This window comes from Magnolia sinica, chromosome 15 (genome assembly GCF_029962835.1).
Source record: "Magnolia sinica isolate HGM2019 chromosome 15, MsV1, whole genome shotgun sequence".
NCBI classification, from domain to species: domain Eukaryota; kingdom Viridiplantae; phylum Streptophyta; class Magnoliopsida; order Magnoliales; family Magnoliaceae; genus Magnolia; species Magnolia sinica.
This window is the reverse complement of record NC_080587.1, coordinates 34,232,147-34,376,325: the sequence shown is the minus strand read 5'-3', so window position 1 is coordinate 34,376,325 and position 144,179 is coordinate 34,232,147. Positions and strand designations below refer to the sequence as shown.

Sequence of the window (144,179 nt, the reverse complement as noted above, 5' to 3'; positions counted from 1 at the left end):
GGGGTCCACGAGTGGAAACCCACTCTGCTGGCCTTCGTACAAGCAGCGTCCCTGACGATCGGGCTCACCAATCCCTGTATCATTACGATATGGTCCACCTGAGATTCAACTCAGCTTCATTTTTAGGTCGAACGGCCAAACTAAGATGGAAGTTCGGATGGACGGAGAGGATGAGATATAAGCACCATGGTGGGGCTCATGAGTGGAGGCCACACTCCCCCTTTGTATTAATGGAGTCTTTACACTAGACAATTCCAGCGTCTCACGCTGAGAACATCTAGTGTCTGGACATTTTTGTATGTTTCTTTTTGAAAGGAAATGGCAAGTAGGTGGGGTCCACGTGAGAAATCTAGGCCTTTCATTAGGTGGGCCAACTCATGGTATGTCCAAGAACCTCTAACCAAGCTGAAATTTGTGTATTTACTTCCTCAATATATGTGTGATCTAATCAATGGGTTAGATGAAAGATAAACATCATGGTGTTGTGTGGCCCACACTGTGATAGCATGCGGGGCACGTTCTCCAACAACATGGCTCACTTGTAGGCCTCACAACATCATAACTAAAAGAAAATGAGGAAGGAAAGGAAAATAATGGAAGAAGATCCAACCATCGGGGTGGGCCCCTGTTATTATGGGGGTCCACCTATATAATCTATACATGATCAAGGTGGGCCCTACCCTTGTGGACCCACCAAAATAGAAAAATCACAAAGAAATTGAGGGTTTTGACCATCCCATGCACTCACAACAATGGAGGAATGGTTGGATCGACTCGGATCGGTGATCGAACGGCTCAGATGGTGAAGTTCCTCCCCTAAACTCATCTAACCTTTCCTCAAGCTCTAATCTCTCTTAATCCCTCTCTTAAAAGGACTTATTTCTCTCAAACACTCTCTTCTCTCTCTAATTTTCTCCAATATTTTCTCTCTCTTATCTCTTCTTTCTCTATCTATAATCTCTTTTCTTCTCACTCTAATTTTCTAGGAAAATTTGGAGAAATGAGAGGGATTTGGGAGCTTTCATGATATAACTTTTTGGGTAGATAGGAAATTATGAAAAAAGAGGGGTAGAATGGGGAGAAAAAGGAAGAAAGAATGATGGCTAAGAATGGTTAAGGGCATGGGTTGCAGAGCAGTGCATGGATTTATTTGACTAAAGGGAAGAGAGAGTAACATCAGTGATGGATGAGTTGATTGATGGCTTGATTGATTGATTGATGGATTGATTGATTTGATAGCATTGAGATTTGTGCAAGTGGGGCTCGCATGCGTTACGCGGCCCACCTTGGATTGTGCCAAAACTGCAACTTCTAATCTAAGGATTGCAATGGGGCATGCCACACAATGTTGGAATCGTAGCGCCCGCGTAGTTGCTAAGGTACATGTCTCAGAGTGTTGCGGTACAAAAATATGGTAACGATTAAAACTCATCGATTTAGTCCACCGAAAATATGTCGACACCGAAAACGAAGCATACAGTCGGCATCATAGGGTTTCGAGTCTTACACTAGGAGGTAAATCCCAAAAAGAGCAACCTTACTCTGATAACACTTGAAAAGACAACCTATTGATGTCCTAGATTAGGGTGAATAGGACAATATCAAATTCTCGAAGAAAAAACAGAATAAATAATCTCAATCGCCCAAGTATTGAAACTTTGATTTCAAATAATTTGTGAGACAACTTTCACCTAGTATTTTAGCCACGATAACCTTATTTCACGAATGTCTTCCAAATTAATCTCTCAAACTAGCAAGAGAAGATAAAATAAATACAATATTCACCACACATGATTAAATAAATATAACATTCACCACAGATAAACAATCACCATAATGCACAAGGAGTTACAGTGGTTCGGTGCCTAAAGTCACACCTACTTTACTACCAAAATTACTACCATTGTAATTTTGGCTTTCATTGTTTCAAGGTTTTCATAGGTTCACCTTAACAACCTTATACAATTCTTGCGATTTTCACGGGCTCACCATAAGAAAACGGCTTTTGTGATTTTCACGGGCTTTCACAAATCAACCCTCAAAGATTTTTAGGCTATCTCATAAAAAACCAAAATAAAATAAAGTAATGGACAATGTACTTATCTTCAAATGATGATTCAAAAAGGCAGTCAAAGCTTGTAGCAATGATCTTCTTTCTTGAGTGTAAGGGAGACAGTATTCGCTCAACCAGAAAGAGTATAAGGATCTAAAGTATTTTAAGAAATGAAAATCCTAATGCTATAGATTCAATTCTCTTGATTCTCAGGTGGAGTATAGACTACTCTATAAAAATGTATTTGAGATCTGCTAGAGAAAGGGAATTGAATAAGATTAAATAAATTTATAAATATGCACAAATAGCTTGACGATGACCTGAGCTTCTCTCTTACTTGCAAAAGATTTTGAATGAATTTCATTGTGAAATAGAATGAGAGAATGTCCATATTTATAGCCAAAGGATTTGGAAATTCGGCTAGCCTAAGAATATGTTCAGTTGGTCAGATTCCAAACGATTCCGTTCAATGACTATCGGATTAAAATTCAGCTAGCCAAATCTCCAATTCAGCTGGCCAAATTCCTCATTCAATTGGCTGAATTCTCTTGAAAATCCGAGAATTCTTGGTTGGAATTTGACCTGAACTTTCCTCGGGCTGACCGAACTCCAAGTTGGGCTAGCCGAACATAAAGTTATGCTGAGCAAATTTGTAATAGATTTTTCAAATGTTCAAATCTGAAAATTTGCCCAAACTTAAAGTTAGGTTAGCCAAAGAAGTTGTGCTTCCTGAACCTGAAGGTAGGCTTGCCGAACTTCAGTGAAATTACACAAAAGTTAACCTAATTTGAACAATTATCGAAAGCACATTAGCTAAGATCTTTCTAGGGTTATATCACATGTTTATTGGCTAATACTGAGATCTTCTAATCTTGATAAACTTGAAACCGAACGAAGTCTTGAGATGATAAGCTGATCTTGAGTTAATCTTGAGATGATAAGTCAATCTTGAGCTGATCTTCATGAGATTTAGTGTAGTTGCAATCAAACCGGTATCATTGTGTATCTTTGTCTTACAAAATTTGACAACCTTATGTTTGCTAAACATATAAGCACTTACACGTTGCCAATGCTTTACTTTCAATATCAAATACCTTGCATGTGATGCTTAATTGTGGTGAATAAGGTGACTGGATGTTGAATGAATCTAGTACAACTAATAGAATGTTGTAATCCTAGTGAATTCACCTAGACAAGTCTTCTAGAGGATTTAGACAAAGGACACACTAATAGAAATTGGGTCTAATCTCTAAAAAATTGTGGAATTTAAGCACATCTTTAAGGTGGAGGTTGGAATCCTCATTAGAATATTAATCGCAAGAAAATGACTTGAGATTCATTGGTTTAAAGGCTTAGGATGAGGGCTATGAACATGAAATCATCTAGGCTTCTATTAAACCAAAAATCCATCATTTTTCCCAAGAATTAAATGCCCTTTTATAAGAAACAGTTTTGCAACAGCTAGTTAACGACTCTATAGATAGGATCGAAAGGGCTTTCGATGGGATTGAAGGACCTTCAATAAGATCAAACCCATTGTCGATCCCATCAAGAAAATCCAGAATTATCTGTAACACCCTGTACTTTACAGTACTCGGGTGTTACCATTATAATTTGACTCAACACGTGTGTTAGAGTACACGTAACTTATACGATATACGTACTCACATATAAACAAAACTTGGAAATTTTAGAAGTTGATATGAGATGTCCTATTCCTGGAAACCCAACCTAGGTAAAAATCTCGTATGACTCCTCAAAGTAACCATGGGCCAATCAGTGAACATCAAGACCCACAGGCAATCAAACCTGAAAGTGCCCTGCTTTGTCAATTAGCGTGATTGTTGAGTTGGTGAGTCAGGTGTGCCCCATATGAAGATTGATCAAGCTATCGCCTCAACCGAATGTGTGTTCCGAGCTCGTCACAGGTAAATCAGCCTCACATCCCAAATCCCAAAACACCTAAGTACACAAAAGCCTTAAAAGACTTAGAACAACATAGGATGAAAAAGTCTGAAAACTTAAGTTTTAAACAGGAAAATCTTCTGAGTTTTTTAGCTAAGTTCGATGACATCGAGTCTATATCATTGTCATCGAACACCTATGTTCAATGACATCGAACAGTTCTTAATGACATCGAATTAGGCTGATTTATGTTCAGCAACCACAAAGAATTTTAGACAAAATGTACAATAAATTGAAAGAATCTTTGATAACATCGAATTTCAAATATCGATGACATCGAAGGTTAGTCAATAATATCAAAGGTCTTACAATACTGTTTATTGAACTTTCTTGGAAAATATTCTTACATTACTCGAGGAATCGAATCATCCTCAATATCATCGGAATTCAAACTCCGATGACATCGAGAGCTGATCGATGATATCGAATCTGGACAGATTGTGTCCAGCGAGCTTAACAGGAAAATTAATTGGAAATGATCGAGGAATCGAGACGACCTAGATAACATCGATATTCAAACTTCGATGATATTGAGGAAGTCTCGATGATATCGAATCTAGACAAAATATGTCCAGCGAGCTTTCAAGGAATACATTCCAAAAACGATCGAGGAATCGAAATTGGTTTTGATGATATCAGAATTTGAATTTCAATGACATTAAAACAATATTGATATCATCCTGGTCAACTCTGAAATGTCCAGCAAGCTCTTATGTTATAATGTCGAGGAATCGAAACATGAATTGATAACATTGAAATTCAAATATTGATGAAATCAAATTAGTTTCGATATCATCGATAGTCTATCAAAAAGTTCTTGGAATAACTTTTAAGAGAGTTCGTATCTTCAAACTATGATTTAATGGCATTGAAAGTATACGTTCGATGACATAGAATCAGGATCGATGATATCGAACTCAGTCAGATTCTGACAATTTTATTTCCGTTGGAACTTTTTGGCTATATAAGGAGAGCTTATTCTTGGTTGTTATACAAAGAAAAATAGAGAGAGCTTTGAGAGAGTAATTGCATATCACCTACCTCAAGCTCATTTTATCATAGAAGTTTATCCTTCAATCCACCCTCATCATTGATATTCAATAGAGTGGATTGAGGAATGAACTTCCCCATTCAAGGATCATCTAGCTACTATCTTAATGGCAAATCATTGAGCTGAGATACTTTGAATGCTTGAATGCTTGGAATCACTCCTCTAAAATAGGAAAACATTTATTAAAGTAGGATTCCAACATAACATTGACCCAACCCGTTGCCTTTATTAGAAAATCATCGAGTGTTGCGGACCAAGGGAGCTAAAGAATCTTCATCATCGAGGAGATCTTCATCAACGTGCTTAATGGGGCTCATCTACTTATCTGTAAGTCATTAAAGTCCAAAGACCCTGTTGATCATTCATTGTATACGATTGGGTCATAGGTACATCTCACCCCTTATAAGTCCTCATACGAGGCCTCCGAAGGGAGGGTACGTCTGAGTGATGTGTGTTGACCCTTGCTCTTATGTAGGGCATAAACTTAGGTCCTTTGTGTATGTCCTTGGCCTGTGTGGGCTAAACCTAGGTTCCTTGTGTGAATCTTTGGCCTGTGTGGCCTAAAACTTCAGTTTCTTGTGTGGATCCTTGGCCTGTGTGGTCTAAAACGGAGGTTCCTTGTGTGGATCCTTTGCTCTTATGTAGGGCATAAAACTTATGTGCTTCATGTTGACCTTTGCTCTTGTGTAGGGTATAAGCTTGTGTCTTGTGTAGGCACGTTTTAGGTACCTTGTGCAGGTCTTAGAGTCAACCTTGTGTAGGTTGTAACGGTCTGAGGTGAACCTAATTTGAAACCTTCGTTAGTGAAATCCGGTAAACTCATGGGATGAGTGCATCTGCCGAGAGTGGAGTAGGCACATAGCCGAACCACTATAAACGGCTATGGTTGGTATTGATTCTTGCTTCAACTTTCATTATGTTAATCTTTTACATGCAAGCTTGATAATATGAATGCCTTGATTTGAATCACATCCCACACACATTCACACTTCTCATCCATCTTAGACTATATGTTGAATCATGCTTAATATTGAGTGGTCTTGTGATTAGATCCTCTACTTGGCTTGGAAGCCATTAGAGTTAAATTGGGGATATCTTTATAGTTGTATATTAGATCAAGATTAAGGTAATAGGATTTAAAATAAGACATAAAATTTTATAAAGTCCTATTCACCCCCCTCTAGGACACCTTGAGCTATTTCCACTTCAACTAAAGCGATCATCACCGCAATTTCAAAACCTACAATTGTCAATAGGTGATCCATCACTTGGGCATACCACTGAGCCATCGAACTTCAAAAACCCTTGTTAAAACCTATCTAAATTAGGTTAGGAACCCTTATAATATCAGATCTGACGATGGAAAGTGAATGGGGATAATCTGATGAATGAGATAACATTGGTCCAAAGAACAAGCCATCCATCCCTTGACTTCCAAGATGGATCATCACATTATCCTAAAAGCCTATTTCGATCATCTCATTAGACGAACCAAATCATTAACCGGGCCCTAGGGGCCACTAAAGATCAAATTTAGAATTGAATGGTCGGTAAGACCATAAACCCTATTACTAGTGCCCATGTGGACAACCATTGGACTCCTAAAACTCTGGATTTATAAGTTAGAACTGATTCGAGTGTTGAATTGATGGTAATTGGCACTCAGCGGCCATATATTAGTCGATATGGCCCACCAAAGACTTGGATCTGCCTCATCCTTTGGGTTGGGCCTTAAAGCGGGCTGAAAAAACAGATGGACAGTGTGGATCTGTCGAACGCATCATGGTGGACCCCACCTTGAAGTGCATATGCACAACTATACATGCACCCGTGGTGCACCGGACCACCAGCCGGGGTCAAACAGGGCTAACTCGAGGAATTCCAAAAGGAGGAAAACCTCTCCTTCCTTTCGAAGTTACTCTCGTAGAAACAGTCATACGGATAGAGTTCGTTTTCTTCGGATTGTGGCCCACCATGATTAGCCACCCAGGTGATCTGATCCATCCATCTCATAAAGAACACGAAGCTGACCAATCCCTACCCGTTTTAACACATTGGATTGCATAGGCATGTGCATGATCTAAACCATAAACTAGGCTGCATGCAGATAATCTTTCCAAAAATGAAAAAACTCCATTTTTCCCTCTTTCCACGTTGGTAGTCCACGCATGTTGCCTCCTAAAGATCTCAGCCTTTCATTGCAAAATGCATCTTAACCCTCCATTCAAATCCCATGGGTTAGGGCTTCCTTAGTAAACCGAAAATCACGACCAGTTTTGGTTTTACTAGTTGTATTTGGAGGTTGTTGCAAACCGTGTGCAATCCAGGCCATCCATTCTCCATCTGACGGCTTTGAGAGATATACGACATTAAAATAAGAAGCATATATAGTAGGAGAGTCGTTACTCCATTCCTTGCAACCACACTTCTGAAACTCTGTCGTTCCTTCCAAAACCCTCGAACCACCACCCAAACCGACTCCAAGCTTCAAAATCTCTCCCTACTAGCCTCCCTAGGCCGATATTTGACAATCCCATCTCTCAAATCAAAGGAATATCTGTCATGCCCCAAAGTCAGAAACCGGGCTCACAAAATTCTCGATCACCAAATCCGGTGCCGACAGCCTCCGTAGTACCCCATTCTCGGCTCCCAGCGCGCATGCACCAGATTCTGATCCTAGGATCCTACAAGGAGGATTTTTCATCATACATTTATCTCGTAAGAAGCATAACAAGAAGTATACTCAAATCATAAGAATAACATCATCATCACATATCCACTAATATAATCATTCGAATACAATGCTGAAGAGGAAATATAAGATAAATTCCAAAAGCTCCAGAAGCTCTGCCGCACACTCCTGCCTTAGCTCGACTGCATCATATTGTCACCTGCACACATCTATCATGCATAAGCTTATAGAAAGCTTAGAGGGTGGTGTAAGTGTGTGAGCAGTATATGCGTGCTCAGAATGTAATATAAGAGTAAACGAAAAATACTGGTAAGTCCACGATCCATACAATATCCGAGCAATCAGAAATACTAAGAAAGTAATGTAAGTTAATTATGCAATGCGGAGACATTATGAGTCAAATATCAAATACCGATGATGTAATACCATATACAATTCTAAAGAGCTACGAATGCCATCAGCCTCAACTAAGTCATATGAATGCAAAAGCATAGCAACCCAAAATGTCATATGCTAAGGATGTAATGCAATATGCAATATATGGTGTGAATGGAATGACCAAGTTGTAGTGTGAAGTCAGGATGATAGTACGTGATATCGCAAGCTATGGGGCTTATCACAAAGGACTTATATCCAAACCAGTCTCATACCTAAATTTGGATAAATAGACCTAATGTGGTAAGCTCTTGATCTCAAGTTAATCGCGCGTCCCAACCGAAATCCTGGCCATTGCAAAAGTACATATAACAATTAGTTGCGCGCCACCAGCCCGAGTGGATATTGAATGAATGAGTGAATAAGTATAATGTTGAGTATACAACTCCTGCCTAATCAGTCTACAAATCAGTACTGTACATCTATGAGATCATCACCGGGGTCTAGTATACTTTACATGCAATCGCCGCCCACTGACGTCGACTATGCAAGTGGAAGAGACCTCACCATCCGCCTGGCTAGTAGTCAGCTAATATCTACCTGGGACATCGATGGTGGACCCAATCATGAGCTGGTCAAACTCAGCCTAGCTATGCCCCCTACTCTCTGGCGGGTAAGGCCACACCCCCTCCCAACCGACCACGGCACAGTGGGAAACGCAGCCTACTGGTATTCGGCACTCGGGCACTCATATATCTACTTGGTCTTGACGTTGGAGCGTCTCCTAGCTATGGAGGTTTAGGCACTTTCACCAACAGACATCTAAAGTGCTCAGATGCCCGAACCAAACATTTTCAGTGTCTCATCTAGCCATCCACGACATGCCTATGGAGGCTACGGCCCTGATGTCGCTAGGGCGTATAGTAATCACAATCACACAATGCAAGATGCATGAGTCAGGTAGTCCAATCATGCGCATACCGTGTGCTCATGTGGGATAACTCCACCTATTAGGGAGTCCTATAAACCATCTGTACTATGGCATATGTAATGGTCAATCACATCTCACACTTACAATAAACATGTAGATGATGTATATGGGCATGTATCATGATGCTATGCTGTCACATACTCATAATCGGTATCAATAACTGGCATCAACAATCGGCCTTGACAATGTGGGCATTTAACCAACATTGCCCCCAAGGAACAGCCCACATAGAGCCTAACATATAGTGGACCCATGGCTTCACACAATGACCTAATATACAACACCATGGGCTTCACTCAAGAGCTTAATACACATCACGATGGGCCTCTCACATGGGCCTAATATACATCACAATGGACTCCATCGCCTGGCCCTCAAATACATCACAATGGGCCTCATCACATAGACCTCATATTCATCACCTTAGGCCTTAAACACGAGCTGAATACACATCACAATGGGCCTCAAATATGGGCCGCATATACATCACATTGGGCCTCAAACACGGGCCGCATATACATAACACAGGCCGAATACACATCACGATGGGCATCAACTACAGGTCGCATATACATCATATAGGTCTCGACAATCGGCCTCAGCAATCAAAATCGGCCTTGGCAATCGAAATCGGCCTCAACAATCAGAATCGACACTCGGAATCGGTCTCGATACTCGGCCTTGACAATCAAAATCGACCTATATAATTGGCCACGACAATCGAAATCGGCCTCGACAATCGGAATCGGCCTATATAATCGACCTCGACAAATCGGAATCGGCCTTGATACTCGGCCTCGACAATCAGAATCGGCCTATACAATTGGCCTCGACAAATTGAAATCGGCCTCAATACTCGGACTCGACAATCGAAATCGGCCTATACAATCAACCTCGACAATCGGAATTGGCCTTAATACTCGACCTCGATAATCGGAATCGGCCTATACAATCGGCCTCGACAAATCAGAATCGGCCTCGATACTCGGCCTCGACAATCGGAATCAGCCTATACAATCGAACTTGACAATCAAAATCGGCCTTAATACTCGGCCTCGACAATCGGAATCGGCCTATACAATCAGAATTGGCTTCGACAATCGGAATCGGCCTAATAAAGGGCCTAAGGGAAGGTCACAATGTGGACATTTAACCATCATTGCCCATCAATGTGGACATTCAACTGACATTGCCCCCAAGCAGTGGCCCACATAGAGCCAAATAAAAAGTGGGCCCATGGCCTCACATAAGGACCTAATACACATCGCTATGGGCCTCAACTATGGGCTGCATATACATCATATGGGTCTCGTATGCATCCAGTGGGCCACATATCTGGGCATCAAATACATCAAATGGGCTGCATCAACGGGCCTAATATACATCAAGTCGGGCCGCATCAACGGGCCTAATATACATCAAGTCAAGCCGCATCACATGGGTCAGAAATATATCACAATGGCCATGTCCTATGGGCCTCAGATACATCACAATGGGCTTCACTCGTGGGCCTTATATACACAATAGGTGGGCCCTGCACATGGGTCTCATACACATCAAGTGGGTTGCATCAATGGGCCGCACCAATGGGCCTCATGTACATCGTATCAAAGGATCATCTGGACCATACCACAGATAGCAGTGGAGATAATGATTTTCACCGTTAAAAATTCCAGGGCCCACCATGACATTTATTTTTCCATCTAGTCTGTTTATAAGGTCACAAGGACCTAAATTAAGAGGAAACACAAATTCCATATTGGTCTAAAACTTCTGTGACCCCAAAAGGGTTTCAATGGTAGACGTTCAATACCCACTGGTTTTTGTGGTGTGGTCCTCCTGATCAATGGTTGGATTGCACGGTGTGGCCCACCGTGATGTATTTGAGATCCAACCTATTCATGAGTTAACATAAAGATAAATGAAGTGAAAACCAAATATTAGCTTGATTGGAAACTACGGTGGCTCCTAAGAAGTTTGAACGGTGGATGTCATTGTCCCCATTATTGCAAATGGTGGGGTCCACTTGAACTTGAGATCTAACTCATTCTTTCACTCATACCATAAAATGATCTCTTAAATGGTTGGACGGTATGGATACATCACATGCATCATGGTGGGTCCATAGATGGACGACGTGGATGAAACAGGTGGGGTCCATGTCCCACGCTGGACGTACACAACAACTATATAGCTGTTGTACGTTGGAGCTGCTGCTGCTGCAAACGGAGCAGTTGGGTCCCATGTAGGGCCCACCATAATATTTATTTATAATATATTATATTATTATTATTATTTTGTTAGCTAGTTAGTATACCCCACCGTCAGTTCACACCTCTCTGTTAGCCACGTGACGCTAGATGGACGATGGATATATCAAGGTGGGTCCCACGTGTGGGGCCCCAGCTGGTGGGTTCCCACATGGGGCCCACCATCACCTTTATATAAGATATATATATATATATATTATAATATTATTTTATATTATTTTATTTTATCGTGCATCTCACTATCTATTCACACCTCATTGAAGCACGTCCAGCGTCCTTGGACGCTGGACAGGATGGATACAACACTTTAATCATGGTGGGTCCCACATGGACGTGGCCCACCTGATTTGATCAATCTGATATTTGTGTTTTTCCTTTCATTCAAACCTAGTAACAGGTTGATCCAACACATCCATCAGGTGGGTCCCATGAAGGTGGACAGCATGGATAGGTTACATACTTCATGTGGGCCATCAACAAGGGAAAGAGAGAGAGAGAGAGAGAGGCAAGTGATGGAGGGACCCCGGCACTATGGGCCCTCCCTTCCATGATATACAACATACATCAAGTGGGTCCCATTACATGTGGGCCCTAAATCAAAAACTGAGATGATGAACACCTACCTTTAGATCTTGGACTCCTTCTTCCACTGATGCGATCTAGAGCTCCATGGAATGCATTTCAATGGTCGAGATGAAGCTTGGAGGGTAGGATTGGGTGGTAGGAAGGTGGGCCACACTAGCTCTTCTCATGGGGAGCTTGGGCGTTGGACTCATGGGATTTACTTGGAATGAAAATGCGAAATGAGAGAGAGAGGAGTGATGTAAGGGACATGACATGGGAATGTATGGGTTGCTTTGACTTTTTGGTAAGAATGGGGTGGGATAGGTATGGGTGTTTTTAACTTGTGGGTGAGATAGCGATGGGTGTAATGGGATATGTACTCGACTTGTACATTAATTGATTGATGTGAGGGGTTGCGGAGATTCTCTCAGAAATCGCAACGCACGGTGTTTTCCTCGAACTGAACGCGGGCCCACATCTCCTGGCCTGGGTATCGCATTGGCGTAGCGTTAGAACCGCGGCGATGGCGCGGTCGCTAGGATACAAGTTTCAAGTCGAGCCGACTTACATCTATGGGCTGCAACTCAGGGTCGCGCACAAATGCCGATTACAAGTCGCGGGTTGCCAGAATTTGACCGGGAGGACCGCGAAAGCCTACGGAACGGTATGGTCTAAGATACGGGTCTCACAATATCCATTGAATGGTGACTACCATTAACGCCTAAGGTTTCTTCCTCGACGTTCTATCATGCTGAGTAGACACGTGTAGGGTCTGTCCAATCCTAGACGTCCAGTGTCGTTGCTAGACCTTCAGATATATATATATATATATATATATATATATATATACACACACACACACACACACACACACACACACACATATATATATATATATATATATATATATATATATATATATATATAAAAAGAGGAGAAATAAGGAAGGAGAAAGAAAAGGAGGCAACGAGTCGAGTCGAGTCAGCACGTCAGTGCCGCACTGCATCGCTGTCCGAGTCGTGGACATGCTGACTTGCTGGTGCAAGTTTGCTGGACATTGCAACAAAAGCAAGGGAGAGAAAGAGCAAAGAAGAAGGAAAAGAAAACAAAAAACATAAGAAAAAAAATGAGGGAGAAAGAGAGAGATAAAGGGCGTTGTTGTTGGTTCTCTGATCTGGGCCGACTCAGTAACTGAGTTCGAGCCAAGTCTCGCGTCAAGCTAGCAGAGGAAGAGGAAGAAAGGGAGAAAGGAAGGAAGGAGGAAAATAAGAATGGTAGGGAGTGGTGGTTGTTCACCACCAGCAGCACCCAACTGAGTTGGCTTAGTTGATCTTCACTGAGTCAGGTTGAGTTGCTGCCCCATGGGTCCACTCAAGCTCCGTCTAAGTCCAGACGTTGCTAGACCCATCTGAGAATGGAAGGAAGAAGAGAATAAAGGGAGAGAGAAGAGGGAGAAGGGAGAAAGAGAGAGTGGAAACGTCGTTGGGATGAAACCGAGTGGACTTAGTTGGGCCCATTGAGTCCCAGGATCGCGGCTGATCTTGGCCCATCTTCGTGGCTACTGACATTTGAGGTTCTCACCGATTCACCATTGTGCTTGAATTGAAGTCATGTTAAGTCAAACCAAGTTCTGTCGAGTTAACTCAGATTTAAGGTGAACTAGCCTCTACTTCTCATTTTAGAATGTTAATTTGAGCTTAATGGATAGCTAATCTATAATTTTCAAATTGCATATTTGATTGGGTGATGTAGGGTATGATCTTTCCCTGAAAGGAAACATTCCAGTCTAATCATCAGTGTTCATTTGGATCTGGATTGGGAGAGCTATTAAGCTACTTGGATTAGTAAAATTATGCGCTTTAATTCTGCAGTAACCTCAGGTTAAGTAGGAGAAAAATCCACACTGAAGGTGAGGACTCACCCTTTGAGCTTCCCACTTAAATTCATTAATCTATACATATATGACACTTTAACTCTCTCATGTAGTATCTCCTAACTTGATTGAGTTGCTTACCTCACTATGTGAATATGCTAATTTATTATGCAATTAATCCATGTGTTAGATAAATAGACGTCTTTTAAAATTTAGTAAGTATAAATGATTTGATGGTTTCATGTTGTCTCGAGTCATACAACTTGTTAATATATTATATGTCACCACTTACGATTAGTTGATTGATTGAATAGAACTTGTTGTGAACTCACCATATTATAGTCCAATTTGACTTATGCGGCTTAGATCACACATTTTCCTTACATGGTTTGGATCACATATTGCCTTACATGGCTTGGATTGCATATATTGTCATATGTGGCTTAGATCGCTTTTTGGCTTTTATGGCTTTGATGAAACATTGACACCCTTTTTTTGTGGCATGTTGGTTGTGTTCGCATATCTTGTTGATTTTCGGGTAATTATGTGGAGTTTGTTATGATTTTCGGGTGAAGCTGAAGTTCATTTATCTATTTTCTAATCATTTTGAGAAGTTCATATGATTTCCGAATGACACCGAAGTTTTTATGTGGATTATCTCTTCATCTCGCGGTGTTCAATCGTATTGTGATTTACGGGTGGAGTTGAAGTTTGTTTATTGATTTTCTAGCCATCTTACGGTGTTTACATATGATATGATTTCCGGGTGAAATAGAGGTTTGAATGTTAATTTTCTCTTTATCTTACGGTGTTCAGTCGTATTGTGATTTGCGGGTGGAGTTGAAGTTCACTTATCGATTTTTTAGCCATCTTGTTGTGTTCACATAAGATATGATTTCTAGGTGAAGTAGATGTTTGTATATTGATTCTTTTTTCATATTGTGGTGTTCACATACGATATGATTTCTGGGTGAAAAGGAGGTTTGAATGTTGATTTTCTAGTCATCTTGTGGTGTTCAGTCATATCGTGATTTCCGAGTAGAGCTGAAGTTCACTTATTGATTTTTTATTCATCTTGCGGTGTTCATGTACGATATGTTTTCCGGGTGTAATAAAAGGTTGTATGCTAATTATTTAAATATTTGGATATATTTACTTGCATTGCGATTGTTGTTACATTTTCTTAATAATGAAATTATGTCGATTGGCTTCATTTATGAGTATATGAACATAATTTAGAATTGCGTTGTTTTATATATACTTTCTCATGTCTTGCGATCTATACTTGATTATGAATGATGAGTGCTGTAATGACCCTGGAAATTTTGTGCTAATCTTTCCTTAAGTAGTTGTTTTTGGGGTAATTAGCGCTATACTCGATTACTTGTGAAATTTGCATCAATCACTTTAAATTGTATCTGCATGACTTAAAACTTGTAGATTAGTTAGCGCTATGTTACTCTGAAATCTAGGATCTATCGCTAAATCCAGTTGTTCTGGGGAATTTTTGGAAGTTCTGGATCGGACGTGGACCGCGCGTCGAAAGTCTGATAGCGATGATCTTAGGCTGTTGTGGTCACCAGGTTGGGCTTGACCATCACCTCGAAAATCAAGTCCATGTGACGTTCTGGGTCGATTTGTTTGAGTTCGGAGTGAAGAGTGTGAGAGCGGTTGGAAATTTATTAAACTTTTATGAAATCTGAGTCGTGTCGCTTGCGCGATGATTTTAAGCAATCTGACCGTTGGATTCTGACCCAATTTCACCCTTTGATCAGGGAAGGTGGCCCAGGCATGTACTTATGCTTGTGGACCTGATCGAGATTCAGTGACCGTTGAATTGTGTGTGGTCCGCCACGGCTAATCTGAAGAGCCGGTCGGTACGAAAACTCAGCTTGACCTAGATCCATGGTCAGTGAGCTTAAGTCCGACCTTTCGTGGTTTTAGGCCCACCGAAAGTGCTTCGTTGGATCGTGAGAGGCTGGTTTTGGTTATACCCTAAGTATACCTTGGCCCTGGGGTTATTTTCATCAATATTAGGCCTATTTATAGTCCTTAAACCCTAGCTCTCTTTTCCATACGAATTTCCTAACCCTAGCTTGGAAAGAGAAAAGGAAAAGAGAGAGAAAGTGAGAGAGAAGTTGGTGAATCATCTTAAATTCTTTCCTGTTCTTCTGCATCCTTGAACCTTCACTCTGAATCGTTATTCTGACGATTCTGAGTTCATCTTTGGGTAAGTTAACCTAACCCTAATCTGTGTCAGAGCTTAGAATAGTCTTGGTGTTGTTGTATCTCATTTCTATTCTTGCTTTAGGGTATTCTATCGCCGTTGACGAAGACACATCGTCTGAAATCAGTTCGGTGTTCTCTTCTGGCTTAAGGTGCGGACTTTAAGTGTATAGGTTATGGTTTTCAAGGCTTTCAATGCCAGTTAATGGTTTATTCTTGTTATGGATGAGATTTCACATGCCAAATGTTATGTTTACTTTGTGTTCCTAATATGCATGCGTTATTTTGAGATTTGTGTATTCTATGTGTATGTATAAAGTACCGTATGCGTATAAATTATGAACTTATGTTTGCCATGATTATTTGTCATGTATGTATGCTAGATGTATGTGTGACAACTCTTTGGTAAAAGGAATTGTCCAAATGCTTGTATTTCAACATACGTCATGTGTATTGTTTCATGTATTCTAAGTGTTTGTAGAAATGCCTGAATGATCTAAAGTGTGATATTTCAACCTAGTATGGGCGTTGAGAAACGATTCTCAACTCTCCCACTAGTGTGTATGATTTCCTTCATGTTAGTTACATTCCTTGTTGTTTAACTTCAAGCATTACTTATGCTTACATTTATGTTAAGTTGATATTCTTCAAATGCTTGTGTACCACATGATTTGAGTTGTTGTTCCTTTACTATTCTACATTCAATACCAATATCTATTGTAGTGTAATGTGTGTGGGACTATGCATTAGTCCAGGAAATCGGTAATTGGCCTTAAGTTCGTAGTTGAGGTTGCTTTCGCCACGTAGGACGTATTAAACGAACCCGAGTCGTATTAGAGTTGTCAGCAGTGGTTTGGCCACGCGGAGTGTTTGCACACTCTATGTCGTTCAACCCAACGTGCGCTCGTGCTAGTCGAGTTCATCAAGTAACCCGATTGTCCGATGTATGTTCACTATGTATGGACGCCACTGCTTGAATCTAGGGTACCAGACTTACCAGTGGAATCCTATTAACCATGGTACCTTGATCCGTAAAAACTCATGAGCCGGACATGGTGGTATGGGACACCATGGTCGAGCTGTCGGCCTATGCTGGGGTGACGAGCCTCCCCGTAGTGACTAGTGAGCAACTAAACTCGTGAGCCAATTATGGTGGTATGGGACACTATATTCGCGCTGTCGGCCTACATTGATTGGTGATGAGCCCTTTGTAGTGACCTCGAGCATGCCTGGACACCGCATTGAGGTGACGAGCCTTAGTGTAGTAACGAAGGTATGATAGGCGTGTATTGATTGGTGACAAGCCCTTTGCAACGACCTACAACCATATGATCGTATGAGATGTCTAGGATTAACGACCCTAGAATGGATCACTGTTTGGATGGTGATATGAGGAAGGTATCTTAGCTTCCCAATTCTGCTGTATGAAAAGGACTAATAACAACTTGGTAATCATATTCATGCACCGCATTTGCATGTGCTTCGTAGATGTGGCGCACTTTGAGGTGGTGTCATGCATAACGTAAGATGAAGACGCTGAGGGTGTACGTGTGAGGGCACGCATCATTTTGCATACATCCTTTCATTAACAAGAGTACTTAGGACTTGTTTAATTGTTCTGCTTTATCATTACTGTTTGATTGAACTGATAACATGTTAACCTATGCTTTATTGTTCCACTGAGTTGATCACTCACTCCCACGTTCTGGGACGGTATTAAACACCCACCAGACTCTGTCTTAGCAGATGGTGTTGCAGATGTTGAGGAGACCTCTGAGGCAGAGCGGGAGATGGATGACGATGAGGCTGCTTTCTCTTTTATGCAGTTTTCAGACGGGTTTTAGTGAGCCTTGTTCTGATGTGCGGGATGCTGGGATTTCTTTTGAGAAATTAAATGATGTAATCTAATACTTGTAATTTTGATACTAACACTTGTCAGAACAACCTGGTATGTATATGTGCTTCAGGGATTTGCACTTGTACACATATATTTCTATAAGTCTTCCGCTTGCTTTCTTCACTTATCCTCAACTCTCCCACTAGTGTGTATGATTTCCTTCATGTTAGTTACATTCCCTGTTGTTTAACTTCAAGCATTACTTATGCTTACATTTATGTTAAGTTGATATTCTTCAAATGCTTGTGTACCACATGATTTGAGTTGTTGTTCCTTTACTGTTCTACATTCAATACGAATATCTATTGTAGTGTAATGTGTGTGGGACTATGCATTAGTCCAGGAAATCGGTAATCGGCCTTAAGTTCATGGTTGAGGTTGCTTTCGCCACGTAGGACGTATTAAACGAACCCGAGTCATATTAGAGTTGTCGGCAGTGGTTTGGCCAAGCGGAGTGTTTGCGCACTCTATGTCGTTCAACCCAACGTGCGCTCGTGCTAGTCGAGTTCGTCAAGTAACCCGATTGTCTGATGTATGTTCACTATGTATGGACGTTACTGCTTGAATCTAGGGTACCAGACTTACCAGTGGAATCCTATTAACCATGGTATCTTGATCCGCAAAGACTCATGAGCCGGACATGGTGGTATGGGACACCGTGGTCGAGTTATCGACCTACGCTGGGGTGACGAGCCTCCCCATAGTGACCAGTGAGCAACTAAACTCGTGAGCCGATTATGGTGGTATAGGACACTATATTCGCGCTGTCGGCCTACATTGATTGGTGACGAGCTCTTTGTAGTGACCTCGAGCATGCCTGGATACCGCATTAAGGTGACGAGCCTTAGTGTAGTAATGAAGGTATGATAGGCGTGCATTGATTGGTGATAAGCCCTTTACAACGACGTACAACCATATGATCGTATGAGATGTCTAGGATTGACGACCCTAGAATGGATCACTGTTTGGATGGTGATATGAGGAAGATATCTTAGCTTCCCAATCCTGCTGTATGAAAAGGATTAATAACAACTTGGTAATCATATTCATGCACCGCATTTGCATGTGCTTTGTAGATGTGGCGCACTTTGAGGTGGTGTCATACGTAACGTAAGATGAAGACGCTGAGGGTGTACGCGTGAGGGCACGCATCATTTTGCATACATCCTTTCATTAACAAGAGTACTTAGGACTTGTTTAATTGTTCTGCTTTATCATTACTGCTTGATTGAACTAATAACATGTTAACCTGTGCTTTATTGTTCCACTGAGTTGATCACTCACTCCCACGTTCTGGGATGGTGTTAAACACCCACCAGACTCTGTCTTAGCTGATGGTGTTGTAGATGTTGAGGCGACCTCTGAGGCAGAGCGGGAGATGGATGACGATGAGGCTGCTTTCTCTTTTATGCAGTTTTCAGACGGGTTTTAGTGAGCCTTGTTCTGATGCGCGGGATGCTGGGATTTCTTTTGAGAAATTAAATGATGTAATTTAATACTTGTAATTTTGATAGTAACACTTGTCAGAACAACCTGGTATGTATATGTACTTTAGGGATTTGCACTTGTACACATGTATTTCTATAAGTCTTCCGCTTGCTTTCTTCACTTATCCCTGAACTATATTTGCTATTTTGGCTTAATCTATTCCATGTTTTATGCACTAATACAGTCAAAATACATCCATCATTATATATGTTGCATAAGTGATGTTTTGGAACTCGGGAGCTGAGTTATGCTTGACCCCCGAATTCAGGGCGTTACAAGTGCGTAATCTTATAGGGTACTCCTCATTGCGATAGCCATTGACGCTATCAAAACATAACAATTAATGCAGGTATAGAGCGAGCTGATGTCGTTCACTTGGTTGCCAGAGCAGATCAGGCAATAGAGGAGCTAGAGAGGGTCCTTGTGGCCTATATCGAGCTCCTTCACTAGATGATAGACTTCCGTTCTTGTTTAATGAACTTTTGTTATTCGGGTTGTATAAGTCCTGCATGGGCACTATATTTGGATTTTTACAGTAATTGGAAATTTTTTATTCAATGTATGGTTTACTCCGCGTATAATTGCTTCTACTCTGATTGATGATAAGATGGTTTAAATTTACATTGAAATTTTAAAGGCTAACACTCGGGTTTTTAAAAAACGAGTAGTATACTCGGGTTTCGAAAACCGGGGCGTTATATTATCTCTGTTTGGTTATTGGACTCATTCTTCAATCGGATTGAGTGGACCTTTGATTAGATCAAGTCTTGTCGACAGCCTATTAATGGGATCGAAGACCACTTTAAAGTTGTTGTTTTGGGCATATGATTTCACAACAGCTTCACACATTTTTCTAGCTTACTTATCATATTCCAATTGCACTTCTAGAGCCAATGGATGATCAACAAGGTTTACTTATAAGGTTATGATTATCTAAAGGTTCAAGGGAGTTATTTTTTGTCAAGATTAGGGTCACCAAGGCACCTCATTTACCTGTTATTTGCTCCTCAATACTTATGTTTCTTATATATTTGATCTTTAACTTTCAAGGGCTCTACTGACTATACGACACATGGACTCATATAATTGACAAATAAGGTGCACAAATCAATGCGTTAACAATATTTTTTTTTTTTTTTTTTTTTTTTTTGTCTTTTTTCAAGTAAAAGAGAAAAAAAGAAGGTAAATTATTCTATTTATTTGATGTTTTTATTTTAATTTTCTTTTTATTTTTTAAAGAAGAAAAAAAAGGAAAAGATTAATAATAAGATATTAAAGGTAATTACTAAAATATTTTATAATTCATTTTTTTTTTCTTTTTTCTAAAAAAAAGAGAAGAAGAAAATGAATAAAAATGAAGAGTAAAGCTTAAAAGAAACCTTTGAAAAATTACTTAATTACTTAATTAACACTTTTAAAACTTCCTTGAATGTACATAAGTCATTTTTATCGGGATGAACTAAAAATGTAAAATTATAAACTCAGCACAAAACTTATGTGATTTTTACAAATCTTTCGACCTTAGACCTTGAATCCTGGCTATTATCTATCACGTGGTCCACTTTAGATTTGGATTTATCTAATTTTTCGGCCATGTCTTATACCATCTAGCAAAATAGATGAATGAAGTAAATGTCTCACAACACAACATAGTGGCCCCACCTAGCTTCCCTGCCCATGATGCTCATGTGGAAGCGGATTGCATGGTGTGATTGGTGCAGGAGCCTAAAAATGAGACAGATCAAAAGTTCAAGTGGACCACACTAAAGCAATGCCAATTGAACACCTACCATTGAAGATTTTGTGGGGGCCATAGAAGCTTTCGATCAAGCTGATATTTGTTTATTCCTTTCATCGAAGTCCATATGATCTCGTGAACAAGTTTTATGACAAATAAACATCTTGGCAGGGGGTTAGGAAGGTTTCAATGGTGGGCATTCCTCGCTGCTTTCTGTTGTGAGTTTACTTGAGCTTTGTTTGGATTCTTTTTGGACCCATGCCCTAAAATGATATTAAAATCGATGGAAGTTGTGAATATAACACATAAATTGTGGTAGGCCATCATGCACCTGTAACTTGGTGACATGAACACACTACCAAAGTCGGTGGTGTGTAGCACACCACACAATCCACTTCCTTCGTAGGCAATCCACGAAAAAAATTAGCACTGTAAATGAGTTCGTACGACACCTTTTTTTTTTCGTCGCCCGAAAACCTATCTCACCAAACATGACTTTTAGGGTACTGACTTTGGTTATTTGACGAAAATACCCCTACTTGTTAGGGTAGGTAGCTGAAAAAAAAAGTAGGGGTATTTTCGTCATTTTAGATTTATCTATATGAATAGAGGTCTACTTTAGTGTTGAAGGTTTTTTTCAATCTAATTAAAAAAGGTGGGAGAGTGAACGTTCACGTCGCGGATTGGCTGTTGTACCTCACACCAGCTGTATAACTGTTGTATTGACTTCAACAAGTTCTGTGGGTTTAATTATGATGTATGTGTTATATCCAAACTGTCCATCTATTTGGCGAGCTTTTATTAAGTCTTGATACGAAAAATAAGACAGATCTAGCTATAAAGTGGACCACACTGCAAAAAGTAGTGGGGAATTGAACGTCTACCATTGAAACCCTTTCTGAGGTCACAAAAGTTTTGGATCAATATAAAATTTGTTTTTCCTCTTCATTCAGGTCTTTATGACCTTATGAACAGATTGGATGGAAAATAAAAGTTACAATGGGCCCTACGAATTTTTTAACGGTGAAAATCATTATCTCTGCTGCTATTTTTGGTGTGATCTAGATGATCTTTGGATATGATTCATTTTTTGGATGATGCTCTAAGATGATTTCTAAAAATAGATGAACGGTGTAGATATAATAAATACATCACTGTGGGGCCCATGTAACTTTGATCTCCTTTGAACCGTTCATACAACTCGGAGCTCAAGGAGCGTCAGTGCTCGTCTTCGCACGACACGTACCTAGCTATATAGCTGGTGTGAGGTACACCAGCCAATCCGCTTCCATCGCCGAGGGGACGGGGATTTCCTGTGAAAGCCTTTCGTAGGAAGTTCCTGCGCTGGGATGCTAGGTGGGGCCTGCCTTGATGTTTTTCATAAATCCACCTCGTTCATCTGTTTTCTGAGATCATTTTAGGACATTCTACGGAAAAATTAGATGGATACAAAACTCGAGTGGACCGCACAAGAGGAAACAATTTTGATTCAGTTACCACCGTTGAAACATTTTTAAGGCTATAAAAGTTTCTTATCATGCTAATTTTTTCGTGTTTTCACTTCATCCCAGTGCGAATGACCTCATAAACCGTTTGGATGACATATAAAAATCAAGGTGGAGCACAGGAAGGTTTCAACGGTAGAAAACTCTTTCCCTAGTTTTCCCTCTCATATGGCCCACTTGAGTTTTGAATCCACATCATTTTTTGTAGAATATCCTAAAATGAGCTCGGAAAATAGATGAACGGAGTGGATTTATCACAAACATCACAGTGGACCCCACCTAGTATCCCGGCGTAGGAACTTCTTGCGAAAGGCTTTCACAGGAACGGGGACGCGGATTTCCTGCAAAAGCATTTCGCAGGAAGTTCTTGCGTTGGGATGCTGGGTGGGGCCTGCTTTGATGTTTTTCATAAATCCACCCTGTTCATTTGTTTTCTGAGATCATTTTGGGACATTCTATAGAAAATTAGATGGATACAAAACTCGGGTGGACCGCACGAGAGGAAATAGTTTTGATTCAGTTACCACCGTTGAAACATTTTTAAAGCCATAAAAGTTTCTTATCATGCTAATTTTTCCATGTTTTCACTTCATCCTAGTGGGAATGACCTTATAAACCGTTTGGATGGCATATAAAAATCAAGGTGGAGCACAAGAAGGTTTCAATGGTAGAAAACTCTTTCCCCAGTTTTCCCTCTCGTATGGCCCACTTGAGTTTTGAATCCATATCATTTTCTGTAGAATGTCCTAAAATGAGCTCGGAAAACGGATGGACGGAATGGATTTATCACAAACATCTTGGTGGACCCCACCCAGCATCCAACAGCCTTTCGCAGGAAGTTCTTGTGCTGGGATGCTTAGGTGATGTTTTTCATAAATCCACCCCGTTCATCTGTTTTCTGAGATCATTTTAGGACATTCTACAAAAAATTAAATGGATACAAAACTCGAGTGGACTGCACGAGAGGAAACAGTTTTGATTCAGTTACCACCGTTGAAACATTTTTAAAGCCATAAAAGTTTCTTATCATGCTTATTTTTTCGTGTTTTCACTTCATCCCAGTGGGAATGGCCTCATGAACCGTTTGGATGGCATATAAAAATCAAGGTGGAGTACAGGAAGGTTTCAACGGTAGAAAACTCTTTCCCAAGTTTTCCCTCTCGTATAACCCACTTGAGTTTTGAATCCACATCATTTTCCGTAAAATGTCCTAAAATGAGCTCGGAAAACGGATGGACGGAATGGATTTATCACAAATATCACGGTGGACCCCACCCAGCATCCCAGCGCAGGAACTTCCTGCGAAAGCCTTTTAGCAGGAAATCTGCGTCCATCGCTCGGGGCGTCACAAGTTTCATGCAGGGGAAACGTTTCTAACACGAGCAGCAACGCCAGTAGAGAGACGGAAAGAGACAGAGAGAGACAGGGATTGCATACCACGTTTCTCTTCACGCGATCTTCGTTTACCATCCCTTGTCTTCTCCCCTTTCATTCAGTAGAAAACCCTATATAGTTTTCCTCAACTACAAGGATAATTCCATCGGCTTCCCTAGATCTGTTGCCGAACTAGGGCTGCAGATCTCTCTCTCTCTCTATCATCAATCAGCCATGGCATGCATAAAGGGCGTTTCCCGATCAGCTTCAGTCGCATTCGCGCCCGACTCCCCCTACCTCGCGGCGGGGACGATGGCTGGGGCTGTCGACCTGTCCTTCAGCTCATCGGCAAATCTCGAGATATTCAAGCTCGATTTCCAATCGGACGATCGGGACCTCCCGGTCGTCGCTGAATGCCCTAGCAGTGACCGCTTCAATCGTCTCTCCTGGGGCAAGACTGGATCCGCCACCGAGGAGTTCTCTCTGGGGCTTATCGCTGGAGGGCTTGTGGATGGCAGCATCAACATTTGGAATCCACTCACTCTCATCCAGTAATTTACCTAGATCTCAATTTCTATGGTGGATGTATTATCTGTCCTTCTTCCTTTGAATCAAACATCCGTTGGATTGTGCCTTCCATTTTGAGGAATGAGTAGAACTGAAAATTGATCAAGCATTGGATGCTAATCACAAATACCTAGGTTAGATTTAGTTATCCGGGTTTGATCTCCTTACAGGGGCACACATGTACGAGAGCCAGATGTTCATCTCCTGGGACCCACTGTGGATTGGGGGTTCACCAAAGATAACCCTCGCCAGGTGATCATAGGCTCTGACTAGATGTTGTTGTATGATTTCTAATTGGGTTATTGGAAAGAGGTCCAAGCCATGATCAACATCCAATAGGCAAAAGGTTTTCCAAACCAGTGAGATTTTTAGCCTATTGATTTCATACATGACAGGACCTGACTGATTGAATGGTCTGAATCTCATGCATGTGTCCACCTATGTCAAAGTTGAGTGCTTGATGACTAACTTAGATAATAGATATCAGCATTCAACACAGGATACCTCCCCTCATAATATTACGTTACATTTATATTTTCTACTTTCTTTTCTCCTCATCGTTTCTGGTATTCCCCTTCATTCTTTTTATTGTTTTTATTCCAGCAGTTTGTAAGCTCATTGCTAATTCCAACTGCTGGCCATTCGATTATGACCAATTACTAATGTTTGTGCTCTCATGCAGGCTTCTGTAAAACTGGTAAACAGTATCTGTTTTTTTATTTTTAGTTTTTTAATCTTTTATCTTTTTTCATTCATTATTTTTCAGTTATTAGTATCTAGCATGATGAAACTGTCCATTTGGGTAATCCATATTGGAAATAAATAGGTGTTTTCCTATCACTATCTCCAACATATGCATATATAGACGCATATTGATCAATTGGATGAGCCATTTTATTGAAATGGAAATTAGTTACAAGAAATCTTAAAATTGTGTCATCATCATCATCATCATCTAAGCTTTATCCCAACTAATTGGGATCAGCTACATGAATCCTTTTATACCATTCAACTTTATAAAGGGACATAACTTCAGTTAGACCATAGGTCAATAAAGTCTTTTTCTTACTACCTCCACCCATGTCATTTTGGGCCTTCCCCTTGCCCTTTTAGAGCCTTGAACTTGTACCAACTCACTTCTAACCACTGCAGTTCTTGGTCTCTGTTGCGCTGATTAAACCAAGTAAGTCCACTTTCCCTCATCTTGTTACCTTTTGGTGCTACTACTAAATTCCGTGGAATGCATTCAGTTCTAATTCCTTGTCTTGTGACTCGCCCATCCTAACATTCTCATTTCAGCTAGAATCGTCTTATGGACATGTTGTTTTGTAACTGCCCAACATTCTATCCCATAAAGCATGGCTGGTCTTATAGCCATCCTATAAAATTTACTTTCCATGCTGCTTGATTTTTGTGGGCAACATCTCAATCTCTCCACTCTCATGAATTATATATGCAAGATATCAAAAGTGGTCATTTTGGGAAACTTACTTGGTTAACAATCTTTACTATTCCTCGTTCCCACTCCTATTTTTAGTTTGTTACTAAAATTGCAGCCCATATACTTTGTTTTAGTTCAACTGATTTTAAATCCTTTAGATTCTAAAGCACCTTTCTAAAAAATGTAGCTTTTTCTTTTCGCCCTCTCCTGTCTTGTTAACCAAAATTGTCATTTGCAAACAGCATACACTATGGGATCTCTTTCTGTAAATGCCTCGTTAAGTCGTCCATAACCAATGTGAATAGGTAGGGACTCAAATGCCGACTTGCGGTGCAAGCCTATTGTAATTGGGAACTGACTTGTCTTTCCACTTAGTGGCCCTCACATTGTCACCACACCCTCATACATGTCCTTAATCATGTCAAAATACCCCCTTGGTACTCCTCTCTCCCAACACCCACTAGATTAACTCTCAAGGGGTCCTATTGCAAACATTCTCTTAGTCAATAAAGACCATGTGGTGATGCTTCCTCTTCTCCTTATATATCTCCATCAGTTTTCTAATTAGGAAGATGAGTTTATTGGTGGACTTCCCTAGCATGTAACCAAACTGATTTTCTAATACAATAGTCTCATGCATAGTCTTTACTTGATTATTCTTTCCCAAAGTTTAATATTATGGCTCATAAGTTTAATCTCATGATAGTTAATGCATCTTTGTATGTCTCCTTTATTCTTATAAATGGTACCATGGTACTTCTTCATTTATCTGGCATTTTCTTTAATATTGAAATTTTGTTAAACAACCTTTTCGACCAAAATAATCCAATGTCTCCCACACACTTCCAAACCTCTATTGGTAATTTGGTATACCATTTGGTCCAAGGACTTTTTCCCTTCTTTATTTATTTATTTATTTATTTTTATAAATCTTTCTCAAAGCTTCTTTCACTTCAAATATCCTAATCCTATGAAAGTATGTATGGATTTTGATGTCATGTGAGTTTATGGTCTCTTCTATCTCTATGCCTTCAGAGTGATTGTCATTTAACCAGTTTTTACCATATTGGTGTCACATTACATATTGCACTTTTGGAATACGGATACATATAGGTTATCGCATTGGATATATCGTTTGTATCATGGAATTTATCGCACTTCTTGGGAACATAGGATTTAGGAAAACATTGGGAAGTTGGTTGAATTTTTCAATGAAACTTCAAGGTTTGTTAAAAAAGACATTAATATACACTTTTAAATCATAACATCACAAAAGACAAGTGCACATAATAGGTTTCCTTTGTATATGGTCCTAAGCTATGCACTGTTTGATTGAACTGATGCAAGTATATTCAAAGTTTATTCCTATAATTTATAAATGTAAGAAGACATGTATGGAAGCACAAGCAATACTTGTGAATGATGTGTGGTTGTGGCTCAGGTCCACATGGAGTTGCGCGCGGCTCAAAATCATCATCTCCATCTCGACGGGGCTGAGAATAGTATCGTCACTTCACAAATTGATAGTACTATGCGTATATCATAGTAAAATAATATCAATGAAGATACTTTCTGACATAACGCTGGTACTCATCCTCTTCGAACTGAACTAGTATACCCATCCCTGGGTATTGCGTAATTGTCATAGTCCGTGGCTTATATGAATCTAGGGTGGGTTCATATGTAGCTTCCAAGTATCCATACTCCTGGCCATATCTAGATTGTGGATATCCCTGCTCGTATGTGGAAGTGAGCTCCTGATAGTAGTAGAAAAACAATGTACATACATAATTTTTAACATTTATTAATTATTTTAAATGAAGTTATTAATTATATTTTACAAAAAAATCATCAAATACTCTTAAATGCTCTAAAAGGATCAAAATGTGAAAATACTCACTGAATCGAAATCGGCCCCAAATTCGCTTTAATCTTGATTTTGGCTAGAAAGTTTTGTTTTTCTCCCAAAAGATTCAAGAGGATAGATCGAATCCACCCTAGAGGTGTGTAGAACAGGGAAGAAAGAAAGAAAAAGACGAGAAATCATTTTTTTTTTTTTTTGAGAATTTTCTTAACACAACCATGTTCCCTGACGGTATCAATGATATCTGTCGATATCAATAGATATTGTTGATACATAGGAAAAAATAAAAGAAAGTGTAGTGATATCGTTGCTTACATTGCGATGCATGGGATTTCTGATACTTCACAAGGGTTTTGTATCGTATAGCTTCGGTACCGATAATATCGGCCGAAATATCAGGTAATATTATTGGTACTGCACAGTGCATTTAACAAGTTCTAAGAATAGCTTTTCCACCTTTCATCGATATTGTTTCCCTGACTAGTACCCTCTTATCATCGCTCTTAATGCATCTAACATGATTTAGGTCCCTACTCTTCCTCTCTCTCTCTCTCTCTCTCTCTCTCATTTTTATAAGTTTGAAGACATCTTTCTTACCTCTCTCGTTCTTTTGGGTGAGAGAGGAATCGGGCCCTTTTATGCAAATGGTGTTGGAGATATGATGAGGAGCTTGATGCACTGTGGAGAAGTGTCATCTATAGGGATTATGGCGAGTCTAGTGTGCCATGGTTCTTGGATATTTCTCCAAGGAATAAAGGCTCTTCGTCAAAGGGCTACCTATATATCGCCACCACCACTGTCATCATCGTCTAAGCCTTATCCTAGTTAATTGGGGTTTGCTACATGATCCTGTTCCACCATTCTACTTTATTAAGGGCCATGACTTCAATTAGACCATAGGTGATCAAGTATTTTCTTACTACCTCCACCCACGTCCTTTTGGGCCTTCCCCTTGCCCTTTTAGAGCCTTCAACTTGTACCAACTCACTCCTAACCAGGTGGTTCTTGGTCTCCATTGAACATGACCAAACCATCTAATCTACTTACTCTCATCTTGTTACCTATAGGTGCTACTCCTTAGTCCCCTTGAATGCATTCATTTCTAATTATACCATTTCTCTTCTTACCACTCATTCATCCCAACCAAGGTGTTTCGTATCCACTACGATACGGTCGTAAAGGCCGATACGTATAGGCAATGACTGTGACCATTATGCGATACGGGGGTGAAACATGATAGTTGGTTTTTTGGGACCATATACTGCTTCTGTTTGGAAATATGGAGCTCTGCCAAAGGCAACTGCTTTCGCATGGTTAGTGGGAAGTAATAAGGTGCTTACTGTGGACAACTTACGCAAGAGAGGGATGATTCTTCCTAATGTATGTTTGTTGTGCTATAAAGCTGAAGTATCAATCAATCATTTATTCATCCATTGTGAGTTTGTGTCAAAGATTTGGGAGGAGTTTGTTAGGAAACTTGGCTTTTACTAGGTAATGCTGGGTTCCATTAAAGCATTATTCAAATCTTGGCATGGTGGAGGAAAATGGGAGGTAGGAATTAAAACCATGGCGTCTTTGTTTCTTTGTTGGATTATGAGTGTTGTGGCTTGAAAGAAACAATCAGTGTTTTTGGAATCGGAAAAGTCCCTTGGGGAGATTTGCAAATTGGTAAAGGAGCTGGTTAAAGAATGGGCGATTGATGCAGAGATTATTGGGGCTAACCAATTCCCTAATATCTAGGTAGAGTTGTAATCGGATGGTATGTTTTTGGTTTTCCTTTTTTCTTTTTAATTACCTGTATTCTTTTGGCTTTGGCCTTTTTTCTTCAATAAACTTGTCATCATTAAAAAAAAAAAGGGTCGTTACGAGCCATGCCGACCGTTACCCCCATAACAATCGAAAAATAACCATTTAAAAAAAATTTAAATCCACTTTTCTCCTCATTTTTCTACTTTTCTCATTACAAAAACTTTCTCAGATTATTCACAGCAGATTTCGACCACTCTTACTATAATTTTTAGGATTAAAACCATAGATGGAAGCGATCTGGGCAAATCGAAGCTCCAAGGGCTATTTTTTTCAAAAAAATTTAAAAAAGGTGGTATTTATGCCTTTTTTTTTGCCCCACGATTTCTAGTTCTAATGCTTGATTGTGATGTGTAAATATTAGAGACATATAACCATGTTCATAAATTCACTTGACAACCAGATACAATACTCTCACCAAATAGTGGACCATTACGCGATCATAATTATGTTCAAAACAAAAAATGAGTACATATTTGGAATATTTACATTATTCTAAATTTTTAAAATATTTTTTCAGAAATTTTGAAATTTTTCGGTGCAAAAAAATAAAAATCAACCATTACGGGGGTTGTAATGGTCGTTACGCCCCCGCATCGGTTGTTATTGTCAATACCCGTGTGGGTAACAGTGGTGATCGTTACAACCACCGTTACTGATACGGAATACTTTGATCCTAATGTCCTCATTTCAGCTACACTCATCCTATGATCACGTTGTTCCTTGAGTACCCAACATTCTGTCCCATAGAGCATTGCTGGTCCTGTAGCTATCCTGTAAAATTTCCCCTTCAGCTTGAGTGAGTGGTACATGACAATCATGTAAAACTTCAGGGGCATATCTTCATTTTTTCCACCCTGCTCGAATTCTATGAGCAACATCCTTCTCAATCTCAGAAGAAATCTTACTCAAAGGGTGGCAGTTTTTTTTTTTTTTGGAGTCAGGTTCATACTTGGTCATGGCGATTGGGTGAAGTTTTGGTGTGTGGATCAATGTCAAATGAGGTGCACTTGGTGCAGTCATTGCCATCTCTTTTCCTGCATCATAAAAACAGCCAAAGTTTGGATTGCTATGTGTACACAAGGGGTATGGTGGTGTGGAATGTTTGGCTTTGTTAGATTCTTTACATAGAGGAGATGGTTTCTCTTGAGAGGCTTTTGAGAAAATTGTATGACACCGCCTTTATATTGCTGCCGATGACAGTAGAGTGTGGAAAGGATAGAAGAATGGTAGGTTTTCCTTGAGATCATTTTTGATGCGCTTTTTTTTAAAAAAAAGGCGTGGAAAGAAGTTTTCATTGGTCCAAGCGTGTTGTGTAATGAAGCCGAAGAGTCAGTGAATCCCCTCATTCTTCATCGTAAAGTTGCAAGGGCTATTTGGGAGGTCTTCTCATTGCCTGATTGAGGGTTGGAATGATGGGCTGTTCAATAGCTGCGCAATTATTTCTGAAAGATGGTGCTGTTCATAGTCTTTTGGTGAATCTGGAAAGAAAGTAATAACAGGATTTTTATGGCAGTGGAGTTCTAGGTAGGAAGTCACTTTTAGAGAGATCCAGTTCATGGTGGATTGGTTGGGCTAGCATTGGCAATGATCTAGAGGGCTTTCTTTATCCATCATATTGTGCTGCTGGAGTTCTTTTTGTTGGGAAGATTCTTAAGCTGAGATTTTGTGTATTTTCTTTGTGGTGGGAATGTTTGCTTTTGTTGTTATTCCTAGTTTTTGTAAGCAGCAACAACCAGGCAGAGCCTTGAAGCATCTCCCTTGACTCCTGTGACATGCTTGACCTTTAACTTTGGCTTATTGATCTAGGACCTCACTTCTTCTGTCATCATGGTTCTACCTGTGAAGGCAACTATGACTGTCTATAGATAGGATCACCTATTGTTTCATGTCCTTTAAGCCTACTCCGTAAGGGTTTGCAACCATCATCAAGTTGCACTTGAGTTCAGGCAGGCCCTCAAAGGGGCTTTGACGGACTTGAGAAGGCCAAACCTTAGCTACTAAATGCTTCAGGAAGTGGGAGATGCAACTGATAGTAGTAAAATTATTTTATGACCTGAAGGCTGTAATCTCCAAATCTTCACATGGGATCAAATGGGTCATAGATTTCTTTATATAAACACTTTATAATCAACTTGTCTATTCTTGGTTTTGCTAATTGATTTCAAGTCTTTTAAGAAGTTATATTTTATTCTGTTTCTTTCATTGGGGAATCATAATGGCTGTTGTTTTTATACTTTAACATCATCTAATAGTTCTTAGACCTTGTAAACTAGCGCCTGTTGAGATTTTATTCTATAAAGTTGTTTTGAGTTGGCATCTAGATTTTGAAATTTTGATTGCTTAAATTTGTTTCGCATGTTGTTGTTTTGATCCTTGCGAAATAGTTAATATTATATTCTTCTTTTCCTGCAAGTATTACACTATTCTTTTATTGAGAGGACACTTCCTTCGTGCAGCTCAGATGATGTTGATGGTGCTCTAGTTCGACGCCTTCAGAAGCATTCAGGACCTGTAAGTTTCTGAGTAATCACATTCTTCCCTGAGATACGATAAGCGTGGATGAGAATGGTGTTTCTTTAATCTGGATTCTTCTTTCTCATCTCTTATATCTTGTGAATTTATTCTTACCAGGTTCGTGGTCTGGAATTTAACATTAACTCTCCAAATTTACTTGCATCTGGAGCTGAGGAAGGAGAACTCTACATTTGGGACCTGTCAAACCCAGCAGACCCTACTCACTACCCACCTCTCAAGGTACGTGTACGCCACTTGTTTTTCATATTGCTTTCTGCGTGACTTCTCTCATCATTGCCTGCATAAAATTTCGCCGTTGTGTTCACCCAAAATCATGCATTTTAAATCGTGTCCAGTAGTATAAAGTTATAAGCATCAATGAGTACTTGTATAAAAAGTTGAACTTAATGTTGGACATGGAACTTTATTTGCATTGGTAGGGCTTGGTTCAGTTCCTTCAATTATCAACATCATTTAAAGTTGTTGCAATCATACTTCAACAAATTATTTAGGCATTTGACATAGCTTGTCAAAATTTTAGAGTGTTGGATCTGGTGCTCATGGTGAAGTTTCGTTCCTATCATGGAATCACAAGGTTCAACATATATTGGCATCCACCTCTTACAATGGAATGACTGGTAAGGAAGTTTGTGTATTTTTAATGTGCACGATTTTTGTTTATGTGCTTTACTGCTAATGTAAGTCCTTTGTTTTCTACATTTGCAGTGGTTTGGGATTTAAGGCGGCAAAAACCAGTAATAAGGCAAGTAGTTTTCTCATACTATCGAGTGTTCTCGGACCGCTAGCATCATTCTGTCTATGACAATGGTGAATTGTCATCCCCTGACATGTTCAGTGTGCTTTTAACAGTTTTTCAGATCCAAATAGAAGGCGGTGCTCTGTTTTGCAATGGAACCCTGATCTTGCGATCGAACTTCTTGTAGCATCAGATGATGATAGTTCACCTGCCTTGAGGGTATGATGTCTTTTGCTCTCAATTGTTGCAATCATTTTTTCGATCTTAAAATTTAAAGGCCATAAGTGTCAGTTTGAGTAATTTTCTCCAGTGCTTATATACAGCTTTGGGATGTGAGGAACACAATGTCGCCTCTGAAAGAGTTCGTGGGGCACAGCAAAGGTCGGTTTGGATATTGTTTTTAAGTTTTGAATATTATAGGTTTGAAGTGTGGTGCAGAATCTAGATTCTAAAGTTGTATGATATTGCATGTCTTTCTTCTGTACTATAGTTTCAAGAACATGTTTACTGTTATTTGTGGTTTAGTTCTGTACTAGCTGATTATTAACATTTCACAACTGGTGGCTGCCTTTATTGTGTCCACCAGGTGTAATTGCAATGTCATGGTGTCCAAATGACAGTTCCTTTTTGCTTACTTGTGCCAAAGATAATCGGTCGATTTGTTGGGACACAATTACTGCAGAGGTAGGGAAGTCTTTTGAGTTTGATAATTCTATGGTAGGAGTATCTACTGTTTTTTGTTTTTTGTTTTTTTTTTGTTTTTCTTCTTTTCTTTTTCTTTATAGCATTTTCTGATATCTTCGTCAAAAGCCTTTAATCTTTTATCTTTTTTTTCGGCCTGTACTTATCTCTCTGTCCTAGCGCCTTTGCTTTTGGTGGGGGGTGGGGGGTGTTTCTTAATAAAGTTAGTTACCTTTCACAAAAAGGGAAAAAAGACAGAGCCTCCCATTGTAAATGTCACAACTCACTAAGCTCCTTTTCGTGTTTTGATTTCATGCAGATGGTATGTGAGTTGCCGGCTAGCACCAATTGGAATTTTGATATCCACTGGTACCCAAAGATACCTGGAGTTATATCTGCATCTTCTTTTGATGGAAAAATTGGCATTTACAATCTTGAGGTAAAATATTCCAGTCTTTGGACTACCCCCCCACCACACACACACACACATATGGGGAAACGATCAAATAGAGTCAGCTATCCTGTAAAGTTGACTTGATGTGGAGACCTCTGTGATGTGTGTCAGACATCCAAACCATGTCTTAAATGTGCCCTGTCCAGAAAATAAGATACCCCAAAATTCAGCTAGATCCAGAACTCAGGTGGGACCATCAGTAACAGTGTAAAATCATGTATACAACCTCTAAATAGTGTGGTTTCAAATGGCCAAATTTTTGGGCTGTCACTTGATCCTTGTGGGATGCACATAATGAATGGGTTGGATGGGATATAAACAATTGGTTCCCACACAGACCTAAAGTGGGTGTCCACTTCCACTTTTCCTGTGCTGTGGTGTGGTCCACCTGAGGTCTGTATTGGACTGGTTCCTACCTAAACTTATATGACTTAGTTGACGATGAGTTGTTTCAATCAGCAAAACGATATTTTGAACCATGATTGCATCATTTACTTGACAATTTGGTGATGAGGTAATCAGCAAAACGATATTTTGAACCATGATTGCATCATTTACTTGACAATTTGGTGATGAGGTAAAATCCCAGGTGAAATCATAATTTATCTTCATTTTTTTTTTTCTCAAGACCTCAAGATAAGATTGTCCACATGCGTTTCATTCTAAAGTAATCTTAGTTATTCCGTTTATGACATTATTCTTTGGTACTGTTTCTTCATGGATTTTTAAAAATAATTTTCTCCTTGCTTTTCAGTTTATCTCCTTTAGTAACAATAGTATCTAATACCTATTGACTGCAGGCTTGTAGTAGATTGACATCTGGGGAATTTACTGGAGCTTTGTGTAGTACAGGCTCTTTGGGTGCGTATTTTTCAGCTGAAATGGATATTGTTTGCTGTTATTGTATCATATTAACATCATTTCTATTAAAGGGCGTGGTTTGCACATTTTGTTGGAATAGCTTCCATTGAAGTAATTGCTTAGATGTGGGGTTTTTTTTTTTTTGGTTAAAATTGTTTACTATTTTCAATAGTTTCTCATGTACTTCTGTACTTAATCGGTGTACCATTCTTTACCATTCTTTCTTTCTCTTTTCTCTTTTGTTTTTAACATGAAAAGATGCATGGTATAAGAGCAAGGATCTTGATCCTTCCTTCTCTCGTCCCTCCTATTTTTCTCCCATTCTTTTCCTTCTTTTGTGTTGCTTTTCCATTTATCAGCAACCCTTGTAGGGCCAAGCTTCATTACTAGCAGGCCTTGTAGGGCTCCTGCATTACCAACATTCTCTTTTTTGGCCACTTGTCCTCATCAACAGGCCCTTTTGGGCCCCAGCATCTTCACCAACAGGCTGATTTGGTCCACTGTCTTCACGACAGGTACATTAAAGGCCACCCAGATGTGTCAGTTAGCCCCTTTGTGCCCATCAGGTTCTCTGCAAGTAATTTTGGATTCCTAACAGCATTGGCTGGAATATCTGAGTCTAGTCTTTCAGCAGGCCATAGGGCTTGCAAATTGTTTTGGATCTTCCATAATTTTCCGGGAAATTTGTTAATTCCCTCATGGTAACCTCGACAAGATTCCCTAGCATCATCAAGGGTGGGATCATTCTCTTTTATGGCTTTTTGATGCTCTTTTTTTTTTTTTTTTTACACACCCATTCACTCACACCACAATGAGTACTTGAACCCATGACTAGTGTTCGAAATGTCGGTATCGCGTTAAGTATTGCACCCTTGGGATACGGATATGTATCAGTTATCGCACGGGATATATTGGTTGTATCACGTAATGTATAGTTGTTGTTGGAAACATTGGGAAATTGGTCGAATTTTTCTATGGAACTTTAGTGATTGTTAAAAAAGACATAAATACACACTTATAAATCAAAACATTATAGAAAACAAGTGCATATAATAGGTTTTCTTTGTATGAACTCCTAATCTATGCGTTGTCTAACTGAATTGATGCAAGTACATTCTAAGTCTACTCATATAGTTTATAAATGTAAGAAGACGTGTGGAAACACAAGTAATACATTCAAAAGCAAAAGAAGAATCACTAGATCAGGTTACATACATGTTTGATTTTACGTTTGGACACAGATTGAAACCGATTTACGAAAAATTGTGAAATTTTGATTTTTTCAATTTTTTGCAACTCGGCCCATCTCCAAATCTTGAAATCAAAGCTCCCAAGCATGAAAATTCATGAATTTGTAACAATTCGACACTGATTTAACATGATTTACAAAAAAAAAAAAGATTAAAAATTGAAAATGTTCATCGGATTGATTTGGGATATATCCCACTACTGCGTTTCGTATCGCACAGGTGGGATACAAGACATATCGTGGGATTTATCGGCCGATATTGTCGATACTTAAACACTGCCCATGACATCGTGTGTTGAAACTCTTGTGAGTCTACCACCGATTTAATGGGAAGTTGTCATCATGATCACCCTGGATCAGTGTTGTCAAAGTTGTTATCGTATCACAAATTGTTATAGGTGTTGAATCATATCAAATTGCAAATTGTATTGTACTTATAAGAATTTCTCTGGTTTTCTTAAAAAATTGAAAAAATATACATAAATCAGAAAATAAAACCTCATTAATTATCCTTCCCAAGGTGGGATTCACTTAAAAAGGGATTCAAGGTGGGATTCAAACTGTTTTTCCTAAGATTCGGCTCAAGATCATAAATCGTTAATCATAAACATTAGGTTTTTGATGACTATGCCCTGGATTAGTAATTATCACTATAAAAAAAATGTAAGAAATTATTTTGATTGGGCCCAACCGCAAAGATGTATATTGGGAGCAAATGAAAATTGGTATACATATCTGGGAATAAAAAGGAATCACTTGAAAATGATCCATACCCCAGTGATAAGAAAAGTGAAAATTTGAGAGTGACGCCATGGCTCTTCCAATCCATGCAGCCTGGTATCCCATGTGGGTTATTATTTCTGACAACTACGAAAGAAATATGAGGACATCGTCGCCAGCACATATTCCCAATGTGATGACTTGGCTTTGTTTATTAGTTGCACCATTAAAAAAATCTGGAACAAGGAGAAATGCTTGTCAAAGAGTATTTTTCCTCAACCAGAAGAAAATGGGAAGAAGTATACTATCATCGGCCTCTTGCTATCACAGCTGAAGAAATAAAGAAACGAAATAAACAACAGAAGAATGAAAGGTTTTCAGCCTGATTTTGAACTACAAAGGGTGCAAGGTAGTTGAAGGAATCTTTACTTTTGTTGGATCTGTCTGCAATTATGTTGGAGGAGAGGCCAGTAGAAAACCCACCATAGTTTGTTCAACATTAGCTACAGACTTGATCCACAATAGGAAAGGGCCTGGTCGGATATAGATGAAGGTCAAATGCATTCATTGTGTGAAAAGGATGCATCTTAAGGAATATTTGTGCAATTTATATCCCTACTTGCCTTTAAAACTAAAACCTATAGCCAACAACCCAGCTACCATTGAGGGGGAGAGAACAACACTTTTTGGCAATTCAACGTCATGCTCAAGGGACCAAACAATCAGTGACAACAACTGCTTGTTCTCAAAGTGTCACTGCATTCATCTCAACAGTCCAATAGTTCTATGGAGCAGACAGGTCTCTCTGTATCTGCTAATCATGCTCATGCCTCTTAGTCTCATCCTTCCACATCTTGAATCATTGATTCAAGTGCTTCCAACCATGTGATGGGTAGGAGAGATGCTTTTGTTTAATTTTCTCCTATTTTTAGTGACATAAGATTGGCAGATGGATCCTATTCTAATGCCACTGGGAAGGGAGTGCATCAATTTACCCTATCTCATCATTTTCTTCTGTTGTGCATTTGCTTTCTTTTCCATCCAATCTGTTCACTATTATTTTTCTCACAAAACAACTGGGCTGTAGTCGCATTCTTTCAATCCCATTTTGATTTTGTGATACAAGTCTTGAGAACAAGAAAGCAGGATAAATGTGTTTTGAAGGTGGTATCACTATTCTACTTCATTATGACAATCAATCTGCTTTATACATTACAAACTGTTCTTAAGTTGGATTGAGAAGGAGAAAGTATGGGAGAAAGCAAGAGAAAGAGAGAGAAGGGCTGGAATAGCATCTCACACCCAAGGTATTCCAAAATGGTAATGTAATGGCTGTTATGTAATGGCAATGGTGTGACCTTCTACATGATACGGATGTGTAACAGGCCACCCTGAAACAACGCACCGTAACGGCGTAACGGTGATTTCCAGAAAAAAAAACTGAAAGAGGTCGGAAAAAAACTTCCCTTCTTCTTTTTCTCTACAAGCGCCTCTCCTCTCTTCTTCTACAGGCCCTTTGCAAGTGCGTCTTCCTCTCTCTCTCTCTGAGCTTCTTTAGAACAAGGCTTTTAAAAAAGTTATCCGTCCAACCAGCTGGGCTATCGGTTACACTCCATCAGTGGATAACTTCCAATCTTTTAAGCGCATTAGACATCCAATCTATCCAGTAGGTTGGCCCCATCAGGATCACTTTTTGAATAACTCAGATACATCCATCCATTGAGTGGACCCTTGTATTTTTCTATTTATCAATGGCTAAAATTATTCTGTGGTGTTGCCCACTTGATTAGCAGATATGGATGATTTTTGCACTAGCTGACCCTCATTTTGGAGCCAATCTATTGGAAAGGTTGGATTTCACATGCACTTAACCAGTTGGAAGTTATCTGCTAGGTGGACTGTGCCTTGTAGTCCAACCGGTTTGACTTGAGACCTTTTTTTTTTTTTTTTCCTTTATAATACTCTGCAGGTGTATACACTTGCAATCAGAAAATTGTACACATGGCATATACTAACTCAAAAGTTAATCAATCAGGTTATGGACCTGCTGTTGTTGAGTCACAATCATGATGTGTTGTAAAGGCCGTTTCGGGGCCGTAAAGACCATTATGTAAAGCTAATGGTGGCAACCGTTACATGTTATGGGGTCGTAATGGCCGTAACAACTGTTATGGAAAAAAATGACCCGTAATTGTTGTTAACGGCACGTTATGTCCCCTATAAAGGCCATAACATCCCCGTAATTGTCTGTTATGGGGCAGATATAGGTTTTCCATACTTTTTAATCAATATTACGGGGCAAATACAGGTTTTTCAGGAATTTTTTTAAATAAAAAAAAGAGACCGTAACGGCCGTTATGGGTGGCCATAATAGCTGTTATGACCCGTATTGTAAAGGAAACGGTGGTGGCCATTACGGCCACCGTTACCGTTACAGAACACCTTGGTCACAATCCCAAAATCAAATTGTTTGAATGATCATAACCACATCTTTAAAAAAATAAAATTATGGGGGGTGCCCGAGGCCCACGCAACAATGCAACGCAAGGGCAACACTCAAAGGCCTAGTAGAAAACTGCTATAATGGGCCTTCCCCCACAAGAAATTAATTTAGTATCATGTTAGCCAGTGGCTACGTACCTAATTGTTGTTTCGCGGGCTCTTATTTTTTGAAATAGGACCATTGGATATTATTCATTATTCACTAGCCAATAAATATACACCAATCTAATTGTTGGATGATGAAATAAGCATAAATTTTGACCAATTACATTAGTTGGATGAGTGCTACTAGATTACATGAATTTGAGGCCGATTTAGGGGCATCAATTGGTTCCCCAAGTTAGCGCAAAATGGCAACAATATTCATTCAAATTTAGTTATATTTTTTCTTAAAATTTGGGGGAAATGATGTCAAATGTTTTCCATTTTGTTATTGTGTAATGTATCACACCCTTGGCATACAGATACATCATACATATCGGGTATCACATGGGAAATATCGGTTGCATCGCGTAATGCATTACCATTGTTGGGAAACATGGGGAAATTGGTCAAATTTGTCAATGAAACTTTTGACAGAGATTGAACTGTTTGGAATTCTGGCTTCATAACTAGATCTGAGAGGTATATTGCTTATATATACACTTAGGATATTGTGGATTACAAGAGATTTGAATTTACAAACAAAGAGGGAAATAACAACCTAATAACAACCCTAACAAACATTTGATTTGAAATTTTAAAAATACAAAAGAGAGACTGTAGATTAGGTTTGTTAAGGTTGTTGGAGAAGATCAAGGGATTTGACTGTCTTTATTAGTGATCTCAGTCAAAGTTACGGATGTTTTCTGCTTAACGACTTCTAGGATTGTTAAAAAAGGCATCAATATACACTTAGAAATAATAAAAAAATAAAATCACAAAAAACAAGTGCACATAATAGGTTTCCTTTGTATAGGGTCCTAATCTGCGCACCGTTTTGATTGAATTGATGCAACTATATTTAAAGTCAATTCATAAAATTTATAAATGTAAGGAGACGTGTATGGAAAGTCGCATTGCACTCAAAAGCAAAAGAAGAAGTAGAAAACTAGAAATATACCTATGGATTTCGAAAAAAATATTATTTTTTAACAATTTTTAAATTATTTTTAATTAAAAATTAATTTTTATGCAAAATCCTCAAATTGCGAAGAATGTGTAGATCTAATTATATACGTGTTTGATTTCATGTTTGGACAATAAGGTTGCAACTGATTTGGGAAAATTTGGAGAAATTTTGATTTTTCTCCAATTTTCCGCAACTCGGCCTATCTCCCCTAAATCTTGAAATTGAAGTTTGAAATCCATAATTTTTCATGCAAAACATGAAGAATCATGGATTTCTTACCATTTGATGATATTTACAACATATAAAAAATGAAAAAATGAATCAAAACTCGAAAATACATACCTTTTAGAATCTGGCCTCAAGAACCTTTCTAATTGCGATTTCGGAGAAATTGCGAAGATTTTTTTTTTCCCAACAAACTAGAGTTGACTAGTTGAAATCTCCTTAAAATGTATTTGGAAGAATTTTTTGTGGCAAAATATATATATATATATATATATATATATATATATATATATATATATATATATATATATATATATATATATATATTTGTGTTTTTTTAAGGATTTCGCGGACAAAAAGCACATGTTTCCTTTTATCGCTTTCGATATTGCACTCTGTATCGATATATCACACGATACATTAAAAATTTATAAACGGGGAGTTCGGATATATCGCATGGTACCATGAAAAATGGGTATTAAAGCTGGGCACTGAAAGTGACTTCCTCTCTTTGCTGAAAGTAATTCTCCACTTTTCACCTTTGATGGCTGCACAAATAATTGATAGTTCCATACAAATGGAGAAGCCATGAATTTTGGTTGGCACCCCAATGGATAAACTGTTGGACACATGCTGGATGTGTGGGAATATCTCATAGTTAGTAATGCAATCCTAGACATTTTCTAACCAGGTCACACAATATATATGTATACTATATATGTGTACACACACATGTATTCTATATATGCATTTCTCTCTATCACAAACAACACACAACATGATCCTAGAGCATAGACGCTACCATAACTGACAATTGTGTCGACCTCTATGGGGCCCACTGTGATGTGTGTGTAGGATCCGCGCTGTCCATGAGGTGCACCCTTCAATGTTAGGCCATGGGTTTAAAAAATCAGCCTTATTGGGAACTCAGGTGGGCTACACCTGGGATAGTTGGGTGGGGACACCCAACCAATAAAACCTTCCAGACTTTCCGGGACCTGCCATGTTATGTATTGACATCAAATTCATTCATCAGACGTGCCCCACCAGGATGAAAGGTTTGTTGGAGAAAATCAGAGATATGATTGAGAAAGAAAAACCAGGAGTTTGTGTTTCTGTGATAATGATGAACACTTTGTAGAGCTCTTCAATTTTCTCAAAGAGAGGGGAAAGAGGAAGCAGGGTGATGGTAATGCTATCTCGAATAAAGGAAATCTGAGAGGGAAGTGGTGAGGTACCCATGTGTGTTATGACTGATGGGGAGAGGCTTCAACGCAAGCCATCATGGTAGAGGTGAGTATGGTGGTGTTAGGGAAAAAAGGCAAATAGTTGAGGAGTGTCTCAATGTAGATTTTGTCTTCAAAATTGCGGGTTTGGGGCGTAGGATCGAAATGCATCCCCCTTGCCTGGTGATTCCAGTTGACCACAACCCGCGGATCCATTAATGGGAGGATAGGAACGTACTCACTGTGTTGAGGTGCTGTGCCGCCACTAGCTCGGATGCTTCATTTGGGCCCGGGTATGAATCTGCGTATGTATCTGTATCCGCATAAAATAAAGAAAGATTTTATCTTGCAACGTTGGCAACCTAGGTTACTCTTCGAAAAGGTATCTTGTTAGTGAAGCGTGTACAAAAGTCAGAAAGCTCAGTGTTGTCTTTTCAGGAAATGAAAATTCGTTGATGGATAGGGGTCTTATCTGATCATTATGGGGAAGGCTCTCTGTTATGATTGGACCTCACAAGACACTAAGGTTCCTTAAGGAGGAGTTGTGCTGTAGAATTTAGATCAGCTAGTAAAAGAGGAGGAAGTTGTGATTTCGGTGAAGCTGAAGGAGGTGAACAGCACTTGTAGTTGTACTCCAATTTTTTAACAATGTTTATGGGCTAAATGACCCTAGTCAAAGATCTGAATTTTGGGAAGAGCTTGATGGAATTAGATCTAAGTAAATGGAGTGGCCTGTGGTGCGCTGGGGTGGCTTCATTGTCATTTTATTTTCTTTTGAAAAAACGCAGGGTAGAAGTCTTGAAGATCATTAGGACCCATAAGCCTTCTTGGGGGTCTGCATATGATTTTGGCAAATATTTTAGCTACTTGGCTAAGTGCCAGGAGTTTTGGTCTCTATCTTGAGGGGCTTTCCATATTTCAAATCATTGATGGGGCCTTGATGGCACACAAATGTCTTGATTCTAGGTACAAAGAGGTGAGACCAAGGATCGAAAGTCCATCCAACTGCCTTCATTTTGTCTGGGTCCTATCAGTCATGACCAAAATTTTGCTGTACTGTTTTCGTTTTAGAATTTATTTGAGTTTTTTAGTTATGCTATTGGAAATGTGTTGGGAGACGGGGAGGGGTGGAAATGTGTGGGGACTATATGTCATCATCATCATGATGTAAGGCTTATCCCAAATAATTGGGGTTGGGTACCCAATTCTATTCTGCCATTACACCATCAAGGACCATATCTTTAGTTAAACCATAGGTCGTCAACCATTCTATTCTTACCATCTCCCCTCATGTACTTTTGGGCCTTCCCCTTTCCCCCTTCAACTTGAACTAACTCAATCCTAATGGCACAAATTTTGGTAAGGTTTCTCATGTCCAAACCATCTAACTCTATTTTCCATTTTCCCTGTGCTACAGCCCACCTGAGCAATGGATCAGGCTCATTTTTGGGCCCATGGCCAAACGTGGGATGGTGTGCATGATGTTCTGAGTTGATGTTGTGCATGCATAATTTCGGCACAGTTCAAACTTTTACCAACGTTACCATGGAATCTTAATGCTGCTAAATTGCATCGTGTGGCTCATGTGAGTTTTAGAATTGCTTGATTTTGGTCTGCTGCCCTCATGTAGGCGGAGCATAGACCATGAACGGGTTGGATGGCATATAAACATCATGGTAGTCCCCACAGACTCCAATAATGGGCATCCCTTTGCTGTTTTGGGTGGTGTGACTTACCTGAGTCACAGATTGGGATGATTTTTGAGCTCCATGCTTGAAGGCGGGGGGCATCAGGTTGATGGGCTGTATCTTTAACACAGATCACAGTGGGCTTCACAGAGGTCACACTGCTGGAAGTTATGGCAATGTCGACTATATGTGATTGGAACACATATATAGAGGGAAGGAGAATGCTTTTGTGAAAATTCTGCAACAACATTCATGTCTATGAGTTGATGGGGTTCCTCATCTAGATGTCTCTGACTCTTTCAATTTCATTATGAAAATGCCCCTATTGGGCATGCTATCCTTTTATTTTATTTTTTTTTAAATCTATTTTTTCCTTAATGGATTTTTATTTTAAAACATTTCTTTGTTAGATTTCTGGTATTGGTTCCACGGCTCACTCAATTCTGGACTAGTCATATTTGTTTTAGTGGAATGTCCTGATTTTGGACTCAGACAAGTTGGGAACCAATACCGAGATTTTAAACCTTGGGAGAGACTGGTATTTTTCTTTTCTTTTTTTGAATGGTGAGAGACAACTATTTATTATTGTGATGTGGAAAAGCTTATGACCATGTTAACCAGAAATTCTCAAATTAGACGTTAAGAAGATTTAACTTTTGAGGTTTGATGAAGAAATTGGCTAATGGAATGTGTTGGCTTGGCACCTTTTTTCAGTTTCAGAAAATGGCTAGTCTAAGGGTTCTTCAGGGTTTTGAGGGATGTTCCCCAGGGGGACCCATTATCCCAATTTCCTTTCGTGGTTGTCGTTGAAGCTTTGAATGGCATGATGGGGAGAATGAGGAAGGGTTGATTTAGGGGTTTAGGGTGGAAGGTGCTAATTTTCAAGATCCATTCATAGTTTGCTGATGGAGTGATGGTACACTCCTTCGATTAATTAAATTGCATTGGCTAAATAGCTGATTTTTTTCTCTCTCTCTCTCCTTCTGTCCTATTAGTGTGCTCAATGGGCTGGAGAGGATCATGAGAGGTTATCCTTGGAGGAGAGCAGACCTAAGTTTTAAGTTTCACTTGTAGGAATGGGGAGAGGTTTGTACATCTTAGGAGCAAGGGGGAACATGGATATAGTTGTTGAAAGCCAGCGTCTGGGTAGATATTATTTGATTGATGTGATCTTTGCATGGTGATCCATGAAGCCAGGCCAATTAGACTATCCAAAACCGTTTATTCTTAATTTTACGATTTATCAAAACCGTTTATTGGGCTGTCCATGTGTCCAAATGCAGCCCAATGTACTATTATGTGCTTTGAGGGCACTAGATCATAACTGCTTGATAAGGGAGTGAGGGAAGGAGATCAATCAGCTTCATGGATGATAGAATAACACACACTGAGTGCCTTGTATATACCATGCGGTCTGCATTATATTTGTCAACAAATTTCAAATCTTTTTTGATTTTTTCTTCTACCTTTTTCCCTAATTGCTCAACTGCCTCAACTGTGCCTTGCACCATTAGAAAAAGTGTACATAAATATTTGTGTTTTCATATTTTTTTGGCGCATATAACGTGCATAAATATCATGTTCTCCATAAAAGGTGTCTACCTATGGGCACTCCTAAAATCCTTGTTGAACTTGGTGTAGTTACTTGAAGTGGTCAAACATTTGGTGATGCGTCTTTATATATGAATTAAAAACTTGTTGTGGTTTGGAATAACTCGTGCCAAGTTATGACCATCTTGGAAAGTTGGTCCCCTAAAACTCAGTTGATTTTGGCATAAGCCATTTAATTAGCATTTAGTTGTATTCTTTAATAGGTCACTTGCTATCATAATTTTCAAAAAAAAAAAAAAAGAAAAAGAAAGAAAGAGAAAAAAGTAACGCCATTGTGGAAATTCACTTAGATGTGAATTCATGCATGTGTGTCTTAGACTCTTAATGGATAGGTATTTTGGAACTTGCACAAGGACCTAGGTTGTGCTGCCTCTTTGAATCACACTTTTTGCTCATGCTCATGCTGCTGCTGCTTGTCTCCATGCTGTTTATATTTGTTAACATTTTGAAACAGATGCTTTACCTTTCCCCACTTGGGTCTGCTACCGGGTCTCTCTGCACTTCGTGAAAGTATACTTTGGACTTGTTTCTCACATTGAGTTAGTTACAAGTTGTTAGTTTCCCATCAGGGACATCAACATTAAACCTTAGTTGCAAGATCCTTCTAGCTAGGTGCCACTCCCACTTCGAATCCCTGATTTTGAATCTCGCTCCTGCTCTTGCTTCTGCTTCCTACTTGTTTACATTTTGAAAGAGACACTTCCATTCTCCTACACCTGTAGTTGTTGCGGCTTCACTTCATGCTTTGTGCAACTATATGTTCAATGTCACATGCGCATAAAAAAAGGGAAGATGGTCTAACATCACATCTGTCTCTATTCTCTCACTCTCTCTCTCTCTCTCTCTCTCTCTCTCTCTCTCTCTCTCTCATAAACTGTTCAGCATTTCCTATAGTTGATAGCTCCTCCAATATATAGATTTTTTCTTCTCATATTTTGTTTTTCGATTTGATTTATTTCTGAAGTGCATTTGAGAGCTCCGAAGTGGTTGAAACGTCCAGTGGGGGCATCTTTTGGCTTTGGAGGCAGGCTTGTTTCATTTCATTCTAGTTCATCAACTGCAGGTGCTTCCTCTGGAACCTCTGAGGTAAGCTTTTTTTTTTTTTTTCCCTGCTGTTTTCTTAGACCTTTGTGTTGCTCTGTGCTTCACTGGTTCCTCTTCTTTCTCAGGTTCATGTCCATAATTTAGATGCTGAACTCAGTCTGGGGAGTCGCTCTGCTGAATTCGAAAATGCAATACAGAAGGGGGAAAGAGCTTTATTGTGGGTTTTATGTGATAAAAAATCTCAAGAGTCTGAGTAGGTTATCCATGTATAGGAATAAACCTTGAATTCACCACTTTTATGTTTCAAGTGTCAAATCACTTCTCATATTTGTGTTGCTGATTCTTTCACATTGGATCAGATCTGAAGATGAGAGAGAAACATGGGGCTTCTTGAAGGTTATGATTGAGGATGAAGGGACAGATAGGACAAAGCTGCTCATACACTTAGGTTTCAGTGTCCATACTGAAGGAAATGAGAATGTACATGGTGAAAATGGCAAGGAAATAACTCACAACCTTGGTTACGAAGAAATGAACACAAATAAAACAGGTTTAGTGGAAGATGGGGAAGTGAGTCTTTATCCTACTGATAATGGGGAGGAGTTCTTCAACAATCTCCCAAGCCCTAAAGCAGATCCATCAGTTTTACCTGGTAGTGATGGCTTTATTGCGGAAGATGGTGAAATACCCAATGGAGAAGAAGCACAACAAGGTTTGGAAGGACATGGACAGGGCTCTGTCTCTTCATTTGATGAGGCTATTCAACGAGCTTTAGTTATTGGAGATTACAAGGGAGCAGTTTCACGGTGCGTCTCTGCAGATAGAATGGCTGATGCTTTGGTGATTTCCCATGTGGGGGGCACTGCCTTGTGGGAAAGCACTCGGGACCAGTACCTCAAGAAAAGCAATTCTTCTTACTTAAAGGTACTCGTAAATTGCTCTCTTTTCAATCTAGCTGGAATATGTTGTTTCTTCTTCATATTAAACACCAAATGAATTTGGACATTGATAGGCTTCTTAGGCTTACCAAAACTTATCATTCAAGTTTGAATACAAGATGATCACTTACTATTGTGTAGAATTCCTCTTATGATTGAAGTTCTTCCACTTTTTAGGTTGTCTCAGCAATGGTTAACAATGATCTGATGAGCCTTGTAAATGCCAGACCTCTGCACTCTTGGAAAGAAACGCTTGCCCTTCTTTGCACGGTAAGTTGCTCAACACCTGGTATATGAGATCCACTAGTGCTCCATATAGTGATTAAAAGCTCAACCTAGGAGTATATGAGATTCCTAGAATAATGTTTTACCTTTTCTTGTGCTTCCATATGGGATAAAATCTTAAACAAAATACTTGGGAGTGTTGAAATTCCTAGAAATATGTGTGGAACTTGTATATGCTATCATCATCATAACCTTGTCCAACTATTTGGGTTTGTCCTTCATATTGCTTTTAACCAACCTCGATCCAAGTCCTTTTAGGCCCTTGGCTTGTCCACCTTGAAGGCCACCTTAATCAAGGTTCTCTTCCCTATCTGGGTTGTCTCCAATTTTCTTAGCGCATGGCTAAACCATCTCAATTTGCTCTCCATCCTCTTATGTTCTATTGGGGCTACTGTTTGATTCCTTTGAATGAGCTTATTCTTGACCCTATCCTTCTAGTTATCTCACACATCCATCTCAGCCTCATCTTTGTTAGATCATCTCATTATGTCACCTTTTAATTGGCAACTCTTAACCAATAACCATGTACGTAGATGGTCAAATAGCTCTAGAAGCACATGTCCACTTCATCCACTTAATTCTAATTTTTTTGAAAGGTAGCACTACCAAGGATTGTACCCTGGATCACACACACACACTACACGCCTAAATCCAATTTTATTGAGAATATTCTCCTCAATCTCTTCATCCTTTGGAATGATAAAGCCCAGATTTACAAAACAAATCACTTTGAGGAATCTCCTGGCCGTCTGTGATAACTTTTAAGTAAAGACTCTAAAATTTACATTTCAAATGCTGTCCTGAACTTCTCTATAATGATATATAAACAGAATACTTGGTTTCCATTTTTCATGAGTGACCTTACAAGTCTTCAAATATGCTCTAAAAGCGCTGGCACTTTCATAGGTTAAGTTGAAAGTGTCCTTACAATTGGAACACCGCATAATACAATTGCCATGGGGTGTCCTTACACTTCTTGAGCACTGGGTACTCAAAAGTGCCCATACAATTGGAAAGTGCCTGTAATATCTCCATAGGTTAAGTTCAATATGCTCAGACTCTATTTCCTCTTTTAGCTCCTTTTCTCTGTGTCTTCAACATTTTCTTGACAAAGGGTAGGTTCTTAAATGGGCTCATAGCTGCAAAGTGACTCCATGCTTGTAACAAGAGACACTGCCTTAGTCTCTTTTTGGTCACTGTCCACCACAATTCCATTTTTGATAATTACTTAACAATTGTAAACTCATAGAATGAAGGTGCAAGGTGTGGAGCTACTCGATGTTATCTTGGATGCCAAATATCTTCCTGATACCCGAAAGTTGTTTCATTCAGTGACGGCTTCTTTGGGTTGTTCCTGGGCCCTTTGAGAAATCTGAATTGCCTCATCGATTCTTGCTAGTTCTCAAGGCTGCCATTACATTTTGAATCTCCACTCTCAATCCATTGGAGTAACATGCTACTGCATGTATGCTGGTATCTGTCAACTCACATCCATTGTCAGAATGTAGAACTTCTTGATATACTCTTCAGTACCCAACAGAAAGATCTCGAAAAGGAAGCTTCTCTGATAAAGACAGAATTCTCCTCCTCAATCTTGCCTTCGTTTTCTCCCAAGATGTCACAGCTGCATTGGAACTGTGCTTCAATATGGTGTTGTCAGTTTCTTTGCAGATCTCTTAAACTTCACAGCTGCAAATCGTAGCTTCACTTAATCTCTCATGGCATAATACCCTGTCTGCAATGATCTCAGCCAATCGTGGAAGGCAGCCTCAGAGTAGTCCTTGATCTCAGCTTGTCATGTTATTTATTTATTTATTATTATTATTTTTTAAGGCAACAAAATGAAAATGCATTAAAAAAGAGGGAATGGATACAAGAGACGAAAAGAAAGGAAAACCAAAAAACAGAAAAAACAGCAATACGAAAGGCCCAACTGCTGAGATAGCAGAAGGCACCTAAGGACCTAAGAAACTAAAATCCACAACTTTCAGAGTTTTAACACTAGCAGCCCATTCAATCACCAAAAGCTTAGCCCTAGAACCGACAGACTTAGCAGCAGAAGAAGAGTTGTTGAAACATCTGTTATTCCTTTCTTCCCACACAGCCCACCAGATGGCAAGAATGGCCATGCGCCATATCGTAGTCTTCGATTTCCCAAGCTTGAGCCCATTCCAAGCAACCAGCAAATCGGCGGCTGAACAAGGAGAACACCAACTGACCGAGAAACGTTGGCAAAACTCTTTGTTAATGGAGGAAATGAACACACAATGAACCAACAGATGATTCACCGATTCCGCTTGACGCAAGCTACTAAAACAAATATTGACAATCAGCATTCCTCTCTTGGCCAAGTTATCAATGGTAAGAATTCTATTGCGACCCACCAACCACCCAAAACAAATGACTTTAGGCGGCACCTGAAACTTCCAAATACACGGAGTGGCGACATAGTGATCCTTCTTCGTTGGGTAAATAATCTTATAAAGAGATTTAACAAAGAAAACGCCAGATTTCTCCAACGGCCAGACAATGCTGTCAGACAAAGAGGGAGAGATCAAGAATGATATATATACTCCAACAGATTCACATACTCTATAGCTTCGCTATCAGAAAGATTTCGAGTGCATCTGATGTCCCAAACTGCGTTCGCTGACGTAGTATAGCAACAACTATTTATAAAAATTCCTCTGTCTGGAGAGATGTGATAAATTAGGGGGAATAGAAATGTGAGGGGTTTTTCACCGATCCAAATATCCTTCCAAAATCGAATTGAGGAGCCATTACCCAGCACATATGTAGCATTATCAATAACCGACTGTCTGACCTTGAGAATTCCTCGCCAGATGTGAGAAGCCTTGTAATTGGAAGATTTCCTCGGCCACCAACCTCCCTGAGAAGCGCCATATTTCCCTTTAAATATCGAAACCCATAGAGCATCCTTTTCAGCTGCAAATCTCCAAACCCATTTCCCCAAAAGAGCCGAATTCATAAGATGGAGATACTTGACATTAGCCCCCCCCGTAGAGGGGGAGGCTTGATAGAGCAGATTTGATCGACGTTAGACGACCGCCCAAGGATAAGTACCTGCATTTCCAAGAGGCCAGATATTTTTGGAATTTTGTGATGACCCTGTCCCACATACACGTCGGCGGAGCGCCCACAGAGAGGGGCATGCCAACAAAAACTGTTGGAAAAGAATCAACGGGCATCCCAGGGAATCAGCTAATTTCTGGATCGAGGGAAGAGGGACATTAATACCAAGCAACTTCGACTTCCTCATGTTGATCCTAAGACCCGAAACTGCTTCGAAACAACGCAACGTAATTAGGAGGTTATCGATTTTTTCGTGAGAGGCCTCAGAAAATATGAGTGTCATCCGCAAACTAAATGTGAGTGAGGGGATCAGCCAAGCCCGGCATTGCAATACCACGAAGAATATTATTCTCCTGTCCTTTCTTCAGCGTTTGGGACAGAGCTTCGCCAACGATTAGAAACAAGAAAGGGGAGAGAGGATCGCCCTGCATCAATCCTCGCGAACTTTTGAAGAAGCCTTTAGGAGACTCATTTAGGATAATAGAGAAATGGGCTGACCCAATACAGGCAGCGATCCATTGTCTCCATTTGACCCCGAACCCCATCCAGGCTAACACATATAGCAGAAAGTCCCAATTAATAGGCCTTGGCTATATCTAGCTTTCATAAAATACCTTGAGTTTTGGACCTGTGACACGAGTGGAGCACTTCGTTAGCAATAAGAGCTCCATCCGTGATCTGTCTTCCTTTAATAAAGGCAGTCTGATTAGGCGATATGAGATTTCCAATAATTGTGGAGAGCTGCATAGATTAGACTTTAGCAAGGATTTTATAAGGACTACCAATCAGACTGATTGGTCTGTAATCAGAGAAGGACGCAGCGCCCGCCACCTTGGGGATTAGGGAAATAAAAGTGGCACCCAAACCCTTCGATAATCTGCCTCTAAGATAGAATTCATGTAAGAAAAGAAGAACATCCTGACGAACGGTATCCCAAAAATGCTGATAAAAGCACATCGGAAACCCATCCGGACCCGGTGACTTGTCCCCACCCAGTGCATCTACAGCTGCCTTAACCTCTTCTTCAGAAAATTAGGACTCGAGCAGATTAGCTTCTCCTTCATTCAATCTGTTGAAATTGATATAATCAAGACGAGGGCAGCTCCAATTATCAGACGATAGGAGGGCAGAGAAGTGAGAGATGGCGAGCTCCTCAATCACTTTCCTAAATTCTATTCCCATTCTCAGAAATGCTAAAAATGGCCTTAGCCCGCGCATGCATATTGGCCATATTGTGGAATAACTTAGTATTTTTATCCCCCTCAGCAATCCATTTAACTTGAGATTTAATCCTCTAGGAAGCTTCTTCTAGAGCTTTGTTCGACAGAGTCTGAATGATAGAAATTCGCCTGGATAAGGATTGATTTGACAGCGGAATTCCCTCAAAATCAGAATCCAATTTTTGAAGCTCGGCGAGGAGCGCATCGATTTCTGACTCCAGCTTAATAGCTTCCTCCAGACGCCATTTCTTAAGCTTGGATTTGAGAAGGCGGAGTTTTCCAAGAAGGATATGACCCGTGAAATCCTCCACTTGAAAAGACGCCCACCAATCAATAATCTTCTGCTGAAGGCCATCAATCTGAAGCCAAGAAGAGTTGAACTTAAAAGGTTTCGGGCCCCAATTCTCTTCGTCCATGTTGAGAAAAATAGGGCAATGATCAGACGTGGTGCGTGGAAGGGCCAGTTGTTTGGTTGTCGGAAAGATCTCAATCCAATCAGGAGAGACGAGAAATCTATCTAGCCTAGACTAAATAGGAGCCGCACGACCATTTGTCCAGGTGAACCCATAAGCGGCAAATCAATCAGCTGTTCACTCTGAATCCATTCGGAGAATCGATACATAGCAGGGGAAGGTCTTCTTCTGGATTGATCCTCCGCAAAACGATGACGTTAAAGTCTCCCACTACACAAAACGGACCTGGAAATAGACGTCTGTCCTGAGTTAACTCATCCCAGAAAAGAGACCTAAGAGAATTATTGTTAGGCTCGTAAATAACCGAAACAAGGCATTGAACAGAAGAAAACTGATCTTGGAAAACAATAGATAATGAAAAGGCCCCGCTGTGGGAAGAGATAAGGATCCATTTGGACAATTTCCAAGCGATAAGGATGCCACCCGAACTCCCCACCGCTTGCAAAGTCAGCCATTTAGCATCAATAGGCCTCCACAGAGAAGACAACAGCTTGTCCGAGAACGAAGGAGCCTTAGTCTCCTGAAGACAGACAACATTGGGATCTTTTCTGCTTAAAGAAGCTTTGATTAGGCTTCTTTTATGCCTGGACCCCACCCCCCCGACATTCCAAGAGACAATCTCCGGATACCCTGTCTCCTAGATTTGGACATCGAAGTTGAAATGAATCCTAGACTAGCTTCAAGACGTTGAAGCTCACGGGAAGTAGACCTTTTGGCCAGCTGTTTACCTGGAGTTCTGCTCATAGAAATAGGTCTGCCTCTATTTTCTATGCATTGAAACAAAGCAATATAATCCTCCAATCTGTCTCCAAAAGACAGACCGAGGGACCGCCCCACCTGGCCTATGGCTTCTCTAATCCATCGTTTCTTCGGAATCTTAGCTAACGGCTCATTCCAAGACGTATCCGAGGTGGGTGGAAGACTCTGAGAATCAGCTATCATTTACAAGGGTTCTGCCATAAGGATGTCGGAAGACTGATTATCTTGAAAGAGGGTAAGCGGACCCATCTCCAGTGCGTCGAGCGGAGGGTTGAAAGAGCGCGAGGGGGATAGAGGTGAAGAGGATTGAGAGAGATAATCAGAAGGACTGCAATTGGAATTAAGCAAATCAGTCGAATCCACCTGAGGATCAGACTCCAGTGATTGAAGGGAAGAATACATTGCTGATGGGATAATGGGAGAAAGGCTTGAGATTGAAAGGTTGTGGTGATTTGGATCCGGACCCGACCCGTATTCGCTTTCCCGAGGGCGCGAAGAAAAAGGGGAAAGACGGATCTTTACCACCTGTTGAGCATTCGGATGAAATATCCCCTCCAAGACGTCATCCTTTGCCACGCGTCCCGTATTGCGTGTCGAGGACGGAGAAAGATAGGGACCCTGAAAAGCGGCTGACTGAGATTTCTGACGAATCCCGGATTGAGACTGGATAAAGAGGGGATTCGCTTCTATATCCCCCAGATAAACGGCAGTTGGTGTATCCAAATGCCCGATCGTAGCTAACATCTGGCGACGCGTCATAGGATCCGACGTCGTCATCAATGCACTCGAGAGACGAGAGGGGGATAGAACAGGTGAGGGTGGCCGAGACGGCAGAGGGTCTCCACGTGGCTTGATAGAATGAGTGTTTTGGTCACTTCATCTGCTGACAGTGTTAGAGTGGTTAACCGGAGGTCCGCTGGAGCATGGATGCTGTACTCCTTCCATGTTTGACTGTTTCAACGATGGCTTCGTTGTAGGATCTTCCCTAACCCGCCAAAGATCGCCCCACCGAGGACATGGAACTTCCGGAGCTTCCACAATAACCGGGAACTCCAACGTCCGGTCATCTACAATCACCTTCACCGACGATGGTGAAGCAACGCCCTTCGGTCGTCTAACTCGAACTCTGATAACCCCAATCTCTTCCCCAAGTTTTGTCTTCTCATCCAATTCAAGGAAAGAACCAAAATAAGCAGCAACAACAATAAAGAACTTGTCGTACTATAATTCCAGCGGAATACCCCAAACCTGATACCAGACATTTTCCTTACCAAAGATTGAAAATTCCTCCCATCTCATAACTCTGGCAACTGGTCCTCCCGAGTGAAGATGGGCAGCCATTAACAACATATCATGATTAACCCCTGGACAAACCTTAAGCCATAATTCTTGATAACCAAGAGTTTAATCTTATAGTTGCCCGGACGGAATCCCGTGGTTTCTGATATTGATGCAGGACATGAAAATTAAATATGATATGCGAGATTTCAGGCTTAAGATCACGTTAGTTCAGAAACAATTACACAAATTTCATATCCCACATGAAAGTCCAAACATTCAATTAAGGGGAATCTATGTGGGTCCAGGCCTACACGTGATAGGGCTGGATCAATAAAAAATTATGAACCAAACGATACTCAAAGATAAGAAATAATCATCCACACATGCGTAGTAATCAGTCCCTAATCCAAGGGATTCACCAATTTCAAATCAAGGAACCCTAGGGTAAGAAAAGAGGCATAAAATTGGAGATTTGAGTAATTTAGGGTTAGGTTTAGGGATTTTGGGTGAAAACGGAGTGAAAGAGAGGAGAGAGACGAACCAGAGAAGTACCGCACGCATGGACAACAACAATGGCCTAGACGCACATGCGTGTGATCTCGGCTGCAAGTGTGTGGAGCCCACTATTTAGAAAAAGGTCACCTTGGCCCTGGTTGGCCAGGAATAGATTCCAAAACCCTCAAATCTCAGCTCGATCCGATGTACGGTTTGTGCGTGGTGATCCGCCGAAGTTTCAGCCCTCCTGTAGGACCAGATTCTGAAATTCTGCTATGGGGAGGAGAATTGCTGCAATAGATGATTGATTCGAAGTGTAGATGATGGGGTGAGATGAGAAGAAGGGATGGTAGAAGATGGGTAGTAAAGATAGCGATGGGTGGGGGCGAATCGGAATAAATGTGGCTTCACACCACGGTAGTTAACCCTTCGATGAAGGGAGGGCTTCACACCCAATTAGGCTTCACAACTCAGAGAGTAAGAAAACGCAGAATTTTTATTAATCTTCAATGAATGAAAAAAACTACAAGGGGTGCCTATTTATAAGAAAATCCTATACCCCAAAACTCGCGCCATGTGTGCAACCTATTATTTGGCGATGAAGTAAACCAAAATAAAAACTAATCAAAGAAATCTAAAGCGTCCATGATGTTCTAAATAACATTAATAAGCAAAACCTAAAATATGAAATCAATCTGACTAGTGGGCCACGATTATGAGATTCTATGATGGGCTTTTCTTGATTAACAAGCCCACTCTTTTGAATTAAAACTTCGTCTTCTAGCTAGAAGGCCCTCCCTGGACATCGTCATTGATCCAGATCAACGGCGGGGCCCTCCTTTTTCTGGCGTATGAGCGTAGGGACGGTGGTGTGCGTGGACGACGTGTGCAGGATGTCCCCATCAATTCTCCCCGGCTGCGAAGATTTCGCCACTGGCGAAATAACTCCTGAACTGCTTCGAGATGTAAGGATCGAGTCTCTGAAGCTTCTCCTCAGCGAGCCACGTATTGGATGAAGCTGGACGTGACTTCCACTTGACCAGGTACTTCTAAAACCCGCTGTTCGACATTGAAACTATCTGATAGTCCAGGATATCCTTTATTTCCTTTTTGGGTGTGTGAAGGTTATGTATGGGAGGTAGAGGCTGAGAAAATGAGTCGGGAAGGATAGGTATGAGCGGTAGAGGCTGGGAAGATAGGTCGGGATGGGTAGGTATGGGAGGTAGAGGCTGAGAAAATGGGTCGGGACGGGTAGGTATGTGACGTAGAGGCTGGCAAAATGGGTTGGGAAGGGTAGGTATGGGAGGTAGAGGTTGGGAAAATGGGTCAGGATGGATAGGTATGGGACGTAGAGGCTGGGAAGAAAGGTCAGGAAGAGTAGGTATGGGAGGTAGAGGCTGGGAAAATGGGTTGGGAAGGGGCTATGGTTCAAGGGATAAATATGGGGAATCAGGATGGGTGGGCGAAGGGCCGGACAAAGTATCAGTGGTCCCATGAAAAGTAACTAAATCCTCCACATCGGATGTGAAACTAATTCCTATGGAAGGTGGAAGATCTACCTCATACACATTGAGACCGTTTCATTGTATAATTTTAAAGGGTCTAGCGCTACGCGCGTGTAACTTACGAACGACCCTCGAAGGGTACCGCTCGGGGCTGATGCGGACCATCACAGAGTCTCCAATATTGAATCCTTTGAAACGTTTATGCTGGTCTGCAGAAAATGTGCAATGTTCATTACTAGTCATGATCTTCTGCCTGATTTCTTGATGCCATGAATGAATGTGATGTGCAAAAGATTCTGCAGACTCTGACAGCCTATGAGACAGACATGGGGACAAGATCAATAGGTTTCCTAGTTTTATAACCAGTAACAACTTCACGAGGATTTAGACCTGTGGACCTATCGATAGAACTATTCAACGTAAACTCGGCTGTAGGTAAGGTGTCCCATGTTCTGGTGTGCTCTATATCCCTCTTAGGGGGAGACTCACCCGGTAGATCATTAGGAAAGACATCACATAACTCATCTATTACCGGAATGGCCTTAGTGGGTAACTCTACACTAGCCTCTGGTGCACTCTCTCCAGCCACAAGGCCGCACATGTTGTACCTCTCAAAATAGTGGTCTTGATGTCTCTCATGGGGTGGGTGCACGGGTGCATACCCATAATTGATTCCTTGACCAACTCCATTCATTGGTCTATCCTTCGAGCCACCTGCCTGAGATTGGACATCTACCCCAATGGTGGGGTTTGTTTTGGCGATGGTCTTTAGTCGGGTAATGCGTACATCAAGCTGTTCAAAGCATTGGTCCATTTCCAAGAGCTTAATTAGAAACTCCAACTTCTGGGACAGCTTGTTTAGTGACTCTTGCAATTGTTCCATGATTAGTGTAGGGTGCCAATCAAAATTCAGCAATATAATTGTCAAAATATAAGATTTTTTTATTTTTATTATTATTTTTAAGAAACAACCTAGTTTCTAAAAACGAAAAAGGAAAGTTTTTAAAACAAGTTAGGAAAGTTTCTAAAAAAAAAAACAAATTAGGAAAGTTTCTAAAGAAAAGCAACCTAGTTTCTAAAAATGAAAAAGGAAAGTTTCTAAAGAAACAAATTAGGAGAGCTTCTAAAAAAAAAAACAAATTAAAAAAGTTTCTAAAAAAAACAACCTAGTTTGTAAAGAAAAAGAAGAAGGAAAGTTTCTAAAAATAGAAAGTTAGTTTCTAAAAAAGAAAAAGGAAAGTAAACTAGTTTCTAAAAAAGAAAAAAGGAAAGGAAATTAGTTTCTAAAAACAGATTAAGAAAGTTTCTAAAAAATTAGTTTCTAAAAAAAACAGAAAAAGAAAGTTTCTAAACCTAGAAATAGAAAACTAAGTTCTAAAATAATTCAAATAAGGGGATAATAGAAAATTTCAGTAGCTTATGTCAGGGTTTATGGACCTCTAAACAACCATATATGATGAGAATTGATGCGTAATGGACATAAACAACCAAACCCTAAACATGTAATGAATTCCCCTACAAGAACCCTAGGCTTTGATACCAAATTTGATGCAGGACATGAAAATTAAATATGATATGCGAGATTTCAGGCTTAAGATTACGTTAGTTCAGAAACAATCACACAAATTCCATATCCCACATGAAAGTCCAAAATTCAAATAAGGGGAATCTATGCGAGTCCAGGCCTACACGTGATAGGGTTGGATCAATAAAAAATTATGAACCAAACGATACTCAAAGATAAGAAATAATCATCCACACATGCGTAGTAATCAGTCTCTAATCCAAGAGATTCACCAATTTCAAATCAAGGAATCGTAGGGTAAGAAAATGGGCATAAAATTGGAGATTTGAGTAATTTAGGGTTAGGTTTAAGGATTTTGGGTGAAAGCGGAGTGAAAGAGAGGAGAGAGACGAACCAGAGAAGTACCACACGCGTGGACAACAACAATGGCCCAGACGCACATGCGTGTGATCTCAGCCGCAAGTGTGTGGGGCCCACTATTCAGAAAAGGCCACCTTGGCCCTGGTTGGCCAGGGATGGATTCTAAAACTCTCAAATCTCAGCTCGATCCGATGTACGGTTTGTGCGTGGTGATCCGCCGAAGTTTCAGCTCTCCTGTAGGACCAGATTCTGAAATTCTGCTGTGGGGAGGAGAATTGCTGCAATAGATGATTGATTCGAAGTGTAGATGATGGGGTGAGATGAGAAGAAGGGATGGTAGAAGATGGGTAGTAGAGATGACGATGGGTGGGGGCGAATCGGGATAGATGTGGCTTCACACCATGGTGGTTAACCCTTCGATGAAGGGAGGGCTTCACACCCAATTAGGCTTCACAACTCAGAGAGTAGGAAAATGCAGAATTTTTATTAATCTTTAATGAATGAAAAAACACTACAAGGGGTGCCTATTTATAAGAAAATCCTATACCCTAAAACTCGCGCCATGTGCGCAACTTATTACTTGGCGATGAAGTAAACCAAAATAAAAACTAATCAAAGAAATCTAAAGCGTCCATAATGTTCTAAATAACATTAATAAGCAAAACCTAAAATATGAAATCATTCTGACTAGTGGACCACGATTATGAGATCCCATGATGGGCTTTTCTTGACTAACGGGCCCACTCTTTTGAATCAAAACTTCGTCTTCTAGCTAGGAGGCCTTCCCTGGACATCGTCATCGATCTAGATCAACGGTGGGGCCCTCCTTTTTCTGGCGTATGAGCGTAGGGAGGGTGGTGTGTGTGTGCATGTGTGGACGATGTGCGCGGGATGTTCCCATCAGATATCCAATCCCTCACCTGAGACAGGGATGCACCTTCTTTACAGATAATAATCAACGAATCTTTAAGATCATCTTGGGCCTTAACGAAACTGCTCTATATTAACCGTGATAGGAACACCCATCCTATCCAAGAAGGGATCGAAAACAGGATCAGAAGTAGCGGGTAGGAAGTAAGGACTGTCCTGATGTTGGTGCTGATGAAGAAGGACCTCCTTGAAGGAGGGGGCCTCTGTCATTTTTTTTTTTTTGGTGGGGGGGGGGGGGGGGGAGGAAGGCAAGACTCGGGTCTGTAAACCTTAGGGGCTAAGGAGGGAGGCTTGAGAGATGCGATGGGATGGGGACCATATCTAGCCCTCTGAACTAATAGCGGGCACCCTGCAAACTTCACACCGTGTAGCATGTCAACCGCTCGGGCTAGCTCCGCTTCGGACGACATCCAGACCAATGCAAACCCTTTGTATTTGCCGGTCTGCCGATCTCTAGGCATGACAACATCCATGACTGCTCCAGCACGCCCGAAAATTCTTTCAATATTAAGAGGGAACCAACCCATTGGGAAACCTTTCACAAACAGGGTAGGATAAGCCCGATGATTTCTTGCCGCTGCTGCAAGTGAGCTTTTTTTCCAATAATGAACCTCTTGCCATTCCTTCTCATGTACATCCACGGCGTCAGCTTCATGCAAATGCGGAGCTGGTTTGTCTGCGTTGTTGACACCTTGGATTCTCGAGTCCGAACCAGAGCCCTGTGCTTTCCCAGATTCATCAGTTGATGAATCACCCCACCGCTGTTTGAAACCTACCTGTCGCATCGATAAGGGTACCTTTTACTGTCGTACAGAAGAGGTCGTCGCCGTCGTCATCGTCGTCGCCGTCGCATCGACAAAGATGAATCTATGGAGATGTTAGGTTTTCCACTTCAGCTTGTCATGTTTAGGTTCAAAAGAGATGGAAAATTGAGCTGTTTGGGGCACATTATGGCTGAAAGTTTATGGACAGGCTTAGGGATGTTTTATGTATCAGAAATGGGCAGGAAGAATAGGTGTAGGTGCAGATTTGGGTTGCAAACGTAGGCATGCTTGGAATGTTCTGCAGGTAGAAGGTGACTATTTTTTTTTTTTCTTTTTCAATTTTCATTTTTCTTTGGAATAATCTATCCGACAGATTGACACTTTATTGAATTGAATTATGTGCAATGACCCCAAGAGAAGAAATCTCCAAGTCTCGAAGAGAATATTCCTCCCATGAGAGGCAAATACGCTGGGAGGGAGCAAACTGTCATGAGGAAAGAAAGGGAAAGGAAATATTGGTGCCGAAGGGGAGAACAACTTCCGAGACGTGCATGCGGAGGAGGAATGGATGGTGGTGATGAAGAATAAGAATCTTGGAAAGAAACTTCAGTGCTTGTCATTGAAAGGTTATCCGACGTTATACATTTAGAGATTCCCATTCACCTAGGCGAGGAACATCTCTACCATATTTTCAGAAGGTGTAGAGAGTCATGGAGGTGGTGATTCCTTGGGACAGGAAGACGAGGGCGCTTCGGGCTTTTGCATTTCGTTCGTTCGGGCACCTCGATGATAGCTTCAGTGTCGAGCCTCTGCATTGAAACATTACATGGTGAGGAGAAATTAGTGGGGGCTCGACACGTAGTGACAATGATATTAATGTAAATGATTTTTCAGTCAGAGTGGGGCAACAAGCATCAGAGGTGTCAGTGGAACGAGATGAAGAGACCTCTCTCCAATCGACATGTTGCGCTGGCATCATTTAACAGGAGGTTTGGTGCACACTTCCTATTCTCAGTGAGATGTGCCTAGGGAGGCTTGGTCTTAAAATGGCAGGTTCGACAAGGGAGAGTTAACTCCAGTGCGTGGAGATGCTCACACGTGGGCCCCGAACTGTAATGAATCGGGAGACATTATGATTGCCTCGACATATGTCTTGAACTCGACCGAGCAAAGGGCACTTGTGCCTCTCATGTCACATGGGAGGAATGCAAATAAGGAGCTGCATGTGTTTCAGCCATTGTTCGGAGGATCGCCGATATTATCTGTATCTCCAGTTCGGCGATACTGATAACACTGGTAGCGATACTGATATTACAGAGGAGGAACTACGATGGTATAGAGACATGTTGGAATAGGTAGGCAAATTGGTACGGCTGCCCTTTGGAGCAGAAGATGACGTTCATGCCTTTATTATTTTTGTGGAGGAAAGAGGCAATTGGAAGCTAACAAAAATTTAGGTGCAGTAGTTCAATTCGAAGTACACAAGAGGCTGGAGAGAATTGCTTAAGTTGGATTGCTTTGCTAATTTCAAATCTTTTAGCAAAACCATTGGCAGCAAGAACGATAAGGGTCATAGACAATGAAGGTGCTCAACTGGAATTTGAGGGGGCTGGGAAGCCAAGAAAAAAGAATCCACGTTAGATAGGTATGTAAAAAAATACAAGATTTAGATCCTCTCTTTAGGAGACTAAGTTGGAGGCTTTTGATGATAAAATTCTCGATTCCATATGGGGAATTGATGTAGGACATGAAATTAAATATGACATGCAAGATTTCAAGCTTTAGATCATACCAATTTTAAACAATCACAAAATTCAATGTCGCACATACGATCAAACATTCAACAAGGGGAATCTACGGGGGTCCAAGCCTACACATATTTAGGGCTGGAAAATAAAGTTATAAACTAAACAATGCTCAAAGGAGTGTAAAATTCATCCACTCTTGCAAATGATTGTTCCCCAATTCAAGAGATTCACCATGTTTCAATTCGGGGACAGTCTAGGGTTTGCAAAGTTGGAAAACATGGATTTTGGGATTATCTAGGGTTAGGGTTAGGGATTTAATATGAGAGGAGTGAAATAGGGGAGAGAATAACCTAAGACATTCCACAGTGTGGACAGTAGCCTAGCCGAGACGCACGTGTGTGGGTTCCTGTCCGCAGGTGTGGGGCCCACGAAACTGGAGCAGCCAACGAAGGGTTGGTTGGCCAGGGGAGGTCCACCCTCACGCCAAGTTTCACGTTGATTCGCGGTCCGGTGTGTGCGTGGTGATTCGCCGAAGTTTTATCCCCCCTGGAGGGCCAGAATATGAAAATCTGCTGTAGATGAGAACTTGGGTATAAAAAGGGGTGGATTTGAAGATTGGATGGCTGTGGGAGATGATGGATATGGAGTGTAAGAGGTGGAGATGATTTGGGATGGTTGTGGCTTCACACCACGATAATTAGCCCTTCGAGGAAGGGAGGGTTTCGCACCCAGTTAGCTTCTTCAACTCTGAGGAATAGAGAAGGAAAAAACGCAGAATTTTATTTATAAACTTCAATGAAAAAAAACCTACATGGGGTTGCCTATTTATAAGAAAACCCTAAACCCTAAAAGTCGCGTTATGTGCGCACACTATTACTAAGAGACGAAGTAACAAAAGTAATAACTAATCAACGCAATCAGAACCGTTCATGATGTTTCTAATAACGATAATAACCAAAACTCAAAATCTTAGATCATCTAGGGTAGTGGGCCACGATCATGAGATCCGATGGTGGAATCCCTATGATGATCGGGTCCACTCCAATGCTCCATAGCACGGCCCCCTAACTAAGAGGTCCTCCATAGATGTCGTTGTCGATCCAGATCGATAGTGGGGGCTTCCTCCTCGAGTACGTGCGTAGGGTGGGGGGCGTGTGCGTGCGCATGATGTCCCCATCAACTCTCCCCGGCTGCAAAGATTTCGCCATTGGTGAAACAAAATTCCTGAACCGCTCCAAGATGTTAGCATCAAGTCTTTGAAGCTCCTCCTCAGTAAGCCACACACTGTATAAAGTTGAGCGTAACTTCCACTTGACCATGAACTTTTGAAATCTGTCGTCCAACGTCGATACTATCTGATGGTCCAGAATATTCTTTATCTCCTGTTTGGGTGTGGGAAGGGTAGTTATGGGAGGTAGAGGCTGGGAAGATGGGTCGGGAAGAGGCCATGAATTAAGGAAAATGTCTGGGGAATCAGGATGGTTCGGTGCAAGGCTGGGCAATGTATCAGTGGTCTCTGAAATGCAAATAGATCCTCCACATTGAATGTGGAACTAATTCCCATGGAAGGTGGAAGATCTACCACATACGCATTGAGACCATTTCGTTTTATAATTTTGAATGGTTCAGTGCTATGCGCGTGTAATTTACGAACGGCTCCCTGAGGGTACCGCTCTGGCTTGATGCAGACCATTACAGAGTCCCCTACATTGAATTCCTTGAATCGTTTATGTTGGTTTGCAGAAATTTTATAATGTTCATTACTAGTATTGATCTTTCACCTGATTTCTTGATGTAATGAATGAATGTGATGTGCAAAGGACTCTGCAGACTCTGATGACCTATGGGACAAGGACATAGGGACGATCAATAGGCTTCCTGGGAACAACATCACACCAAAGTGTGGCTTTATATGATCCAAACTGAATAGGAACAAGACAACAGTGCGAGATTGGACTGTAAGTTCCATTAACCCAAGACACTCTAGAGGGTTAAGGATGGGCTTCAAGCTTCAAGCCTAAACGGCTCACAGTGCCAGTTGATGCCATGTTGGTACAACTACTACTATCCACGATCATCTTGCAGCTCTTATCAACCATATTTTGCATGAGTATAGAGGGTCGTGTTGCAGCACCAATCGTCGGTATTCTTTGCTTGTGCAAAGGCGTGACGCACAGCTGCAAGGGTCGCAAACTTTTGCGCTCCCTCTTTCTCATTGCTACGTGTTTCTGCTGGCTCATATTCTACCTCCTCACCATCACTTTCTAGGTGCACTACTTTTACTTGCCCATCAATAAGGAACACGTTGGTGGTCTCTCTCGTGCCACAATAGTGGGCAAACTGACCAAACCCCTGACATCTAAAACACCCAGTCGCATCACTTTTGCACGAGTTAGACCCGATAACTCGTTTACCCTTATCATCCTTGGGCCCAGATTGAACACTACCGAAAGGCTTGTATTGATATCCAGTGCTATGCTTAGCCCAAGAAGGGTTGGCCTTAGCGCTAGAATCGTGAGACTCAAACTGCATTTCCACAGGTGTTTTGAGGTATTGCTCGACATCTAACACTACTTGATACATCTGTTCAAGAGTGTCTATGTCCTTGGCGAGCAACTCTCTCCTAATGTCAGAACAGAGGCCCGTCTTAAATCGGGCAAGAGTGAGTACGGGATCCTCATCAACTTCACATCGGGTTAAGTACTCATCGAACTTATCAAAGTATTCAGTCACACTCATGGAACCTTGTTGAAGAGACTGTCATTCTTTAACCAACTTCAAGTGATAGGAGAAAGGGATGTACTTTTTCTTAAGAGTTTCTTTCATTTCTCTCCAATGGACTATTGAAGGCTCCCTTGACCTTTCTTTCTTTCGCTCCACAGTAGCCCAAAACCTCTTTGCTTGGCCCACAGGCTTCATTTTGGCAAATCGGACTCGACGAACATCCGATGTGTCGTACCACTCAAAATAGTGGTCCATATCCACCAACCAATCTAGAAAAGCTTTAGGGTCCAAGTGACCATCAAACATAGGGGCCTTTACTCTAATTCCCTGGAGGAGTCGCGCATCTGGGTCATAGTGATCATGATGCCCCTCGCAGGGTGGGTGCACGGGTGCGCGCCCATGACCAATTCATTGGCCACCTCCATTCCTTTGTCTATCTTCCTGACCACCTGCCTGAGATTGGGCATCTTCCCCAATGGTGGGGTTTGCCCGGACGGAGGTCTCTAGTTGGGTAATGCGCATATTAAGTTGTTCAAAGCGTTGGTCAATACGTTGTTCCAAGAGCCTACCCAAAGACTCAAACTACTGGGTTATATTGTTCATTGACTCTTTCAATTGCTCCATGTTTAGTGTAGGGTTTAAGCCAAAACTACGACCAGTACGTGTGGGCATACAACCACTCAACTCAAAGACCCTCTAATACACTATATGCGTCTAAATGAGACAAAATGATCCTATAAGACTATATGAGGGAAACAACACAATGTTACTAAAATTTCAGCAACATAACTGCTCAAATAGTTTGTTAACTGAAAATTCAGCCATGCAAATTGGGGATTTTCTGACAATAGAAAATTCAGCAGTCCATGTTGTGAATGATGGGTCCTAAATAGCCCCATACGATGCGACTTGATGTATAATAGACGTGAATAGACTAAACCCTAAACATGCAATGCATTCCCCTATGAAAACCCTAAGCTTTAATGCCAAATTTGATGCAGGACATGAAATTAAATATGACATACAAGATTTCAAGCTTTAGATCATACCAATTTTAAACAATCACAAAATTCCACGTCCCACATACGATCAAACATTCAACAAGGGGAATCTACGGGGGTCCAAGCCTACACACGTTTAGGGTTGGAAAATAAAATTATAAACCAAACAATGTTCAAAGGAGTGTAAAATTCATCCACTCTTGCAAAGGATTGTTCCCCAATTCAAGAGATTCACCATGTTTTAATTCAAGGACAGTCTAGGGTTTGCAAAAGTTGGAAAACTTGGATTTTAGGATTATCTAGGGTTAGGGTTAGGGATTTAAGGCGAGAGAGGAGTGAAATAGGGGAGAGAGAATTACCTGAGACAGTCCACACGTGTGGACAGCAGCCCAGCCCAGATGCACGTGCGTGGGTTCCTGTCCGCACGTGTGTGGGGCCCACGAAACTAGAAATAGCCAACTAGGGGTTGGTCGGATAGGGGAGGTCCACCCTCACGCAAAGTTTCACGTCGATCCGTGGTCCGCTGTGTGCGTGGTGATTCGCCGAAGTTTCAGCCCCCTGGAGGGTCAGAATCTGAAAATCTGCTGTAGATGAGAACTTGGGTACAAAAAGGGGTGGATTTGAAGATGGGATGGCTGTGGGAGATGATGGATATGGAGTGTAGGAGTTGGGGACGATTTGGGATGGTTGTGCTTTCGCACTATAGTAGTTAACCCTTCGAGAAAGGGAGGGTTTCACACCCGAAACTCAATTAGCTTCTTCAACTCCGAGGAATAGAGAAGAAAAAACGCAAAATTTTATTCATAAACTTCAATTAAAAAAAAAAACCCACATGGGGTTGCCTATTTATAAGAAAACCCTAAACCCCAAAAGCTGCGCCATGTGCGCATACTATTACTTAGAGACGAAGTAACAAAAATAACAACTAATCAATGCAATCAAAATCGCTCATGATGTTTCTAATAACGCTAATAACCAAAACTCAAAATCCTAGATCATCTAGGGTAGTGGGCCATGATCCTAAGATCCAATGGTGGAATCCTTATGATGATCGGGTCCACTCCAATGCTCCATAGCACGACCCCCTAACTAAGAGGTCCTTCATAAATGTCGTCGTCGATTCAGATCGATAGTGGGGGCTTCCTCCTCCTTGAGTATGTGTGTAGGGTGGGGGGCGTGCGTGTGCGCATGATGTCCCCATCAGGAATTAAAAAGTATACATGATCTAATGAGTGGGAGCAGTCGACAATGGATAGATTAGATGGATTCTTATTAGTTGTTGATTGCGTTGACAAGTACCCATCGGTATCATTGTGGGGCTTGCCTAGATCTATTTTAGATCATCAGCTTGTTTTATTAGAGGTTGAGGAGGACAGTTAGGGGCCCAAGCCCTTTTGCTTTGAACTCATGTGGCTGGAAGTGGATGGTTTTGCAAATATTGTTAAAAAAATGGTGGCAATCCTTCAATGTTTTAGGATCGGGTGGGTTTTCTGTGTCTCAAAAACTTAAGCTTCTCAAGGGAAAATTAAATGAGTGGAAGGAGGAGCTTCTATCCAAAAAGATTTAGAAAGGAAAATAGCATTATTTCTTAATTAAATGATATTGATATCAAGGAGGGGGTTGTCCTGTCCGTAGAAGACTGGAATAGGCATATTAATGTGAGGACATTTTCACACTGGGCTCGAGTGGGGTTGCATGTGGGATGCAGGGGCACACTCGAGGTGGGTGGCTCATGTGAGGTGGGTGGCTCATGTGAGGTGGCCCCCACCTGCGTGAGGCGGGTGGCTCGTGTGAGGTGGTACCCATGTGATGTGGTGCCCACGAGGGGGGTTCGGTCGAGTTCCTAACCCATGAGATGTGGGGCCTGGGCTATGAGATAAAGGGATTGATTCGTCATACTCTAACAGTTCGAGCTTTTAGAGCAAGTGGTTAATTGTCTTGCATTAAATTGGTATTAGAGCGAGAGGTCTCATGTTCGATACTCCTCACTGGGGGTGATTAATGCAGGGGCATTTTCACACCGGGCTCGCGTAGGGTTGCCTATGGGATTTAAGGTCACACTCAAGGTGGGCGGTCTGCGTGAGGCGGGTCCCACCCTTGTGAGGCGGTACCCATGCGATTTGGGGCCCATGAGGGGGGTTTGGCTGAGGTCCTAACCCATGAGATGTGGGGCCTGAGCTATGAGATAAAGAGATTGGTTTGTCATGCTCTAACGGTTCGAGCTTTTAGAGCAAGTGGTTAATTGTCCTGCATCACATATGTTCTTATCGGTCGAGTACTTTGAGCACCTGAAAGAAGAAGAGATCATGTGAAGACATGATCGAGGACTACATGGCTTAAAGAAGGTGACAAGAGCATTAGTTTTTTTCCACAATATTGTCAGTGCAAGGGCAAGGAATAATCGGATAAGCAATATAGTTGTTAATGGAGAATAGAAGAAAAGGATCAAGTTTGTTTGGCTATCATGCAATTTTATGCCAAGTTATTATCTAGTGACGGGTGGAGTAGACGTTTGCTGGATAATTTGCCTTTTCAACACATCTCGCTTGTGGATATGCAGTCTCTTCAAAAGCTCACATTGGCAGAAGAAATTAAATGCGCCGTAGACTTCTTGGGTATATATAAGGCTTTGGGCCCTGATGGCTTCCCTATGACTTTCTATCAAGTCTTCTAGGATACACTCAAAAAGATGTGGGGAATTTCATTCAAGAGTTCTATGACAAAGGTAGACTACCCAAAGGGATGGGAGCCTCATCTATAGCTATCATCCCAAAGAAAGGAGTGGAGGCACTCACAGATTTTCACTCTATAAGTCTAATCGGTTGCCTCTATAAGATTCCGGCGAAGATATTGGCAACTGGATTTAGGTTGGTGTTATCTTTAGCTATAGTCGAGAAACGGGGTGGTTTTATGGTGGATGACGACGTGGATTGGAGCTTTCTTTAGTACATGTTAGGAAGATTCCGGTGTGGGGGCAAATGGATTAGTCGAATGCATGAATGTGTTTTATCAGCCTATTTTTCTGTCGGGAACCTTGGTCAATGGTTCTCCAAAAGGCTTTTTTCAGAGCATCACGGGGTTTAAGTCAAGGGGATCATTTCTTAACTTTTTTTGTTTGTAGTGGTTTCAAAAGCTTTGAGAAGGATGCTAGCCAAAGGTCAAGAGGTGAGCCTTATATTTGGTTTTCGAGGTATAGAAGAAGGGGCTTGGATCCCACTTACAATTTGCGGATGATACACTATTATTTTGTGAGGTGAATGTAGATGTAGTTGATAATTTGAGGAAGATGTTGGGGTGTTATGAAGAGGTTTTGGGGCTAAAGATAATGTCCCGCCCCGAACCCGGAAACCGGGCTCACAAAATTCCCGATCGCCGAATTCGGCGCCAATAGCCTCCGTAGTACTCCATTCTCGGCTCCCGGCACCCATACACCAGGTTCTGATCCTGGGATGCTACAAGGAGGATTTCTAATCATCAATTTGATTTGTAATGAGCATAACCATAGCATAACCCACGAACAATAACCACATGAACACCATCACAAAATCCACTATGATAAAAAACTTTGAGTACAATGCGTATAAAAGGGAAATACAAGGTAATGATAATGACAAAAAAAAACTCCAGAAGCTCGACTGTATGATCCAACTGCGGCGAGACTACGGCTGCGTCCTGGCTTCACTTGCACGCATCAATCCTGCATAAGCTTATAGAAAGCTTAGAGGGTGGTGTAAGTGTGTGCGTAGTATGAACGTGCTCAGAATGCAATGTCAGAGTAATGTGGAGTCATGCTTATGGGTATGTGAATGCAATCAGCCGTACCAAGGCTATGCGGTGCAGAATATAAATGCTATCGGCCATAACAAGGCCATGCAATGCATAATGCAAGTCAAGCATACCAATCCACATCCACATATCAATGCAACTCCTCACTAGAGCATCAAATCAGTACGGTTCTCAGTATGGATAATCACCGGGGTCTAGTACACTCTACGCCAGCTTGCCGCCCCTATCCGAACGTACAACTGGGAGAGTGGAAGAGACCTTACTATCTACCTGCTAATATCGGGCCCGGCTCGTCGATAGCGGACCGATTCCTCAAGCTGGTCAAACTCAAACTAGAAATTGCCCCCTCACTCAGGCGGGTAAGGTCACACCCCGTTCCAACCGACCACGACACAGTGGAAGAGGCGGCCTACTGGTATACGGTCCTCGCACGCTCATGTATCCACTCGGTCTTGACATTGGAGTCATCCTCTGGTACTATTGGGTTTAGGGATTTTCACCCAGGGACATCTATGACGCCTCGATGCTAGAAACAGTATTTCCGGTATCCAATCCAACCACCCACGATGTGTTTGTGGAGGCTATGGCCCTGATGTCCTTAGGGCATACAATAATCACAATCACACAAATGCCAGTGAATGAATCACCCTACCAGACATGCAACAATCATGCGCGTACCACGCGCTTATGTAGGGCAACTCCGCCTGTCAGGGAGCCCATAAACAATCCGCCCGTAGGCATATGCTATAATCAGTCACTTCTCATATCAGGCATACATATGATGCGTATGATCATGAATCATGGATCTATATTAAACATGTTATATGGTGATGAGCTCTGTTCATAACGAAGATGGGCCTAGACGGCCTACACACTACAAGTATGGGCTTATCAATGGGCCTCAGGGAGAGTGACAATGCAGACATTTAACCAACATTATCCTTACAATGTGGACGTCAAACCAACATTGCTCCCAGGGCATCATCACATAAACCATGGTGGAATCGCATATTGCAATGGGCCTTATGTACATCTCATTGGGCCTCGACCCAAGGGCTTCAAATACATCAAATGGGCTGCCCAACAAGGGCCTCTCATATATATATATATATATATATATATATATATATATATATATATATATATATATATATATATATATATATATATATCGAACAGGCCGCCCCAATTGGGCCTTACATACATTGCAATGGGCCATAGCCCGTGGGCCTTGCATACATCACAATGGGCCTCATAAAATGGGCCATAATTAAGGTAAGTGGGCCACATCACATGGGCCACACGTATATCAAATGAGCCACTCCCAAAAATGAGTGATGATAAGGATTTCCACCATTAGAATTCCCAAGGGTTTAATGGTGGACGTTCAGACCCATTGCTTTCCTGAAATGTGGCCCACCTAATCCTAGATTTGCCTTATTTTTAATTTCAAGCCTTAAAATGTGCTTTCAAATGGTTGGACGGGTTGGATGCGACACATGCATTATGGTGGGTCCGATAGGGATGGATAGCATAGATAATACACATACCTCATGGTGGGGACCACACTGATGGAAGGTGTGGAGCACACATTAGTGGGTCCCGCGTGGGGCCCACCACAATGTTTATTTTCCACCCAATCCTGTTGATAAGGTCATACAGACCTGGGGCCCATGGAAATGTTTATTTACACCCAACCTGTTTAAGAGGTCACACGGACCAGGGGCCCACCATAATGTTTATTTGCATCCAACCTGTTTATGAGGTCACACGGACCAGGGGCCCACCAAAATGTTTATTTTCCTCCAATTTGTTGATAAGGTCACGTGGACCTTGGGCCCACCATAATATTTATCTGCCATCCAAACTGTTCATATGGTCACGTGGACCTGGATTGAGGATGAAAAACTAATTTCGTATTGATCTAAAACTTCTGACCCCAAAAAGGGTCTCAATGGTAGGCATCAATCCTCACTGTTCCCTGTGGCGTGGGCCACTTGAGTCCCTGGAGGGGCTGATTTTTGGGAGGGGGGCCACGGCCCTAGGGGCCCACCTAATGCACAAAGTGGATGTTCCACACACATCATGGTGGGGCTCACGGTTGGGACCGTGGGTCCCTGCCTCTAGCGTCCACGGCAGTAGGACGCCGTGCGTCCTCACGTGTCAGGGGCTGGCAGCGCTTGCTGCCTAATGCAAGGTTTTTTATTTATTTTTATTTTTTAAATCAATATTCCTGTGGTTTTTCACAGGTGGGGCCAGCATCAAGGAAATCCGACCCGGCCATTTGATTCTACGGCCCCTGATCGACCAAATGAGACCAATATGCGACGTATTTTTGACGAATGGAAGAATCAATGTAGATTTTAACAGTAATACCACTATTTCCTATGGTATGGCCCACTTGATTATCGGATTGGGCTCAAATTTCTGCTCAATGCCTAAAATGGGCTAAGCAATGGAATGGACGGCGTGGATTATCTACATACATCAAGGTAGGGCCTGCATGAGTGGTCCACACATCACTGTTAGCCACACCACGTCAGTTCACACTTCACTATGGGGCCACGTCCTGCGTCCTTAGACGCTGGACAGTTTGGATACCACACAACATCATGGTGGGTCCCACTTAGGGTCCCACATGTACGTGGCCCACCTGATGGTATAATATACATATAATATATTTATTATATTAGATTTAAAAGAAAGAAAAAGAGGGTGGTTGGGTGGTACACACTCCACCGTCAATTCTCACTTCTCAGTCAGCTACACCCCACTGTCGGTTAACACTACACTACTAGCCACCACCACTGATGGACGGTGTGGCATATACCTCATCAAGGTGGGTCCCACACGGACGTGGCCCACCTGTTTGGATCAATTTGATGTTTGTGTTTTCCTTCCGTCTAGGCCCGGTAACAGCTGGGTGGTGTAGATCTAACACATCCGTTAGGTGGGTCCCATGAAGGTGAACGACATGGATAATATACACTTCATGGTGGGCCACACACACAACCACACTATCATCCATACAAGAGAGAGAGAGAGAGAGAGAGAGAGAGAGAGAGAGAGAGATCCGGTGAGATAGAGGGTCCCCGCCACTATGGGCCCCTCTTAGTTAAATCACATACATCAAAATGGGTCCCACGAACAAGTGGGCCATAAAATAAGAATCAACAGTGGATCACCCACCTCTAGGCCTTCTTCTTGGTCCCTTAGGCTCCTAAGCTCCTTGCCTTCATCTTTGATGGAGGTTGATGGGGTTTTGATGGTGGGGATGAGGGATGAGAGGGTGAGCCACACTTGGCTTGGGAGAGAATGCTTGGACGTATGGAGTTTGGGTTGCTTGGGAGATTTGAGAAATGAGAGAGAGAGTGAGGTGATGGGAATGATAAGAGGTAATGGAGTGATGGGTTTGTTTGAAAATTTTGTAAAAGAGGTATGGTTGTGTTTGAATTTTGAAAAAAGAGGAATGGGTGGGGAGAGAGAGGGTTGACTTGTGGAAAAAGAGGGATGGGTTGTTGTACTTGAGGTATGGTTGTACTTGACATTGATTGATTGATTGATTGATGGCACATGTTGTAGAGATTCTCTCGGAATTCGCACGCGCGGCGCTTTCCTCGAAATGAACGTCGGCCCACATCTTCTATCCTGGGTATCGGTTCGATGCGCGAATCGCGGCGTTGGAACCGCGGCGACGACGCGGTCGCTATGAGACAGGTTTCGGATCGAGCCGACTTCGGTATACATGACCCGGCTTAGGATCGTGCGCAAATGTCGGATACAAGCCGAGAGTTGCCGGAATTCGACCGGAAGGACCGCGGAAGTATATGGAACGGTACAGAGTATGATATGGGTCTTACAGATAAATATCAAAAAAAGAGAGATGCTAGGGATTGGGTTTTCCAAGGAAGAAGTATCTGCCTATGCGGAGGTCTTTGGATGCGAAATTGGGTATTTTCCATCCACGTATTTGGGCCTACCCCTATGCTTGGGAAAACCACCGAAACACTTATGCAGTATGGTGATTGAAAGGTTTCGAAGGAACTTATCTAAGTGGAATAGTAGACATTTGTCACTGGTAGTTTGCATCACTCTAATCAAATCGGTCGTCTCCAATCTTTGCATATATTTCATGTCTTTATAAATGTTCGAAGTCAGCTTTGGATAAGCTAGTAAAAGATAAGGATATATTTTTTATGGCAAGGGGCTGAAGATAGGCATAAATTTCATTTGCTTAAGTGGGAAGAAGTATGAATACCTCTAGCTGAGGGAGTTTCGGGCATTAAAGAGTTGGAATCAATGAACCTGACTCTCCTTGGAAAATGGCAGTGGTGGTTCAGATTTGAAGAAGGTAAGCTTTGGAGGGAAGTCATTGCATCCAAATATGGCGTCCAATAGGGGAGTAAGGAGATTAAGAAATCATCATACTATCGGGCTTTGGGGATTTGGTAGGCCATCATTTTAGTAACTACTTGGGTTAAAACAGGCTTCCTTTTCTCTCTCAGAGATGGCAAGAGGATATGTTTATGGGAAGATCCGTAGTGTGGTGATTGACCTCTATTGGCGGAATTTTCATCTTTGGTATGTCTATCCCCCATGATGAATATGACAATGGCTAGTTGTTTTTCATCCATTGGTGGGGAGGGGTGTGGTGCCCTTCGTATTGTAGGGATTTAACGGACAAGGAGGTTGAGGACTATGCTTAGTTATTGGACTAGCTTCAAAACATCCATCCTTCTCCAACTTCTAAAGATTCCTTGGTTTCGAGTCCTTCCTCCTGTATTTTCACTATGAAGTCCTATTTGATGCTTTAGAAATTGATGAGTACGAGTAGATACGAGTTTTTCCATGCTTTTTTATTCTATGGCGCTCCCCCCAAGGTGGCATCTTTGTTTGGTTGGTAGGAAGGAAGCACATGTTAAGTTCTTAACTATAGATAATCTTTAGAAGAGGTTCATGGTTCTCCCCAACATACATCTTCTTTGCATGAGCGACGCAGTGTTGATCGATCATTTATTCATTAATTGCTTGTTTGCGTGCCAAGTGTGGACAACCTTTCTAAAGATCTTTGGTGTTGATTGGGTGATACCCTGATCGGTAGTTGATCTGCTTTTGATGTTGCATGGAGTCATGCTTGATAAGGGAAGGTTAGCATCTTGGTGTCTTATCATGCTTGTAGTCCTTTGGAATATATGGGGGGAACGCAATAGGTGATGCTTCCTTAACAAACAGGGGCCGTGGGAAGTAGTATGGAAATCAAAGAGGGATGTGATAGAGTGGGCGTCTGGGGTCAAACACGTCAATGTGTTTGGGCTGTAATGATGTGCCTCTTTTTGGTTGCATTCATTTCTGTATTCTTTACTGTTTTGAATCTTGTCAAGCGACCTTTCAATAAAATAAAGCATTATCCTTAAAAAAATAAAATAAAATCTGCTGGACAGATTATGGACTGGTATAGGCATGTTATAAGATTGTAGGTTCTTGGGAATAATGTGTTGGACAGATTATTGGTGGGTTTTGATGTGTTTGGGCTGGAATTTGGCTTGAAAGAGGGGCTGAGATGGAAGCTGGTTTATTGATCAAATTGTGGACAGCTTCAGGCTAAAATGCTAGGGTAAGGGCTTCTGTTTAGGGACAATATGGGCAGATTGGATGCTGGTTTTGCAGATGGAATTGGAATTGGGGACAGGTATGTTTGCCTCTTAAAGTGGAGCTGGATGTGGGCATTCTAGAAAAGTTTCTGGGCAAGTTAAGGTTGTACTGTGGGCAGATTTTGGTTGCCAGTTTACTGAGAATTTGTAATAGTTTGATTTCTGTAGGTCTGGTTTCTGGGTGACTGGTAATGGACAGATTCTGGGTCGTGCGTTGTAAACAATTTGAGGACTTGTCTTTGGTTAATAGAGGTGAAGGTTAGGGCTTCTGGGAGATTGGTACTGAGGCTGTTAGGATTTAGGAAAGGGTTGAGTTAGGCTATCGTTGAAAGTGCGTTTTGTTTCATGGCTGTGATTTGGGTTTTAGGGACATTGACTGCAGATTAAGTAGTATTTTTCTGTTAAGGAATGTAATTGTGGCATGTATGGTTGGTTTCAAGGTGTGCCGCAACAGCCGTTACGTAATTGTAACGGTGGAAACTATTACACATTATGGGGCCTTAACAATTGTTATGGAAAAAATGAGCCATAACAACCATCACGGGGCCAATACAATTTTTTTTTTTTTTTTTTTTTTGTTTTTGTCTTTTTGTTTTTCGTGCTTTTTTCAAAAAAAGAAAAGAAAAAAGAAGCAATGGTTGTTACGGCTTGTATCTGAATGGTAACAATGGTGGCCATACCGTAATTGTTCCAGAATACCATGGTTGGTTTAGAAGGATAGGGTGGTACAATCAAAGTATTCTGTATCGGTCAGTGTTTTAAGTATCGAGGATATCGGCCTATATATCTCACGATTTATCTTGTATCCCACCTGTGCGATATGAAGCGCACAAGTAGGTGGGATATATCCTACATGTTCGATCCAGTGAGCATTTTTTCTTTTCGATACTTTTTTTTTCCTTGTAAATCATGTTAAATCAATATCAAGTTGTTACAAATCCATGATTTTTCATTTTTCTCATGAAAAATCATAGATTGGGAGCTTCGATTTGGGGATTTGGAGGAGATGAGCCGAGTTGCTGAAAATTGAAAAAAAAAAAAAAATCAAAACTTCCCAATTTCTCACTAATTGGTTGCAATCTTTGTGTCCAAACATAAAATCAAACATGTATGTAACCTGATCTAGTGATTCTTCTTTTGCTTTTGAATGTATTGCTTGTGTTTCCACACGTCTTCTTACATTTATAAATTATATGAAGACTTTGAATATACTCGCATCAATTCAGTTAGACAACACATAGATTAGGACCCCATGCAAAGAAAACCTATTATGTGTACTTGTTTTTTTTGTAATGTTTTGATTTATAAGTGTGTATTGATGTCTTTTTTTTTTTTTTTTTATAACAATCACTAAAGTTTCATTGAAAAATTTGACCATTTTCTCAATGTTTCCCCATGTTTCCAACAACAATGATATATCACGTGATGCAACCAATATATCACATGCGATAACCGATATGTATCCATATCCCAAGGGTGCGATATGTAATGCGATACCAATATTTTGAACACTCGTATCGGTAACAGTGGCCGTAACGGTCACCATCGTTATCGATACAAGTATCAGCCATAACGGCCAATATGGGGACGTAATGACGGTTATGACCCCTCTTTAATGGCTGAATTTTGTTTTGTCCAAACAATTCTGGAAGAATATTTAGAAAATCCAAAATAATGTAAATATTCCAAACACGTATTCATTTTTTGTTTTAAACTTGTTTATGGTAGCGTAACGGTCTACTCTTTGGTGGGAGTGTTGTATCCGGTTGTTTGGTGAATTTATGAACATGGTTATGTGTCTCTAATATATACACATCACAATCAACATTAAAACTAGAAATCGAAGAAAAAGGCTTATATACTACTTTCTTCCATTCTTTGAAAAAAAAATTGGCCCTTGGAGCTTCTATACATTACTTTATTCAATCTACGGTTTTAATCCTAAAAACTATAGTAAGAATGGTCAAAATCTGCTGTATAATAATATAAAGAAAGTTTTTGGAATGAGAAAAGTGAGAAAAACAAGGAAAAATGGATTTAAATAGAAAAGTGGTCATTTTTCAACTGTTACGGGGGTAACAATTGTTATGCCCTGTAACCGATATGGTCCCAACAAACCAACTGCCCTGTTTCACCCCCGGATCACATAACGGCCAGGGCTGTTATCTATACGTATCAGCCTTTACGACCATATTATAATGGATACGGAACATATTGGGTATAATATTTAGTTGCAGGATCCTTCTAACTAGGTGCCACTCCCACTTCAAATCCCCACTTTAGAATTTTGCTTCCAGTTCCGCTTCTTACCTATTTATACAACTATACTTATTTACATTTTGAAAGAGATGCTTCCCTATTCCCGCACCCGAATTTGTTGCCGCTTCATTTCATGCTTCATGCAACTATACTACAAGTCTACAATAGGCTCAAGGTTTGGAAAAAGTGCCTGGTTTGCAGTAGAGTTGGTTTGAAAGATGGAATTTGGGTTTTAGTGGCTGTCTATAGGTTGTTGTTAGGATGTAGATTTAGACTGTGGTTGTGGTTTATAGGTTGTAGAAGGATTAGGTTGTTGCAATGGAGATTGGGAATAAGATTTTATTTTATTTTTTGAGTTTGGGTTTTGAGATCTAGGTACTCTGAAGTTATGGCCCTTGATAGAGTAGAATGGTGGAAAGGGATTCATGTAGCCAACCCCAATTAGTTGGGATAAGGCATAGGTGATGATGATAATGAGATCCAGGTCCCCTGTTTGGGTTTTGGAATGCAAATGGAGGGCTGAGGTAGGTTTGAGAAGCTAATTGGTAATTGAATTAGGGTTTAGGGGTTTAGATAGACTAAAGTGTATGGTTGGGACTCTCTCTCTCTATCTCTCTCTCTCTCTCTCTGTTTTTTTGAAGGATGGGTCAGGGCGGTTTTGACTTTTGGGGTTTGGTATAGTGTTAGGAAAATTGGGCGAATATGAAAACCTAGGGTTTGGGATTTGGGGATTCTGAAAAATTGGGTGAGTTGGGGTTTTGGGTTGAGGAGAATTGTGGATTTAGCAAAATTAATGTTTGGGGGTTTAGGACTTGGGGAAAAAAGTAGTAAAAGAAGGAAAAGGGCCTAGAAAACTACTTGCTTTGATACCAAAATGGATCATGCAATTTATAAGGGAAAATGTAGTGGTGTTGGCAATTTAGGTAACACTGCTTTATGCAGTTCTTTATGATCTCTAGAACACACTGGAAAAAATATTTAGATCTCTTTCCTACTGGACTTCTGTTGGTTCATGCGCAGTGGTCTATTCCTAAACTACTAAATAAATGAGGGCAAATAAACTAACTGAAGTAAAAGACTCCAAACTCTGTTCTATTTCTCTATGTATCAGCAGCATAGGCCTTGGTATAGAACCGCATGGGGTATTCATGCTGTATTCTGTACAGTTTACTGTACATGTTTTACAGTTGTAAATACAAGCTCTACTTTGGACCTAGTTTGTACAATGGACTCGTAACAATTTCCAACTGGCTATTTGGGCTCTTCAATCCAAACGGGCCACTAAACAAATCAGATTGACCTTTTCAGGTCCACAAAGTCAAGTCAATGGGACATTCTCTTAATAAGGCAGCTCGTGGGACCCATTGGGACCCTATTTGATGGATAGGCATGTCCTACATCAGTAGTATATGCCCCCATGTTGAAGATGGTCCAGCGTAGAGTTTAATTTGATTGGACATAGCCACCTGACAAAATGACTTCACTTTTGGAAGAGCAAATTAACCCAAATGAAAGCTCACCTAGACACCTGATGAACCTCAATTGTCAATGCCTAGAAGTAAAATTTGGAGGACAAATATTCTCCTTTCATTGGCTTCCTATTTTTGTCACAGTCACTTTCAGTCACCTGGACACCCTACAAACCATTATTAGTTCCTCAGGTTTAGAGGCTTCAGTTTTGTTGTCCCGCACATGTCTAGAGCAGTACGTGTAATTGTGTTCAAGTAAACTTGAAGTACTACTACATGCTTCATAATCTTACGGTTCCTTCTGTTTTTTACTTTCCTTTCCCTTCTTCTTCTTCTTCATCTTCTTTTTTATTTTTTATTTTTTATTTTTCATAATTGTCACATTAAACAGTTTGCACAAAAGGAGGAATGGACTCGTCTGTGTGACACTCTGGCTTCAAGACTAATGACTGCGGGTAACACGCTTGCTGCAACTCTCTGCTATATTTGTGCCGGTAATATTGACAAAACAGTAGAGATTTGGTCACGGAATCTGAAGTATGAGCATGAAGGGAAAACCTATGTTGAACTTCTCCAGGTGATGTTTTATTGTTAGAATTTCATGAAAGAGTAATTCTTTCCACCTACATAGCAGACTGACAAGTATCATCTCTTTGTGTAGGGTTTAATGGAAAAAACTATTATCCTTGCTTTGGCAACTGGACAGAAGCAATTTAGCACATCTTTATCAAAGCTTGTTGAGAAATATGCTGAACTTCTCGCAGGCCAAGGGCTTCTAACAACTGCAATGGTGTACTTAAAACTTTTGGGATCAGAAGGACCCTCTCATGAGCTTGCAATCTTACGAGATCGAATTGCACTCTTTGTACAAGGTGATAAATTGGTTTTAAGTGCCATCTTTCATACTATATGAAGATTAGCAATTACTTTGCTTGTGTTGATGGCTAGGAAATGGCAATTGAAAGTACTTGTGCAGCAACAAAATTCTGGGTTATGCCATTTTATTTTATTTTATTTCTGGTTTTCTTAATACATGATTAGTGCAAGGTGGTCCATCTTGTTTGATACTTGTTTTAGTGCATTCTATGCTTCCATTCTAAATATTTCTCTCATTTTTATGTATTTTCCAGTAAATATTTTTTTCCTAGTCTGTGTATCTATTTTGTACTATGTAACAAACCTAAATATACATTAAATAAATTTCCTTTTGAACTACATACATTGCAATATTGACTTCACAAATAAATTTTAGAATAGAAACATGTGTACTCTTAGATATTAATAGACAGTGTATTATGGAATCTTGCATATAATACTGTAAGTTTTAGTGATTGAATGTGCATGGATTTTTATTATTATTATTTTTTTTTAAAAAGAGAGGGAAGAAGAAAAACGTGGTATGCATCCACACAAACTGCCGTTTGTTTATTATATTTAAGTAAAATCCAAAAATGACTAAGTTTATTATAATAAGATACAAAAAATTGGCTAAAATGCCCTTTCTTATATCATGAGAAAGGTGTCGTAGCCTACAGTGTGGATCATATTTCATGTGACCAAATTTGCTCCTGCATGTGTGCAATATCCAGTAGTAGGTGTCTTCAATCAGATGGATATCCAACTCTATCTGCATCAGAGTAGCCTTTGACTGAAGCTGACCGGTGAACTTGTACAAAATTCCTCATCATGGGGCTCCACTGTAGATAGCTCAAAATATGTATCACTGCATCCAAATGTGACAGCCTAGAAGCGTGCATAAGCTGAGTACAACACTTACTGGAAAGGTTATGTCTGGTTGAGAAGTCGTTAAATAGGCAAGTCTGTCCTCCAATCTGTGATATCTACCTAGGTCTTCTTGTAGCTCACCTTGCTCACTATTTGTGATTGGGATACATAGGAATATCAGTGGGTTTAGCACCAAGTACCCTTATCTCTATCAACAGGTCCACAACATACTTTCTCTAGGTCAAATTAACTCCTGCCTTCAACCGGGCAACTACTATGTCGAAGCACTTGAGCTGTCCCAAATAATTTGTATGAAAGTGCTATTTAGGTACCTTTTCAAGTCTTCTATTCATTTGTTATCAGTGATCACTATTAGTAACTACAATCTCATTGACATATATTGGTAATTTGACTTGATTCACTTTATTGACTAGAAATTGATTGATCACCTCGGCTTTGTTGAAGCACATATGCCACCATCACAATACTGAATTTTTAAATCACACAGGCCATAAATCAACTTCTATAGCATATATACCCTATTACATGACTTCCCTTGAACAACAAAACCATGTGGTTACTCCATATACACTTTTTCATGCAACTGACAATGCCCTGTGTAAAAGAACATTTTTAACATCAAGTTGGTAGGAAGGCTGGCAATACTGTTTGCTACCATGAAAATAATAACTCAAACAAAATTTAGTACTGCAACAGAGTTTACAGAATGATCAATGTTGAGTCTGAGTATACCTCTTTGTGATTAATCTTGTCTTTAGATGCTCAACAGTTCCATCTAGCTGATACTTGACAGTATAGAGTCATCTCCAACCAACAATATGCTTTCCAGCTGACAAATTAGATAGCTTCAAGTTTCATTTACATTCAGAGCTGTTGTTTCCTCTGCCATGGCTCTTTTCCAACCAAAATGAGATAGGGCTTCATGATAGGACTTGGGAGTGGAAAGAGAAGAAAGAATTATTTATGAAGGGAGGGGAATGGACAGTTAAAGGTAACCAATTGACAACTTGGGTGCTCTGTAGAAGTATGTCTGCCTTTTCTAAAAAGCAATTGGAAAATCAGGTTCAATGGAGTCTTGTGAGGTATAGTTTGTAAACAAGGCGGGTTAACTCGGGATTCAGCTGAGTCGACCCAGCCTGACAACTGACCTACTCACTAGGATAGGAAAGCCACAGCTACATTAGTTAGCATTTAGCAATATTTTCAGGTCTAGTTTCCCAAGTTTAACTGGAACTCTGTTGACTCGGCAGAGTCAAACAGGTTATCTGGGACTTGTTCAAGGGCATTATTACAATTTAAAGGTGTGATGAAGGGTAAAGTTAAAAGCAGGGGCAGTCTCCTTTCTCCAACACCTCCATTGTAGTCTTACACACTGAAGAAGGGGGGAAAAAAAGAAAAGAAAGAAGAGGAGAAGTATGCTGATATTTTATAAATTTTTATTTTATTTTTATAATTGATAATAAAATAAAAATGATAAAATATTTCGTTTTCTAAACTGCTTGCTTGACTCGTGACTTGGCTAGTGAACCTGACCCAGTGACTAACTGAGTCCTAAGCTGGTTCTGGGCTTGCAACCATGCTATGAAGATTCAACAACTGGATCTGGATCTGCAGACGTTGAAGAAAATTGTGTGGTGGTGGGTGGGTGGTGGACTTTTTTTTTTTTCCAAGAAAAATAAGAAAAAGAAGAGGAGAATACTGATTTTTCCCTATATTTTTCTCATATATTTCTATTTTATTTTTATAATTGATGTATAAAATAAGAATAATAAAATATTTCATTTTCTAGATTGCCTGGTCGACCCAGTAACGTATAGATTTTTCTCATGCATTTTGATTTTATGTTATTAATTGATATATAAAATTTTTAAAAAATATGACATTTTCTGAACTGCCTGGTCAAGCTGGGACTTGGTTAGTCAACCTGATCCTATGACTAAACAAGTCCTAAGCCGGTTCTGAGTTTGCGACCATGCTGTGAAGAATCAACAACCGGATCTAGATCTGCAGATGTTGAAGGAAATTGAGTGGTGGACTTGATTATCCTTTTGTGTCGAACTTATGCTTGTAGCTGGATCTCTTCTAAGTGCCTTGAGTATTGCTAGCTTCAATCTACGTAAGGAAGAGCACCTAGGGTGTAGTGGTCACCAAAGGACAGTTTAAGGATTGGAAGGAATCTCCCCCGAAATCAACGACAAAAAAAATCACACTTTATGTATATATTGAAGGGAAGCAGATTTTTATTGCAAAGGGAGCCAAAGCTCAAAGGCTTACAACCTAAAACCCACAAAGCAACAACCAATCATTCTGGTCAAAATCCCCATGACATGAAACCCAACTAATTACATCAACCCTTTTTTACTAAATGCATTCCGCGCAGACCCACTTTTGTTCCAAAATATCCAGTTGTTCCTCTCACACCAAATGGCCTAGATAACTGCCGGTAAAGTGAGTCTCCACACCACTTTCTTCTTCTTCCCAACTCTCCTTCATGCCAAATGAAGAGAGCTTGAGATGGTCCCTGATATCACCCGTGCCATTTCGAAGGAAGTAAACACCTTCTCCCACACCGTTTGAGAGAAAGGACAATGAATAAACAAATGATATACATCTCCGCATCCTTCCAACACACAACAATTAGGCAACACCATAGCACTTTGCTGAAGGATATCTAATGTTAACACCTGATTCCTTCTCACCAACCATGTGAATATTGCAATCTTGGGAGGGCCCCCGTAAAACCACACAAACTGCAAGAAGGCTTTGCTTGCACCTAACATGAAACTACCAAACAATCTGTAGAAGGATCGATCCGAGAACCAACCTGACTTATCCAAGGACTACACCATCACGTCTATTTCACTCGGAATAGGGGAAAAGCAATGAAGATATTCCATCGTCTGCGCAAACTTGTCAGTTTCATCATCCATCAAATTCATTCCTTCTACAAGGGGGAGCACAAACCACCACAATACCAACATAGGTGCGCCACCGATCTAGGGTAGCACTTAAATCTGAGGCCAAGTTGGCAAGCCTCGGAAAGACTTCCCTAAGAGGACGATCCCCAAACCATAAATTTTCCTAGAATTGTGTTCTCTTGCCAAAATCACAAGAGAAGCAGATACCTTAACCTTATTGGTCAAACTGGCCACCCCTCTCCACAACGAATGTCTTGTACATTGTCGAATCTTTAACCCACCAATCCCCTTCCCAAACTTCGTATTTAGTTGCAATCACCTTCCGCCACAACCTGTCTTCCTCCGAGCCAAGCCAATCCATTTCCCAAGAAGCCTGTAGTTCATAAGCTTTAGCCTCCCAACTTTTGCTCCATCGTCTCGGTACAACTTGCACACCTCGTGCCAGTTGAAGATGTTTTCTTTCACAACCTCCCAAAAGATTTGATAGAACAAGATAGGAAACCCTTCCACCTAGGGGCCTTATTTGTCCCCAAGGAGTCAACTGTCTTTTTGATTTCCTTCATGGATATGGGGTTTTCATGATTCTCAGCTTCTATTGCAGAAATCTGGTTGAACACCAAGTTATCTAACCAGGTAGATTCTTACAGAATTGGACTACTGAGTCGCAGACCTGACCTCTGTTGAAAAGAAAGACTAGACTCAAAACAGAGTGATGTTTGCACAAAGGAATTGTTTATGCAAACTTGGGCTAGAACATTGGTATCCTCTCTAAGGTCCAGAATCCCCTAGAAAATACACTTAATAGCACGAGGATCAAATAAATCGCTTCTTGGGCCTAAACTATGAACAAAGCTTACGCATCGAAATACTTTAGGTGGCAAATAAAAGAATGTGACATTTCGAAATAAGATTGGATGAGAGGATTGACCATTCAAAACAATTGATGGTATTTTGTTGGTTAAAGAACTTGTCGTTAAGACCGCATCACTCTATCAATACTTTAGAAGACTCTACCAACAAATAACGTGAAACTTGAATAAATGACAATTTTTGCTCTTTGCAACTCTATTTAATTAAGTATGAACACATGCTATTAATTGTTTACCAAGATAAGTCTGATAATGACGAGACATATTCGGTTCCTTCTCATTATTAGAACTTTAAACACAGATTCAAACTAAGTTGATTTATAATATCCATGTGAAACAATTAAAAAATAGAATATATATATATATATATATATATATATATATATATATATATATATATATATATATATATTTTAAGGATGCAATATATTAAAAGAGAAAAATAGAATAGAATAGTGGGGCCCGAAATGTGCAAAAACAGAAAAACACAAAAGAAAGGAAAAAAATTTAAGAACTAAGCAATAAAAAAAGAAGAAAACAAATAGAACTATACAACTCGAGACAAGAAGCCATAGGCCATAGCCTGCAGGAAGGAGCCACACCAAGAGAGGGGAGAGAAGGCTGCTGTCTTTGAGAGAGAGAGACAGGAAGACCATTCTTGAACCACTTTGGAGATAGAGCAAAAACTGTAGCAAATGTGCTGGAAGAATCATGGAAGCATCGGAAGTTCCTTTCATTGCAAATAGCCCATAAAGTAGCGAGACTTGTAAGTCTCCACAACGAAGAGGAGTCTTTATTGAGCCCCGAAAAATGCCAAGCATGAAGGAAAGAAGGAAAGTGGCTAGGGGCTACCCAATTCACAGAGAAATTGGCACAAATTGCATTCCAGATAGCCATCAAGAAGGGACAGTGAATGAATAAGTGGGGGATGGTCTCTGCCGATCTGAGACACGAGGGGCAACCATTGGGGAGGATCAAGTCTTGTTTTTGAAGGTTTTTTGTAGTCAGGGTTCTTCCTCTGGCAAGTAACCTCGTGAAGGCAACCACTTTCGATGGGGCCTTGTAATTCTAGAAGAAGGAAAGGGAATGGATGAGCTTGTTGAAAGGAGGTTGAGATGTGAGTGTAGTAAGTCTTTGTAGAGAAAAAGAGGGACAAACAGAGATTGTCATCCTGAACTGGAATAGGTTAGATAACCCTACAAAAGATGGAGAAGAGAGTAAGGCTTGAGTCTTTGAATCAGATAGATTTCTTCTATAGGGAGGGCACCAAACTCCTGATCCTGAAGGAAAGAAACACTCGACCACAAAAATGGAGATGTTGGTGGTTATGTTAGCCAGATTGGGATGAGAGTCATCTAAAGGTGTTTTTGAGACCCATCTATCTAGTGAAAATCCGACATTATTACCATTTCCCACATTAAAAGAGAGCCCTTGGACAAAGGAGTATAGCTTAGTAAACCAACCACCATCCTTCACCCCATGCTTCAAGCCATGGAGTCCCTCCACAATCTTCTTGCCTCGGTGCTGAAACAGCACAACCATTTACCCAACAATGCATAATTAATATCAACAAGGACTCTTATCCTAGCCCCTCCCTCAGTGTAGGGTTTACACACCTTAGATCAATTGAAAGGGTGGAATTTGGGATGGGGGGAGCTCCCATTCCAAAGAAAGTCTCTCCTGATTTTCTCAATTTTAAGAATGATGGGTTTTAGGGCATCAGAATAGAGATAGAAAGTAGGAAGGGAGATTGGAGGCAAGTTTTCTATTCATTCTTTCTACAATAGCATCTCAAAGATGGTTGGGAGGTTTTCCAATGCAGGGAGGCAGACCAAGATATTTGGAAGGGAAGGAACCATGTTTGCAGCCAAAAGAATATGCAAGGGAAGTGAGAGTGTCATTAGAGATATTTATGCCTGACATCTCCCTGTTATAAAGGTTGACTTTGAGGCCAGAAATGGATTCTAAGCATCTAATAAGCAACCAAAGAGCTAGAATAACAGAGTCGGAAGCTTCACAGAATAGTAAGGTGTTGTCTACAAATTGAATGTGGATGATGGGAGGATAGGAAAGGGGCTCAACGGAATCCACTGAAATAACCCACCAAAGCCCCTTTGGAAAGCATGTAGCTAAGGCCATTAAGAACAATAACAAAGAGGAAATGGGAGAGGGGATCCCCCTGTCTCAGGCTATTAGAGGCTAGAAAGAAGCCTTTGGGGGACCCGTTGACTAGAAGAAAGAAGGTAGATGATGAAAGATAAGCAGAGATCCACACACTCCATTTCCTGTCAGAACAAAATCTCCCCAACATATAGTCGAGATAGGTCCAGTCTAAGTGATCAAAAGCCTTTTTTACATCTAATTTGCAGACAATACCCCCTATTCTTGATTTGTGACAAGAGTCTATACATTCATGGGCCAATACTGGATAGCCTAAAATCTGTCTATTGGAAAGAAAGGCTCCTTGGGGTTCATAAATAATAAAGGAAAGCACATGGCACAATATAGTGGCTAGAATTTTTGCCAAAATTTTGTAGGGCCACCTAAGAGACTGATAGGCCTGAAGTCTTTGAAATTCGAGGCCTCTTCGATTTTGGGAATGAGGGCTATGAAAGAAGCTCCCATAGTACAAGGAATTTTTTCCTGAGCTATGGAATTCAGAGACGAAAGCAATAATGTCGTCTTCAATTAAGTTCCAAAATTTTTGAATAAAAAAAAACCAAAGGGTAGCCATCTGGGCTTGGAGATATCTCACTAGCCAAAGAGAAAACAACCTGTTTAATTTCTTCTTTAGAGAATGCACTTTCAAGATCACCAGAGCTCCTAGAAGGAAGCTGACGAATCTCCAGGTTATCTAGAGTAGGTTTGGACTGATGATCAAAAGAAAGCAAAGAGGAGTCGAAAGAGACGATATGGCTCGATACTTAGCTTTAGTCTTCTAACTTAGAACGAAGTTATCTTGTTAGTGCGTGCTCTGGCACTAGCAATGGCGTGGAGGGGATTGACGATTCAACCAGGTAAACTTGACAGCATGAAGCAGGAGGTCAATGAGGTTGTTTCCCCCACCCAAACTGAGAATAGTCTCATGCTTTTGGATATACGATCGTCGTTAGACTTTTCAAAGGTAAAACGAGTGATGTCGACATCTCTACCAACATACCAAGGTAGATCCCACATGGATTTGATGGAGTTGAGATCATCCCAAAGCAAGTGACGAGTTTCAGTGGCGCAGGGACCATAAATGGAGGAAAAAATCTATTTAAAACCAAAAGGGCTTCTGAGGACAACGGAGGCAGAGTATGAATCTTTAGGCGAGTCTTCTATTGTCCAGGAATAAGCATCCCATGCAATTAGAATCCCCCTAAGGTTCCCCTTGCCTCTAAATAAAACCAATCTTTGTTGCATAAACTTCAGATAGAATTTAGGAAGGGCTTACTAACCTCTGAGAGCTTTGTTTCGTGGAAGGTAATAATGTTGGTTTTGAACTAACTCAATTTTTAAAATTTTATTTATTTATTTATTTTTTTAAAATTTAGGTGCATTTGGAGCTGCTACTCAGAGCCTTTACATTCCAGGAAATTATCTTCATTGCACAACCAACTTACCCTTTCGGCTCTCATTCTTGTCGACCAGGATCTTGAACCTCCATCGTAGTCGGTAGATTCAAGGCTGATTAGTTCTCCTAGACCTCTGGGTGATCTTTTACCCCTTTTAGCTCTATACAAGCTCTGTCCTCATGATCCTCAATGAAGCACTTGAGGGTTATGTAGTCTTCCTCTTTGTCACCAAACAAGAAGTCGACTGAAGATTCAAAGTCCGTTAGTCCTTCTTTGACCTTTAGAGGATCCTTGCATTTAGCCAAGATAGAGTTTGGATCCAATTGGCAATTAGGGTTAATGAGCTAAGGATTCGCAATGGTTCAAGGAGAGCCAGGGACGATTTGAATTGGGGGAATATCTATAACAAAGGCATTAGAAGAGATTGCGTGTTGTGTGGGAATCATGGCCCATTCATTGGAGGGACCGTTGAAGGATGCATAGAGTTTGTGGGAAGAGGCAGAGAGAGACCAAAAGGGGGTAGTGACTGGAAGAATCCCATGGAAACGGGGAGAAACATGTTTTCTGAAGAGGGTGAGCCGATCAGATGACGATGGGTAGAGGAAAAGTAGGGACACGCGGTGCCCTCATTGGTGAGGCTAGGAAGAAAGGGGATCGAATCATCAAGCTTTCATGGCAAGATGAGGGCCGTAGAGATGGAGGACAAAGGTGATGACAGCTGTGGGGAGTCCACATCACCCCCATCCAACTCCGCAGTGCTCTTGTGATTAGAGTTTGCAGAAGGTTTATCAGAGTTTGCAGAAGGTTTTAAATTCAATGGGCTAGTCGGTGACGTCACAACAACACGCATCACGATGATAGGAAGAGAGAGCTCTGTAATGTTGTCATTGTTGACGAAGGAGGATTCAAAATTTGAAAAGTCGGACGGGTTGATATCTTCTGCCCAACAACATGCTTGATTATTGTGCCACGTATACAGGTGAAAGACTAATGGAGCTTGCACGTGGGATTACAAGGATCGTGTGGCATTGGACTGTCCTCTATCGCACAGGACGTGTGTAATGTCGATCTCCGGTTGAGATATTGCAGGAGAGAGTGGAGAGTGTTGTGGATAGGAGACGTTTTCTGCCTCGGGTGCCGTATCAGAGATTGAGTTTGGTGCCCAACCGTGTGTTGGGACGAACCTCGTGGGAATGGTTGACACGTTGCAGGGGGGCTTTTGGTGATCTTGCGGAGAATGGGGGCGTTCGGCAAGAGGCAGAAACCACCATTTTTTTTTCTAGCCCAATTCTATGTGGCTTGCTCTGATGAGACTAAGATTTTGAGTATAACAGACCCCGATTTGAGAATCATCGAAGATGGCGTTTTGATCTGATTATTCTTTTTTATTTTGATTTGAGCTGATCTCAACTCCCACCCTGAGTCCATTGTTGGATCGAAACCCAAGACCTTCCTGACGTAAGTGCGAAGGGTCAAAAGAAGCTCGTGGCTCCAAAGCTCAATCGGGATGCCTAAGAAAAGAAACCAGGCATCACTGAAACCAAAGGGGGAAAAACTCTCCCATTTGTAGACAGAGGTCACAAGGCTTTTCTGGTGTTGTGCTCCGGTCGAGAGGATAGTCAAATCTACATCCTGGTTGAAGATTGAGGAGGAAGACAGTCTTTCTTGGGTAGTTGCCAAGGGCTAAAAGGAACTCGAGGCTCCAAAGCTCAACTGGGACGCTTGAGAAAAGAAACCAGGCATCATTGAAACCAAATGGGGAAAAATTCTTCCATTTGTAGATGGAGGTCACAAGGCTTTTCTCTGGTCGAGAGGATAGATTTCCATCTACATCCTGGTTGAAGATTGAGGAGGAAGACTGTCTTCCCGACGTAGGTTCCAAGGGCCAAAAGGAACTTGAGGCTCCAAAGCTCAATTGGGATGCTTGATAAAAGAAACTAGGCATCACTGAAACCAAAGGGGAAAAAAATTCTCCCATTTGTAGACGGAGGTCACAAGGCTTTTCTGGTGGTGCTTCGGTTGAGAGGATAGAGTCCAATCTACATCTTGGTTGAAGATTGAGGAGGAAGACTGCTTTTGACAGGACTTTGAGCTCGGAAGATCCGACTCATAGACTACATGAGGAAGTTAGCCACTGGTGAACGTCGGATATGGTTGCATCAAAAGCAGTATGGATGACCAGACTGTAGGCGAAAGCTAGCTTTGCTTCATTTACCATTGTGTAATCGAAGAATATGATTGGTCCTTTGTTGGAATAAGTAGTGCACGTCTGGGGACGGGGTCTGAAGCCGTAGAACTGCTTCTTTGAAAGTTCGTCCTTTTAGGGTCTTATTGAGGATGTTTGTCTCTGTTTTCGGCTGGGTAGTCGACAACGACAGGGGCGACACCTCCTTCTAAGGTCATGATTGCTGCTTGACTAGGACATATGGAACTGCATTATGTTGCCCATTAAACCCTACATTGCGGAGGGACGAGATCGCCACCGCCTCCTCAGAAGAGGCCATACACACAAACGCAAAACCTCGGCGGGTGGATGATCCTTTCCTTCAAGGTAGGACAATTTCTTTAATGTCTCCCTTGTTCTGGAAAACTCGGTGCATCATGTATTTATCCCATTCAACTGGAATTTTGGAGATGAAGAGAGTAGGAAATCCTATGTAGTCGGAGACTAGAGCTTTGTTGAGATTGCGGGCAACCTCTTTGGGCTTCCTTCTATTGATAGTGGTCCACCCGTCTTCCTTCCTCCTCTGTTCTTGGATAGTAGCATTGGATTTGACCGGAGCCTTACCTAGGAATCCTCCATGACTGCCGTTGACATGGAGAGAGGATCTCTCTCTCTCTCTCTCTCTCTCTCTCTCTCTCTCTAATTCGTGTTGCCCAGTTGCTGTGGGTTTGATTTCATGTTCCCCAAGTTGCAGAATTGCATGTTCCAAAGACCTTGATTTTTTTTGGCAATCACTGGCCCATAGTCGCAGGGACCGTCAAGAAGAAACTGGTCAAAATCCCTTAGGCGGCCTTTTGCTTCCAGCCAGCACTCCGTCTCCTCTCCTGAGATCAGAGAACATTCTCTGGGTAGAAGGGTGTTTTGAAGATCCTGGATTTTCACCATTTTCCAATTCCAGGGGAGACTCTTAGCTTGCAAAATAAAGGATTTTGGGGTCAGTTCCAACTGTCATAACTACCAATCTCTTCCTAAAATAGAGAAGATTTTGAATATGCCTTTCACTAAATAAGGCCAAGTCGTTCTTAAAAAAATAGTGTACAGACATGGTATAAACAACGGTTACATTATGGCCGAGAAAACAGTCACCCCTGTTATGTGCTACGGAGGTGAATCGGTCCGTTATGAAAAAAATGTCTGTATTGGCTGTTACTGATCGTTACACATCATATCGACATTGTTATCGGGCCTGTTACAGGCCAATGCGGCCATAAAGGGCCCATTGTGGAAGTTTTTATTTTCAACTTTTCTCTCATTTATCCATTTATTTATTTGTTTCAACCATGAAGGAAGCCAGATCTAGGCCTATTTTAATGATCAAAACACAAAATTCGAGGGGGATTCAATGAAACAAAGTGGAGTGCTACGGAGGTGAATTGGTCAGTGATGCAAAAAATGTCTATATCGGCTGTTACCAGCCAGTACACATCGACAATGTTACTGGGCCTGTTACAGGCAAACACAGCCATAAAGGGCCTATTATGAAAGTTTTTATTTTCAACTTTTCCTCTCAATTTTCCACTTCTTTATTCATTTCAACCATGAAGGAAGCTAGATCTAGGCTTATTTTAATGATCAAAACACAAAATTTGAGTGGGATTCGATGAAATGGAGTGGACCATTTTGAGAAACACCGAAAGGGGTAAACCATCAGTTTTTTTTTTTTTTTTTTCCATCCGTCCCTCTTTCTATTCCAATGCCATCTTTTGTTTATTTATTTTATTTTTTGTATTTGTATGTAACATTCACCAATCATGCTTGATTGTGTTCGATTATGTCGTATTTGGTTGCTTTAAGCAGGTCAAGTAGACAATGTCCAATGAACAACATTCTTACCAAAGAATGGCCTGTTACACCATCAAATCCATATCCAAGACCAAAAAAGAATATGCATTGGGATCTTCATATATTTTTAGAATCCCCACTGCGTTATCCGTGATCCACTAGATTGCTGGCTGATATTCATGCCATTATTCATGTGTTGGATGTAGGATTGCATGATGTCTACCCAATTCACATGACGACAATGATGGTGATCCTCTTTAATTTATTTGATGGGTGCCCTAACCGTCAATGCTGCTATTGAGGAGATGTACTCAACCGTCAAGTCCACCAGACTCGTGTCCTCCACCAATCCTCTTCTTCCTCTTGAAATTCTGAAGAACACAGTAGGAGGGATAAAACATTTCAAAGTAGTTTAGTAATTTCTTAAGTTTGTTATTGGACATAAGACAAAGCGTAAATTCAAGAACATAGAGCTGGTGACAACGAGACAGAGGAACTAGGGTGCGACATACATAGTCCATGTATTTTAAATGTTGTACCATCAGTTAAGGTAATAGAAGTATTACAAATTAATTTGTTAAGAACATAGAACACACACACCTGATTCCTCAATCATATGGTCATATTCTACCAAATCAATGAATCAAGGTAGATTGGCCCAGCAGATTGAACGCTAATGCAATATTCAACAAAGTATTTCAGGTTGGCCAACATAGGTTTATCACGTATATATCCTTGCAAGTCTTTATAGTATGATTATTGAGACCACAATGTGTGCACTTCCAGGGTCCACAGTGGCCACCACCGTGACCTCTGTCTCAATGCCACTACCACGACTAACAAGAGCAAACCTGTCTACCACTAATAGCAGAATGTTCAAAGAGGCAACCTTTGAAGTAGGGTGTACACTTCATTCAAACATGTAATTTCTCAACTTCCCAAAATCTAAGCTCTAACTGGATCATTCTCAGTTTTAAAGTTGGATAAAAACCTGCACCTGGAACTCTTAATGTGGCTGCCCTTGTTTCTCTAAATCAGTTGCAAGGGGCTGGTATGTGTTTAGCTCCTCCCACATACCTCTTAACTTAAAGCTAAGTCTTCTCCATGACTCTTATCACCCAATGTAAGTTGTAATGCAAAAATATCGTGGATTGATTGGTAAATATATAAGACATTCTTATCGAAAGAATACATCTCATGCAAAGAGTCTCAAGTCTCCCTCCTGCTGTCCAAAAACATAACATTAGAACTGAACAAGGGTTTCATACCATTCCGCAACCAGGTGACGTAGGATAACTAACCACTTGCTCTAAAAGCTCGAACTGATAGAGTGTGGCGAATCAAATCCTTTGTCTCATAGCCCAGGTTAGGCCCTAGGCCTAACCCCCCTCGTGGGCCCTACTTCCAAGGTGTCCCATATCGGTATCGGTTGGCGTAACGGTGCCCTCCGAAACCGATACGGATACGGGGGCGTAACGGCGATATGGGAGCGTAACGGCCCGTAACGGCGCAATTTTTTTTTTTTGTTTTGCTAAAAAAAAATGAAAAAATATGGATTAAATCCGGAATATTCTAAGCATTCCAAATATGCATTCATTTATAAATTGGAACATGTTTATGATGGTGTAACGGTCCACTCTTTGGTGAGAAGTTGTATCGGACTGTCTGATTAATTTTTTAACCAGGTAACTTGAATTTGACTACAAAATTCATATATTTAATTTTTTTAAATATGTAATTTATATACTTAACAACTTGATATCATTTCTCCCCATAGTTCTTTAAAAAAAATGAAATTAAATTCAGGTAGATGGCGTTGCCAATTTGGGGCTGACTTGGAGGACCAATCTATTCTCCAAATTAGCCTCAAATTCATGTCATTTATTGTCATTATCCCACTTGTAAATTGGTGGACATTTATTGGATAATGAATCATTAAAAAAAATAAAAATCAAAAGGCCCTATTTTAAAAAATAAAAGCTCACAAATTAACAATTAAAACTATTCAAATAATTTGATTTTGGCATTGTGAGTTAGCAATTGCAGTCCATAATTTAATTGTCAAATTTTAAGTTAATATGTCTCGTGTACAATTTTTTAAGGCTTGAATTAGGAGGGACTCAGATGTAAAGTGCAGCACACGTGTCAAAGTTTTTTGGGCCCCACCCGTGATGAATGTGTTATATCCACACCGTCCATCCATTTTGCCAAATAATTTTAGGGCATGAGCCCAAAAATGAGGCACATCCAAAGCTCAGGTGGATTGCGCCATAAAAAACAACAATAATTAAATGTTCACCGTTAAAAATTTATTGGGGCTAGAAAAGTTTTAGATCAAGCTGACATGTGTGTTTTCCCTTCATCCACGTCAATGTGACCCAATTAATAGGTTAGATTGAAAATAAACATTACAGTGGACTTTAAGAAAATTTTAATGGTGAGCATTCTATAACCAATATTTCCTATGGTGTGGTCCACCTGAGATTTGGATATTACTATTTTTTTGAATCCTGACCTAAAATGACGTGGCAAAATGGATGGACGATATAGATAAAAAATATACATCATAGTGGGGCCCACTCGGGTCTGATCAGATTGGATGGAAAATAAACATTACCGTGCACCCTACAAATTATTTAACCGTGAAAATCATTATCTCTGTTGCTATTTTTGGTGTGGTCCAGATGATCTCTGGATATAATTCATTTTTTGGGTGGTGCTCTAAAATGATCTCTGAAAATAGATGAACGGTGTAGATGTAATAAATACATCACTGTGGAGCCCAAATAACTTTGATCTCCTTTGAACTGTTCGTACAACTCGGAGCTCGAGGACTGTCAGCGCTCGTCTTTGCGTGACATGTACCTACAGCAATAGTAGCTAGCTGCTGCAGATTAAAAAAAAATGGAGAGAGAGGGAAACGAAAAGAAAAAAAGAGGGAAAGAAGAGAAGAAAAAAAGAGGGAAAGGGGGAAAGAAGAGATTGAGAGAGAGAGAGAGGAAGAAGAAGAAGAAGAAGAGGAAGAAGCCGCAGCACTCAGCAGGGCACAGCTGCAGCCGGGCGCAGCCGCAGCTGCTCGAGAAGAAGAAGAAGAAAAGAAAGGAAAAAAATGTACGTTTTTTTTTTTTGTTTTCAAGTCCGTAACGGCCGTTATGGCCCGTAATGGCCGTTACGGTCACAGAATTCCGTAACGGCCGTTTCGACCCCGTATCGCGTAACGGGTCCCACCGTTACTGTTATGTATCGGCCGTTACGGCCGATACATAACCGATTTGGGATACCATGCCTACTTCACATGGGTCTCACCTCACATGAGCCACCACCTCACATGGGCCACTCACCCCGAGTGTATCCCTCCTTCACATAGGCCACCCCACTCGGCACTCGAGTCCGGTGTGAAAATGGCTTTGCATTAATCACCCCCGGTGAGGAGTTTCAAACACGAGACCTCTCGCTCTAATACCACTTTTGACGCAGGACAATTAACCACTTGCTCTGAAATCTCGAATTGATAGAGCGTGGCGAATCAATCCCTTTATCTCATAGCCCAAGTTAGGTTCTCAGCCAAACCCTCCTCGTGGGCCCCACTTCACATGTGGGTCGCCTCACATGAGCCACCCGCCTCACACGGGCCGCCCACCCCGAGTGTGCCCTCACTTAACATAGGCCACCCACTCGAGCCCGGTTTGAAAATTCCCCTACATTGCTAGGTCATAATCTGTTTATTCTCTTAATCCAATAATCATAGTCACCAGCACCTTCCTTGGGTTTACTTGCAGTTGCATACTTTGTTTCCCTTTCACAGTTAGGAATTTTTTTTAAGATTTAGACCATCAAGGATTGTTGGATTCATTTAATTTGAGCCAAGCCATCTGGACACCAAGAAGATCTGACAGATTGAACACCATGACCGTACCATCAACTTTTCCCACCATTATAACATGGATAAATCAATCTTATATGGAAAACACACAACTTACCATCAACTCTTCCCACCATTATAACATGGATAAATCAATCTTATATGGAAAACACTCAACTTATGTTGAAAACAGGCTGCTAGAAACACATACAATTGAAAATGGGCTGTCAGAAACACCTCAATCACACAACGGTAGAAAATGATCTGTCAAAACCTCCTACAATCACTTGTCCATTACACTGTAACCATACAATACCCCTTGCGCTCGCACCAATAATTCATTTGGTGTGGAACATGGGGATAAGCCTTACAATATTGCGATTCCTCTTTATGTCTAACAGTGTTTTAAATAGCTTATGCTACGTATTGTAGCCTAGCCCACGCTTTATAGCTCAAGAGAATTGCCTAAGTTGCATGTAGCATATGCTACACGCTATGTTGCATGTAGCATTTGCTACACACTACGTAGCATGTGCTATGCACTATGTAGCATATGCTACATGCTACATGGGGTACGCTACCCACTACGTAGCCTACACTACATACTATGTAATATCCGCTACATGTTATTTTTCACTAAAACATTCATCATCATCATAGCACTAGCATGAGTTTGGAATGTCATATTGTTCGGATTCATGTTGGAAGTTTTTGCATAGGTTTTATGCTGGCTGTCAACCTGATGCAACCCTCCATCTGGGCTGGGGACTGGCAATGAGAGCATAAAATTCCCGTAGGTGCAATATTATAGACTATTTCATAGGTTGACGACAATCAAGCGCTATTTAATAGTTTATTATGTTGGTTGATTACAAACAAGAAATCAGTTCCAATCAATGAGTTTTTCATTAGAAAAGTAAAATAAATTAATGCTTTCAATGATTTATTGTATTATTCTATTTTCACTAAAAAATAGTTAATGTTTCAATGATTTCAGTGAAATAATAAGAGCAACTAATTATGTAAGTTCTGTTGCTATTTCTTTTCTTTATACTTACTCCTTGCCCTATTTTCCTATTATTTTATTTAAATATTCAAAAGTAGTGTGTAGCTCGTAGCTTATGCTACACGCTATGTATCTTATGCCTCATTCTTCAGAGCGGTGAACACTGTGCTATTCGCTATTTAAAACACCGATATCCAATGTTGAAAAGAAGGCATCGTTAGCGCACAGCACCACATCCAACATGGTTTTTGCACACCCAAGGGAATCAAAACCCTAGATTTCCTAAAACTGAAATTAGTCCTGAGCATTAAAGAAGAGTTTCACAAGAAGGGAAAAAAAGAAAAGAAAATTGTATGTGAGGATCACTCTGATACTATGTAAATTTTATGATTGAAGGTATAAGACGAAATGGGGAGAAGAGAATAGATAAAAGCGCAAAAGAGGAAGAATAAGAGTGAATATGAAAAAATGTGGGATCATTCCCTCCCCCTCACACAAACATACACACCCTTTTGTCATAAAGTACAAGAAAAGAACTAAAATGCCCTTCTGAGTTTTAGATGATAAGAAAGGTGACCTACCCCTACTCTTTAGAATGGCCCTAGGCTATATTTGCCATGGTATTGAATATGGATAACACGTGGGCTACACTATATGATCCGTCAATATGGTGGGCCACTGAAAACATGTACTGTCAACAGATACACTCATTCTATTATACTACTCACCAACTATTTTAACAGTTTCTGCATTGATTTCAGTTTTCCTTATATTTTAAGTTCATTTTTTTTGGTTTTTACATACTAAAGCTGCTGCCGCACGGTGATCCATAATATCCGGGACAAGCCTATGATGATTGGATACTAAAACTTGCTATATATCGCTACATTGTTTGCCAAACTGTTTGTCATGTAAATTAATTTTGTTACATACCAAATTCATCTGCATTTTTTTGGATTAGTTGTCAGTTGTCACAATGTGATTTTGATTTGGTGCTTTTTTCAGAGACAGAAGCACCACAAATTTCGCCATCAGATAACACTCAACTGCAAACAAAACCTATTTATGGTGCAGATCAATCTGGTTTTAGTGTAGTTGGTGGTTCTCAACATTATTATCAGGTGCTTCTCTTCTAGCACATGTTCTGAGATTGATATTTTCAGATTGTATAGAGAATTGTATGTCCTTTTTTATCTCAAGGTTATGCTTCTTTGTGGATAATTGTATGTTCAGGTGAAAATTTTCACATTCCTTTTTGTTCTTCTACACCAGGACAATATGCAACTGCAGCAGCATCAGAGTGTCTCCAGCAGTCCTTATGGTGAAAGTTACCAACAATCTTTCAGTGCATCGTTTGGGGGAGGGCGGGGAGGATATCAACACATGCAGCCGAAACAACAGTTCCAAGAGTACCCTACTTCATCTTTTCAGCCAGCAACATTCCCCCAAGTGTTTCTCCCATCACAGCCATCTCAGGTTCCACAGGTAATCCGAATTTCTGGGCTTGTTTCGAAAGGGGAAGTAAATGAACCATCCCCCGTTTTTTCAAGAATACTGATCATCCTTAACTTATATGTTATTTTGGAATGGCTTTTGGTACTGCATTGCAATTACTAATCTTAGATTGTTACAGTGTTTTAAATAGCTTACACTGTAGCATGTAGCTAACGCTATGTAGGCGTAGCTTAGCCTTAGTACTACGTAGCTCATGAAAGTAGCTTAAGCCGGATGTAGCCTTCACTTCATGCTAATTTGCATGCGCTACATGCTACGTAGCTTACACTACAAGTTATTTTTCATTAAAACAAAAATCAACTAATGTTTACAATGATTTGTTACATTTTTCAATAAAAATTAGTTATTCTTTTCAGCGATTTTAATAAAATAGTAGAAGTAATAGTTCTGAACCAGTTCTGTTGCTCTTTCTTTATCTTTATAGTTAATCTTTACCCTATTTTTGCTATTATTTTTGTTGTGATTGGTTGCACCAAATGTCATGAAATTTCATTATTAGTCATTCTAATTTGGTGCAAAGTATCATGAAATCAGTGTTTTAAATAGCGGTAGCGTGATGCGTAGCGCTCTGCCCTCTATAGCGTGTAGTGTAAATACGTAGCGTGTAGCGTAAGCTACACGATACTTCTATTTTTTAATTTAAAAATAGGACAAATATAATAAATAGTGAAAAAAATGAAAAAAAATATAAAAATGCCCAAAATATGATTCATTTTTTCAATTATAAGCATGTTCAAAAAAGTTGTTAGTTATCATTTATCAAAAGCCAATCCACACATATAAGCCAAATCAAATAATTATCACATCAACAACTTTCTAAACAAACCACTTTAATTAATAGTCTAATTGAAACCGCCAGTCACAACTATGAAAAGAAATAAAAATCCCATAGGTTAAAAGTATCAAGTATAATATAAGTGTCACATTCCTCAACATTAGAAACAAAGAAAACATGAAAAAAATAATAAAAAAAATAAAATAGTAAAAAAATACATTGTAGCTTACGCTACGGATGCTACGCGCTACGTAGCTATAGCGTACGCTACGACCCTTGTAGCGTACGCTACCTGGGATTTACGCTATTTGGGACGCTACGTAGCGCTATGGCCACGCTACGCTACGTAGCGTACGCTACCGCTACGCTACGGGCGCTATTTGAAACACTGCATGAAATTTCATGATATTTGGTGCAACCAAGCACAACTGTTGGTAAAAATCTAGAAGCAGCATATAGCTTACGACTCACGCTACGTAGCTTATGCCTCATACTTTAGAGTGAACGCTACCTACATGCTAAGGTATTCCATAACAGTAAACGTGTTACAGCCATTGCCGTTACCATTACGATATTGGCTGTAGTGGTTGTTATGGATTTTTTTTTTTTTTTTTTTGAGAAAACCTATTTTGGCCCCGTAACGGACCATGATGGGTCTGTTTTGTGTCAATTTTTTCTATAACAGCAGTTATGGTCGTTATGACCCTCTGACACATAACGGTAACCACTGTTACCATTACATAACCATTTGCTATTTTCTATTTGAAACACTGGATTGTTATTGTGATATTTTGATCTTATTGGTTACTTAAAGTCCAAACAAGTGTACAAGGCATAGATGATTAGACTACTACATGTGCCAGGCTGTTAGACAGGTGGAATTTCCTAACTGTCCAGCAGATAGGTCTGACCTCATGACATTCTTGTCTGAAAATCAGGCTGGTCCACTCATTAGGCAGGGCCCAAAATTCGAAACAGGTTGACGGCTTAGAAAAATTCAAATAATTTTTCTTCAGCTGTTCTTTTGTTTCATAGATTGTGTCCCACCTGATTAGTGGATGGATCTGATTCTTGGGCCAGAATCTACACAGTGGGACCACATTGATAGATGTAATTGATCTTGTGGTTACTTGCCATGCTGGCACAAATAGTGGTATGTACATGAGCTGCCTTGTATGTGTGTAGCTGTCTCAATTCTCTGTTTCTGAAATAGGAAGGTTTGCATTATTTGTTGTGTAAAAGTAACAAATGTTATAACATGATAGATTCCTATTCCTGGTAGCGTGGATGGAAAAATTCTTGCTAGTCTCTCAACGTGGCTTACTGACGCTGGCTTCAGATTATTTCCCTATGCTTTTGGAAATTTAGGAAGAGAACTGAGGCTGAAAGCCATTCAGGTTCAAGTTTATGTGGTTAGAGGTGGTGGGTTTCTCCAAATTGATGAAAGACTGGTGGGGGTCTTTCGATGTGGAGGGCTATGTAGGCAGTGTTCAAATTATCCCCGATATTATCGAAATATCTTCGATATTATCTTTATTTCGGGATCAGCGATACTGATAACGCTGTTAGTATAAAAAATTTCAGGTATTAGCAATGTATTGCTAAGTATCGCCAACGTATCAATATCGCTAATATAATCACCAATATTTTCAACTATGTAACTTCTAGGTGTCGCTTGTATTGCTAATGCATCAATATCGCCAATGTATTGCCAATATTTTCGAGTATGTAAATTCTAGGTAATGCTTGTATCATAAGTGTATCGACGATATTTCAATGATATCACTAATGTATTCATATCATCAAAATTTTATTTATTAGAAAAGAAATTTTTTCTTAGGCACATGTTTGTATGTAGTGTTCAATTTGTCATTGAGAATATTGATAACATCTCGATATTATCGATATTACAACATGCGCGATATTGACACCAAAATCTTTCATTTCATTTCCAATTGTTGATGATTTCTTGGTGAAATATCATGTGTTGTTGATATTTTGCAATATGGATGGATGTTTGGATGGAAGGTTGGATGGTTAAATAGGCAGGATGGGATGGTTCAATTGATTTCTTACAGCAACAAATGCTTTTAAGGCCCCATTAAATGGAAACTTGTTATAAATGCATTCTTTTTGTACTTTTTATTATTATTTCTAAATATGCAAATATGTACATTTTAACATCTCATGAAGTTTCACTGAAAATTCCACCATTTTCTCTATGTTTCCCCGCATTTCCGGTTATCAACGATATCAATATTGTTTCTGTATCCCTGGCCAGTGAAACTTGTGGCGACACTGATACTTTGAACACTGTATGTAGGTTCAAGTTATGTTGAAAATTGAAGCGCAGAAGGGAAAAACAAAATTAAAAACTGGAAGAGGGTAGTATTGGGAAAAGGGAGATTGAAGTTGAAAACATCCTTAGCTCTCAACATAAAGTTGGAAGAGACAAAATTGTTGGAGGAGGAGAAAAACTTACGTTGGAAGCTCGCAAAAGACTATTATTGCCGTCTTAATGAAGAAGAGATCAAATAGAGGCAATGCTTGTGAGCTACATGATTAAAAGACGATGATAACAATGTAAGGTTTTTTCATAGTATTGCGGGTGCTTGGACCAAATGCAACAAGATCAATAACATTGTTGTTGAGGGTAATAGGATAGATGAGAAAGACATCATATGCAAACGGGTGGTTAGATTCTATAAAGAGTTGATATCGGTAGGAGGGTGGAGGTGACCAAAGTTGGGTAACCTTTCTTTCAAGAGTCTATCAAGGGAAGAGGTGGATTCGCTTGAGAAACCTTTTTCTGAAGATGAAGTGAAGGTTGTGGTGAATTCATTGGGTAGGGACAAAGCGCTTGGCCTAGATTCCCCTTGGTGTTTATATATATATATATATATATATATATATATATACACACACACACACACACACACACACACACACACACACATACATATTTTTTTATTTTTTTAAAGCAACTGAGAAATTCATTGAAACGAGAAAAGAGCCTACAAAGAAAAAAAAAAGAAAAAGGGCAAAAAAAGGACCCAGCTGCTGAGATAGCAGACAGGCCCTAAAAGCCTAGAAAGCTAAAATCGACCGACTTAAGGCCATTTACAATAGAAGCCCCTTGGTTTCCCCTTGGTTTTCTTAGGTGTTTTTTGGGAAGTTGTGAAAGGGGACATTCTTTGAGAGGGATCGACTATCAGCAAAACTTGAGACATACTTTGCTATTTGTTATCATTCCAAAGGTAATAAGTATGGAGAGGGATTTTAGATCTATTAGCTTTGATAAGTGGGCTATATAAGATTCTTGCCAAAGTTTTAACTTCCAGATTTTGAGCAGTTTTGGCAAGTGTCATATCGAAGAGTGAAGGAGCGTTTATAATAAGATGATATATTCTGGATAGTGCACTTATAACCCATGAGTGCATATATTTGGACCTCGGATTATCTTCAGTATGTGGATGATACGCTACATTTATGTGATGTCGATGCAGTCTCAGTAGATAACCTTTGAAAAATCACCTTTTGTTTTGAAGTCACCTTGGGTTTGAAAATCAACATTGCTAAATCTGAGATGTTGGGAATTCAAATCTGCTTGGAAGGTTTGTGTGGGCTCACTAACATTTTTGGGTGCAAGATGAGTCTTTTCCTTAGAAGTATCTTGGGTTGCCTCTTTGTATTAGGAAGCCGGCTTAGCATCTTTAGGATAGGGTGATTGAAAGGATCGAAAGAAAACTAGCAAGTTGGAAATGTAGGTACTTGTCCTTGGGAGGGCATTTAACTCTAATTAAGGTGGCCTTCTCCAATGTGTCCATATACTTCATGTCTCTCTTCAAATATCCTAGTCGTTGTTGGATGGGCTTGAGAAGTTGAGAAGAGATTCCTTTTGGAAAGGCATTAAAGAGGGTAAGAAGTTTTACCTTCTCAAATGGGAAGAGATTTGTAGGCTGATAGAGGTGGGGGTGCCAGTCCGGTCTTTAGAAGTTTGGGTGATATGATCCTCGCCCTTCTTAGGAGGTGTATTTGGAGATTCGATTTCAAGCCGGATATTTTATGGGGAGAGGTGATAGCTAACAAGTATGTTGTGTAGGGGGGGTGAGTGGTTTGTGAAGAGATCTTTATATAGAGCTTCAAGTATTTGGAAGGCGATTGTGGTGGCCGAACATTTCAGTGATGTTTGGTGTGGTAACAATGATCTTTAAGATTTATTTTCTAGAGCAGCTTGTCTTGTTCTCTATCGCTGCATCTTCGTGGCGGATTATGATTCTGTTTGGGGTGGCCACATGGTTTGGAATCCTCCTAGCTGTAGGAATATGATGGATGAGGATATTATTGAATTCGTTGGGTTATTGGATCATTTAAATAATATAATCCCTTCTCAAGGAGATTTATTGCTTTGGTTGACGCATTGTTCTTGGTAAATTCTTTGTCCACTCGCTCTTTGGGTTGATTATTTTGCTGCGTCGAGTCTCCGGTTCACCCCATCCCTATCACCATTAGTTCTACAGATCCCTCCCTCATGTGGAGTTTTTTGTTTGGCCTAGTGGGTTGGAAGAGGGTTCTCACGGTTGACAATCTTCAAAGGAGATCTCCAGTTCTTCTCAACATCTCTGTCTAGTGTATGGAAACTGAGTCAATCAACCACCTTTTTCTTCACTTCCTGTTTGCTCGGAAAGCTTGGGAGCATTTTTTTGTGTTTGCTTAATACCGAGTAGGTGATGCTGAAGTCAGTGGATGACTTTATGTGGGTGTGGCATAGGAGTGGAGTTGGCAAGGTTGGAAAAGCAAAGTGGAGGTTGATTATTATGGTCGTGTTTTGGGCAATATGGGGTGCTAGGAATTGATGTTGCTTTCAAAATGAGAGGGTGGGTGTTGAGGAGGTCATTAGGAAAGTTAATTTATTTTATATGTGTATGTGTGTGTCTTGAGTTGGGTTGTTCATGTAAAAGCTATCTCGGCTGATATTCTTTAGTAGGAAGGTTTCCTCGGGTTGTATTCTTTTCTCACTTTTGCGAGCTTCTTACTTTATCTCTCTCTCAAAAAAAAAGAAAAAGAAAAAAAAGATGTAAGGATGGGTTGAAAGGAATCATTTGCAAGCTGGATGTCAAGAAGGCTTGTGACTATGTGGAATGAGACTTCTTAGATTACATGCTGGGTTGGATTGGGTGTAGGTGAAAGTGGAGGGAGTGGTGTGGTATGGGAAGATTCTCGGTTCTGATTAATGGGTTTACAAAAGGCTTCTTTAATCGAGGGGTATCAGGCAAGGAGATCTGCTCTCACCCTTTCTTTTTGCAGCGGTAGTGGAAGCCTGTAGCAAAATGTTGGATTGTGGGTAGGAGGTTGGTCTTTTTTTGTGGGTTCAGTGTTGGAAAGTCAAAGACCCCTGATTTCCCATCTTCAGTTTGATGGCAATACGATTATGTTTTGCGACACTGACGCCATCATGTTGGATAAGCTTTGAAGTAGTGTTGGAGCTGAAAGTAAATATCGCTAAGAGCGAGATGTTTGGTGTTCGCATATCCAAGGTGGAGGTTGAGCAGTTGGCGAGAATCTTTAGGTGCATGGCAGGCTCTTTTCACTCTACTTTGGTCTACGTCTATGCATAAAGAAGCCGGTTAAACATTTGAGGGACACAGTAGCAGAGAGATTTTAGAGTAAATTATTTAACCGGAAGAGTTAGTACCCGTCTCTTGGTGGCTGAATGACCCTTATTAAAGCAGCCCTTTTGAACTTGCCAATCTACTTCATGTCCTTATTTCAATGCCCAAAGTCAATGTTGGTTAGGTTGGGGAGGATGAGGTGGGAGGTTTATGGTAGGGGTCAAAAGAGAAGAAAATTTTCCATCTGCTAGGATGGGGGGAGGCGTGTAAATCATATGAAGGAGTTGGCATAAGGGATTTGGTGCAGATGAATCTTGCACTGTTAGGGAAGTGATCGTGGAGGTTTGGGATGTAAAAAGGTGCCCTTTGGAGGTAGACCATTGCTGATAAGTATGGATGTCAGGATAGAGGGTGGAGTATTAGGGATTCCTCACTATATAGAGCATTGACTATTTGGAATGGGGATTCTTTGATGAAATCCATGTTTTTGAAGGGGTCAGGTTTTCTCTTGGTAATGGGGAGGAAATCTGCTTTGTAAATGTTCCCTACAAGCTGTGTTTCTGCAATTGGCCTGCTTTTCATGGAATGCAATAACAAGGTTGCTCAATGCTTCTCTCTTATTGCAGGGAGTCAGTTGTTTAGTCTCTCCCTTGCTGGAGGTTCCTTCTCGATGACAAGGTGGAGGAACTCGCATATCTATTGGATCGTATCAAGCTGTCCCCTGGTGAGAGAGAAATAAGATAGGATGGTTTAGCGGATGAAGAAATCAGGGCATTTTGTGGTTCACTCATGTGTTGAGAGCTCAAAGCAAGGATGGCATGCCCGAGAAGACACATCATGTATGGTCTTAAAGAGCTCCCTTGAAGGTTGTGGCTTTCAGATGGTTAGTCGAAAGGGAGAGGATCCTAACCTTCAGAAATCGTATATGGTGATCCCTAATGTTTGTATTATTTGTATTACATGTGTTGAGTTGGTCAATCATCTTTTTGTACATTGCTAGTATGCTCACTTTGTGTGAAGCGGCTTCCTTTGGAGCTTTAATATAGCTTGGACAATGCCAAGTTCTGTTGGCCGGGTCTTCATGGCTTGACATGGAGTTGGTCTTCAAAAGCAAGGGCGTTTTTGGAGATTGTTTGTTGGCTGGCCTTTGGGTGATATGGGGAGAAGAAATGGGAGGTGCTTTCGAAATGAGAGCAATACAGAGCGAGTCACCAGTAAGCGATGCTATATTTTATGTAATGGGCTTCTTAAAGATAATTTTTTTTCCTTACTAGGGCTGTAATTTTCCTCTTTTGTGTTGTAGTGTTTGTACCATCTTGGCACCCCTCTTAATAAAAATTTCGTTACCTTTCAAAGAAGAAAAAAAGGGGAAAAAATCTAACAACATATAACATGAGCCATTAGAAAAGATCACAACAAGTATAAGTGAACAAATATAGATAGTTGCTTTCTGAAGTTTTGGAGAAAAAAGAAGAAGAAATACCACTTAATTAGTAAATGCGTAAAGTTATGCAATTGCCTATGTGGGACCCATTGTGTGTTGTGTAACTGTGTAAGCCTTCCAACTTGCAAGCCTTACCATTATGATGGGATGCCCCAAGCATCAGGCCCAAGGTGTACCATATCGTAACGGCTGATACGAGGGCATAATGGTCATTACACCCTTGTATTGGTTGTTTTCTTTCTCGACAAAATCTTGAAAGATATCTAAAAATCCAGAAAAATGTAAATATTCCAAATATGCATTTTTATTTTTTGTACATGTCTATGGTAATATAATGGTCCACTCGTTGGTGAGAATGTTGTATTGTGTTGTTTGATGAATTTATGAACCTGAAAACCTGGAATTAGCTGCAAAACTCCTAGATTTAATTTGCTACCCATCTAAGTATCAATGATGGATGTATTAGAATAAATGTAATACCAAAATCTCTCACATTTGCAGATGTTTGCTATTATTTACAGTAATTTAGTATATATTACATGCCTGATGACTTCTGTACATTACAATGTACATTCCATTTCAAGTTTTCAATATACCAGATACTTTTGTGTCCCATTCTATGATTCTTGTCCTGTCATCCTTGAGAAAAAAGTAGTTTTTATTAACTCCCTTGCAACTTGATCATATGGATACCTTGATCGTTTCTCAAGGGAGTTTCTTTGATACCAAATGCAACTAGATTTAGGAAGAAGCTAATTGCAATAAGATTACTGGATTGATGTCCGAATCATAAAAGAGGAAAGAATGCAATTATTGTGAGCAGGCTCATGTAAAGAAACAAGAGAATTTGCTCAAATAGAATACAATTCAACTATCTTATTCCTTTGGCCTAAGCCTTATTTATAATGAGAATTTAAAAATATGATTCCTAGCTAGCCAAGATCTCAAAACTAGGAAAAATAATGTTTATTTCCTTACATAGAATCTCTAAAATGAGCACTTAAGGAGGAAAAATCTAAGCTTATTTATTTCCTAACATAGAGATTTGAAAGAAAAGGAAATTAGAGGTAGGCTGAAAAAGGAAAATGGGCCTTTTCTTGTGCACACGTGTGGAGCATGCATGTATGGGATGTGGGACAATTGCATCGGTAGGCACGCCATAGAATATACTATATAGCTCCCCAAAAACCTCCAATTTCATGTGGCGGGCTGCATGATGGTTGAATTGATCGTGCTGAACAGTTTGGTTGCCATACACACACGCACACCAAAGGATACCTCACACGAATAAATGTTGTAGAACTAGCTTATGCTACAACGTTGGAAAGGAGCAGGCCTCCCAAAAGGGTGAATAGAAAAATCTATGGAAAACTGGATCTTCAAATGAAACAAAAAGCATCAAGGGGGCATTAAGGACACGAACATACCTCTCTTTATCTTTAGAAGAGATTCAATCAAACAAAAAATGAAAATTTTGAGCTATTTAGCTGTACGGACATGAAAAGGGGAAAACTCTATATATCTCCAAAATTTTGTTGAGTGATCTCTTTCTAGGTCCAAATTGAACATTTAAAATTTCATCTTGAACTATTCTGTTGGTTGAGAGAATCGAGTTGGTGGAGTTTTGCCGCCGGTGATGGCCTGGTTGGATATTAAGCTTCGAGTGCTATCATCCAAAAGCATTATGTTTTTATAAAGGCTAGGCTCATGTGTTAGTTTTACACCAGTTAGATAAAGCTTGTGGCTCTGCAACTGTACACTTGGCATAGGATTTCTTGATCAGTGTGATATTACATATATGCTCCATCCACAATGGGACCCACAATTTGGGTGGTTTGGACAGCTCTACATCATTGCCTCATGATGAGGACGAGTCATCACCATTTTAAAATTACTGCTGAACTAATGTAAAAGTCCAGCCCTTAAAAACTTTGGTTTTTAAGCTTGAAAACGAGAACATCGTGTAGCATATGCTACATATACCATGTGCAATGTAGTGTGGAGTGAACGCTACACCCCAAATAGCGGAAGCGACAGGGTAAATATGCTATTTTGATATGCTGTGTGGCATGGAGGCTACACTATGCTACGTAGCATACGCTACACACTACGTGGCGTACACTATTTAGAACACTGCCGTAAAGTAAACTTCACAACTCAAAACATGCTTTAAAATTGAGCCATTCATGTTGCTCTCATTCTCTATCTTTATATATGGTGATTAGAACACCCCTATTGAATTATTGACATAAATTTTTTTGTGTATTTAAAATGAAAAAGAAGTGAAACTATTTATTTGTGGAACTCATGTATCTCCAATGAAAGCAAATTTGGATCTTCATTCTTTTTCCAAATCCATTCCACCATCATGGCAACCAACCAAAATTGTCAAACTCTGATGACCAATGAGCAATGGCATTTGGCAAGCAGGGGTCAAATTATGATTGGTGATTGCCACTGAAGAGGTTTCCTTTTTCTTCATTTTCTTGTGTTGTTGAGAAAGATTTTCCTTATATGGTAATAATGGTGAATTCTTTTGTTTCTTTCTTCTATTTTCCCACCTTAATTTTCTATAAATTTGTTCTTTTTAACATCTTATCCCAACTAATTGGAGTTAGCTACACAAATCTTGTTCTGCCATTCCACTCTATCAAGGACCGTACTTTTAGTTAAACCATAAGTCATCAAGTCTTTTCTTAATACCTCCACCCACACCCTTATGGACCTTCCACTTGCCCATAGAGTCTTCAACTTGCACCAACTCACTCCTAACCGGCATAGTTCTTGGTCGTTGTTGCACATGACCAAACCATCTAAAGCCTACTTTCCCTCATCTTATTACCTATTGGTTCTAGTCATAATTTGCCTCGAATATATTCATTTCTAATTCTATCCTTCCTCATCATGCCATTCATCCATCCCATCATCCTCACTTTTGCATACTCATCCTTTGAACACGTTGTTCCTGACTTCCCAACATTCTGTACCATAAAGCATTACTTATACTTCACACATCTAGATCTATGCCCAACATTCCATCCAGTTAGGTCTATGAGTATGCCTACTCTCATTGATGGCGCAAATGCTTTGTTTCTGCCTCGAACCTTATAAACAGTGGTCATTGTTGAGGGTAGTGTTGTAAGTATCGACGATTTCGGCTGATATATCCCATGATATATCTTGTATCCCACATGTGTGATACGAAACACAGTCGTGGGATATATCCCACACCAATCCGGTGAGCATTTTCGATTTTTGCTCTCTCTTTCTCACTCTCTCTTTTTTGTAAATCATGTTAAATCAGTGTCAAATTGTTACAAATCCATGAATTTTCATGCTTGGGAGCTTCGATTTCAAGATTTGGAGGAGATGGGCCGAGTTGCAGAAGATTGAAAAAAATCAAAATTTCCCAATTTTTCGTAAATTGGTTTCAATCTGCATCCAAACATAAAATCAAACATGTATGTAACCTGATCTAGTGATTTTTCTTTTTCTTTTGAATGTATTACTCGTGTTTCCACACGTCTTCTTACATTTATAAATTATTTGAGTAGACTTTGAATATACTTGCATCAATTCAGTTAGACAACGCATAGATTAGGAGCCTAGACAAAGAAAACCTATTACGTGCACTTGCTTTCTGTAATGTTTTGATTTATAAGTGTGTATTTATGTCTTTTTTTAACAATCACTGAAGTTCCATTAAAAAATTCAACCAATTTTCCAATGTTTCTCCATGTTTCCAACAACAATGATACATTACGTGATACCACTGATATATCCCATGCGATAACTGATACATATCTGTATCCCAAGGGTGTGATACTTAACTTGATACCAATATTTTGAACATTGGTTGAGGGTACGGTTTGGTTGGATCTTTTGGGAAATCATAGACAACCAAATATCTTTGCTGTGGTCATCAGTTAAAAATTAAGGACATCGCAATTTTATGGTGGTGTTCTAAAGCTATTATTCTTACATTCAGTTTCCGTTTGTTTCCTGATGCCATTCTGGGTCCAGTTATGGTTGTTGATGCTTCTTCATGTATTTGAGATTGGATTATATGGATAAGGGCTGAACTACGGACATTAGCTTTCATGTGCGATGAGATGAGGGAACTGGTTTGAAAGATTAATATCTTTCTTTCCTCCACTAGAGATGAGGTTCATTGAGTGAAGGCTCTAGCACTGTCTGGGGTTTCATCGAGTGAAGGCTCTAGCACTGTCTGGGGTTTCATCGAGTGAAGGCTTTAGCACTGTCTGGGGTATCTCATGATATATTTGGCTTGCAAACTCTATTACATTGATGTAGCCCCTGCCAGGGGGCCATAATTCTCTTTCTTCCTTGCTCTCCTTTAATAAACTATCTTTAAAGTCTCTTTTCATAAAAAGGACATCATCACAATTTTAGGACCCTATAATGTTTTCTTTGCACAATGAACCATGTGTATATTATTCCCATTAGAATGTATACATTCATTGCTTCAACTAATAATATCCTTTTGTTCTTTCAGGCCAATTTTGCCCCCCCTCCTGTCACTACACAGACACCGGTTGGGTCATTTGTTCCTTCAACACCATATGCGCAATATCAGCAGCCTGCATTGAGTTCTCAGCCGTACCCAGTGTGTATTTTCTACCCTATTTGATGAACAATCAGTGTTTTAGAAAATTCTTAGATTCTTTTACTGCATTATCCAGTTCGTGGGCTCAAACATTGTCTCTTATATTTGTTGCAGGGAGCGTCTAACCCAGCATACCAAGCTGGGCCACTTGGATCTGCTTCACTAGGTGCTGGCCCGTCTCAAATGGGTTCACTTCCTGGCCACAGGTTGCCTCAAGTTGTGGCACCTACCCCCACACCTCACAGTTTTATGCCAGTAACTAATCCAGGCTTTGCTCCAAGGCTGGGCATGGGTCTGATGCAACCACCTAGTCCAACTCAGTCAGCTCAAGTGCAATCTGTGGTCGCACCTCCAGCCCCACCACCTATGGTTCAAACAGCTGATACTTCAAATGTGCCTGGTAATCTCTAATTCTCAGATAGTGTATACGTACTCTCTGGACTTAGAAATTTTTCTATGTTTTAAGCTAACCCTAAGTAGCAGTTTGCATAGTCTGATACCTCAACATGTTTAGGAAAGGTTCTGGGTGATGACGACATATAATCTATAGATGGATATCTCTCAAATGGTATCAACATCTATGAAAGCAGATAAACATCAACACAACTGCTATCGATGTTCAATTGTATGATCGTGGAGTTGGTCTTGCCTTGCTCCTAGCCCTTGGTATGTTGGAGTGGATTCTCCTTCTTGATGATTTGAGATGATCTAGAGATGTCATCCTAGGAGATGCAAGATTAGCAACTTTCTTTCAGGATCTAAGGTTCTCGACAAAACAATCTAATAGAAGACGGTCTGATCAACCAATAGGAGACCACAGATAGTCGCTATGCTTGTGATGTTCCAGCCATCATACTTCAAATTTGGCCCATATCAATTCCATTGGAGGGTCCAAATTAAACACCCAACCATTTAGATTAAACATGTGGATCATGTCGAGGGTCCAGGTTTGATCAGATGGAAGATTTGGACCATATCAAAGGTCCTAATTGGTATTTTGGATTAGATCAATGGTTCCATTGGACTGTGGTGTACATAAGTTCAGAGAGTTTATTATTTAATTTTATTGTTAGAATTAGTTGAACAATATGAACTCACCTCATGTACGTATGCAGTTATGGGAAGAACTGCACTTGGTCCGTAACAACCTAACTGGTGGTAGATGCCTTGGTGACAGGGTGGCAATTTTAACTTGTTAGGTTCTCTTTTGAGAAAATCGAATGGTGGTCGCATCACTTGAAGTATGAGGGGATTCTTAGATTGGGTTAATAGGAATGAGCTTGTGGACATTCTGATGGGTGGTATTTACTTGGTCTAATGGGTAAGAAAGGAATGTTATGTTGAAACTTGACTGGTTTTTGGTTTCATCTGAGTGGGTAGAAAAGTTTCCTCTAGTGCGGTAGAGAGGTCTTCTGAGTCCCACCTCCAATCGTTGTACGATTCTTCTGAAGTTCAAGAGAATGATTGGGCTCTGCAGTCGTTTACATCTGGTGAAGGCTTGGTGGTCATCTTTCATGGTGGAAGGTTGTGGGGGCTTTATCCTTTTCCAAAAACTCAGACTTATAATGGGAAAGATCAACTAGTGGAAGAAGAGGTGCTTGGGAACTGGGAAGCAGAATTGGAATCCATTCTCCATGACATTCAAGCCCTCAATGTTAAAAAAGAGAGGGTAGAGTTATCAGAGGAGAAGAACTGGAAAGAGAAGCTTATAACAAAATATAAGAACTAGTTGAAGAGGATATAAAATGGTGGCCAATGTCAAGAGTCATGTGCTTAAAGAGGTAGACAAGAATTATAATTTTTTCCATGGTGTTGCAAGTGCCAAGGCCAAAAATAACAAGATTCATAATGTGGTGTTGTATGGGGTTAGGGTGGAGTTAAAATCCAAGGCATGTGATACGGTTGTTCAGTATTTCTAGGATCTCCTCACAAGTGAGAGCTGGGTGCGGCCGAAGCATGCCAATCTGTCATTTAACGTAATGCCTGAGATGAGGCTACAACTCTTGAAAAAACCAGTCTTCGATGAGGAAACTAAGGTAGCAGTGGACACTATGGGTAGAGATAAGCTGCCAGGGCCGGATGGTTCCCCCTCGGCATTTTTTCAAGTGTTTTAGGATGTGGTGAAAGGTGACTTTATAGCATTCATTGTTGAGTTCTTTGATTGCGGATAGCTTTCGGCAGAGTTCCGTGCATCGTTCATAGCTTTAATTCGGAAGAGAGAAGGCATCGCCTGCGTAAAAGCCTTTAGGCCTATCAGTTTTATTGGAGGACCTTCCAAGATTTTAGCTAAACTTATGGCTTCAAGATTCTGCACGTTCTTGTGTAAGTAATTTCCAACACAAAAAGCATGTTTGTGGCAAGAAGACAAATCCTGGATGGTGCTTTAATCGCTCACGAATGCATCGACTCTTGCCACAGGGAAGGCAAGAAAAGTACACAATTTACTAGGTAGATATTGAAAAAGTATATGATCATGTAGAATAGGATTTCCTAGATTATATGTTGGGCTGGATGAGATGCATGCAAAGATGGGGAAAGTGGGTTCAGGAATGCATTAGGTCTGGGAAGTTCTTGATATCAGTAAACAGATCTTTGAAAGGGTTCTTCAAGGTATCAAGAGGGCCATGGTAGGGGGATCCACTGTCCGCCTTTCTGTTCGTGGTTGTAGCGGTAGCTTTAAGTAAGATGCTGGACAAAGGTTTTGAGGTGGCCTTTATAAGTCGGTTTAAGGTGGATAAAACAGTGTTCCAAGTCTACCATCTTCAATTTACCAATGATACTGTTCTATTTTGTGACATGGAAGAGGCCAAGTTGGACAATTTGAGGAGATTATAAGGTGCTTCGAAGTGGTGTCAGTTTTCAAGGTGAACATTCTCAAAAGTGCAATGTTGGGTGTTGGGATCTCAGCAAAAGTGGAGGAACTTGCAGGGGTGTTTGGATGTAGGGCAAGGTCATTTCCTTCAGCATAATTGGGCTTCTTTATGCATTGGAAAGCTTGCGAAGCTTTTGTTGGATAAGGTTATTGAAAGAGTTGAGAGGAAGTTGTCAAGGTGGAAAAGTCGACACCTTTCCTAGGAGGCAGAATTATTGAATCTCCCACTTTACTTCATGTCCCCTTTTAGATGCCTGAAATGAGTACTGGATAGGTTGGAAAACCTGAGGTGCGATTTCCTTTGGCATGGTGCTGAAGAGAACTAGAAATTCCATCTGTTGAAGTGGGAGAAGGTGTGCAAATCGTATGGGGAAGGGGGTGCTAGCATAAAAAGTCAAACGCTGCTAGGTAAATGGTTATGGAGCTTTGGTGGGAAGAGGGCTGGTTAGGGAGTATGTCGTTAAGGAGGGAGAATGGTGGACGAAGGACTTGTCTCTCTTTAGGGTGGCATTATGGAAATCTGTATTCAGGCTGCGGAGCAAGTTTAAGGAGGGGATGCAATTCTCTTTAGGAGATGGTAGGAGGATTCGGTTTTGAGAGGGCATTTAGATGGGTGAGTATCCATTTCGTGAAGAGTTTCCAAGAGCTAGTTTATCTTGAGAAGCAAACATTTTTATTGCTTTGCGCTGCTCGGTGTTAGTTGATGAGGTGGTGTGGTTGCTCAGGGCTGATCAGTTTGTTGAAGCAGCTCCAAGGCATTAGTCCTAATCTGGGTGTTACGGTGTATTGAAATGGAATGAATAAATAAGTCCTGTCAATTCAAGGTTAATTCATTCTAAAGGATGGTGTAATGGGACATCCTCAGGAGGGTGCAAGGGGCATACTTCCTTTGTTTGGCATTGTGGGGCTCCCCCTAAGGTAGTGGCTTTGTGTGGTTAGTGAGCAGGAATAAAGTGCTTACGGTCGATAATCTTTGGAATAGGAAGATGGTGATCACCAATATTTACTTGTATATGCAGAACGAGGAATTGATTGACCATCTCTTTATACATTCTCCCTTCGATTCGTGGTGGAGTTTGGTCTGTTCTGGGTGATGCTAGGCTCCATCAAGGGCTTATCTCGATATGGTGGGGGGAGCTGTGGGACTGGAAAGAAAGGGAGGTTGCTTTGGAAAATGGCCTTATTCAAGGTGTCCCGTATCGGTATCGGTTGGCGTAACGGTGCCCTCCGAAACCGATACGGATACGGGGGCGTAACGGCGATACGGGGGCGTAACGGCCCATAACGGCGCAATTTTTTTTTTTTTTTTGCCAAAAAAATATGAAAAAATATGGATTAAATCTGGAATATTTTAAGCATTCCAAATATGCATTCATTTATAAATTGGAACATGTTTATGGTGGTGTAACGGTCCACTCTTTGGTGAGAAGTTGTATCGGACTGTCTAATTAATTTTTTAACCAGGTAACTTGAATTTAACTACAAAATTCATATATTTAATTTTTTAAATATGTAATTTATATACTTAACAACTTGATATCATTTCACCCAATAGTTCTTTAAAAAAATGAAATTAAATTTAGGTAGATGGCGTTGCCAATTTGGGGCTGACTTGGAGGACCAATCTATTCTCCAAATCAGCCTCAAATTCATGTCATTTATTGTCATTATCCCACTTATAAATTGGTGGACATTTATTGGATAGTGAATCATAAAAAATAAAAAATAAATCAAAAGGCCCTATTTTAAAAAATAAAAGTTCACAAATTAACAATTAAAACTATTTAAATAATTTGATTTTGGCATTGTGAGTTAGCAATTGCAGTCCATAATTTAATTGTCAAATTTTAAGTTAATATATGTCTCGTGTACAATTTTTTAAGGCTTGAATTAAGAGAGACTCGGATGTAAAGTGCAGCACACGTGTCAAAATTTTTTGGGCCTCACCCGTGATGAATGTGTTATATCCATATCGTCCATCCATTTTGCCAAATAATTTTAGGGCATGAGCCCAAAAATGAGGCACATCCAAAGCTCAGATGGATTGCACCATAAAAAACAACAATAATTAAACGATCACCGTTAAAAATTTATTGGGGGCTAGAAAAGTTTTAGATCAAGCTGACATGTGTGTTTTCCCTTCATCCACGTCAATGTGACCCAAGTAACAAGTTAGATTGAAAATAAACATTACGGTGGACTTTAAGAAAATTTTAATGGTGAGCATTCTATAACCACTATTTCCTATGGTGTGGTCCACCTGAGATTTGGATATTACTAAGTTTTTGAATCCTGACCTAAAATGACGTGGCAAAATGGATGGACGATATGGATAAAATATATACATCATAGTGTGGCCCACTCGAGTCCGATTGGATGGAAAATAAACGTTACCGTGCGCACTACGAATATTTAACCTGAAAATCATTATCTCTGTTGCTATTTTTGGTGTGGTCCAGATGATCTCTGGATATAATTCATTTTTTAGGTGGTGATCTAAAATGATCTTTGAAAATAGATGAACGGTGTAGATGTAATAAATACATCACTGTGGGGCCATATAACTTTGATCTCCTTTGAACCGTTCGTACAACTCGGAGCTCGAGGAGTGTTAGCGATCGTCTTTGCGTGACACGTACCTACAGCAGGCAGCAGCTAGCTGCTGCAAACCAAAAAAAAAAAAAAACAGGAGAGAGGGAAACGAAAAGAAAAAAAGAGGGAAAGGGGGAAAGAAGAGATTGAGAGAGAGAGAGAGAGAGAGAGAGAGAGAGAGAGAGAGAGAGAGAGAGAGAGAGGAAGAAGAAGAAGAAGAGGAAGAAGCGGGGCAGGTCGCAGCTACAGCCGCAGCCACAGCCGTAGCTGGGCGCAGCCGCAGCCGCAGCTGCTCGAGGAGAAGAAGAAGAAGAAGAAGAAGAAAGAGAAGAAGAAGAAAAGAAAGGAAAAAAAGGTAGGTTTTTTTGTTTTTTGTTTTTTTTTTTTTTTCAGGGCCCGTAACGGCCGTTATGGCCCGTAACGGCCGTAACGAGCACAGAATTTCGTAACGGCCGTTTCGACCCCGTATCACGTAACGGGTCCCACCGTTACCGTTACGTATCGGCCGTTACGGCCGATACGTAACCGATTTGGGATACCCTACCTTATTGGCTGGGATTTAGGCTTTATAGGACGAGAGAAATAACTGGTGCTTTCGGAATTGGAGCACTTTACAGTTTCGATGGTTTTTGCTAGGGAAAATTGGATGTAATGGAATGGGCCTCAAAATTTAAGGCTCTTGTTGTCCCCTTTTGTCTGTCTCTTGGGCTGTCTTGTAGTCTCTTTTTTTGGCTGTGTTGGCCTTTCTTTAATAAAATCATTACCTTTCAAAAAAGAAAAAAGAGCTGACTAACTTGTTGAACAAAGTTTCCTTTTAGTATTTTTGTCACTTATTTTGTAGGCCATTTTTCAGGTATCAAAAATGTCTTTATGACATGAAATTAATCATGTTTGAAAGCCTGCAAACAGTCCACAATTCTTTAATTTGGATACCACCAAGTGAGTTACAGTCAATTTACAGGAAAAAGGAATGGTTGCGACAGGATCAGAGATGTTTCAGTCATTTTATATTTTATTGAAATAGATTATTAGGATTATAATGGATGATTAGGACAACATTAGGAGTTCTTTTTGATTTGAGAGAAAAAAAAGTATATAGATTAATACTATTTTATGGATAACCGATGGTGATTTGATTCAAAGTTGTTTCTCATTAGTTGCTTACAGTTTTCAGCTTATGTTGCTTTACTTCCTTTCTAGTTCGTTAGGACTAGAACCCGGTTGGATCCATATCAAGGGCCAAGGCTTCAGATTTAGGGAATTGTGGTGATTTTTTGTTGGGAAAATGGTCTAAGGGTTGTGACACAGCAACATTGAAAGATCTAAGACCTAGAAGAGGTAAGTAATGTAACTTACCAGATTAAGCTTCAGATTCCTACAAAAGTGTCACAAGGCAGATGAAAACTAGATAATGGACTGTTTGTAATTTTGTATGTACAAACAGCCTACTAGTATAACTAGTATTTGTCTATCTGAAACCTCCAAATTGATGGAAGAAAAATAGAAAATTAGCCCCTCTTCTGATAAGGGGTGAGGTTTAGGGTGAACTGGGGTTTAATATTGGGTTTAGGGTGCATTATCCTCAGACCTTGGTGCCACATTTATAGCTTTGATCCCGAACGAGGGAGCGGAAAGTATATTGGACTGCAGGCCCATAACTCTCTTGGGTGGGCCGTACAAGATCATCGCCAAGATTCTAGCATCGAGATTCAAACAAGCAATTGGGGGAGTTATTTCAAAGTCTCAAGGGGCATTTGTAGCGGGGAGGCAAATTACGGATAACGTGTTGGTGGCTCATGAAAGTATAGATGCTTGCCATAGGAGAAAGGAGGAGTGGTGTGTAAGTTGGATGTCCGAAAGGCATATGATCATGTTGATTGAGACTTCCTCGATTACATGCTTCGTCGTGTTGGATGTGGCAAGGGATTGTGGGCTTGGATTCATGAGTGTGTTGCATTGGCTAAGTTTTCGGTTTTGGTGAATGGATCGCCTAACGGGTACTTCTCGTCGTCTAGAGGGTTGGGGCAAGGAGATCCTTTATCCCCATATCTGTTTGTGGTAGTGATGGAAGCTCTAAGTAGGATGATTGAAAAAGGGGCGAAGGTGAAGCTAGTGAGGGGCTTCGTGATTGATAACTCTGATTTTCAATTGACTCATCATTAGTATGCGGATGATACGCTATTGCTCTATAAGGCCAATGAAGACTTGGTGGAGAATCTGCGTATGATTATCATATGTTTTGATGTAGTTTCGAGTCTTAGAATTAATATTGCAAAGAGTGAACTTTTGTGAGTGGGATTATCCATGGAAGAAGTGGCTGGTTTTGCATGTCTTTTCAGTTGCAGGGTAGGATTGTTCCCGTCCACTTACCTTGGGTTGCCTTTGTGTATAGGTAAACCTCCTAAGTATGTATCGGATAAGGTGATTGAGTGGTTTGTTAGGAAGCTTTCGCAACGGTGGACTAGATCTCTTTCTTTGAGGGGTAGCATTACTCTCATTAAGGCGACGATGTCAAATCTTCCTATTTATTTTACGTCCTTGTTTAAATGCCAAAAATCAGTTTTGGACAGATTGGAAAAATTAGAAGAGATTTTCTATGGAAGGGAGTAGAAGACAAGCACAAGTTTCATTTGATGAAGTGGGAGGAAGTATGTAAGCCTTGGGATCAAGGGGGCCCCGGGTTGAGAAGCCTGGAGGGGTCAAATGATGCATTGATAGGTAAATGGGTGTGGAGGTTTGGGGTGGAAGAGGGGTCCCTCTAGAGGGAGGTAGTGGGTCGAAAGTATGGGGTTGATGATGGGGGATGGTGAACGCGACCTTCATCTATGTATAGGTCTTCCATAGTGTGGAAACCGGTAGCTCGAATAAGGCATAAGGTGTGGGAAGGATTTGGGTTCTCTTTAGGGAATGGGTTGAAGATCAAGTTTTGGGATGACATTTGGGTGGGAGATCAAAAATTGGGGGAGCGGTTTCCTAGGATAACTAGGCCGGCGTTGGGGGAGGGGATTGTAGTGGCAAGCTGCTTTTCAATCTAAGGCGAGATCTGTTTCTAGGCACCACCGTGTAGGAGGAATTTACTCGATGAAGAGGTCGGGAGCTAGTGGGATTGTTGGACCTCCATAACGTGAGGTCAGTGTTATCATAACAGGATTCCATGTTATGGTTGAAAGATATAATTGACATATTTTCAGTTAGATCCTAATATAAGTTTTTGGAGGAAGGTGATAGCAATAGCGAGATAAGTTTGTTGGCAGAAGTTTGGCACCACAGTGCGCCTTCTAAGGTGGCAGCGTTTGCTTGGCTAGTAGGGTGTAACAAGGTTATGACAGTAGATAATCTCAGGAAAAGGAAAATGATTCTTCCCAATGTTTGTATTATGTGCTTAAGGCTAAGGAGACAGTGGATCACCTATTTATTTAGTCAAATAAATGCAAAAAAGATGCATCCATATTAAGTTTCTCTTTAATGAGGTTCTAAAAGAGTGTAACTCTTTAACTCGGGAAAACATTAGAGAAATATGGGGAAAATGATGGAATTTTTCAATGATGCTTCAAGAGATGCTAAAATACACACTTACATATTTAAGAATAAAAAACAAAAAACATGCATATTTGCATATTTAGGAATCAAATAATAAGTTTTACTTTAATGGGGCCTGAAAGCATATATTGTTCATGTAGGGAAACACTAGGGTAACATGAGGGAAATGGTGGATCCATCTATCTAACCATCTATCCATGCACGCACATACATACATACAAATACATATACATCACCATTCCGTCCACCCATGCATGCATGCACACACACACACACACACACACACACATCCATCCATCCATCCAAACATCCGTCCATGCATGCATAAATATACACACATACAAACATGCATTTCGTTATACAACCATGTGCCCATAAAAAATTTGAAATTCAACTTTTTTGAATAAACGGATATTTTGTGATATCGATGCATTGGTGATATTATCGTAATATTGTCGATACATTGGTGATACAAGCGGTACCTAGAATTTACACTCGAAAAGATTGGCAATACAAGTGATGCTGGGAATTTACATAGTTAAAAATATTGGCAATACTTAGTGATATATCAACAATACCTAAAATCTCTGATACTACTAGTGTTATTGGTGTGCCGAGCTGGAGATACGAATAATATTGTGGATACTCCGAACAATGCTCAACCCTACCAAAACCTTTCCCATTCTTAAATCTTGAAGGAAAAAAAAAATTCAAAACCAATCCTACTAAAACCAATCCACCCGAAGCTTTTCTTGCATATTGTTGCCTGGATCAATTGTCATACAAGCACCAGAAGAGTGACGACTTACAATCTTAGGATGGCTACTGAATCTCAGGATGAGAATTGTCCTTACAATGAGTTGCCAATTTGTATGCTATGTTAGCTTGAGTGCAAGTTCTTTCAAAGACGGTTCGAATCGATGCAACCAAATGGTCCCACAAGCCGATTAATTAGGATTTGCAGAATTCAATCGTTCAAATTGTCTTAATTGATGATTCGTGATATGGTGATCAATATGATGAGATTAATTGTCAGATTACACTATGGAGCTGAGAGGATCAACAGATGATCATTATATTTCTAGAAGTTAATTTGTTTTAGTTATTAGTGTTTGATTTGTTATTTAATAATTCTCTTTTTGTATTTTCTCACTTTCTTGGTTGGTCACTTTTGGGCACAAAAACATGTCCAAATGGCATGAAATTGGTCCCATTTGATAGCATATTGAATCAAGATCATGCAATTCTGATTCGTTTTTATTGAGTAATGACCCATTTACATAAGGCCCATATGATAGTGATAGTATTCGAGGGAAGTTTGGTCACTTTCTGTTATTAGGACTTCTCTACTTGGAAGTCCAGTGTTCGAAATATCGATACTATCAGCTGATATTATCGGTATCGCGGTTCGGCGACACGAAACCTTCGAAAGATACCAAGAAAGTAAAAAAAATTACTCCAAATATCATTCGAGAGAGCGTTATTATCTAAAATAATAATAATAATAAATAAATAAATAAAAACGGAAAAAATAAAAATAAAAATATAGAGAAACTTTCAGTAGGTGGATTTCGATACTTGTACAAGAGATCGCCATGATCTGAAGCTTCCCTTTGGCGGGCCACTCGAATCAAAGCATTGTTCGTAGGTTAGTGCAAACAAAATCTCTGATTTGGGAGAGATTTTAGGGTTTCGAAAGGCTGAAACCCTCTCTGCTTCGAAAAAAAGGGCTTCCGAGCCTTTTTATGGAAATTGAGTTGGCTGGTGTACCGCACACCACCGAGCCGACTGGTGTGTTGACGTCACCAAGTTCTGTGGGTCCCATCATGAGGTATGTGTTATATTCAAACCATTCGTCCATTTGGCGAGCTCGTTGTGAGGCTTGAGCTTAAAAATAAGACGGATCCAAAGATCAAGTGGACCACACTGCAAACGGTAGGGGGAGATTGAACGTTTACCATTGAAACCCTTTTAGGGTCACAGAAGTTTTAGATCAATATGATATTTGTTTTTCCTCTTCATCCAAATCTATGTGACTTAATGAACAAATTGGATGGAAAATAAATGTTATGGTGGGCCCTACGAATGTTTTAATGGTGAGAATCAGCCCCCACTGCTATTTGTGGTGTGGTCCAGTTGAGCTTTGGATATTGCTCATTTTTGTGCCCATGATCTAAAATGATCTCTCTAAATGCATGAACGGTGTAGATATAATAAATACATTATTGTGGGGCCATGTAACTTTGAATCGTTCGTACAACTCGAGTTAGAGGAGCGTCATAGTCCGTCTTCGCAGTGTGGTGGGAAGCGGATCGCGTAGTGAGTAGTGTACTGCATAAACTCTGTGGGGCCCACTATAATTCGTGTATTTTATCCACTCTAGCCATCCATTTTACCGTATAATTTTATGGCTTTAGTCCAAAAAATGAAGCATATCCAAAGCTCAAGTGGACCACACCACAGAAAACAGTGCAAATTGAACATCTACCAAAAAAAAAATCCTTGGGGGCCGAAGAAGTTTTGGATCAAGATGATATTTGTTCTTTTCCTTCATCCATGTCTTTGTGATCTTATGAACAAGTTGGATGAAAAATAAACATCACTGTAGGCCCTAGGGAGGTTTCAACAGTGGAAGTCATTATTCCTATTGTTTCCTGCAGTATGGTCCACTTGAGCTTTGGATATGTTTCAAATTTGTGCTCAACCCCTAAAATGAGCTGGAAAAACGGATGGACAACGTGGATAAACCATGTACATGCACGGTGGGCCCAACAGAGTTTACTCAGTACTATACGAGGTGCAGGGAGCGGATTAGGTGAGACCCCACCTCACCCAAGACCGTACAGCCCTAATGTGGGGCCTAACTTGACCTGTGTATTCTGTATCCACTTCGTCCATCCGTTTTTTCAGATCATTTTACAACATGATCCCAATAATTAAGAAGATCCAATTATTAGGTGGACTATACTCAAGGAAACAATGGTTAGTTGAACACGGTACCATTAAAAACTTCTTAGGGTTTACCTTAATTTTTCCTACATTTTATTAGGCATCCAATCTGCTGATAACTTCACGTAAGTTTGAATGAAGAGAAAAAACAATTATTAGCTTGATCCAAAACTTTTGTGGCCCACTAATGGTCAATCTTCATTGTTACCTATGGTAATGGTATGGTCTACTTGATTATTGGACCTGCTTCATTTTTTTGGATAATGTCCTAAAATGATATGGAAAAACGGATGGACGGGGTGGATATTGAATATAGTTGTCTTAGTTCAATGGGACAACTTATAGCTTAGACCCTATACAAAGGAAACCTATTATGTGTAGGGGTGTACATCGAGTCGAACCGAGTCGAGTTGGCCTCAGCTCGACTCGATTCGGCCACTGGCTGACCTCAGCTCGAACTCGGCTCGACTCGGTCCTCAAGCTTGACTGGCTAGCTCGGCTCAGTTTGGTCAGTAGCTCGGGCCAGTTCTAGCCGAGTTCGAGCCAAGATCGAGCCGAGTTCCCTGTGCGGCATTTTCATAAACACCTGGATTGCACCTTCAAAATTCCACTGTATGTAAAGCAGCAGCAATGGGTTTTACAAGTATTTTATCAAACACCTTCTAAACAACATAAAAATCAATAATAATAATAATAAAAGGATATACATACCTTCCTTGCCACCAGCCACACTTCGTTGAGTCATTTCATCAAACACTTTGAGCAACATCAATATCAAAGTAACCGAGTCACCGAACTAGTTCGATTCGAGCTGGGTTCGATTTGAGTCAAGTCGAGTTGGGGCTAGCTCAAACTCATTTTCGAGCTCAAAAATCAGCTTGACTCAGCTTGAACTCAGCTTCGAACCAAGTCAAATCGAGCTTTTTCGAGTCAAGTTGAGCGTACACCTCTAATTATGTGCATTTATTTATTTATTTATTTTTGAGATTTTATGATTTAAAAGTGTGTATTAAGGTCTTTTTTAATAATCCCTAAAGTTTCATTGAAAAATTCATCCATTTTCCTAATGTTTTCCCATGTTTCCCAAAAAGTGCGTTAAATTATGCGATACAAATGATATATCCTGTGCGATAACCGATACGTATCTGTATCCCAAGGGTGTGATACATTGCGCGATAACGATATTTCGAACAATGGTTAAGCCTATATATGGCTATGTTGTGAAGGTAGGGGGATTATTATTATGATTATGGAATAAAAAATTCAGTTTTTAGCTTTCTTTTGTTGTTTATATTTGGAATAATATTTGGAGGGGAGGTTTTTCAGTATCTAGCATTCATATGTGGCTATGCTATGAAGGTAGATGGATTATTATTATGATTATGGAATAAAAATTCAGTTTTCAGGTTTCTTTCGTTGTTTTTATTTGGAATAAGATTTGGAGAGGAGGTTTATCAGTGTCTAGCATTCGGCTAGAGGATTGTTGGGTTCTTTCGAACAATCTTTCTTTTCTTTGATCTATTTGCATCCCCTTTCAAGGTTTGCATTACCCGAGTTTTAGATTGAGCTGATTTTTGGGGACGGAGTTTGTTGAGGTGACACATCTGATGGACAGGTTGGATTCCATGAACATATAACTGGTTCCCACCTCTGGCTGGTACCACTGTATAGTTAGAGTGGCACTGGTACAACTGGATCGTGTGATAAAATGGGTGGCTTGGTTGTTGAGGGTGGCTCTAGCAATGTGATAAAATGGGTTTCTTCAGGGATTTGACTCAGAAACTTGCTCTCTTTTATCTCTGAAATTAGATCCCTTGTTAACAGGAGGCTTGTACTCTCCGATGTCCCTAAAGTCACAGTGGCCCTGGTACAACTGGAGCACGTGATAAAATGGGCAGCTTCGTTGTTGAGGCCGGCTCTAGCAATGTGATAAAATGGGTTTCTTCAGGGATTTGACTCGAATCTCGCTCTCCTTTATCTCTGAAATTAGATCCCTTGTTAACAGGACAGTTGTACTCTCTGATATCCCTAAAGTCAGTAGCCCTGGTACAACTGGAGCACGTGATTAAATGGGTAGCTTGGTTGTTGAGGGCAGCTGTAGCAATGTGATAAAAATGGATTTCTTTGGGTGATTCAAGTCCTTGGAATATCGCTCTCTTTTTATTTCCAAAATGAGGACCCTTGTTTACAGGAGGTTGTACTCTCTCCTATCCATAGAGAGGCTAATGATATTGCCTATTCTCTTGCCAAAGAGGGTGTGATGAGAGGGCCACAAAAATTCAGCTCATTCTTGCATCTTTATTGATGTATTTTCTTGCCTTTATGTTTTATAAATAAAAATCACCACCTTTTGATGGGAACCAGCTGAAAAACTGCTCCGGTGAACTGTTTTGGTCACCTTTTGTCTTTTAAAATTATATGCTTACCCAATAGGAGCTCAACCCATGACATTCTGTCAATTATCATTGACCTTATCCACTACACGGCTACACCTGGTATTTTGCTTCATTATTATTTTGATTGCATGGTAACCCGATGTCTCATGTCAGAACGGGTTGACCTGGTTGGGCTAAAATTAGAGGTGTACACGAGTCGAACCGAATCGAGCTTGGCACAGCTCTACTCGGATCGGCCACTAGCTGACCCCAGCTCGAACTCGGCTCGGCTCGGTCCTCAAGCCTGACTAGCCAGCTCGACTCGGTTTGGTCAGCAACTCGGGCGAGTTCAAGCTGAGTTCGAGCCATGATTGAGCCGAGTTCACCTGTGCAGTATTTTCACAAACACATGGACTGCACTTTCAAATTCTAACTGTATGTAAAACAGCAGCAGCGGTTTTATAGGTATTTCATCAAACACCTTGTAGGCAACATCAAAATTAAGAAAAAAGAGTATTTGTTTCATATACATACCTTCCTTACCACCGGCTGACACTTCGTTGAGTCATTTCATCAAACACTTGGTGAGCAAGATCAATATCAAAGTAATCGAGTCACTGAACTGGTTCGATCCGAGTTCGATTCGAGTTGGGGTTCAATCTGAGTTGATTCGAGCTTGGGCAAGCTCGAACTCGGTTTGAAATTTTTTCAAGATAAACAAAATCAGTTCGTCTCGGCTCGAACTCAGTTTCGAACCAAGATGAATCGAGCTTTTTCGAGTCGAGTCAAGCGAGCTAACTGAGTTAACTTGGTTTTTGTACAGCCCTAGCTAAAATGCCCACAAAAACAGGTCAGTGTGCCTGGTCTGGGTTTTAAACATTGGTTCTGTCACCATCACCCCAACCACCACCACCACCACCACCACCATCATAGCTTTGTCCCAGCTATTTGGGGCTGGCTTTACTAATTCCTATCAGAGCCCCTTTCCTTTGTAAGTGAACAATCCTTTATATCCCTTCCCAAGAACCTTGTTCTCATGCATGGCACCTCTCTGTACATGCAAAATCATGAATATGTGCGTCTGATATTTTCTTTTGTTTTGAATGATTACAGCTGAGCTGAGGCCTGTCATCACTACATTGACGAGACTTTACAATGAGATATCAGAGGCACTTGGTGGTTCACGTGCAAATCCAGCTAAAAAGCGTGAGATGGAGGACAATTCAAGGAAAATCGGGTCCTTATTTGCAAAACTTAATAGTGGGGACATATCTCCCAATGCCGCCTCTAAGCTCAGTCAGCTCTGCCAAGCTTTGGACTCGGGGGACTTTGCTGGCGCCCTACACATCCAGGTACACCTTGATGAATTTCTCCCAACAATATATATATTTTAATATATATATATATTAAAATGAAAAAAAAAAAAAAAACACGGAGATTTTTAAAGGGCTCCAAATGGAGGCACTTTTTTTTTTCCAGCCCGTCCTTTCGTATGCTCATTTGGTGGTCCCGTAGTTGGATCCTGATGCTTCAGAAATTTCTCGCATCAGGCAATTTGATTTGTTCTATTTTTTTGCCTGAATTTTTTCCCTTGTTTTGGAAGTTATTTTTTGGCTGGAAATTGAGTGGTAAAAAAATATAGGCAGAACTTCATATACAATGAGAAAGGTCCACCTATTAAATGGCTGAGAAGTTATTTTTTATCCATTAGCCAACCACAGTGGCTGAACAGATTGACAATCTGCCTAACTGAAAGGTGGGCCTTGTTGAGTATGATTATGATTACAAAAGTGCTCTTAACTTGATCCAAGCATTGGCTAGTGCATCATTTGTCAGCAATCAAACAACAACCAATGTTCGTCTATCCAAATCACCGTGTCTGCAGAACAGCAAGTAATTGTTTTCCCCCTCTCACAAACAGGTGCTTCTGACAACAAGTGACTGGGACGAATGTAACTTCTGGCTTGCAGCGCTCAAGCGGATGATCAAGACAAGGCAGAATGTCAGATGAAACTAAGGGTACATAGTCCACTAGGATGGAACCAACTGCATCTTATTTTCTGCAGGAATGGCATGTTCATGGCGATGTACTGTTCATTGCCTCCGTGTACACAAGCTTCCCTTTTTGCACCACAAATTGCAGGGTTTGCCTTCTCAATTCCTTCCCAGTCCTGAGTAACACCAGTCTCACCATCTATCCAACCTTTTGCCACTAAAGCAGTTGCAAAGAACAGATTAGTTACTTGCTGAACAGGAGGGCATTGTGGAGCTCACCTAGTGATTATTTTGATAGTTTTATTTTTATAGTTATGGGTGATTTGTTTCTTCTTCTTCTTCCTATTCTTTTTCCTTGTTCCTTCTTTCTTTTATTATTATTTTTTTAATTTTGTTCTTTTTAGATGGTAGTTACATGTTTTGCTTTACAATTTCAGTTATTAGCGTTTTGAGCTGTGAGATGTATATGCTGCAAAGTAGAATGTTTAAACTTGCTTTAGCTGCGCTTCCATGCGTGTAGCATATACTGGTAATGAAACCTTTGTGGATTCTTTTACCTTGACATACAGGTTTCAAGGATGGTTTTGTGGAATAGTTTGCAATTTACAATGGCTATGCATGTGAACAACTTGCAGTGGCATTTTGTTCGGATGTTGATGGCACAGTATTGTGTGAGGAAGCTACTTCCATTGACTTCGGAAATGAGGGAAGATGACATGGTTTTGGAGATCCAAACTATTCATTGCAGTCCACTCAACTGCATTCCAGTGGGGTCATATCAACCCAAAGATTCTAATGAGTTGACACTTGATTTGATATGTAATAATTGAATTAGATTAATTTTAAGTAGTAAGTATTTGCAATAGTTTCAGACACTACAAGAAATTACAATAATAATAATCTAAGTTGTCCAAATTAAACAAATGCGCTGGTCTATGGTGGTGTTTGTCATGGATTGTTCATTTGGAAGACCAGGCTAGCATTCTTAAGGATGGAGTGATGCAACTATACAATGGATCAAAATGGGGAGGCTGAAGGTGACTTGTTTGCCTGGTCAAATCAAACATTCAATTGGACGAGCCTCTTCACTTCCCGGATCCAATGGCATTGGGTGACAGCTGATGAGCATGGCCTTGATCGAATAGTGCACATCATGATTGGCATATAATCTCTCTGCACATTTCGTCCTCTCTCTCTCTCTCTCTCTCTCTCTCTCTCTCTCTCATACGCACATACACTTGTTGTGAACAATGCATTCTTCTCCAATGGTAGCTCCTCCTATCTAGCGTACACGTGCCGGTTGTTCCTCAGTAGTTGTACAGCATTCATTTCCTTTGTGATCATAACTCAAGCACCCAACAACCATGGTTTAATAAAAAAATTCATTTGAACCATGAGAGAGTGAACCTTTTGTGCACAGAACACACGGGTTCATCATGGAAAAAGACAATGCTACCATATGGTAGATAAAAAGCAACTCGTGTCTAACACATTGTCGTGAGAAGCATGCACATCCACAGGTGGGAGTCAATTCCCAAGATTGTACTAACACGAACGCCTCCTGACATAGGTCAGGGTAAATTACAATGCCCATCTTCCTCCCATTGACTAAGTAAGACAACCATCTTAAGTCACTTGCTGTGTGGCACAAATGCGTTTTAGGGATCTTTGTGAGCTGATTGATCAAGTTATCTACATACATTGCTTACATGCACCTTTTGATTGGTATCTTCTGTGTAAGGCCTTAGAACCAATTAATTTGGTGATAAAATATTCACAGTAGTAATTCTACCCTTCATCACACTCCTAACCAAGCGGAATAAGGACATATCCTTCTTTAATTTCATTAATGCGATTAGGAGAATTGTACCAAACTTGTGACTCATCAGATGCCACCAAGTGATACAACCAGAGTGGTTGCTCTCATCACAACTATTTAGTACTTGATAATGAAAGATATAAGATTAAGATATGTGATGATAATATACTGTACATGGTCATAATTCCATCTTATGAGATCTCCATGAGGCACCGGTAAAGACTTGTACTCAATTCCTTTTAATGGAATTCATGTGACAGTTGCACAGTATTTTTCTCAAGGTTTTCGGTTGGAATCCAATAGCATTCTCCCTAACATACTAACATAGAATAACTTAGAGAATTGAGAGAATCAATCGCATCTCCGTCATGAATTACATACATGACGATAGAACGGTGCAAAGTGGATCTAAAGAGGATTAACCAATTATATAAAATATTAAACCACCATTTTTCAAAGGAACAACTAATCAGTTCTAATGAAATGAAGTCTTAATTTAAAATTTAAAAATAATAATAATAATAAAAATCATATATATGAACTCGGGCCATCCACTCTAAACTAGGTCCTCCACTAGCATTACTCTACTACTATGCTTCCATCTTGCCATGCCCCTTTGCTTCTAGTGTTGAAATTGTGCCATAAAAAACTAGGTGCACCCTTATCAACTGGCCATGTGGATGAGATATGGTTGATCTTAGTCGTTGATCTTGATGGCCGTCGGTCCTATTGGATAATGAGATATGCCTTAGATAATATCTAATATTGCCTTAGACTTATATGATATGGGTTGTGTTATGAGTTATTCTTCTTGAGAACTCGAGATTGGATACAATGGTCACTCATTGATATAGTTGTGTTCCATGAATCTCAATACCCAAATTAGCCATGACCAGCATAAATACTTGAGACGCATTTGTAGACGTTATGTTTGAAATATATAGTAATCATGTATGGAGGAATTGACTTGGGTCAGGATGGAAGGTATCCATCATTTGAAGTTGACTTGGGGTTGATTGTTCCTTGCCCCTTACCTATACCAAATTATGATGATAGGTTTTATGCCAAGAATACTGAGGAACATAACTTTTCTCCACATTCACAATCAAAACCTGTCCATTTTAAGGCCTCCATGAACGTTCATATCAAGTTTCTAAACAGAAATCTCAGCAAGAAGGTTTAGATTGTACATGTAACGACGACAAGGTTTCGTAGAACTGAATTTGATTCTGATGTAGATCCTCCAACCTAGGAGGTCTCTCCCTGATCTATCCTAGTGCGTAGAGTTGAGATCACCCTTGTCAAATCCTCTGATAGGTGTCGAGGTTGATGCATGTTGTCCACAAAGTATACCACAAGTGATCACACATGTTGATGGAGAAGGAGAAGATTGGAGATGATTTCCCCTCTAAAATACTCTTTTCTTTCTCTCCATATGTCCCAAGAGGTGGATACATCTATGGCTCTATCATTGCATTCATTTCCTTTAGGATATGATCATATATACAAGGAGGGATTAGGGTTTTAGGGGTGCATCCGATATGATGCTTTGCCACATTACAAACTTATGTGTAACTTACTGTGAAGGTGTAAGTGTAAAGGTTTGTCAATTACATATGTCAAGTCCATATGAGCCCCGTGGATAAAGAAGACCTAAAGACTTAAAGAAACCAAAGTGCAAAGAAAGGTAAGATATGTGTGCCATAGTACTACACTTTAAAAACTAAAAAAGGCTCAAAACCCTATAGGAAAATCTTACAAACCTATCTCTCAAAGTCTAAGGATGGAATGAATGAAATGACTGAAATTCAGGTCTATTCAGTCGCACCGAACCCACATTCGGTGCCACCAAAGTGAGCCTTAACAAGACAACAAACAGATTGGGAAATTCGTCAACTGAATGCCAAATTCGGTCCCACCGATTGCACCTTTGGTGCCACCAAATGCAACGCTCGATGCTACCGAACTAAGCCACAACTAGACAACAAGCAAACTGGTAAATTTGGATACAACCGCATGCCAAATCTAGTGCCATTGAAGGCAACGCTTGGTGCCGCTGAACTTTGTGAAAATAGGATATAATGCAAACGACCAAATTCAGCTGCAGCCAAACTTAAATTCAGTCTAACCAAACGACACCTTCGGTCGCACCGAAGGTGCCAAAAACTATCCAATGGCTAGAGTTGAATTTCATGCCTAATTCGGTGCAACCAAAGGTTAATTTGGTTCGACCGACAACTAGCCGGGTTAGATGGTATACGTCTTCCTCAGCACCTACCAGAGTGTTAGATGTTGGGCTATCTTGATTCTCCAGTACTAGGATAGATCAGGGAGAGACTCCTTGGTTTATGAGATCGACATCGATAGATCGGGATCACAGATATTTCCTTTGTGCACATCATGTGCAAGTATGATCTCCACCATTTATATATTTTTTATATTTTAGAAATTTGATGTTATTGTAAACGCATATTTTTGGGATGGGTCCCATGACCAAATTGTATTCTATTACTATTGTGTTTGTATGAGAGGGACCCAACATTTATAATGGGGCATTCAGGTGTGCAATCCGCCATTCAGATGATACCTGAAAGATGATGAAATCAAGAATTTTCAGAGGCTTAATACTTCATTCGGTGACATTATAACCAATTGAAGAAGATATGAGAAGATGGAAATAGTGGTCTTCAATATTTTTCTATCGAAACTTTGTTTGAAAAAGTGACAATCTCGGAAGGCTATTTTCCATATCTTATCTGGCAAGCAGAAGTTCCTCCTAGGGTGCTTCCCTTTGTCTACACAATAGTCAATGGTTGAATAGATGCATCATGTGTAAGAGTGATGAAGATACTATTCATTATCTATTTCTTCATTACAATGTCGCACCGACTTTATGGGGCAGGTTCTCTCTGCGGTTAAGTATAAAGTGGATGATGAGGAGTCTTTAGGAGATGTTTTCCAATTGAGATAACTTCCTATTTTTAGTCATTGGGATGATTATGTGGCAAATTCTCCCTCTATCTATTTAAAACTTCGGGGAGAGAGAGAGAGAGAGAGAGAGAGAGAGAGAGAGAGAGAGAGAGGAATAATAGGTGTTTAAGAATGAGCAAATCTCGATTTTTCAGCCATTTAACTATATTAAGCCAAGGATGATCGAATGGACCTCCATATCTCCAACTTGCATTAGTGTTCCGGTGGATAATTTGAATGCCGATTTGAAATTCTTATTTCTATATCGCCCCTTTTGAGTGGAATCGCTCTCAGTGGGCTTGTTTCCTGCTTTTCCCTTTATTTAGCCTTTTTCTTGGTTAAGGATCTATTTGGTTTCTAGTTAAACAATTTATTTTATTTATTTGATTGTTTTATTAAATTCAACTCTACTTCTATATAGGGAGTGAAAATTAATAAGAAAGTTGTTCCCAAGTTCCGTTGATTTCTTACTTTATAGTGTTATTATACAAGCCACTATAGTTTTTCTGTAGAGTACCTCCATATCACTATTGTAGCATACCAGCACAACCATTCTCATCACCAATACAATGCAAAATTCTCCTATGTTGTGAAGGAACTCATCCTTAAGTTTAAATCTAGCATTAATCTATCGTGTTACTATTTGCCTTTGTCTCGCTTATAGACCTATAGGAGTTGATGATGGAGGCCAATGTGTCAACTTTGATCTTCTTTCACCAGTTGTAGATGTAGAGTATGACACTTCCTCTTTTGCTTCTTTGTCATTAATGTTCTCCAGGGAGGGCTTTGGCTTCTATAATAATGGATCTATTCGCCATGAAGGCTGGATTGTAAGTGGTCTCTTCATCTCCCACCCGTGAGTGGTTTCGTGAATCTTGTGTAAGGTGAGAACATGGTAGGATGAAGGATGGACTCTAGATTCATCCATATCAGTTATTGATTCATCCTCTAATTCACCTATAAGTTCTTCTATTAATCCGTCAGTTGATCTGTTAGTGATTCAATCATTGATCCATTGATAAATCCACGGTGAAAACATCGATTTATCTAACAGTGGATTGTTTAAATTCTCCATCTTTGATCAATATACATCCTTTAAAAACATGTCCTTGCCATTTCAAGTTTCCCACTTTCACGAGGGGCTTAGATCACTTGATCTATAACTAATGTATGAGTGACCACCATTATCCTAATTTCTATTGAGATCATCAATGATAAGTTGTAGCTGTTCACTGGTCTCTTGGAGCATTTCATTCCATTCTCTCTTGTTCAAGAGTTTTTCTTTGTTATTTGCTGCATGCCTCTTTTTCCTCACTCTTAATCAACTCAATTTTCTTTGATTCTCAATGTTCTTTTACTATGAGTCAATGTCTCTGAATATTATGGAAGCAAGGAGTGGAATATCAATATGGATTGTTGTAGCAAACATAGGAAGATAGGGTACTCGAATTGTCTCGCAAACCTACTAGGATAGTAGGGTTCTCGCCAGAATTCACTCCCCTCCCGAAGAGGAAGACTACAGGATCTGATGTAGATTAGAAAAGTCATCTCGACTGGCTCCAAATCATTGTTATCTATCACATCCCCATCTTCGGCTTAGTGAGATAGCGGAAATTGGAAGAAGTCGATAGATTCCATACTTTCAATCTTATTAACAATCCAATCATAAGTTTTCTTCGTCATCTTACGCTTTTGGTAGTGGCATAAGGGAGGATGTTCAGGGTTTATATAAGCCTTTTTAAGATCGCCATACGTCTATGAAAAATATACGCCCAACCAGCCGAAGAAATAATGCCATGGAGTGTATGAAGAGGAAGCCCCTATTGCTGAACTTGCGCAGTGCATCGCGACATCTCCAAATGCTCTATAGAGAGAGCAGAGAACGGGGGGAGCCAGTGAGTATATTTTGCCTTTGGCCATTGCCCTAGCAACAACAAACAAGGTAGGACAAATGGCATCTACCCATTTTAAACTTAGCAGCACCACCAAGCTGAGCCATTAAGCAAGGAACGAATCTAATTCAATTTCAGGGCTATAGTTGGCTGGACCCCTTATCTTTTGGCAGGCAGACTCTAAGTCTGGAGAATTGTTGCTGGAGAATCTGAGAGAAAAGAGAATGTATAAGAAGATATAAAGATGTAGAGATGGATACGTATGTAAAAGAAAGAAAGAGAGGAATCAGAAAATATACCACAAGTATCTCGTGAAGTCCACAATACATTGAAATGGAGAAACTTTGTGGATGTCAAGATATCTGGACATTTCCCGAAAGAGTTCTATGGTGGAGATTGAAATCAAGGGAGTCCTTTGAAGATCGAAGTAGGCGAATTCTGCATTTGTAGGGATAAATTTGTCAAGAAAGGATCCTGTGATAGGAAGGCCCACCATGCGATGAAGATCCCAGAGGGTGATGCTTACTTCACCGATCGGCAAATGGAAGGAATTTGTAGTAGAAGGTCAATACTTCAGGAATCCTTTATATGCCATTGTATCCTTATGAAAGAAATTCGAAGTAGGTTCTATAGCATTGAATCGATTGATGTTGGCAAGGGTGCGCTTGTACTTGTGAAGATTCGCTTTGACCCATGAACTATAATATAGTCGATGGGAAAGAAACTTGCACGTCCTAAATTCATCGTTTCCTCACAAGGAATCTCTGTTATGGATGCGTTGTTGGACAGTTTCGAAATAGTGAGTGGGGTACAGATAATGGGGGTTGTAGCATGGAATGAGGAATCTCATATATGATATTTGTCCTGATTTCTATTCTAGTCCTCTTTCTGTAATGAAGCCTTTTAGAATCTTTGGCTCTTTGATAACCCAGTTCGCAACAAAAAGCAGCTGGTTTTGCGTCATATGGTCGGAAGGTTCACTCTGGATCATAGAGAGATGGCGGTGAAGATTCATCGGGATGATGACCGTCTCATCCTTATGAGGATTTCTAAACTTGATTACATCCTCTTGAGATTTTACGCTATCCCAGACGTTTTGGTAGTGTTTCTTACCATGTTCCTTTATTTTTTTCTTGATGAGCCTCATCTTTACTCATCTTTAGCAGGATGGGAGCTATTGATACGGAACTTCGCCATGGATTTTAGCCAGGTTTCCCAATCAAACTCGTGGCCCTCTCTTGGCGATTTCTCTATTTCTCCCATCACTATCACATTGCGGATCGGGCTAGTGAGAAGAAGGATGCGATCGGAGAAGTCGACAATTGGAAGGACCGACTCTTTGAAAAGAGAAGATCGCTCGTTGTCCATTCGAATTCTATTCTTGGGATTATCTTTTGTGGGAGGTGGAGGATTTAAAGATTCAAACTAGTAAGTGGAAGTGGCTTGTTCTCTTGGAGAAGAGTGTTGCCTCTTTGATCAACCCATTTGAAGATTGGAGGAGAAATCCAGCAGAGTCTGAGTACTTGACAAAATTCTGCAAGAAGGTAAAGCCATTGCGCGCAAGATCCTATTACGCGCTGGGTTCTATTACGCGGAGAGTGAATTGCGCGTAAAGTGTTTGCTATGAAAATTCTGAGTGATTGAATGGGAGCCAAGTCCCTTTTATATAGTACCTTGGACTCGGGTTTGTTGCATGGACCCAACAGCGTAATGAGTACGTTGTTGTGCGCAAATGGAGAATAGAATGCAATTCTTTGTTTGAAACATTGATTGATCCTCCATTTTATCTAAAGAGAGGATTAAATGAAGGATCAAGGGGACATCTGTTGGAGCATAAAAATTAAAGAGAAAGAAGAAAATTGAAAGAGATGAGAACCAATAGTTGTTGGTTGCACGGAGTGAAACAGAGTATCATAGAGGTTCCATTGCGCGACGTGCAATGAGATTCATTTCCACACAATAAAGAAGCATTGCGCGGATATGAGGGTTCACACATGTAGAAGTCTATAAATACCCCCTCCACCCTCTTCATTTGGATCATTGGAAGATTTTGAGAGCAAGTGGAAAGCAGAAATTTTTGAAGAGTTCATCTAGGTACAGAGTGTACTTGTTACGTGGCACGGAAAGGGTTGGCCACGTAACTAGTGGAAGACACTTGCCTATTGCCTGCGCAATAGGTCTATTGCATGGACAGTAGGCCCCTGATGATGAATTATTGTTTTAGGGTATCATGAAGAGCTTAATTCATGTCTAGGAACCACAGTTCTTCAAATATACAAGATCGATCGAAATAATATCATTTCTGCACAATGAATTTTTTAATCAGAAGATCACATTGGAATCCAGAATGCTACTGAATTTGATATTTGAACTTACTCGATTCTTTTACTTTATAATTGTTTATACTTTATTTTGGAATCAAGGGAGATATGAGGATGTAAATGAATTCAGAATCAATAAAATATATTATGATGATTGTTCTCTCTTTCTTTCTTCGTTATTATTGAATAGGATATTTCTCCAAACCAAATGCATTCGTTTCTTGTCGAAACAGAGAAATGGAGATGGGACAATGGTAAATGATGGAGATGCATGGATAACTTTATAGTGTAGTAATTTTTCAAAGAATGTGACATGTCTAAACACACAAACATGATGAGCACATGGATCCTAACAACGATACCCTTTCTTATGCCCCCCATATCCAAGAAACACACATTTAGCTACTCTGGGGCTGAGTTTATCCCGTTCTCGTTCTGGAAGATGAACAAAAGTAATGCATCCAAACACTCTTAACCGGCTATAATCTGGATCTATATCATGAAGAAAGAACATGGGATTTTTTTCGGTTGGCCAAAACACTAGAAGGTAATCGATTGATCAAATACATAGTTGTTGATCTTGCTTCAACCCAAAGAAATTTCGGGACACATGCATATTCCATCATGGTGTTTGCAACCTCAGTAATATGTCGATTCTTGTGTTTTGCTACTCCATTCTTCTTCGGTGTGTGAGGACACATTCGCTGATGTATAGTACCATTCAAACTTAGAAAAGTCTCAAACTCAGAAGACATGTACTCTCCCTAAGAGTCAGACCGTAGAACTTTAATTTTCTTTGCAAATTGGTCTCCACATACGATGAAAATTTTCTGTAACATGAGAATGCTTCAGACTTGTACTTCAGGAAATAAATCCAAGTGTGCCTTGAAGAGTCATCCACAAAGATGATGTAATACAAGAACTGTCAGGAGCCATGATGGGAGATGGACCCCAAACATCAGTATGAATGAGATCTAATAGATTCTAAGTACGAGGTTACTCAATGAAAAGGGCAATGCAGTAGATTTACACACTTTGCAACTAAAACAGTTCATATCAATGGATATAGGACAAATATTTATTTCATCATTCAAAAGATCAAATTTAAATAAGAAAAACATGTTCTTAGAATTTGGATGCCCTAAAAAACTATGACAAAGTTTTCAGCATTTATTAGCAAAAGAAATATCATGAGAAGATAGAAGAAAAAACAACGCGATGAGATAACTCCGGGATCGAACTCTAAAGTGAACAGCCTTCCTCTCTTATGGCCCTTCCTAATTAGCTTCCTTGTTTCCAAATCCTGTATGAAACAACTAGACCAAGAAAACAAAACCAAACAGTTATTTTCCATTAGTTGAGCAACGAAACCAAGTTGGTAAATAATTTAGGAACATAAAACACTTTGAGAATGAAGAAATTGCAAGATGATGAAGGTGAGATTTTCAAGGACTTGATATGAGAGATAGATGAATGGTTTCCATCCATAGTGCAGATGGAACCTATTCCTCTATAGGGGACACAATCAATCAGACAAGAAAGGTCACTAGTCATATGTTAGATGCCCCTGAGTCAATATACCAAAGATTTCTAGGATCAATATTACTTATCGAACTTGAAGAACCCATCGCTTGGAGGATTTGCTGAATTTGTTTGAGGGAAAGTAAATTAGGCTACATCGATAGGGCCATAGATGATGAGTCAGGCTTCTTAGTAGAGGAAGCTAGAAATGCACGTCCACATCGTTGGTAGTGAGGGGGTAAAGGAGGGCAAGTCGGTCAATTGGCTATATCATGTCCTTCTTGTTTGCAGTATTAACAAAACAGAGTACTTGGTCAAGAGGATTTTAGAGTTGCTTTCTTATTGGAACAACGAGTACCCACATGACCAAATTCACTATACTCAAAACATTTAACTTTCGACATGTCTCGTGACTTTCCTGAACAATTACGAGTAATGAGGGCAGCATCAGGAACAACCTCTCTTCTAGAAGCAAAGGTTTTCAAATGTGTCTCTTCTGCCATCAAATAAGATAGAGCTACCTCAAGAGATGAAAGTTGATGCCGGTTCATCAGAGCGGCCCAGGTTGGCTCAAACTCCGGATGGATTTTATATAGAAATTGTATCAATTTACTTGTGTCGCGAAGTATCTTCATCGTCTCTATTGCCACAGGGAGGTAAGTTTATAATAGAAAACTTGTATACTCAGAGCTCCTTGTTCTAATTTTGACAGCTCATACTCTACTTGATAGAGACGAGCATGATTTGATTGTTGATAACACATTTTCAAGTAAGCCCATATTTCAAATGATGTCTCGAATGATGTGAGGTTAATTACAATGTTGCTCTCAACACTGTTAAGGATCCATGTGACCACCTTCGAATTATTGGTGGTCCAAGGTAGAAATTCCTTTTCATAATTTGGTTTACTCATAGAACCATCCACATAGTAGTAGAGGCTCTTTTCTATTAGAAAATGCTTGAATTGAAAGTACCACAAGGAAATTTTTTTCCCATCCAACTTAACATGGATAGTTTTGATCTTATTGGAGGGATTCATAGATGCCATAAAAAAAACCACAGAGAAGAAGTGTACTGCTAATTTTTGGTGATGCAGAGGCGGGTGCAGGACCGAATCTGGTGAGGATAGGTAGTGCATGTAACAACTGAGTTGTTGAAATTCCTTGTTGCAGATGATTGTGTTGGAAGTAGGCCAAAATCAACAATGCCTCTACATGTGGCAGAGATAGCACTTGCAGAGAAGAGGTTGTCCATCACAAACCCTACCTAGGGATGGAAGATGCGATGGATAGCAATCAAATGGCCCACAACATGTGAACAACAAGATAGAGATGGGTTTTTGTAATGCCCCAAAATTTGGGGGTTGTGTAAACATTCGACCTCCAAGTTTTCGGGTGTCACTTATAACCTAATTTTAGCGGTTTGCTTATAATTTAATTTAAATGAGCAGAAATGGAATCGACTGGAACATAAACCCCAACCACAACTAATCTACTGAAAAGAAAGTAGTTAAGATGTACGAGTCTACAAAAAAAATATCAAATGGGTCGCGCAAGGCATCGCCCGACAAATTACACATAGAACATCCAAAAGAATAGTGCGCTAAGTCCCCTACTCAATAGCCCATAGTCAGCCCGCTCAGTCTACAATGACCCCTCCATAAGCTGGAAGTAGGAAAGCTCCTCTTCCCCATCTATGCTCACCCTGCTCGGCTCGTCAAGCTCTGCATCACCTACATCTATTAAAGAATCTGGTTGGTGTTTTAAAACACTGTCCCAGAGTGGGAGTGAATGATCAACTCAGTGGGTGTCATTAGCCATAAGTTACATCAAATATCAATTCTATGATAAATTTAATGAAAAGCATACATTCATACATTTCTAACTAATCTTGTTAATGCGTATGTATGAATTGTGGTATGATGCATGACCTCACTACAACACGCCCTTGGGCGACTTCGTTTAACGATCGTGCATGACCAACACTCCCTCATTATGACCTCAACTGCCGAGTCGCCAATCTAACTAATGTAATGTGATCGTGAGCATGTTAGCTGAGTTTTTAATTAGTCTGTTCATCCAGTAGGTTGGGGAAACTGGTACACCCCAACAATGTCAATGCCCTTATCTGATCTACAAGATTAGGACCCCTCAACGTGTGAGGCCTGGACCCTGCGATCCTTGATCCCATCGCGGTCCCCACCCCCGATTGCTAGCACGTGGGGAGTGCTGGGAAGCGGGATAGCTCGCGGTCACTACGAGGAGGCTAGTCACCCCACCGTAGGCCGACAGCTCAGACATAGTGTCCCATTCCACCATGCTTGGCTCACGAGACTGTGGATCAATGTCTGGCGATTGTCAGTGGACGTCAGTAGGTGAGGGGTATTCCAGGTTCCAAATATGCGTGAGCAAACATGGTTGACAAGCAAGGTTGGCCAGTCGGTGGATTAGGTCACCCAAGTTCAGGTAAGTATGTAACACACGACATCGGGTGCAAGCAACCCATGTAGTCCCACTACTGTTGCCCATTAGCGTTTGCCCAAACCAGTCAGCCTAGTCACGGGATGGTCCAACCAATGGTACCACCTAAAAATCTCAGTTTACTATCCAACCTAGAAAATGGGTTGTATTCTATATCCTTTCAACTAAAAAATTCATCTTAGTACAGATGGAATTATGCACAATATACATCTAGCATAAAATTCAGGATATTACAATGAATGTATCTACTTTTAACAACAAAGGTTAGACGTGTGTGCATGTGGTGCCGAATTACCTAGGAGATAAGAGACAACACAACATCCATAATGAAGAAAATACAACAGTAAAAATACAATTATCAACATCCATAATGCAAAAAATACAGCAGTAAAAATACAATAATGCACACTACAAGGATGAATATGCAAAGATCATATGCAAGGATGAACATGCAGCAACAACTCCATGCCCAAACAATTTGAAGACCATTCGAACAACAATCTATCAACGCATGCATGTTGAGTTGACTTATCATGTAGGTTCCTAGCTAGTTTTTTTTCCAAAATTACTCAAGCAAATCTATCTAACATCCACAATCATTAAATTTGTCCTAAAATTGGTATTTGGCCACCTAAGGATAATGGTCCGCACCTATGCATTGTTGGGAGCTTGCGAGATTGTCCTTAGTGAGCCGAACTCGCGGGTCGGTTGCCGAGATCCTGAGCCAAATGCATTTGTATGTTAGGATTACATGCAAGGTCTAGCTCAACATAAGAGTTTCTTAAAAAAAGGTGGTTACCCTCCTAATTAGCTGAGAATTTCTTTGCGAAAAAAGGGGGGAGTTGCAAGGCTCTACCTCCTTTGGGCCTCACCTTCAATTGAAGCCTTTCCTCTCCTTCTCTTCCTTCTCTCTCTCTCTCCTTCCTCTCTCTTCTCTCTCTCCTCTCTCTTGCTGCTGGAACTTGCTATGAAAATGAGTGAGAGGCGGAGTTTAAGATCTTATATCTTGGATTTTTGGGCTAAATGGCCTTAAGTTCTATTATTTCCCTTCAATGGCCCTCTGGGACCCCTTTTCAGCTGCTGGGGTTGCCCTAATGCTCCCATAGCCATTAAATTTATAAGATAGGTGCCCCATGGCCCGATGAAGGGCCATGTAAAGTTTGAAGGCAAACGGATGTAGGGTTTTATCGTACAGGTTCGACCTTCAAAAGGCACTATGGGGTCCATTTTTGGCTGTTGGGGCTACCCTGATACCCCCCTGGCCATGAAATTTATAGGATAAGTGCCTCATGGCTTGATGAAAGGCCGTATATAGTTTGAAGGCAAACAGATGCGAGGTTTTATCGTACGGGTCCGATTTGTGATCAACGGTCACCGTTCCACGATCGGTGTTTAGATTTTGTGGACGGCTGTAGAAACATGTTTTCAGCCTTTGATGTAAATTTAGAAGAGATCCGATGGCTAAAATACCTCATTTCTCTGTTTCAAACAAGAGGGACATTGATTTAAAATTTTAATCCTTGGGCCAAGGCTAGGGTGATTCGCGCTTGGCAAGTTGTTGAGGGTCAAATATTGCATATTAGACCTCAATTATTACTCAATTTTGTGAACATGATATTGTTTAACGACCTATTTTAATCATTTTTGTGATGCAGGGTGTATTTAGGAGCCTGGACTGAAAAAGGGTACTAAAAGCGTGGATTTGACGCTCATAAATCACCAAGGCAAGGGACAGACTCCAAGGGACTGAGATCGAAGAATTTACACGCCAGATATCTGAGAAAATCACGCCACTCATATTAAACGGGCCTAGAAGTCAGCCAGAATGCAAGATCATAGGGTTCCTACCAACCGTTCGGCTCAAAACTTCATATATTGCCTGAGGACTATAAATTAATCATACATGTCAAAATTCAGCCATTGGATCCTTGTGAAAGTTGGGCAACAGATAGATCAGCCCATGAATCCCTAATTTGGGGCCCACCTGATATCTGGATATGCTCCACTTTTGGTCTCAACCCATTAAATGACCCGACTCCCATTCAAAAAACAGAAGCTTCCGTTGTCAGCTGCTGCGAATGCGGATGCATGTCCTCCGTGCAGACGATGTGGGCCCACCATCATGGACCATATGTCCAATCCAGATCGTCCATCAAGCAATTTCAGGAGAAACGGTAAGCAGTTACACGTGTAATATTTAGCCGAAGTTAGCCTCTGCACTGCGACATTAACAGGAAGTCGTCCGTTTGAGGGATGTTGTGGGCCACCATCGGGACCCATCTGTCCAATCCAGACTGTCTATCATGTAGAGGGATCAAAATAGACCAAAACATAGCTCGTTTCACTTCTAATCTGATCAATAAACGGGACATAATTCGGTTTAAAATTCCTCCCGCAACCAGCAAGAAAACAGAGATATGCCGACTTTTGTGCGTAGGGCGACCAACGCCCGGATATTGCTTTCAATCCAGGCCATCCAAATCATAATAAAGGGAGATCCGGTCGTTGCCATGATGCCAGAAACAGCAAAAGCACATCGCCGACTTTCGCTCCGCAAAAACACTCCATCGCCTTCCATTTCGTAAGGTGCGCGAGACTTGATGTGTAAAGAGTCTCTTGTGGATTGTGCTGGCCGCAGATCAATGGGCCAGGACCATCATCTGATGATCTAAAACCATCCAGACATTCAGCTGCTGATGAGGTGAGCCGGATTCAACATTCTTGATCGGATTGATGCCGATCCATCTCTCTTTCTTCCATCCGGTTTGGTTGCGCAAAAAGGGCCTGTGCATACCTCGTGTTACAGGAGATTTCACCGCCTATTGATGGGGAGATTTTCTCCACCTACAGCTCTCCACCGACCCTTCCCTGCTATAAAAGAAAGAGAAGAAAGAGAGATATGCATTCCATTCTTTGGACGTTTGCAAGAGAGAGAAAGAGAGAGGTTTTGAGAGTTGATTGTTGATTTTTCCTATTTTCTTATGCTTTTAGATTGTTCTAGCCTCATCATGTCAGGCTAAACCTCTTAGCTAGGGCTAAGAGGTGAAGCTTGTGGTGTGATGGGAGATCTCTACGGCTTGGATTTGTGACTGAATGAATTTTGATCTTAGTTTGATGTTAAGGAATGCATTTAGTTTTTAATGGTTTGTTGTGACTTACATTACAATATATCTGCGATGGCTATTTCCTTTTCCTTTTTATGATTATGAAGTCAAGAGGACAGCCTGACCTTCCTCAAGTCAAGCTAAGCGAGCTTGAACAGTGTCATGCTCCGGTGCCGTAGGAGGGGAGCTCTCATCTGTATCCTGGGCCTCCTCTTCTTCTTCGCTCTGCTCTTCTTCTATTTTAGCTCCCCCTTCTTCCTCACTCTCATTAAGTCGGGCTTGTCGTTGTCATGGCCCGATTCCCATCTGATTGAGAGTCGCTTCATTGATGTAATGGATCGGCACCGGATTTTTCACCCTAAGTCCGTAGCCAAAATCATGTGCAATCTTGCATATGAGTTGGCGAATGGGAGCAAATCCGACCTCCTGTTAGAGCATGCAGTGAGAACTATCTATCGCAGAACATAAGTAGGCACACACAGCTTCTCTCCCTGCCCCACTTGATATAGAAAATCTACCATCAGGCGCTTGCACTCGCTGCGGTTGCTCCACCTGGGGTAGACATTGAACGTGAACATGTGGTGAAGTAGACGGAAGTCGCCAGTCATATTGGTCGATAGAAGGCTATTGTTGGGTTGCCACTGAACCAGTTGGCCACAAAGGGTCCACGTGCGGTGATCTCTTTCACGTGCACTCCTCAGATTCTTCTCACTTGCATGTACCTCACTAAGAGACACATTCATAAGCCGAGATACTAAACCAACATCAATTGTGACTTCCTGATCTCTTCCACAAGGGATCTTGAACTGCAAGGGCTCCAACATAGGCTCTCGAATGTGGGCATAGAAAGCACGGATAGTGCTCACATTGGTGCGGTACTCGCCCTTAAATAGCGGACCCCACCCGGCCTCTTCCAGGCGCTCGAGCAAGAGGTATTCCCCAAACAGCCTTGCATCCACATGAGCTTCAAAAAAGGACTCTACGGCCCTTATAAACTCCATGTGACAGCTCCACCAATAGAGTCCTTCCAACGAGAGCCTAGGGATCAAGATCCTGTTTAGTCTGAAACTCCCGAGTGATGCTCATACACGAGGCGGCACCTCTCGGTCTCCTCGAACGAGTAGGACGACTAGGCTCAGCTTCTTCCACAGGAGCTCTTT

The 144,179-nt window shown here is 40.5% G+C and overlaps 1 protein-coding gene across 2 annotated transcripts; it reads left to right on the top strand.

Moving 5' to 3' along the window:
• The first annotated feature begins 24,028 nt into the window (after window positions 1-24,028).
• Window positions 24,029-129,259, top strand: LOC131227102 (protein transport protein SEC31 homolog B-like). 2 transcript variants are annotated; one of them, XM_058222809.1, is made up of 22 exons: window positions 24,029-24,613; window positions 32,200-32,254; window positions 32,375-32,497; window positions 32,799-32,895; window positions 32,984-33,020; window positions 33,128-33,233; window positions 33,338-33,395; window positions 33,601-33,698; window positions 34,015-34,134; window positions 34,950-35,010; window positions 46,307-46,428; window positions 46,512-46,639; window positions 46,746-47,310; window positions 47,502-47,594; window positions 79,044-79,229; window positions 79,314-79,524; window positions 97,622-97,737; window positions 97,889-98,101; window positions 110,479-110,589; window positions 110,704-110,989; window positions 126,031-126,269; window positions 127,482-129,259. In XM_058222809.1, exons 1-22 carry the CDS (start codon window positions 24,297-24,299, stop codon window positions 127,740-127,742), a joined length of 3,603 nt encoding a protein of 1,200 aa, XP_058078792.1. In that variant the 5' UTR covers window positions 24,029-24,296; the 3' UTR covers window positions 127,743-129,259. The 2 variants fall into 2 exon arrangements, with proteins under 2 accessions (XP_058078792.1, XP_058078793.1); XM_058222810.1 differs by lacking the exon at window positions 127,482-129,259 and adding an exon at window positions 126,839-127,474 and having other exon boundaries at window positions 24,033-24,613.
• Window positions 129,260-144,179: the final 14,920 nt, after the last annotated feature.

Coding starts and splice junctions, on each gene's coding strand:
- LOC131227102 (XM_058222809.1), top strand. CDS start 24,297: ATGGCATGCATAAAGGGCGTTTCCCGATCAGCTTCAGTCGCATTCGCG. Junction 32,255..32,374: donor TTCAGAAGCATTCAGGACCT/GTAAGTTTCTGA, acceptor TATTCTTACCAG/GTTCGTGGTCTGGAATTTAA. Junction 47,595..79,043: donor CGCTTGCCCTTCTTTGCACG/GTAAGTTGCTCA, acceptor CACATTAAACAG/TTTGCACAAAAGGAGGAATG.